This window comes from Mesocricetus auratus, unplaced genomic scaffold, assembly GCF_017639785.1.
Source record: "Mesocricetus auratus isolate SY011 unplaced genomic scaffold, BCM_Maur_2.0 Super-Scaffold_100054, whole genome shotgun sequence".
NCBI lineage: Eukaryota > Metazoa > Chordata > Mammalia > Rodentia > Cricetidae > Mesocricetus > Mesocricetus auratus.
Window position 1 is genome coordinate 3,919,618 of NW_024429231.1, and position 144,179 is coordinate 4,063,796.

The window sequence follows — 144,179 nt, forward strand, 5'->3', positions numbered from 1 at the left end:
GAAGTTATGAAACAGAAAGCTTATGATCAATCTTCCTGTATCAGCACATGGAGTTTTATATTACAAACACATGTTTATGTATGTCAGAACATTAAGAATTTCAACAGATAGTTAAAAATTATATGTTACAATTTGTGCTTCTGTGATTAGTAGAACACAATGTCCTATTCTTGGTCAGAGGGAAGATATTTCAGAAGCTGTTTTAGATAAACAAAACAGTAAATGGATCACAACACCTGTAAATTACAACTTGTAGTTTACAAGTTGTAAGCAAGCTCCCTCACAAAGAGTTAAAGATATTAAATATTGAGTATTACAGGTATTAAATATTAAAAATGCTCTTTAGCATTTGTGAGTTTGGGGACTAAGACATCAAACTATGCTCTTTTTAAAGTATTACCCAGATTTCAAATATAAGAAGCTTTGTTACCAATTAGGCAGAATGGAGAGAAAGAAAGAAGAATGAGGTTTCTATGCTTTACTTTGTCTATACTGTGAATTATTATTTTATATGAATTTATTAATTTATATGAAGATTCTTCATAAAATGCTACAGTATCACATAATGACACATGAGTATCATATGATGTCTATTGATTTTCAAAGATTCCCAAGTTTACTCAAGAGGGAAAGAAGAGTCTTTCAAAGGGATTTTAAATGTTAGTTGTAAGCTTGAGCATTCTACCCTGCCTCAACAACAGCAATCTTGGTCATATACAAAAATTCTGTAGCTCTCTAAGGATGGTTTCTTCTAGTGACATCCATTTGCCTGCAAATTTCAAGATTCCATTTTTTTCTGCTGAGTAGTACTCCATTGTGTACATGTACCACATTTTCTCTATCCACTCTTCAGGTGAGGGGCATCTAGGTTGCTTCCAGTCTGGCTGTTACAAATAATTCTGCTATGAACATTTTTTTCTGCTGAGTAGAACTCCCTTGTGTAAATGTACCACGTTTTCTCTATCCACTCTTCAGTTGAGTGGCATCTAGGTTGTTTCCAGTGTCTGACTACTACAAATAATGCTGCTATGAACATAGTGGAACAGACATCCTTGTTGTATGAATGTATATCTTTTGGGTATATGCCTAAGAGTGGAATTGTTGGATCTTGTAGTAGACTGATTCCCATTTTCCTGAGGAATCTCCATAGTGATTTCCAAAGTGGCTGTACAAGTTTGCACTCCCACCAGCAGTGGAGGAGGTTCCCCTTTCTCCACATCCTCTAGACCTCCATGTGGAAGGGCCTAGGCCCTGCCCCAGATGAAATGACAGACTTTGTAGATCCCCCATTGAGGGCCTTACCCATCTTGGGCAGTGAAGTGGGAATTGACTGGGAGTTGGGTGGGTTGGGGAGTGGTGGCTAAGTAGGGGAAGAAGAAGGAGCTGGGATTGACATGTGAAGCAAGCTTGTTTCTAAGTCATATAAAAAGAAAATATCTACCGCTCAACATTAAAAAGTGATATTTATGCAAAGTTAATATCTTCAAATACAAGTCAGAATTTCCACAAACTTCTATTGAACATGGGTGAAAACTAATGAATAGGAATTCACTAAACTTTGGAAACCTCACATCAAAGTTAACTATGAAGAAAACAGGAATAAACCTACCAAAAGACCCAGCAACTCCACTCTTAGGCATATATCCAAAAGATGCACATTCATACAACAGGGACATCTGTTCCACTATGTTCATAGCAGCATTATTTGTAATAGCCAGAATTTTAAGCAACCTAGATGCCCCTCAACTGAAGAGTGGATAGAGAAAATGTGGTACATTTACACAATGGAGTACTATTCAGCAGAAAAAAACAATGGAATCCTAAAATTTGCAAGCAAATGGATGCCACTAGAAGAAACCTTCCTGAGTAAGGTAACCCAGTCACAAAAAGACAAATATGGTATATACTCTCTCATAAATGGATTTTAGACATAGATCTGGGGAGTGCCAGCCTACAGTACCACTGCCAGAGACTCTGGGAAACAAAACCTTCATTCAATAGCTGATGGAAGCAGAGGCAGACTCCTACAGCTAAACACTGAGCTGAATTCAAGTAACCCAGTGACAGAGAGGGAGGACTGATGAGCAAAGGGGTTAAGACTGGGCTGGTTTAACCCCCAGACATTGCTGACCTGACAAGGGTCAGCTCTTGAATCCCAGACTCATGGCTGGGAATCCAGCATGGGACTGATCAAAACCCCCTGAATGTGGCTGTCAATGAGGAGGCCTAGACAATCTATTGGGCCTTGGGTAGTAGATCAGTATTTATCCCTAGCATACAAATGGATTTTGGGTGCCCATCCCACAATGAGAGATGCACTCTCACCCTGAACTCTTGGGGGAGGGTCTAGGCCCTGCCCTAGATTAAATGTCAGATTATGGACACCCCCATGGAGGGCCTCACCCTCCCTGGGGAGATGAACGGATATTCGGGGGTTGGTGGGAGGGCATGGGAGGAGGGGAGGGAAACAGAGAGAGACATGCAGTTGACATGTTAAGCAACCTTGTTTCTAATTTTAATTTAAATTTAAAAATAAAAAAATATAAATAATATATATATATATATATATATATATATATATATATCCATGGAAATCCAAGAGAACCAGCTCAATTTCCTGTCCCTGAGTGACCTCAGAGAAAGGTTTGCAATTATTATCCACACCTGAGTTTGCATGTGAATTAAAGTTTGTGATTCCAAAGATTATCAGCTTTCTCCTGAATACAACCTCCCTCTTTCCTTGACATATAGAGTGCTTGGCCCATAGCCATACTGACATTAATGTTACTAACAGTGAACAAGTGATAGCCAATGTACACATGCAATAGGACGTCAAAGCATAAGAGAATACATTCAGTGGGAATGCATTCTTCAGAGCATAAAGAACTTAGGAAACAAAACCATCCTTCGTAGGGTTTCCTGTTTGTATGATTAATAATAATATTTCTACCATAAATTACAGCAATTACTCATGACAAACTGCAGCAGCAGCTCCTGTGTACATACATATCTAGACACATAGACAGATACTTAGATACATATATATGTACATATATTTATACATAGATAAATAGACAGAAAAATACATAAAAAGATAGATACAAAGATACTAAGTTAGGTAAGACATAAACAGATAGATGATAGACAAATTTTTATGGATAGTCTCATTCTTTAGCCAAAGCTGACCTGTGACTCACAGTGTATCCCAAATTCAGACTCATTGTAATCCTCCTCTCTCAGTCTTGGAGTATAGACATCAAAGATTAGAGCTACCACATGCAAGTTGGATAGCAGATTTATATGCCTAGCTAAGAGTTTACATGTACTGTGTCCTCTACAGAATCATTAAAGACTTCCATTAGTTACAGTAGAAATAATCCTATTCTGGTTCATATAACCATAAACTGATCGAAGGCACAAACAGGAAAACTTTATTCATCAGGTAGTTAAGCTGTCATATATAGCCTTGTGGCAAACCCTCAAAGGTCTCAGTTGTTTAAGGTGTAGCCTGATAGACAGAGTCAGCAAACTCTACATTCCTGAATTACATTTCATCAATTATAATACATTATTTTTGAAAAGAATTCTTGATGGCATTGCATGACTGTGGAGTTAGTAAATATTGTACTCTTGCTGAGCTATGGGAGTCAGGGACTTTCTGCTGAAGAGATATGTAAATGTTCAGAGTGGTCCTGCAAGAGTACCAGAGAAAGGACAGAAAAGGATAGAGAAAACAGATGCAGACTTGAAAACTGAGTCTAGCAGTCTTTGCATCTAACAACTCAATCTAATTGTTCTTTCATGTATTATATGTGCAGATTAAGAGTATTCACAGACTCAGATGAGTCTCTTGTTCAATTATAGAATGTGGAAGAATATTGCTGGGATACAGAAAATAGCAGAAACAGAGCAGTACGCTACGGTGGGTAAGGGGAGCTGCCCATTCTCTTTGGAGCACAAAGGCTCTTTCCCTAGACCCTAGAGTAGGGACAGAACCTTTCTTTGGGCATTTGTTTTCTGAAAGAAGTACACTGCCAGTGTCCTTGGCCCAGCACAGAAGCTAAGCTGTTTTACCAAGTTTAGGCCTCCTGCTTTCAGAGCACACAGGACATTCTTGGAATCAAAATTGCTACATCACAGTCTGCTGCTCCCTTTGTACAATCCTGCTCTCAATCCTTCCACTCGATTGGGTTAAGTATGCAGACTCATTAAAACTCTCTGCACAAATCGGATGCAAGAACAATCATAATACTCATCTACCATGATCAAGTAGGCTTCAGCCCAGGCATGGAGGGCATGTTTCAACATCAGAAAATCTATCATTGTAATCCACAATATAAACAAGCTGAAAAACATAAATCACATTATCATCTCAATGGATCATGAAGAAGCCTTTGACAAAATCCAACACCCCTTCATGATAAAGGTCTTGGAGAGATCTGGGATAACAGGAACTTACCGAAAGATAATAAAAGCTATATACAGCAAACCAACAGCCAACATCAAAATAAATGGACAGAAACTCAATGCAATTCTTCTAAATTCAGGAAAAAGACAAGGCTGTCCACTCTCCATACCTCTTCAATATTGTACTTGAAGTTCTAGCTAGAGCAATACCACAACAAAAGGAGATCAAGGTGATACAAATTGGAAAGAAGAGGTCAAACTCTCACTATTAGAAGATGATATGATAGTTTACAGAAGTGGCCCAAAAAACTCAACCATGGATCGTGGCCATGAGAGAAATCTTGGAATACCGCCTAACCTTACCGGCAGGTAGAAGGTGCTGGTTCCTGGCAGCAGGAATCGTGCCTTGCCGAGCGAAGTGGTGAGGAACTTAGTGAAAGGAGAGTCCACGTGTGCCTGGTCGGGCCGAGAGAAGCTGCTTTTCTGGGCGCCTGGATCCGGATTCCAATCCCGCTTCCTACACCAAACTTGCTCCAAATGACACTGTAACGATAAGCGACACACACTTACTGAAAGTAAAACTAAGTATTTATTGTAGAAATTACTCACAAGATACCAAACAAGTAACCCAGATGAGCTAAGTAGTTTTCCGCTGCCGAACCAGAAGCCGAACTCCGGGAAAAGAGAGCAAGACTTCCTGTGTGCTGTCTTTTATGCCTTCCCCCGTAACGCCCCCTAGCCATGCCCAAAAGTGGGCCTGGCTAGTGACGTAGTTCCGCCTACGTACGTATACGTCTTTACGTCCAGCCGTATACGTCTTTAGTCCTGCCTAAAGTGGGTGTGGTTAGCGGTGTGGTAAACCGCCCTTTTATTACCTCATCTGTATGTGCCTCTAGTAAGTCACATGTTTAATGGCGGCATACGGACTCCTCCTACAAGGGATGTCTTGCAGCTGATACATACTTTCAGCTAATTCGCAGGATACAAGATCAACTCAAGAAAATCAGTAGCCCTAGCACCAGATGTCCCGCACTACCATCTCGCCAGCAAGAACGACGCAGGACACTCGGATCCTTCTGCAGTAAAGCTTTAATACATCTTGAGAGATAGATGATCAGCTTCTGAGAGGGAGACCCCAAGCTAAGAAACCCAGCCCCTTATATAAGCCTAGGAGCTCCGAGTGAGACGTGTAGAGCCGGGATTGATGGTTTGCTCATCACCCCAGATGACGGGTGAGGCACAGCTTAAACGGTAAACTCCAACTGACAGCAGATGTCAGCGCCATCTTCTAATGGCGATAGCGATAGCGAGGGCAGCTCCTCACAGCCCTACTATACACAGACGATAAAAGGGCTGAGAAAGAAATCAGAGAAACATTGCCTGTTACAATAGCCACAGACAACATAAAATATCTTGGGGTAATGCTAACTAAAAAGGTGGAAGCCCTGTATCACAAGAACTTTTGAGTCTTTAAAGAAAGAAATTAAAGAAGACACCAGAAGATGGAAAAAAGATTGAAAGATCTCCCATATTCTTGGATAGGTAGGATCAACATAGTAAAAATGGCAATCTTGCCAAAAGCACACAGTCCCCATTAAATACCAGCACAAATCTTCACAGACCTTGAAAGAACAATAATCAAGTGTATAGGGAAAAACAAAAGACCCAGGATAGCCAAAACAACCCTGTTCAACAAGGCAACATCTGGAAGTATTACCATCCCTGACTTCAAGCTCCTGAAAGCAACTTCATATTTGCACAAAAATACACAGATACAACAATGAAATCGAATTGAACACCCCGACATTAACCCACACACATATGAACACCTGATGATTGACAAAGAAGCTAAAATTACACTATGGAAAAAAGAAAGCTTCTTCAACAAATGGTGCTGGCATAACTGGATATTGGCATGGAGAAGACTGCAGATAGATCCATGTATATTGCCATGCACAAAACTTAAATCCAAATGGATCAAAGACCTCAATATCAATACAGCCAAACTGAACATGTTAGAAGAGAAAATGGGAGGTAACCTTGAATGAATTGGTACAGGCGAACACTTCCTGAACATAACTCCAGTATCACAGACACTACTAATAAATGGGAGTTCCTGAAACTGAGAAGCTTCTGTAACACAAAGGACACAGTCAGCAAGGCAAAAAGGTAACCCACAGATTGCGAAATGACCTTCACTCAACCCACATCTGAGGGAGGGCTGATGTCCAAAATTTACAAAGAACTCAACAAGCAAGTCTCCAAAACATCAAAAGTTCCAATCAAAAAATGGGGTACAGACCTAAATAGAGAATTCTCAGTCGTGGAACCTAAAATGGCTGAGAGACACTTAAGAAAGTGCTCAGCATCCCTAGCCATCTAGGAAATGCAAATCAAAACAACTCTGAGATACCATCTCACTCCTGTCAGAATGGCTAAAATCAAAAGCTCCAATGACAGGGGAACATTCCTACACTGCTGGTGGGAGTGCTGACTTGTACAACCACTTTGAAAATCAGTATGGAGATTCCTCAGGAAAATGACAGTCAGTCTACCACAAGACCCAGCAATTCCACTCTTAGGCATATACCCAAAAGATATACATTCTTACAACAAGGATGTCTGTTCCTCCCTTTTCATAGCAGCATTATTTGTAATAGCCAGAAGCTGGAAGCAACCTAGATGCCCCTCAACTGAAAAGTGGATAGAGAAAATGTGCTACATTTATATAATGGAGTACTATTCAGCAGAAAAAAAACAATGGAATGTTGAAATTTGCAGGCAAGTGGATGGCACTAAAAGAAACCATCCTGAATGAGCTAGCCCAGTCACAAAAAGTCAAACATGGTATGTACTCACTCATTTATGGATTTTAGACATGAATCAGGGGAGTGCCAGCATACAATCCCACTGCCAGAGAGTCTCGGAAACAGAACCTTTATCCAGTGATTGATGATTGCAGAAACAGATACCCTCAGACAAACACTGAACTGAACTCCTGGAATCCAGTGTCAGAAAGTGAGAACTGATGGGCAAAGGAGTTAAGACTGGGCTGGTTTAACCCACGGCAGCAGTTGACCTGAACAAGGGGGAGCACCATTCCTGTATCCCCTGACCTCCATCTTTCTCCTAGGTGTCCACCAGACCCATAATGAATGACCTGCGGGTCGGGACAATTGGGTAGGGGATGGGGGGACCTGGAGGGGAGGGCAAGGAAGGAGGGGAGAGAGAGGGAGCTGGAATTGATATGTGAAACAAGCTTGTTTGTTACTTAAATAAAAAAAACTGAATACAGTTCTGTTTCTCTATACATACTTCCTTCCATCCAAAAATCCATCCAATCATCCATCTATCTATCCATCCATCCATCCATCCATGCTTCTATGAACCAACCCAACTGTCTCTAGTTTCATGTCTATTGTCAGAGTGTTCAATAGCACAGTCCTGGTAAAATTCTGCACACTTTGGTTTACACTGCAGCCGGAGAACCATGTTTCTCCTGAAAGCTCTAAGACCAGAAGAGTGAATGAATCATTCAACTGTCAGGCATTTCCACTGGGAATGTGTCACATTATCTGACCATTGATGAGTTATAAGGGAATCTGGTAGAGGGGATGACAGGGATATTCTGCTGTCCTTTGGAAAAGGACATACTAATGGCAGAGTTTTGTCCAGCACTACAGACCATTAAAGTCTCTATATGGAAGAAGAGTGATACTGGGCTGTACATGTAGCTGCATGCTACAGCACTAGCACAGATTGAAAGAGGTCCTGAGTGAAAGCTCTGACTCCCCTTTTAATGAAAACAGTGAAACAGGCTCCTTGGTCAGTTTACACAACGACTGTTAGACATTAGCACATTAGGTAGCACTTGTGTGGCAGTTAGAAAGAGGAGTGAATATAAATGTCTCCTACACCCATGCCAGGATATACTCCATGAACCTACCAGGGAGTGACAGAAAGGGGTAATACAGCACAAAACAAAATGAGGAAAGACACAGATCGCCCCTTATTTCAACAAATCAAAATATAATTTCTTGTCTGTGAACATACAATGAGATGAGAAATGGGTAGTTCTTTTTGACATATAAATCAAAATACAGACATTGCTGCTTTCATGGAATCCAGCACCCAGGATCAACAAATGCCTTCTTCCTACCGGTTCCTGGTCTCAGACCCAAGCATGTTACAGAATCCTGGGAGCCAGGGATTCTACAGAGGTGGTTGCAAGGAAGAAGAGGCTTCTCTAACTGTCACACTCATTGTACTGTGGATGAAGAGAGAAAGCAGCAAGATTCACTGGATCACTATAATTTTGATAATATTAAGAAGGGAGCAATGAAAATAGCAATGTCCATGCCCTGAAATCTGATTGTGAAACACACTGACTTCCAGAAAAGGGGCTAAAGAGATAAGTTTACCTCAGGAAAACAGAACACAAGGCAGAGTGAAAAGATCCAGAGATAGCTATGTCTGTGCAGCAGAAGAGCAACAAATTATGAAAGAGGGAACATGTGTAGCCACTCTGCTCATAAGTCTCTCATTGGTGTATACTACAAGAGGCATCCAACTTCAAGCATATCAACAAGGAACATAAGACTACTGCTTCTGAAAGTTCATAGGGATATCACACAGGAGTAATGCTTGCAGGGTCTAGATGGTGCAAGAACGAGAGACCGTATCAAGAAAGGATGGAAATCAGACAAGAGAAGTGTGAGTCCAGCCAGTGCCAGCAAAGAGAAAGGAATAATTATGGGAGATGAAAGCCAAGGAATAGAGTCTTGGCGACCAATATCCCAGGTGCACCCAAGGAACTCGACATTGCTCATCAACACAGTCAGCAAGGAGCCCTTGAATCTCTTCCTTGGGTCATGGACACATGCTGAGAGCTCATAACTCTGACCACCTGAAAGGGTTTCTCACCTGAGTTCCCTCAATCTGGGTGTTCTTACTTCTTGAAAAAGACTACTGAAGGTATCTACAGTGTGTACTGATAGGGAACATCATATGAACATTATACCCAGCTTCATCAGTTAACCTCAGAAAAGCAGTGTCATGATAGCACAGGCTAAAATCAGTGGGAAGTGGGATTTCCATGCCATAATCGCTTCCTATCACTGGCCCACACCTCAGAATCTAAAGCTACTGTTGGTCTCCAGGCATCTACTCCAGCCAATCCCACCCTTTATCTTGGATTGGCAACTTCCCATTGGATGCTGCCTGGTAGAATCTTGGTGTTTCTATGGTGATGCCTGTAAACAAATTTAGATCTAACAGGTCACCTGTGACCAGTGACCAGTGACCAGTGAGTGCTGACTCATACAGGACACACTTGCCTCTGAGGTCTGCTGATCAGACAAGGACAGCCAATTTTTCTTGATCCATTGTACTGTGGATTGATGATACTCTCCCCCTGACCATGTCAGGTAAGGAATGAAACATTAAAATATGTCTTTCTATCTATCCTCCTCTTATTTTTAGTATACATTTAAATCTTTCATGAACGGGGAAAATATTGATGCTGACATAGATATCCCGAGGTGAATGTCACATTTAGCTTTAGTTGACAATATGTATGTGACTTTGGACATACAGTTTGCTTTCAAATGTGTTCTGTCCACCTAAGAGAGATAACAATGTCACTATGCTCTGGTGTCTTCACTGTCGAGACTGTACAGGTCAGTGAACAGGGAATTAAAACAGGCCATTCTTGATGGTGTTGGCCTCAAGAGATACAAGAACATGGAAATGTGTGCAGAGATCTGGCACTCCAAATGACAAAACGGATATTTTCCCTCCACTACTGTTTCTTGCTTTTGTTCCAAATTCAGGGTTGTTTAAAAGTAAGGCTCCGACCAGGTAGGGGGGCACATACCTACTTTCAGCCTGTAGACTTTGACAGGATGAAGGTCAGTTCACACTGACATGTTCTACACTGGTCTAAATCCACAATCACCAAATGGATACTAAAATATACACGGGGAATAACTGCCATATTTTGAGTTATTTGGACACCTCTAGATTTACATGAAGGAAAGTGAGAGAGGCTAACTGGGCTGTGTGTTCTCATAAGGCAGGTATTGTAGTAAAAATAATATCGAGGCTCTTCCATGGAAGGGAGACACATGAGAAATGGAAAAAAGGAGAAAACAAAGTATGAAGGGTTAGAAAATATAGATCAAAAAATGTAACAACTTCAGAGATGACCTTGAGGTACACAAAGGAAGTTGGAGCAGAAAGTTGCAGATAACCATAGATTTAAATCAAAATCGCAAGTCATTGCCATTTACCAAACTATGCTTAGGCAACCAGAGTGTTAACAACGTTATGGATATAGATTCCCAGTCACATAACTGAACTAGTATTCTCCTGTGGTTCCTGACCTTACACTCCCTTCAACCCATCTTTGGCAGCACTCCTCAACACTCATGTAATAATTCATGTAGGGTATTATCAGCTGGGGTTGGACACTCCCCAGGCAGGTGTCCCCTGCACAATGACAAGTGGAATGTGACAGTGTGGGGCAATTCCCACCAATACTCCTCACCGAAAAAAAAGTCTTCAGAAATTATCAGTTCTCCAGGAACTGTTTTAAGAGCCAATTGAACAGACAGTAAAACTGAGAAAACCTTATTCAGAGATGAAACCCCTCACTTCATTAGCAATCTGAAGAAGTCACTCGAAATAATTCCAAACAACAACAAACAAATTCAGAAGGTTGTATTCATGAAGTCTTATATGCATATTTGATTAATGACTGTAAAACTATTAAGTGGTCACAGGTGATACAAAGTTTGGGAGGAGCTACAGGAGGAATGGAATATTTCCAGACTACAGTAGTTGTCTATGAAGTTCTAGATGCATCATATCATGAAGGAACCTCAGTATAGAGACAAGCAAAGTAGGCATGGCAAGTACATATGACACCAACACTCTGGAGACAGAGGCAGGCTGATCTGTGGAACTCAGGGCCAGACTGTTATCTAGCTCACTAAGTAGAGTAAGATATGCACAGAACAGGGATAAGGCATTGAAGGTATGAGAAGTAGTCTAAGAGTCTCCTATCTGGAAACAGTCATATAATGAGTGACATCCTATCCTGTACCAAGATTCACTCTGAATCCATTTGTTTGGGATATGTGAGGGAGCATGGGTGATAGACTCTCCCAGACAGGACAAGCTGGCCACAACACAGCTCTTCACAGGAAGCTACAAATTTTCCATCTCATCATTTTCCCACTGTCTCTTGCTTCCTCCAGATAATTTCTTATGTGCACCTTTCTTTGGGACAGAATGTGCTCTGAGACGCTCTGTGCCTGTGCTGAGGAATTCCATCCCCTCAGCAGGAAGTGTGTGAACCTCTCGAGGGTCTCTGCCCCAGCTGTGAGATCTGCATGGCTCATGCCATCAGACCCCAGCACTTGTTGCCAGCAGCTCATGGACAGTGTCTCCCTTTCCTAACCAGCTGGCATGACCATGCTGACTGCACTGACTGACCAGAACCAGATCTCTACACCGGCAAACTCCTATCCAGGTGCATTCTTGTGGGATCTCACAAGAAGCACTGACAGGAAGGACTTCACTGGAACTATCATTGACCAGAGCACCACACTCTCCTCCTGGTCCATGAGAGCCCAGTGTGATAATATTTTAGATCTCAATGCTTTAGTCTCATCCTGCCCAAAAGTGTCTGCCAGCTTTCTCCAGGCAACGCTGCCATGTACAGAATCAAGGGTACAACCTGACACCTTCCCATCTGGCAGGCAGCCAGGTTGCCTACTATGACCCCAACAGCCTGGGACCCCTGATACCTTCAGGACAATGACACTGTGTTCCACTCTGGAACTCAGCCCTCTGCCCTGCAACCAGAGACAGTGATGGTTTCCAAGGAGTTTCAGCCAAGGAATGTCCCATCACCTTCCTCTACCTCTGCCATCTCTAATCCCAGGTCTGCTCGAGCCATGCCAGACACCAGACTTCAAGGTTCGTACATCCAGGAGGGCAAGGAGTATGATCTTTCAGTGGGTAATGCCCACACAGGGGAAGAATATGCATTCCGAGAGGGTAGATTTGCCTCCGGCTCACCATCCCCATCTTCAGTCTCAATAATGACAGAAAGTCACCATGCAGTCCAAAGATTATACCCCCTTAAACTCATTTTCATGTCACTTATAACAAGTCTCTGAAATGTGGGGCTGGAGGAAATTCAGGGTTCTAGAACTTGTCAGGAGGGAGGAATTGGGTGTGATACTTAACCTCCTATAAAAACTGAGCTTTCTGGGGACATAGTAGTAATGACAGAAACTGAAAGAAGATAAAGGAAAGACACATGTAATTTTGGAACCTTTAGACCAGACGACCCGCCTTAGAGCAAACTTTCACTGAAAGGAGAAACACTGTTCCAAAGACCAAGGAGGGGAGGGGCGAGTGAAGACCACATACAGGCCAAGGGACCTACCTGTGTAACCTCGCAGTGGTCATTATTCATGCACCCATCATACAAGCACAAAGAAACACACAAACATCTAAGAAGACATGACATCGCATGGTCACCAGAAACAACTGCACAGTACTATGTGTCTCCACACAGAGCTGATGCACTTCTCACTCAGGCAGAGCTAACAGGAAGCCCCGCCCCAGTGCTATAAGGTCCTTAGTGCTGAGGTGCACTGAAAGGAGGGCAGCAGCTCACTCTTCTCACTCACCAGGCGCTGACTTCTTCCTTCAACTTTTACAGTGGTGGACAGGGAGACGACCCTGGGATTGACACCTTCAGACCAGACACTTTATCTGCTGCAGAGTTGACACCTCTGCAATGCCTACACGCAGCATGTCCAGATAATGACACCACATGTCTTTGGGGATAGCTTATTAACTGCCCCCATCCAATGTCCTTCGGGATTCCGGAAATGGCCTCCAGCTCCAAGCCTGGCAAACAGAGAATAACAATATAGATGAGATGACTGCTGACCCATCCATGCCTAGGAAGACCTATGAGTGCATTAAAGAAATCCAAGATGCACCACTCCTCCCTCTAGCACAGCCCGGCATGCAACAGCCCCTGAAGTACTCTGATGATGGAAGCCTGAGTGTAAACTGAGTGTAAAGCTAGCTTCTTTTTTTTTAAATTTTATTTTCCAGTTTAAATTTAGATAAGAATCAAGGATGCTTCACAAGTCAGTTCCAGGTACCTCTCCCATTCCCTCCCTTCCTCCCGTGCCCTCCCCTCCCCCCCCCCATTATCCTCTCATTTCTCCAGGGAGGGTGAGGCCCTCCATGGGGGTGTCCATAGTGTGTCATTTCATATAGGGCAGGGCCTAGACCCTTTCCCAAGAGTTCTGGGTGAGAGTGCACCTCACATTGTTCTATTGGAGTCCAAAGTCCGTGTGTATACTTGGGATGGGTACTGATCTGCTGCCCAAGGCTCAATAGATTCCCTAGGCCTCTTCACTGACACCCAGATTCAGGGGGTCTTGATCAGTCCCATGCTGGCTTCCCAAAGCTAGCTTCTGATACTTCCACCTTGAGAAGCACTAGCCTTGGTCTGGGAGAGAGAGGGAATCTGCGGAGTGTCATGGTGTCCAGCATTGATTTTGAAGACATGACCACACTTGTGTCAGACATTCACCTCCCCCAACTCTTAAACTCTGTCACTGACCTAGTCCAATTGGAAGATCTCTCAGCAACACAATCGAAAGACTTCAGAGTCTTCAGGAGGGATGACGCTCAGGAAAGCTCCAGCAGGGGAATCTTCACATACAAAGAGGTGAACAAGAAAGACCAGAAAGCCTCTGATGTGCTTCATGGAGCTCCTCAGCCCAGAATCCAGTGCCATGTCCTGTTGGAGGGAGAAGAGGCTGTGGGCATTTCTACAGCCAGTGAAGGGACTTTTGACAACATGGCAAAGCACTTGGATAGCACAGATCAGAAATCTTCACACAGCAGACCCAGAATATCTAGGGCACAGAGCCAAGACAAGACCAAGGAGACCAGAGACAACCAAACCAAGAAAACTGGAGATCTGAAGCCATCTTGTCCCAGAGTCAAGGTAGAAGACAAGCTCAGCGTCCCCAAGACCAAGAGGAAGAGGAATCCACCTGAGCTCAGGCAGGACAGCTTTAAAAAGCCTCGAACCCACATAGGCATGCACATGCAGGAGGCCATGCAGGTCTTTCACCCACTGGGAAAGAAGAGTGACAAGAAAACGGGCATCTCCTGCTTTCAGTCTCTGCCAAACTTTAGCAGCAACCAAGATGCCAGGACAGGCCCAGCCACCGCATCACTGCTAGATGTGCCATGTGATGGCCCAAGGCCTGCTAACACCCCAGGAAATGCTCAGAGACCAGAGAGCAGTGCTCCCAAGGAGTGTCCACCTCCCTACCTGTGTAAGCTGCCCCCACCTGGAAAGGTCAAGTTAGTACCTCTGCCCTTCCCAGATCTGGGCAAGCCTCAAGCCAGAACTTTTTCCAGAAAGCTTCTCTCCCTGACTTCAAGCAAGTCCACTACAGCTTATGCTGTGAGGCCACATTCCCACTCGGCTCCATCTACCACACTCAATTCATTCCAAGAAGCTCCTGCCAGCAAACCCTTGACAGCTTCTGAGAAGAAAGCAGTGCCGACTACCACCAGTGCCACAAAACATAACATAACCAACAGCTTCTAATCTTGCACAAAGCCTTGGCCAGCTGTCCCTGGGCCTGACCCCTACAGAACATCAGCTCATCCTTCACTCCAGAGGGAGCTTGTCTCTGCTACCTGGAACAAGGCCCCATCACCTCCCAAACCTCAAACCCAATATCTGCTGCAAGACTTCAGCCGCCAAGCATTTCCATGGAGGAAAGTCAACATTCCAGGTCCAGGCATCTCACAGCCCATCACAGCAGAGCAGAGGCCAGAGAGGGAGGCCATGAAGAGCTGGTCCCTATGGGAGCGACAAAATGCTGCCAAGTGCTCCTCTCAGGACAAACTGCACGTTTTTCTTCATAGGGAAAAGGATATGGAAATTGCTCAATATTATGGCTATGCAATGTAAGTGCTGGCCAAGCCTTCCAATGCAGCGCTGGACATCATACACAAGCTGGGTAATACATGCAGACACATGGCTATGTCTGATGTTTAAATGTCTTGTGAATATATACACATGTAAGTATATATGTAGGTAAGTAGATTAATGTGTACATGTCTGGGTTTATATATAAATACACAGATAGTTTCTCTGCTTGTAAATACTTGAAGACACTAAAATTGACTATGGAAACTAAAGTCAGTTATTTCATCCAGTGATATATATAGAGGGTTTGAGATTTTCCTCATAACTTGGATATCATTAATCTATATTGCCAATAGATATTTCATAAATACATCCTGTGTGTTAAATCACTGCAAGTTATTACTTAGTTTCAAAGCAATTAGCCAAAACTGTGGTGATGATAAAATTATTCTCCTTGATTTCATTTTCATTACACTAGTTACTAAACATGGTATATTCCCCAGAGTTTATGCTCTATAGTGACCACACTCCTGCTATAACCACACTTCCTCGCATTTTGAACCTCTCACTCCAGCCCTTCAATCATTAGTAGTATGGGACAGAAGTCTTCCTGCTATTTCATGATTCCAGATGTACACAATTAAGCACCCAGCTTGATGTGAACATAACCATGGGTGACTCTCTTTCTGAGAATGGTTTAAGTTAATTACTATGTTTGCCTCAAGTTGCATCCACTTTTAAAAGCACCTATTTAATATCTTAATTTATTGTGTCTGTGTTTGTGTGTGTGTGTGTGTGTGTGTGTGTGTGTGTGTGTGTCTTCCCCCTGGTTTGCTTTGTAAAACATGTGTGGAGTGCACACAGAGGAAAGAAGAGGACACCAATTCTCTGGATTCTCGAATTCAGTGACATTGAAAACCACCATGAGGTCCTCTGACTTCAGCCTGTGGTCTGGAAGAGCATAGAGTGTCCTTAACTACTGAGCCATCTCATCGAGCCCCAGATTGATCTGAATACTACAAAAAAAAAACACAACTTCATTGTCCCTATGGATGCAAGGACTTCACATTCTCTTTATGTCACGTCTTCCTCACTCTTGACAATGCTGTGGGACACCATGCTTGGGTTAGTAATTGGCTGCAATCAACACTGATGGGCAAGTACCTCTTTAAGAAATATATTGAGTTCATTGACGAGGTGTACATGAACCGTGCAGTACAGCAGGTTTGGGATTCTGGAGGACCCTCCATACTGGTATCCAATAAGACTGGAAACCATGACATACCCAGCAGCAGAGTATATACCTAGTATTCTGTCCACAGTGTTTCCCATTTGAGTTGAAGGTGGCCTTGGTTGGCAGCTCAAGCAGGTTCACTATGTGTTTTCCTGATGCCTCCTGAGCACACTCTCCTTTTTCAGCAAATCTGTGAGGACTGTGTTTTTTTGCTCCTTTACTAAGAGGGTTGACTGCTTTCTCATGATTTACAAATTTTATCTAATTGTAAATAATTCAGATGCTAATCCTCTGACTGAGGTATTGGTAGCAAAGATTTCATCCAGTTCTCTAACACATACCTGATGTAACTACTTCTTATCCTGACAATGAAATCTTTCCTTCCCCGAGAGAACATTTGGCATCTCCTGCCAGTAGTTCTGGAGTGGTTGGAGATTTCCTACGTTCAGGACTGTGCCTAAACCTTCAACTTTGCTATGCTAGGATGTGAACGTTTCAGAGTGTGTTACACATTGACATTTTACAGGGTGAAATAGAGGAAGATGAATCCATTTATTGATAACTTGCTTTAAATTCTTGACTGATATACCATAACTATGTTGCACCAGGCTAGCCTGGAAATCACATTAATATGCCTGTCTCTGCCTCTGCTCTGCCTCTGCCTAGGACACTGCATGTGATTCTGCCACAAGAGTTTTGTAAGTAAATGAATGCTGAACGGATCCTGGTGGAATCATTTTCTTCCTGAACCTGTGGATTTCCAAGTTTCCAAGCATAATTTGATGAAGAGGCCATGTGAGAGTAAGGTGTGGTTTGGTACATACCTAGTATCCCATGAGACTTAACTGCATGAGTTTAGAACTGGAGCTCAACTCAGATTCTCTTGTTGTGGAAGTCTGCTGCTCAAGCAGAGATCATAGGAAGCCCTGTCCCAATGCTATAGTGACCTAAGTGCAGAGGGGCACTGAAAGGAGGGAGCAGGTCACTTACCAGGCCCTGTCTTCTTCCTTGACTCTTTTTCAGCGCCGCTAATGTAGAAGAGACATCATTGGGATTGACACTTCAGACTGACAGGTATTCTTTCTGCTGCAGGGTAGTACTTAGCAATATTTGCCCTCAGAATACCAGGTGAGGACAACACCTGTCCATGGGGACAGATCATGAACTGACCCCATCTCCATTCATTTAGGATTCCTAGCCTTACCTCCAGCTCCAAGCCTGTAACAAACAGAGAATATCAATCCCAGCACAATTCTTCACAGACCTTGAAAGAACAATAATCAATTTTGTATGGAAAAACAAAAGACCCAGGATAGCCAAAACAACCCTGTTCAACAAGGAAACGTCCGGAGGCATTACCATCCCTGACCTCAAGCTCTATTACAGAGCTATAGTCCTGAAAACAGCTTGGTATTGGCACAAAAATAGACAGGTAGACCAATGGAATCGAATTAAAAACCTGGGTATTAAACAACACACTTACGAACATCTGATCTTTGACAAAGAAGCTAAAAATATACAATGGAATAAAGAAAGCATCTTCAACAAATGGTGCTGGCATAATTGGAGACTGGCATGTAGAAGAATGCGGATCGATCCATGTTTATCGCCATGCACAAAACTTAAGTCCAAATGGATCAAAGACCTCAACATAAATCCAGCCACACTGAACCTCTTAGAAGATAAAGTGGGTGGTACCCGTGAACAAATTGGTACAGGAGACAGCTTCCTGAACATAACACCAGTAGCACAGACAGTGAGATCAACAATTAATAAATGGGACCTACTGAAACTGAGAAGCTTCTGTAAGGCAAAGGACACAGTCAGCAAGACAAAAAGGCAGCCCACAGAATGCGAAAAAATATTCACTAATCCCACATCTGACAGAGGGTTGACCTCTACAAAGAACTCAAGAAGCAAGTCTCCAAAACACCAAAGGACCCTATTAAAAAGTGGGCTGCAGAACTAAATAGAGAATTTTCAATAGAGGAGTCTAAAATGGCTGAGAGGCACTTGAGAAAGTGCTCAACATCCTTAGCCATCCGGGAAATGCAAATCAAAACAACTCTGAGATACCATCTCACTCCTGTCAGAATGGCTAAAATCAAAAACACCAATGACAATTTATGCCCATTCATACAACAAGGATGTCTGTTCCACTATGTTCATAGCAGCTTTATTTGTAATTGCCAGAACTTGGAAGCAACCTAGATGTCCCTCACCTGAAGAGTGGATAGAGAAAATGTGGTACATCTACACAATGGAGTACTATTCAGCAGAAAAAAATAATGGAATCATGAGATTCGCAGGCAAATGGAGGACACTATAAGAAACCCTCCTGAGTGAGGTAACCCAGTCACAAAAAGAGAAACATGGCATGTACTCTCTCATATATGGATTTTAGACATAGACCTGGGGAGTGCCAGCCTAAAATCCTATGGCCAGAGAGTCTGGGAAACAGAAACTTCATTTAGTGGCTGATCAAAGAAGAGGCAGACTCCCTTGGTTAAGTACTGAGCTGAACTCAAGAAAGCCAGTAACAGAGAGGGAGGACTGATGATCAAAGGGATTAAGAGTGGGCTGGTTTAACCCCCAGAAACAGCTGACCAGAGAAAGGTTAACACTTGTATCCCAGGCATCAGCCTGGGAATCCAGCATGGGACTGATCAAGACCCCCTGAATCTGGGTGTCAGTGAGGAGGCCTAGGTAATCTAATGAGCCTTGGGCAGCAGATCAGTACTCATCCCAAGTATACACATGGACTTTGGACTCCCATAGAACAATGTGAGGTGCACTCTCACCCTGAAATCTTGGGGAAGGGTCTAGGCCCTGCCCTATATGAAATGACAGACTATGGACACCCCCATGGAGGGCCTCACCCTCCCTGGGGGAATGAGGGGATAAGGGGGTGATTGGGGGGAGGGTACGGGAGGAGGGGATTGAAAGGGAGAGGGACCTGGAATTGACTTGTGAAGCAACCTTGTTTCTTATCTAAATTTAAACTGGAAAATAAAATAAAAAAATAAAAATAAAAAATGATGATAACATTAAAACCTCTGCTAGATGCCTCATGGTAGTAGATGTGAAGAGGTACTACCAAGGAGCAATCGAAAAAGTACAAGGAATTGGCATAAACACAGACACATTTGTCAATGGTATCAAATAGAAGACCCAAATACAAAATTAGACTCAGGAAGACACCTGATTTCTTATAAAGAGTCCAGAAATACACAAAATGGGTAAAAGGACAACATCTTCAACACATGGTGTAGGTCAACCTGCATGTACGCATGAAAAACAATATAAATAGATCCATAATTCCTATTTTGAAACACTTATTATTATATATTTAAATTAGAAAAAAAATATTGCTTCCCATGTCAGTACCAGCTCCCTCTCCCTCCCCTCCTTGCCTGCTCCACCCACCAGCCCCACCAGCCTCCTACCCAATCCTCACTCCATTCCCTCGTTGTGGGATGTGCACCCAAAGACCATTCGTCTTCCAGGGATAAATACTGATCTGCTACCCAAAGGCCCATAGATTACCTAGGTCTAGATCCATAATTCTTACCACATACAAAACTTAACTCCATGTTGATCACAGACATAACCATAGCAGCAGATACACTGAAGCTGATAGAAGACAATGTTGGGAACAGTACAGAATGCACTGACACAGAAGACAACTCTCGCTCTCCAGAGTCACACAGAGTAGCAATTAGTTGGGGGACAGCATAAAAAATGAACGAACATTTTTATTGACTCTGCATCTGATACAGGACAAATAACATCCTAAAATTTTAAACAGCTGAAGAGATCAAAAGTTCCAAATATACAGCTTAATTCATGAGTTACAGATCTCAACAGACAACCCTTAAGGGCAGAAGATCAAAAAGCTGAGAAAGGAATGAAGAACTACTCAATATCTTTGTCCATCTGGAAAATGAAAATCAAAACTACTTTCAGATTCCATCCGATGCTGGTCAGAGTGCCTAAGATCAATCACACACTTGACAGCTCATTTTGGCAAGGATGTGGAGAACACTCCTACACCACTGGTAGGAATACAAACTTGTACAGACGCTATGAAAATCAATTTGCCAGTTCCACAGAAAGGAGAAATTTATCTGTCTCAAGATCCAAATATACCACTTGTGAACATATACCTAAAGAAATCTCCATCCTACCACTCCTTTTGGCTTTTTCATTATAGCCTGAAACAAGAAATTATCTAGAGGTCTCTCAACTGGGGAACAGAAAATAATATGTGGTTCATAGTATAAAAGAGAATAACATCAGATTACTTGTAAATAGGATGAACTAGAAAATCAAATTTGCATAGGGTAACCCAAATCTAGAATGACAGACAAGGAATGTATTCAACCATATGCAGAGGGGCATCATCTGGTAGCAGATGGAAATAGAGACCGAGACCCAGTGCCAGACATCAAGGGGGGAAATTCTACATTGGACGCCACCATCAAATCCCTCCCCTCAAAATTCATGGAATCCAATTGTTTGGAAGAGAGGGAAGAAAGGCTTTAAGAGCCACTGATCTGGAGGACAAGAGAAGAACAAAGCTCCCTAAATAAACAAATTGCAACTCATAGAATCTCACAGACACTGAAGACCTACTCATGCCCATGTACTATGTCCTTGTATATATTATGGGTATATGCTTTCAATTTTGTCGTACTCTGACATAAGAACATGTGGGAATCTGACTTTTATGACAGCTATTAGGACACTTTTCTTTCCATTGGGTAACTATTGTCAACCTGTTTGTAATAAATGTTCCTTCTTCTTAATATACTTTGTTTTCTCATATTTCATTGGTAACTCTTAAAAACCTGTTCATTTCAAAAGTGCAACAGATAAGGGCTCAGTACGGAGAAGAGGAGACTGAGGTAGCAATTAAAGGTATAGAGACTAAGGAAACTATATCAGTGTAGGTAGTTATAGAAAATAAGTTATTTTCAAAAAATGAAAATAAATTTTTAAATTTATTAAAACACAAAATGATGGTAATTAAAAACGGGACACAGTTCTACTTATATATACATACATACATACATACATACATACATAAATACATACATACACACTTACTTCCATCCAACCGTCCATCCATATTGCCTTCCAAACATCAATCCTTTAGACCATCAATGAATCCAATCATCCATTCATCCATCCATCCTTCCATCCACCCATCCTTCTATGAACCTACCCAAGTATCTCTAATTTTATGTGTGTTGTTTGACTGTTCAATAGCACTGTCCTGGTAAATTTCCTCACATTTTGGTTTAGAGTACAGCAGGAGAACCATGTTTCCCCTGAAATATCTATGACCAGAAGAGTGAATGAACAATCCTACTGTCATGCGTTGTCAGTGGAAATGTGTCACATTATCTGACTCTTGGTGAATTATGAGGGAATCTGGTAGGGCGGATGACAGGGACATTCTGCTGTCCTTTGGAAAAGGACATTCTAATGGCAGAGTTTTGTCCAGCACTACACAACGTTAAAGTCTCTACATGGAGGAACAGTGTTACTGCACTGCACATATTGCTGAATGCTACAGCACTTGCTCAGAGTGAAAGAGGTCCTGAGTGAAAGCTGTGACTCCTCTTTTTAATGAAGGAAGACAGGGAAGCAGGCTCCTCTGTCAGTTTTAACAAGGTAGCGCTTATGTGGAGGTTAGAATGAAGAATCAATATAAATATCTCCTACACCCATGCCATGATACACTCCATGAACCTACTAGGAAGTGACAGAAGTGGGGGTGATCCAGCACAAAACAAAAGGAGGAACGACACAAGATTGCCCCATATTTCAACAAATCACAAAATAATTTCTTGTCTGTGAGTGTATAATGAGGTGGGAAATGGATAGTTCTTTTTTCACATATAAATAAAGACACCTACATAGTTCCTTTCATGGAACACACCATGCAGGACAAGCAAATGCCTTCTTCCTACAGGAGCTCCACTCTACATTTATCCTGGTCTCAGACTCAAGCATGGAAGAGAATGCTGGAAGCTAGGGATTCTACAGAGGTGGTTGCAAGTTGGAAGAGGCTTCTCTAACTGTCACAGTCATTGTAGTGGGGATGAAGAGGATGTAACTATAACTTTGATAATAGATGAAGGGAACAAAGAAAATAGCAATGTCCATGTCTCTGAAGCCTGAGAGTGAAACACATTGACTTCCACAACAGGGGCTAAACAGACAAGCTTATCTCAGGAAAACAGAACATGAGGCAGAGAGAAAAGGTCCAGAGGTAGCTACGTCTGTGCAGCAGAAGAGCAACAAAAATATGAAAGAGGGAACATGTGCAGCCTACTGACCATAAGTCTCTCAGCTTTGCATTCTACAGGAAGCATCCAACTTCAAGCATAGCAACACGGAACATAAGACCGCTGTTTCTGAAAGTTCATAATGATACCACACATGTGCAATGCTTGCAGGGTCTAGATGGTACAAGAATGAGAGACCCTATCAAGAAGGACTGAAAAGCAAATGAGAGAAGTGTGAGTCTAGCCTGTGCTGTCACAGAGAAAGGAATAATTCTGGGAGAAGAAAGCCAAGGAGTAGAGTCTTGGAGACCAATATCCCAGGTGCACTCAAGGCACTCGGTGCTGCCCATCAACACAGTTAGCAAGGAATACTTGGACCTCTTCCTTGGGTCATGGGCACATGCTGGGGGCTCATTACTCTGACCACCTGAAAGGGTTTCTCACCTGAGTTCCCTCAACCTGGGTGCTTTTCTTAAAAAATACTACTTACACTAACTAGAGCGAATAGTGTTAGGACACATCATTTGCACATCATGCACAGCTTCATCAGTTAACCTCAGAAAAGAAGTGTCATGACAGCACAGGCTAAGGTCAATGGGAAATGGGATTTCCATGCCATGATTGACTCCTTTCACTAGGCCACACCTCAGACTCCATGGCTACTGAAGGTCCCCAGGCATCTTATCCATCCAATCCCACCCTTTAACTTGGAATGGCAACTTCCTATTGGATGCTTCCTGGTAGAATCTTGGAGTTTCCATGGTGATGTCTGTAAACAAATTTAGATCCTAACAGGTCACCTGTGACCAGCGACCAGTGAACAGTGAGTGCTGTCTCATACTGGACACAATACTTGCCTCTGAGGTCTGCTGATCAGAAAAGGACAGCCATTTTTTCTTGATCCATTGTATTGTGGATTGATGATACTCTCCCCATGACCATGTCAGGTAAGGAAAGAATGCTTACAACATGTTTTTAGATCACTCCTACTCTTATTTTTACTATACATTTAAATCTTTCATAAATGGGGATAATATTGATGCTGAGATAGATATCTCAAGGCGAATTTAGCGTTTACCTTTAGTTGATGGTATGTATGCAACTTTGGACAGACAGTTTGCTCTCCAGTGTTTTCTATCGATCTCAGAGAGATAAAAATAAAACTATGCTCTGGGGTCTCCATGGTAGAGACTTTGGATGCTAGTGGATAGGAGTTAAAGCAGTAATTTCTTGATGGTGTTGGCCTCAAGACATACAAGAATATGAAGAAGGTGTGCAGAGATCTGGCACTCCATATCATGAAAAGGACAGTCTCTCTCCATTACTGTTTCTCACGTTTGTTCTAAATACAGGGTTGTTTAATAGGAAGGATCACACCGGGTAGGGTGGCACATACCTGTAATCTCAGCATGTAGAGCTTGACAGGATGAAGGTTAGTTCACTCTGACATGTTGTACACTAGTCTAAATCTACAATCACCAAATTGATATTAAAAATATACAAGGGGAATGACTGCCATATTTTGAGTTACTTGGATTTTTCCAGATTTACATTAAAGAAAATGGGAGAAGCTAGCTACCTGGGCAGTGGGTTCTCAGAAGACAGGTATTGTAGTCAAACAACTATTGAGGCTCTTCAATGGAAGGAAGACACTTGGTAAATGGGAGAAAGGAGAAAACAAAGTATAAAGGGTTAGAAAATATTGAAATCCCAAAAAGACACACTTCAGAGATGAACCTGAGGAACACAAAGAAATTTTGCAACAGAAAGTTGTAGACAACCACAGATTTAAATCAAAAGCACAAGGCATTGTCATTTACCAAACAATGTTTAGGCAAGCAGACTGTTAAAATTATTCTCGATATAGTTGCCCGGGCATATATAGGAGATACTATCCTTCTCTGGTCCCTGGACTTTACACTTCCTCCAGCCCATCTTCTGTAGCATTCCTCAGGTCTTACATGACACTTCATTTGGGTAATTATCAGCTGGGGTTGTTGGACACTCCACAGGCAGGTATTCCCTGCACAATGACAAGTGACATGTGAAAGCATGATGAAATTCCCACCAACATTCCAACATTCCTCACTGGAAGAGTAATCAGAAATTATCAGTTACCCAGAAACTGCTTTAAGAGCCAATTTAACATACAGTAAAACTGAGAAAATCATATGCAGAGATGAAATCCCTTACTTCATTAGCATTCTCAAAAGGTCACTCAAAACAATTCCAGTCAACAACAAATATTTTTGGCAGATTATATTCATGAATTCTTATATGCATATGTGATTAATGGCTAATAAGAGGTCACAGATGATACAAAGATTGGTAGGGGAACAGGGGGAGCTAGAGGAGTAATGGAATATTTCCAGACTACAGTAGTTTTCTATGAAGTTCTGGATGCATCCTATCATGATGGAAATTCAGAATAGAGACAAGCATGGTGGACACAGCAAGTATACATGACTCTAGTACTCTGGGGGAAGAGGCAGCAGAGTAAGTTATGCACATAACAGGGATAAGGCAGACAAGGCATGAGAAGGTGTTTAAGGTTCTTCTACCTGGAAACACATCTGATCTAGGACACAGATGCGAGGGAGTGTCACAGGAGGGCAAAAAATGGTGGTGTCTAGATCAGAGCAAGGGTTTAAAAGAAGCATCTAGGATTCCATGCACACCCAGGACTGACAGGCATCTCATATAATGAGCGGCATCCTTTCCTGTACCAAGAATCATACTGAATCCATTTGTTTGTGATATGTGAGGGAGCATGGATGATAGACTCTCTCAGACAGGACAAACTCAGCTCTTCACAGGAAGCTACAAAGTTTCCATCTCACCATTTTCCCACTGTGTGTTGTTTCCTGGAATCCTGAGATTTTCAGGCAGATGGATGGCACTAAAAAAAACCATCCTGAGCAAGGTAACCCAGTCACAAAAAGAGAAACATGGCATATACTTTCTCATATATGGAGTTTAGACATACATCTAGGGAGTGCCAGCCTACAATCTCATGGCCAGAGAGTCTGGGAAACAGAACCTTCATTCAGTGGCTGATGGAAGAAGAGGCAGACTCCCACGTCTAAGCACTAAGGTGAACTCAAGAAAGCCAGTAACAGAGAGGGAGGACTGATGACCAGAGGGATTAAGACTGGGCTAGTTTAACCCCCAGAAACAGCTGACCTGACAAGGGTTAGCACTTGAATCCCAGGCTGATGGTTGGGATTCCAGCATGGGACTGATCAAGACCCCCTGAATGGGGGTGTCAGTGAGCAGGCCTAGGTAATCTATTGAGCCTTGGGCCGTAGATCATCATTCATCCCGAGTATACACATGGATTTTGGACTCCCATCCAACAATGTGAGATGAACTCTCACCCTGAACTCTTGGGGGAGGGTCTGGGACCTGTCCTGGATGAAATGACACACTGTGTGACACACCATCAACAAAATGGTGATGGCATAACTGGAGGCTGACATGTAGAAGACTGCGGATCAATCCATGTTTATCACCTTGCACAAAACTTAAGTCCAAATGGATCAAAGACCTCAACATAACTCTAGCCACACTGAACCTCTTAGAAGAGAAAGTGGGTGGTACCCTTGAACGAATTGGTACAGGAGACAGCTTCCTGAACATAACACCATTAGCACAGACAATGAGATCAACAATTAATAAATGGGAACTCCTAACCCAGGCACAAAATGACAAACAGGGTATGTACTCATTCATATATGGATTTTAAACATGGACCAGGAGAGTGCGAGTTTGCACTTCCACTGGCAGAGAGTCTGGGAAACAGGCAAGAACCTAAAAGATATGCATGGTACCCAAGAGGAGAGAAATGAGGCAAGATCCCCTGAACAGATGGGGAACACGGCGAGGGGTGGGGGGGAGGGGACCTGGAAAATAGAGAGGGGGAGAAGTGGAAGAGAGAGTAGGACGTGGAGGAACAGGAAGGTCGACTGGGGGGGTAGGATGGGGGAAGAGGGAATCATAGGTTAGAAGACAGATCAGGCACCATTGTAAACTCTAGTGATCTTAAGGGATGACACCAATTGGCAAGCTAAGCAATAATGTAGAGACCACCTCGAATGCCTATTGCTGATAGTGAACTTGATGTCTATAACCATTCTGGAGCCTTCATCCAGTGACTCATGGAAGCAGAGGCAAACACCGACAGTTAAATACTGAACAGAACCCAAGGAACCCAGCAACAGAGAGAGAGGAGCGATGAGCAAATTGGCGAAGAATGGGCTGGGAAAACCAGCAGAGACAGCTGATCTGAACAGGGGAGAGATCTTGGACCCCATACTGACAGCTGGGAGGCCAGCCTGGGACTGATCCAGACCCCCTGAATATCAGAGTCAGTGAGGAGGCCTGGGCTACCTATGGGGTCCTAAGCAGTGGATCAGTGTTTATTCCTCGAATACTAACAGACATAGTGTGTCCATAACACAAAGAGGGTTGCTCTCTCTGCCTGGACTCTTAGGGAAGTGCCTGGACCCTACCCTGAGTGAAATGATAGACTCTAGATATCCCCTGTGCGGAAGGAATTGGCAATAGGGTGGGAGGATGGGGGGGGTTGTGGGGCGTACAGGAGGAAGAGAGGGAGATGGAACTGGGATTGACATGTAAAACAAGCTATTTAAAATTAAAATAATAAAAAATAAAAAAGAGGAAGGCATTGTATGATATGTTTATAATTACAGAACTGGGGATGTGGAAACAGGTAGAACCCTGGGTCTCACTGGCAGCTGGCCTAGATTCATTGAATTCCAGGTAAGTGAAAGACTCTGAATTAGAATACAAAAAAAGTCTCAGTTGATGACATCTCAACATTAGTATCTATACTTCCTTGTCTTGATGTAAATAGTATATATAAGTATATGTGTATATATGTATATATGTTTATGTAGTTTGTAAAATGAATCTTTATAGAAGACACATTTTTGAGTGTCCAAAGTTATAGAGTAAATTAATTCAGATGTCATTTCAAAGTTGTTTGAATCTTCTTCATTTCTGTAATTGTTATTACCCCTCCTACTTACTAATGCAATAATACAAAACTTAAAGAGGGACATTGATGGTTCAGTCATACCTGCTTTAATTAAACTGCTACATAGGAAAATGTTTCTGAGTCATCATTTGCAGTTTGATAAAAAGATACATGGAGGAATATTCTTTACAAAATGATATAAAGGAAAAATTATATGTGATTTGTTTTGTAGATGGTTAAACCTCTGTGGAAAGCCCTGATAATAATTTATTTGGAACACTATTTGCATAATAGAATTTGTTTTTTAAATGGTGGAAGAATGATAGGGAATAGGAAATTTACTATGAATTTTCATCCGTTCAATGACACTGTATTAGTTACCTAAGCCATGCATCAAACACCACTTGACAAACAAAGGATCACTTTATGCACATCGTTTAGAGTGTTGTAATTCAATGAAATGGGGAAGTCATGGTGTAGTAAATTAGTGGAAGGTGTGTAGACTGTGGGATGGGATAAGTCCATGCTGTGGGAGACCTGGAAGCTGAGGAGGCTGAAACTAAGCATTTGGCTTAATTGTCAAAGGAACAGCTCTAGGATCTACTATACAGGGCATTCCTCACTTTTAGAGATCCCACAGGACTGCCAAAATGGCATCACCATTATTTTTTAAAAAAGCATTTTCTACTTGTGAAGGGAGACTTTTCACAAATACATAGAAATCTCATAAGGTAAACTGCATTTAGTGCAACATGTGGTGTCCCGGTATGATTAACAACTCCAACAATGTAAGAAAGTCTGAGGTTCAAAGTGTCTTTTGGGGCTCAAAATATTGATCCTTTGAAAAATCAAAATGAATGTTGAGTCTTTACACAATACAATGTCACAGATTAGAATAGACCGGCATTTTAAAATGAAATTATAGGTGACAGTAAGGAAAGTCTTGTCCAAAGCAATGAGAAATACCAATGGAAACACACCAAATAATGTCATTCAATGTCCAGGAGGTGGGGAATGTGATTGCAAGAAATGGACTCCAAGAGGCATACTCGGAACCTTTTCAGCCTTTTCTTCAGCTTTCCACCTGGCCTCTCTCCCAGGCTTGCTGCACTTGTTCACTGCAGCCTTCCTTACACATATCCCACATTCCTGCACCTCCAGCATTCTAGCGTGACCATGGCAACTGCAACCTGACCCTCATGCATAGCCTATCATGGAGCTGTCAGCATGGATACCTATTATATATTATCTGAACAACACTGGCTTTATTCAATATATTTATACTTGTCTTCATGTCAACCTAACTTTCGCTGTTTTCCCCTAAAGTTGTATGAATGGGTCTCATCTGATTGTTAATTCCAAGTTTGTCATTGGGCATGTCTGTTAGAGATGGACGTCATTGATCAATGATATAAAGATGATCTAGCATGGTGTGTGTGTCTTGTTCCCAGGAAAGTAAGTCGTGGACTGTGTATCAAAGCTAGATGTTCAAGATAGAGTGAGATCCATTAATTCATGTTCCTCTATTTTTAGCCATGAATTCTTGCCATATGTGTGCTTAATTTTGCCTAGTAATGGGGAAAAAAGAAGTGCTCTGGTGGACGTTTCACCACAGCCACTGGCATCTATATACCCAAAGAGTCTGGAGGAAAACCCCCTCTCCCATTGATCCCTCTTCAAACTCTGCTCCACCTCAGAAAGTCTGCCATATCATGACCCATGAAAATCACATGTCACTTATGGGGCAGACAGTTTAAATACCAGGCATGAGTGGTCATGTGATTTTCAGGTCTTTTTTTTGTCTTCTCATCTGGGAGCATTGGATCCATTGAATGTGAACATTTTCCCATCTCCACCTTGTGGCATTATTTTGCAGTCTGCAAGAACTGGTAGCTGGAGCCTGGTTTGTAGAAGTGGGCCACGAAAGCCTGATATTTCAAGTTCAATAGCACAGGCCGTGTTCTGATTGACCTCTGCTTCTAGATCTCCATGGAGTGAAGAGCAGCTTTCACATGCTCCAGCTCTTACTGCATTGCCATCCTCTCTGTGCTGTACTGAACTCCCTTGAAACCCTGAGACCAGACCAATCTACCCTCCATCCTCTGGTGATTTCTGTGAGTTGTTTCCATCACAATGACCCATATTCATTATTAGTGAGCCTAAGATTTTGACATTTCTTGACATCATTTAGTCCTTTTTCCCCTTCAATTGTTTCTTTCCAATATGAGTGTTTGGTTTCACTTCCTGCTTTCAAAATTTTGTATTCTTTGTTTGATTCTGTGTCTGGACTATCCACATTTCTAGCTTTTTATTTTTCCTACCTATATATTTTAATGGTTTTCTAGGGTTATTACTCAGATAAATTATTGCATGAAAACAGTAATAGGAACCCTTCATTTGTGTTTATGAGATACATTTGCATCCCAGATCTGTCATGGAGACATTTTCCTGTTAAGTGGACAGTCATTACTTTTTCAAATGAGGAGACTAAGAGTGGTTATGGATCAAATACCACAGCCACATAGTGAAGGAGGCTTTCTGCCTGGTTAATACACATCCACCTATACAGTTGTGGAAAGGGAAATCTCCTAGGAGATGCTGCTTGACTTTTTATATATAAAATTACATATGCATCAATGTTGGATGCACATCTGTAGAGTGAGCACCCACTTGACAGCAGTTATGGGAGAGGACATGGAGAATTATCTTGTCTGAGACTATCTTCCTTACTTCATCATGCTTCAGGCAAGGGGACTTGTTTTTACAGCACAATCTATGTCTGTCTGTCTGTCTCTCTCCTTTCAGAAACAGACAAACACAGATCGTTGTACAGACATACTGGGGTGGGCAAGAGGAATAACACACACATGCACTCACACACACACATACACATACACATACACATACACATACACACACAACACAACACAACATAAATTTATTTGTGGGCAGACTATCACACATCAATGAAAGATGCCCTCTCTTTGGAGACACAGGACATAGGTTCCATTTAAATGGTGACTTAACCAATAACTTTGTGAATAGTTAAATCAAGATAACATGGAAAAGACAAGCTGGGAAACATTTCATGAATATGCTTCCAAGTGGCAAGACAGTTTATATCATCTCACTGTGTTATTTTGATACATACCCAGTGACATATTTGTAACCTGATTTTCCTTCTCCTATAAGTCTATTATTGTTGAACATTTACTCTATAGGAATTTACTCTCTAGAATTCTAAATATAAAATTGTAGTTCAATGTTTTCACTCCTCAGTATTTATCTTTGCCTGTTTTGGGGATATGCCACCTAGCACCCAAATAAATTACACACAAAGGATTATTCTTTCATACAAATGTCTAGCCTTAGCTTGCCTTGTGACTCACCAGATTTTCTTTTCCTCATTTCCTTTTTCTGTTTATTATTTTTGGTTTTTCAATACAGTGTTTCTCTCTGGTTTTGGAGCTTGTCCTGGAACTAGCTCTTGTAGACCAAGGCTGGTCTTGAAATCACAGAGATCTGCCTGCCTCTGCTCCCAAGTGCTGGAATGAAAGGCATGAACAACCACCACCTGGCTCTAGCCAGCTTCTCTTAATTTAAAACATCCCATCCATCTTTTGCCTCTGGTGTTTTATCTTTTCTATTTCTGTATACCTTTTTATGATTATTTTTCTGTGGCTTGCCCTGTATGTGGGTGGCTGGACCCTGGTGTCCTCTATTCTCCTCCTCCTCGTTGCTTCTTTCTCTCCTTCCAGATTTCATCTGTTCATTATGTCTGCCTGTCAACCTTTGCCTATTCTATGTTGCCAACCTATTGGCTCATTAAACTCTTTGTTAGAGCACTAAGAAATTTTAGACAGGTAAATTAACACAACTTCAAAGAATTAAACAAATGCAACATAAAAAATGCAACACATCTTTGCATTGGTTAACCAAAGTTCCACAGCATAAACAAATATAGCACATATTAGAAAATATTCCACTATATAAAATTTTATTGACTCCCAAATTCTGGCATGTATATTGTTATTAAATGTAACATAAATTATATTCTACTATATAAAATTTATTGAATCCCAAATTCTGCATGTAGAAGTATCATTATTCTTTTATAAGTTAATTTAGATAAGTTAAAAAGAAAGAATTAGGACTACAATATGAACAACTTCACTGTTTGCCTGAATCTAATGTAAACACCTTCCCTGGCTGTGCGTCTGCTTTCTTTATCAGTGTAGTGTGAGCTGTACCATTTACTAGGAAGTAATATTCATTACTACCCTGAATGTGTTATCTCTTGAGCATTCAGAGAACAGCACATGTCCTCTCAATAATGTAGCTTAATCAAAGGAGGAAAACAACTTCATCCACATGAAAATATACTCAGGTAGACCCTGTTCCTTATTTTTGCTGCTCAAAGCATACATGGCTCTCCACTGACAAACATCCCCTTACCTCACCTCATGCTTGAGAAACCTGTCCCTAAATAAGACCATCACCTAATGGCTGTTGAGGTTTAAGCATTGCATTTCTGCTGGCATAGCCCAAACTAAAACATTGCTTATGCAAATGTCTTAAATTATTTTTCTTATTTATTGATATGTTCATCAATATGCATTGTAGTTAACTCTAGGCCTTTGGATAATGATTACAGCATGCTTTTTTTCAGCCTGACATGTCCTCTACTCCCCCATGCTACTGTGACTGCCAAGTTAGAATCTAGTGTTTGCTGGAGCTAGTGATGCCCTTAGACTCACAGATGTGACAATTTCTATTTGCTTCCAGGTTTCTGACTTCTTCACAATTTTACCTAAAATTATTAAATCAAGAGCACATTTCTTTTTTTTTTTTTTTTGGTTTTACAAGACAGGGTTCAGTGTTTCTCTGTATTGTTTTGGAGGCTGTCGGTCCAGCCTGGCCTCGAACTCACAGAGATCTGCCTGCCTCTGCCTCCCAAGTGCTTGGATTAAAGGTGTGCACCACCACCACCCAGCTCAAGAGTACATTTCTGCCCTCCATACATGGTTATGATTCCAGTAGATTCATACTACAGTGCTCCACAGCTCTAGCCCCGATCATGTACACAAATGACCATTGGGAGAGACATGGCTCTGTCTTATGCATTGGAGTGAATCATGACTAAACTTACTTTCCTATTGCCTTTGAGAGCTTCAGGTTTTTCTTCTCTCTTCCTCCCTTTTTCTTTCATTCCTCCCATGCTTCCTTTCCCACACCATCCTTCAATTCCCTCCATCTCTTTCCTTCTCTACCCTTCATTACTCAGTCTCTTTTTTGGTCAAAAAAAGACTCTTTGTTACTTGAAACTCTACTTTCACTTGAAGCAATATCTCAATACCCCAGAGATGTCACTTCACAACATTCCTGGTACAATGGAATAAGCTAAAATAGTTTCCTTAATTATTAATTTTTAATGCATAGCAAATATTACTTTGCAGAAATATGCATCATATTTAATATTACAATGAAAAATAACTCGATCAAGAATGAGAATCTCCATACCTTTTCAACATGGTACTTGAAGTTCTAGCTATTGCCATACGACAACAAAGGGGGATCAAGGGGATACAAATTGGGAAGGAAGAAGTCAAACTTCCACTGTTTGCAGACGATATGATAGTTTACATCAATGACCCAAAGAACTCTACCAGGGAACTCTTACAGCTGATTAACACCTTCAGCAAAGTGGCAGGTTACAAGATCAACTCAAGAAAGTCAGTAGCCCTACTATATACAGATGATAAAAGGGCTGAAAGAGAAATCAGAGAAACATCACCCTTTACAATTGCCACAAACAACATAAAATACCTTGGGGTAACGCTAACCAAACAAGTGAAAGACCTGTATCGTAAGAACTTTGAATCTTTAAAGAAAGAAATTAAAGAAGCCCTCAGAAAATGGAAAGATCTCCCATGCTCTTGGATAGGTAGGATCAATGAAGTAAAAATGGCAATCCTGCCAAAAGCAATCTACAGATTCAATGCTATCCCCATTAAAATCCCAGCACAATTCTTCAGAGACCTTGAAAGAACAATAATCAATTTTGTATGGAAAAACAAAAGACCCAGGATAGCCAAAACAACCCTGTTCAACAAGGCAACGTCCAGAGGCATCACCATCCCTGACCTCAAGCTCTATTATAGAGCTATAGTCCTGAAAACAGCTTGGTATTGGCACAAAAATAGACAGGTAGACCAATGGAATCGAATTGAAAATCCGGGTATTAACCCACACACGTACGAACATCTGATCTTTGACAAAGAAGCTAAAAATATACAATGGAATAAAGAAAGCATCTTCAACAAATGGTGCTGGCATAATTGGAGATTGGCATGTAGAAGAGTGCGGATCGATCCATGTTTATCGCCATGCACAAAACTTAAGTCCAAATGGATCAAAGACCTCAACATAAATCCAGCCACACTGAACCTCTTAGAAGAGAAAGTGGGTGGTACCCTTGAACGAATTGGTACAGGAGACAGCTTCCTGAACATAACACCAGTAGCACAGACAGTGAGATCAACAATTAATAAATGGGACCTACTGAAACTGAGAAGCTTCTGTAAGGCAAAGGACACAGTCAGCAAGACAAAAAGGCAGCCCACAGAATGGGAAAAAATATTCACTAATCCCACATCTGACAGAGGGTTGATCTCCAAAATTTACAAAGAACTCAAGAAGCAAGTCTCCAAAACAGCAAAGGACCCAATTAAAAAGTGGGCTGCAGAACTAAATAGAGAATTTTCAATAGAGGAGTCTAAAATGGCTGAGAGGCACTTGAGAAAGTGCTCAACATCCTTAGCCATCCGGGAAATGCAAATCAAAGCAACTCTGAGATACCATCTCACTCCTGTCAGAATGGCTAAAATCAAAAACACCAATGACAATTTATGCTGGAGAGGATGTGGTGAAAGGGGACACTCCTCCATTGCTGGTGGGAGTGCCAACTGGTTCAGCCACTTTGGAAAGCAGTATGGAGATTCCTCAGAAAAATTGGAATAAACCTACCACAAGACCCAGCAACTCCACTCTTAGGCATATATCCAAAAGATGCCCATTCATATAACAAAGATGTCTGTTCCACTATGTTCATAGCAGCTTTATTTGTAATAGCCAGAACTTGGAAGCAACCTAGATGTCCCTCACCCGAAGAGTGGATAGAGAAAATGTGGTACATCTACACAATGGAGTACTATTCAGCAGAAAAAAATAATGGAATCATGAGATTCGCAGGCAAATGGAGGACACTAGAAGAAACCATCCTGAGTGAGGTAACCCAGTCACAAAAAGAGAAACATGGCATGTACTCTCTCATATATGGTTTTTAGACATAGATATGGGGTGTGCCAGCCTACAATCCTATGGCCAGAGAGTCTGGGAAACAGAAACTTCATTTAGTGGCTGGTTAAGTAGTGAGCTGAACTCAAGAAAGCCAGTATCAGAGAGGGAGGACTGATGATCAAAGGGATTAAGACTGGGCTGGTTTAACCCCCAGAAACAGCTGACCAGACAAAGGTTAACTCTTGAATCCCAGGCATCAGCCTGGGAATCCAGCATGGGACTGATCAAGACCCCCTGAATCTGGGTGTCAGTGAGGAGGCCTAGGTAATCTATTGAGCCTTCGACAGCAGATCAGTACCCATCCCAGGTATACACACGGACTCTGGACTCCCATAGAACAATGTGAGGTGCACTCTCACCCTGAACTCTTGGGGAAGGGTCTAGGCCAAGCCCTATATGAAATGACAGACTATGGACACCCCCATGGAGGGCCTCACCCTCCCTGGGGGAATGAGGGGATAACGGGGGGGGATGGAGGGAGGACACGGGAGGAGGGGAGGGAAAGGGAGAGGGACCTCGAACTGACTTGTGAAGCAACCTTGTTTCTTATCTAAATTTAAAATGGAAAATAAAAAAAATTACTTAAAAAAAAAGAATTGACATCTTCAGGATAATATTATTAACTTCAGTTTCTTCATTAATAAAGTGTAATAGCAGCTCTGTACCTAAAAAAATGAGAATCTATAGATATTAGACATTCAATGATCCTCTGTCCAGATTTGAGGCTCGTAGTCTGGACAGACAACATTCTGCTCTCAGTTCCTCTCCTCTCAGTCCTTGTATCTTCATGGCATCTGGAATCCTTGATATAAAGAAGTATTGTGTAGGCTAAAGAAGAATTTTAGGTGCTGAGTGGCCAGTAGAATGACCAGTACATGAGGATTTGATGTGCCTGATGGTTTAATACCCAAAGGAGTTACTAATAATACCAAAGAATTTTTCAGTGGTAATTTTTATTGGAATGAGTGTTAAGATCCTGAATTCCTTTGGAAATTTCTTGTCATGATCATGTAATCACTTGGAAAGAGATGGGAGGGGCATAAAAATGTTTCCATATGAAATAAAAAACTTAAGATTACCTTTTTGCATGAATGTGATGATAAACTATACAAAGATAATTTATGTCACAAACTCTCGGGTTCCTTATTAAAAACATAAAGTTATCGTATAATATAAAGCTTATGATTAATCTTCCTGTATTAGTACATGGAGCTTTACATTATTAACACATTTTTATGAATGTCTGAACATTAAGAATTCAATAGATATTTAAAAATAATCATATGTTAAGATTTGTGCTTCTGTGATTAACAGAATACAATGTCCTATCATTGGTCAGAGGGAAGATAGTTCAGAAGCTGTTTTAGATAAACAAAACAGGAAATGGATCACAACATTTATAAGTTACAAATTGTAATTTACAACTTTTAAGTAAGCTCCCTCCCGAAGAATTAGAGTTATTAAATATTGAAAACGCTCTTCGCATTTGTGAGTTTGGAGACTCATACATCGAACTTTGCACTTTTTAAAGTATTACCTAGATTTCAGATAAGTAGCATTGTTACAAAGTAGGTAGAATGGAGAAAAAGAAAGAAGCATGAGGTTTCTGTGCATTACTTTGTCTATCCTGTGAAAGGACATTAATTTAAATGAAGATTCTTAATAAAATCTTAAAGTATAATGGAGTCACACATAAGTAGCATAGGACATCTGTTGATTTCCAAAGATTCCCAAGTTAACTCATGAGGGAAAAGAGAGTCTTTCAAAGTGATTTTAAAAGTTAGTTGTAAGCTTGAGATTGGACCATGCCTTACCAACAGCAGTCTTAGTCATAGACAAAAATTCTACAGCTCACTCAGGATGGTTTCTTCTATTGCCATCTATTTGCCTGCAAATTTCTAGATCCCATTGTTTTTGTTTTCCACTGAGTAATACTCCATTGTGTAAATGTACCATTTTTTCTCTATCCACTATCCAGGTGAGGGGCATTTAGGTTGATTCCAGGTTCTGGCTATTACAAATAATGCTGCTATGATCATCGTGGAACAGACATCCTTACTGTATGAATGTGTATTTTTTGGGTATATGGCTAAGAGTGGAATTGCTGGGTCTTGTGGTAGACTGATTTCCATTTTCCTGAGGAATCTCCATCCTGATTTTCAAAGTGGCTGTACAAGGTAACACTCCTACCAGCATTAGAGGAGTGTTCCCCTTTCTATGAAGACAAAAGTGGGATCACAGACAAGAAAATATTTTTGCTATTCACATTTTTTCAAAAAACACTAAAATGTCTCTAAAGATTTTTGTTGAAATTTCTCAAACACATTTTGATTAATTCACATCTTCAGATGCATTTTGTTGTTTATCACCTCACCAATCTTAGATGTATCTATATTTACTGGATTTGATCACATAAATCCATGTTATTTCATTAAGCAAACATCAATTAGTAATTAAGATAAATTGACTGTGGTGGACGGGAGAAAGAGAGAACTAGGATAAGTATGTAAAATAAGATTGTTTTTAACTTTTTATTTCATTTAAATTAGAAACAAGTTTGCTTTACATTTCAAACCCAGCTCCCTCTCCCTCCCCCCTCTCCTGCCCCACTTCAGCACTCCTCCAACCCCTCCTCCAATCCCCACTCTACTCTCCAAGGAGGGTGAGGCTCTTCTATTTAATGTAGTTTTAATATACATTCCTCTGATAGATTGTGAGACTAAACTTTTTTTTCACATTTGTTGATTAAGTGTATTTAATATCTTGAGACTGTAATTATATTCTGATAACATTTATCTATTAAACATTTTGGTTTCTATGTTTTTATAATGTCTTTTCTTATTTAAATTTAAATTACAAACAAGGTTGCTTCACATGTCAATCCCAGATCTCTCTCTGTCTCCCCCCAATACCCACTCCTTTCCGCCAGGGAGGGAAAGGCACACCATGGAGGGTATCCATAGACTGTCATTTCATCCAGGGCAGGGCCTAGGCCCTCCTCCAAGAGACCAGGCTGAGAGAGCATCTCTCATTGTTGGGTAGGCACCCAAAGTGTCACCTCAGACAGAATGTCAGTCATCAAGAAATAGTAAGAAAAAATGTCATTAGGTAAGGGTATTGGTAAAATAGGACCTTTATATACTGTTGGTGGGAAAGTAATGTGGTCTAGCCAGGATGAAAACGAATATGGATGTTATCAAAAATATAGATAGAGTATATGATCCTATTACATTATTATTGGCTACTTAAATCAACATATCACAGAGATATGTATACATCAGCAAGTATTACAATGCTATTTACAGTGTCTGAATTATAGGGGCAACCTAGGCATCCAAAACATAGTAATAGATAAAGAGAATGTATGTACACAGTGGTGGAATTTTTTCAGCCATAAAAAAGAATGAAGTTATGTCCTTTGCAGTAAAATGGATGAAACTGGAGAGGATCATATTGAGGAAAGTATGACAGTATTGTAAAGATAAATGTTATCTGTTTCTCCTCATTTGTGGTATCCCAATTTTATATAGACATATAAAAATCATATCTGTATGTATGTTATAAAAACAGATGTGAGATTATGAAGAAGAACAAATGAGACTATAGGACAAGGAAGGGTAAGAAAGAGTAGGGAGGGGACAACGTGAAGGAACATGTTCACTATTCAATGTATATTTGTCTGAAAATGTCCTTAGGTAGCATAGTTCCATGTACACAGAAAAAACAAACAAACAAAAAAAAAACAAAAAAACTACCTGTTTTGGGACGGGGTTTTTTGTTAGATATGCTAATGTGGATTTCTTTCTCTATACTTCTGCTGGAAAGAAGCTTTTTTCTTTTAATATTATATTTTAATTATCTTTGCTGGTATGAAAAGTCTTGTCACTTGCCCAACATTTTTCTGTCCTTTTGAATATGAGATCCACACATAACTTAAAAATAACATTGTATACACTGTTTATTTCAACCCTTGTGTATTTTGGAGGCAAGTGATTGGGATACTGCCTCCTAAATTTGTCACATTTCAAAGGATGTCTTAGTAAATGTACAATAATTGTAAAATAAATCAAGACACTTTGCCTTAAAATTTTATTTAAAAAATGAATTGGCTTCTTGAGAATCAGGAGTTCCTCTTGGATTTAGCAATTGTTACCATGACTCCAACACCACCCAAAGAAGAAGTGAAAGCAGAACAATAATCTTGAAATTTGATAGAAATTCAAATATCATTTACTAGTCAAAAGATCCTCTAAACCGGGAAATAATGACTCATGGATAAGGGATTTTCCCAGTGTCAGACATGAGTTACTAGTGTGTCAATAACTCAATGTCTTTCCATTCAAATACAATGACTTTAGCGGACAACATAGCTGGTGAAGGGATAAAAATACTTTCTATTCCTGGAATCACTAGAAGATGTAATGTATAAATGAAGGAGACAAAGTTTCCCCCAGAAGGATTCCTGGAACTCACAGAGATTTCTGTGGATATCTGCACATGGTAAATGTTGTATAGACATTCAATCACTTTATCTTTACAACCTATTTGTCAGGTTCTGCAGCTGTTTCAAAACTCAAATTAAAACAATAGAAATACTTGGGAGTTCCATTGATTTTTTTCACATCATAGAGCAGGCATGATCCAGAATCTGTATACAAGTTCTGATCTCAGGCCAGGTACTAAGTCCCTCAGTACCTTACTTAGGAGGAAAGAGCTGAGCTTTCAGATTAGCTGATAGTTAGAAATCACTGTAATATGCAACCATTAAGTGAATCATATTTGCAAGCCCAGCTCTTCAGTCATAGCTATGGTAAGCTTTTGTGTATGGTAATTGCCTTCTTTTCTGTTCAATTCATGCTCTTCTTATAAACAACCATATTTCACCAGTGTAAGTAAGCTAGAACGGTTATTGGTATAGGAAAAGTAATTTTAAAGACTTGTGCCTTTTATTCTTGATTCCTTTCAAACCTTATCAAAGGTACACTACTAGGTGATTTATATATTTTCTGCTATGATCAGCAAAATTGTACTCTACAATAACTTTAAATCAAATCATTTGGTTACATGTTTATTTAGTTAGCCAAGCACATACATTTTTGAAAAGGAACATTTCTTAACCTTTGTTTAAATCATTTAACATTTCTCAAGTTAAAATAAGGAATGCCTATCTTTTTACTGCATATAAAATGATATTCTAATATTGTAATGTCTTCAAAGTTCATGTCTTAGATTTACTAATATTCTTTCTCATGCATTAGCTCTTTACAATCCTTTAATACCAAGGTTTTTAGAGAGGGAAATTATCCCTCATATCATTTTTTCATCTTATATGTCCATTCTCATTCTTTCAACACCGTGCTCAACAGCAGGTCTTCATATGACAATGTGTTTCAAAATTTTCAGACTTTCAGCATTTTTTCATTAAAGAAGATATTCTTACACTTCACTATATTTTATCAATGTTCTAACAAGAAAAAGGAAAACCACTTTATTCAATAATCATGTATATATGGAGGCAGGAAAATAGAATATTATAGAGCAAGCATTCAAATGCTAGTCACCAACTCCTTTTTATTTTTTATTTATTTTTTTATATTTTATTTTCCAGTTTAAATTTAGATAAGAAACAAGGTTGCTTCACAAATCAGTTCCTGGTCCCTCTCCCTTTCCCTCCCCTCCTCCCGTGCCCTCCCCCCAAACCCCCCTTACCCCCTCACTCCCCCAGGGAGGGTGAGGCCCTCCATGGGGGTATCCTTAGTTGGTCATTTCATATAGGGCAGGGCCTAGACCCTTCCCCAAGAGTTCAGGGTGAGAGTACACCTCACAATGTTCTATGGGAGTCCAAAGTCCATGTGTATACTTGGGATGGGTACTGATCTGCTGCCCAAGGCTCAATAGATTACCTAGGCCTCCTCACTGACACCCAGATTCAGGGGGTCTTGATCAGTCCCATGCTGGATTCCCAGGCTGATGCCTGGGATTCAAGAGTTAACCTTTATCTGGTCAGCTGTTTCTGGGGGTTAAACCAGCCCAGTCTTAATCCCTTTGATCATCAGTCCTCCCTCTCTGTTACTGGCTTTCTTGAGTTCAGCTCAGTACTTAACCAAGGGAGTCTGCCTCTTCTTTGATCAGCCACTAAATGAAGTTTTTGTTTCCTAGACAGCATAAATTGTCATTGGTGTTTTTGATTTTAGCCATTCTGACAGGAGTGAGATGGTATTTCCCGGATGGCTAAGGATGTTGAGCACTTTCTCAAGTGCCTTTCAGCCATTTGAGACTCTTCTATTGAAAACTCTCTATTTAGTTCTACAGCCCACTTTTTAATTATGTCCTTTGCTGTTTTAGAGACTTGCTTCTTGAGTTCTTTGTAAATTTTGGAGATCAACCCTCTGTCAGATGTGGGATTAGTGAATATTTTTTCCCATTCTGTGGGCTGCCTTTTTGTCTTGCTGACTGTGTCCTTTGCCTTACAGAAGCTTCTCAGTTTCAGTAGGTCCCATTTATTAATTGTTGATCTCACTGTCTGTGCTACTGGTGTTATGTTCAGGAAGCTGTCTCCTGTACCAATTCGTTCAAGGGTACCACCCACTTTCTCTTCTAAGGGGTTCAGTGTGGCTGGATTTATGCTGAGGTCTTTGATCCATTTGGACTTAAGTTTTGTGCATGGTGATAAACATGGATCGATCCGCATTCTTCTACATGCCAGTCTCCAGTTATGCCAGCACCATTTGTTGAAGATGCTTTCTTTTTTCCATGTATAATTTTAGCATCTTTGTCAAAGATCAGATGTTCGTACGTGTGTGGGTTAATACCCTGGTTTTCAATTGGATTCCATTGGTCTACCTGTCTATTTTTGTGCCAATACCAAGCTGTTTTCAGGACTATAGCTCTATAATAGAGCTTGAGGTCAGGGATGGTGATGCCTCCGGACGTTGCCTTGTTGAACAGGTTGTTTTGGCTATCCTGGGTCTTTTGTTTTTCCATACAAAATTGATTATTTTTCTTTCAAGGTCTGTGAAGAATTGTGCTGGGATTTTAATGGGGATTGCATTGAATCTGTAGATTGCTTTTGGCAGGAATGCCATTTTTATTACATTGATCCTACCTATCCAAGAGCATGGGAGATCTTTCCATTTTCTGAGGGCTTCTTTAATTTCTTTCTTTAAAGATCCAAGTGCCAACTTGTTCAGCCACTTTGGAAATCAGCATGGTGATTCCTCAGAAAAATGGGAATAAACCTACCACAAGACCCAGCAACTCCACTCTTAGGCATATATCCAAAAGATGCCCATCAAGGATGTCTATTCCACTATGTTCATAGCAGCATTATTTGTAATAGCCAGAACTTGGAAGCAACCTAGATGCCCCTCATCTAAAGAGTGGATAGAGAAAATGTGGTGCATCTACACAATGAAGTACTATTCAGCATAAAAAAACAATGGAATCCTGAGTTTTGCAGCCAAATGGATGACACTATAAGAAACCCTCCTGAGTGAGGTAACCCAGTCACAAAAAGAGAAACATGGCATGTACTCTCTCATATATGGATTTTAGACATAGATCTGGGGAGTGCCAGCCTATAATCCCATGTCCAGAGAGTCTGGGAAACAGAAACTTCATTCAGTGGCTGATGGAAGAAGAGGCACACTCCCATGGCTAAGCACTGAGCTGAAGTCAAGAAAGCCAGTAACAGAGAGGGAGGACTGATGACCAACGGGAATAAGACTGGGCTGGTTTAACCCCCAGAAACAGCTGACCTGACAAAGGTTAACACTTGAATCCCAGGCATCTGCCTGGAAATCCAGCATGGGACTGATCAAGACCCCCTGAATCTGGGTGTCAGTTAGGAGGCCTAGGTAATCTATTGAGCCTTGGGCAGCAGATCAGTACCCATCCCAAGTATACACTCGAACTTTGGACTCCCATAGGACAATGTGAGGTGCACTCTCACCCTGAACTCTTGGGGGAGGGTCTATGCCCTGCCCTATATGAAATGACAGACTATTGACACCCCCATGGAGGGCCTTACCCTCCCTGGGGAAATGAGGGGATATTGGGGGGGTTGGGGGGAAGGCACGGGAGGAAGGGAGGGAAAGGAGAGGGACCTGGAGCTGAGTTGTGAAGCAACCTTGTTTCTAATCTAAATTTAAACTTAAAAATAAATAATAAAAAAAGAAAAAAGTAAAATTACAAAAACTAACACATTCAAGATAATCCCCATTATATGCAGAAACAATTTTCAAGAAGATTTGAAGGCAAAATTCTCAATTGCATATAGAGCCACAGAAAGACACAGGATATATGTGTCTTTATTCGTGATAACATTAAAACTTCTACTAGAGGTCTGATGTCAGCAGATTTCAAGTGGTACAACCAAGGTGCAAAAATGCACATTAATGGCATAAACAGAGACACATTCATCTACGGGATCACACTGATGACCTAGATAAAGATTACATGCAAGCAGACACTTGATTTCTTTTAAAGAGGTCAGAAATACATGAAATGGGCAAAAGGACATCATCTTCCACACATGGTGCATGCCAACTTGTATGTACGCCTGAATGACAATGTAAATATATAGATAATTTTTACCACATATAAAACTTACTTCCATATTGATCATAGACATCACCATAGCAGCAGATACACTGAAGCTGAGAGAAGACAATGTTGGGCACAGTACAGATCTATTTATTGCTCCTTTACTAAGTGGCTTGATCTCTTTCTCATGATTTCATATTTTATGTAATTGTAAATAATCCAGATCTTAATCCCCTATCTGAGATATCAATAGTAAAGACTTCATGCAGTTTTCTATATCATTCCCTGATGCAACTCCTTCTTTGCTGGTAATAAATTCTTTACTTCCCTGAGAGAACATTTTTAACTACTGCCAGGATTTCTGGAGTGGTTGATGTTTTGCTCCATTCTTTCCTGTCCCTGAACCTTCAACTCAGTGATATACTGGGATCTAACATTTTCAGAGTTTCTGACACTTTGTCTTCCTATGCATTTGGCACTGATATTTTGCAGGGTCATACAGAGCAAGAAGAAGCCATTTATTTATTACATTTATTTTTTTCTTTGGTTTTACAAGACAGGGTTTCTCTTATTACCTTTATTTTTTGACTGATGCTTTGTAACTAAGTGTGTTGCATCATGCTAGTTTAGAACTCACATTAATATGCCTGCCACTGCCACTGCCTCCGCCTCCGCCTCTGCCTCCGCCTCTGCCTCTGCTTGTGATTCTGCCTCAAGGGTGATGGGACTAAAAGAATGCTATATGAATACCAGTGGAATCAGTTTCTTCCTGAACACATGGACATCACAGCTTCCAAGTATATTTTGATGAAGAGGCCAAGTGAGAGTCAAGTTGTGGTTTTGTACACACCTATTGTTCAAGGAGACTTAAGTTCATGTGTATAGAACTGGGGCTCAACTCAGATACTTTTCTTTTGCAGTGAAAATTTGTGGCTCAAGCGGAGAACATAGGAATGCTTTCCCCACTGATGTAGAGAACTAAGTGCAGAGGTGCACTGACAGGAGGGTAGTATCTCACTTACCTGGCCTTGCCTTCTTCCTTGAATCTTTTTCAGTGCTGGAAAAGGATTGACACTTCTGGCCAGATGCTCCTTCTGCTTCACGGGAGTACTCTGCAAATCCTGCACCCAAGATGCCCAGATGAGAACAACACCTGTCTATGGGGACAGATCTTTCAGAATTCCTGAAGCTGCAAGCCTGGAACAAACAGAGAATAACAACTTGTTTAAGATGAAAGCCTCTGGATGACTATAAGGGCACACAACAGAAAAACGCAAGAGCAGTAAGTCCTCTCTTTATCACATCTAAACATGCAGGAGGACCTGAACTACACTGAAGCTAGTAACATAACACAGAACCTATTTGTCACGGTACCACCTTGAGAAGTAGCAGCCTCTCAAGATGTTTCTATTTCCAGTTATCTATAGTAGGCTGCTGGATGTGGAAGGAGTCACTACCATGCCACTGAACCTCAAATTTTCACAGATTCATGCATGGAAAAATGCATGCAGATTCATGATGCAAAGTTTACTGCTCATTGTTATGAAGAGGAAAAAATTCAGATTTCATAAAATGGATATTTTAAATAAATAAAACATTTCCTGACACATTTATAAAATTTTTAATATACTTGTTTATTCTTTTCTGGTGTTTTCTATAAAATTTCCTAAACATTATGACTATCTAACCTGTCAGTGGACCCTACTATATCTCTTATATAAAAATACCTGTCCTGAGAACATTCTTTAAAAATACAGATTCTCGGGGCTGGGGAGATGGCTCAGGGGTTAATTGCACTTGCTGCTTTTCCAGATTCCAGCACCAACACTGGGTGGCTCAAAACTACATGTAACTCAGGATCCAATGGAATGCTCTTCTGACCACTGTAGCTACTGGCACACACAGACACAGACACACACATATACACTCACACTCACACACACACACAATTTTAGAAATCATTTTCTAAAAACCTAGATTCTGGGTACTCATCTGTGAGGCAATTCTCCTAAGAGATGCCTAGGAATCACAAATTCTGAAGCCTTTAATTTACTTTTCCAACAGGGACTCACTGTGTATGCTATGAGAGCCTCGAAATCTTTATCCTCCTGGCCCAGCTATTTGAGTGCTGGGATTAGAGGTATGCACTCTATCATCTATGTGATAAATTTGACTTACCAAATAAATCAGCACATACTTCATTTCCTCAGTCCATTCATATCAAATACTCTTCTGAGAACTTTGCTATCATGAATAATCAGAAAAATTCTAATAGGTATTTCTTTTCATGTACTGCTTTCTGAAGATGATAAGGTGGGGTACCCCATCCTACAAGGCAAATGTTTTAGTAAGCATTGTCTCTCTGGGGGAACCTGCCACACTACTGCATTCTGAGAATCACAGGATATACTGACAGATACCCAGAGCTTGTTATTTGAAAAGGGGTTCATTAAGAGATTCCCAATAACTGGCCTAGAGAGATGCCTCAGCAGCTAAGGGCACATGCTATACTTATTGAGGATCATGGCTCAAAGCACAATGAACACATAAAGGCTTACAACCATCTGTGTAAGTCCAGATCCAAAGATTCTGGTGCATTCTTCTGGCCTCTTCAGGAACCAGCCACACACTCATACTTATAAGCACTAAAAACAGTATAAAATAGAGCCAGGCATGGTAGAACACACATGTAATCCCAGGACTGGGGAGACTGGCAGGATGATCTCTGTGAGATTGAGACCTGCTTTGTCTACAAAGTAAATTCCAGGAGAGCTAGGGCGGTTAGAGAAACCATGTCTCAGAAAACCAGAAAGAAAAACCATTTATAAAATAAAAAACAATTCTTTTAAAAAGAGAGAGTGCTGGAGGAGGCTGGGAGTCCAGGGAAGCAGCTGTTCCTCGGGCAGCATCAGGTAAACAGGCCGGCTTCCTGGCCTGTGCTCCAGTGCCTGCAGATCACCTGGGACCTGCACAGAGCTCCCAATCCCGGCGGAGCCAAGCACCCCAGACTCCAGATCTTCGCTCCCACCAACGAGACCAGGAAAGGAGAGGAGGCTGGGAGTCCAGGGAAGCAGCTGTTCCTCAGGCAGCATCAGGTAAAAAGGCCGGCTTCCCAGCCTGTGCTCCAGTGCCTGCAGATCGCCTGGGACCTGCACAGAGCTCCCGATCCCGGCGGGAGCCAAGCACCAAGACACCAAGTCTTCTCTCCCACCAACGAGACCAGGAAACCAGAGGACCCAGGGAGACCAGGACCAGCATTCGGACAAGGAATAGAAGAACCACCAGATTATTGGACTTGCTAGCACCCACCAAAAGGGAACTCTGGTCCCCAGACCAGTAAGGGGCTCTTTCTGCACCCACTAGAAGAAGAGATGGGAAAGAGACAATACAAAAACACAGTCAGCAACCGAAAAACAAATATGACACCGCCAGATTCTAGAGAGTCCACACCAGCAAGACCCCAACATTCCAATGCAGACGAAGCAGAAGAGAACGACCTTAAAAGCACTTTCATGAAAATGATAGAGGACCTAAAAGAGGATATTGGAAAATCCCTCAAAGAAATGGAAGAAAAAACAAACCAAAAAATGCAAGAAATGGAAGAAAAAACTAGCCAAAAAATGCAAGAATTGGAAGAAAAAACAAACCAAAAAAGGCAGGAAATGGAAGAAGAAATGAAGCAAAAAATGCAAGAAATGGAAGAAAAAACAAAGCAAAAAAATGCAAGAATTGGAAGAAGAATCATACCAAAAAAGGCAGGAAATGGAAGAAGAAACAAAGCAAAAAATGCAAGAAATGGTAGAAAAAACAAAGCAAAAAATGAAAAAAATGGAAGAAGAAACAAACCAAAAAAGGCAGGAAATGGAAGAAGAAACAAAGTACAAAATGCGAGAAATGGAACAAAAAGCAAACCAAAAAATGCAAGAAATGGAAGAAAGAACAAACCAAAACATTCATGAAAGGCAACAAACGGATGAACAGATAAACAGAAAATTGCAAGAAGCAATGCAAACACTGCAAGGGTTGAAAACTGAAATAGAGTCATTAAAAAAAACACAATCTGAAGAAAGGCAGAAAATAGAAAAGCTGGACAAACAGTCAGGCACTACCAATACAAGCATTACCAACAGAATAGAAGAGATGGAAGAGAGAATCTCAAGTGTTGAAGATACGCTAGGAGAAATGGATTTATCAACCAAAGAAAACCTTAAATCCAACAAATCCTTAACACAAAACATCCAGGAAATATGGGACACCATGAAAAGACCAAACCTAAGAATAATAGGTATAGAAGAAGGAGAAGAAATCCACTTCAAAGGGGCAGAAGGCATATTCAACAAAATCATAGAAGAAAACTTCCCCAACCTTAAGAAAGACATGCCAATGAAGGTACAAGAAGCCTAAAGAACACCAAATAGAGTGGACCACAAAAAAATCCCCTCGCCACATAATAATCAAGACCCCAAACATACAGAATAAAGAAAGAATATTAAGAGCCGCTAAGGAAAAAGGTCAAGTAACATATAAAGGCAGACCTATCAGAATTACACCTGATTTCTCCATGGAAACTCTGAAAGCCAGAAGGTCCTGGATAGATATTCTACCTGCACTAAGAGACCATGGATGCCAGCCCAGACTACTATACCCGGCAAAGTTCTCAATCACTATAGACGGAGAAAACAAGATATTCCATGACAAAACTAGATTCAAGCAATATGTGTCCACTAACCCAGCCCTACAGAAAATTTTGGAAGGAAAACTCCAACCCAAGGAAGCTAACTACAACCAGAAAAACATAGGCATTAGAGAAACCCTCTCTACCAACAGCCATAAGAACAAAGGTGTGAAATTCCACACATAATTCCACCAACAACAACCATCGCAAATCGAAGAAGGATGAGCAATCATTGGTCATTAATATCCCTAAATGTTAATGGCTTTAACTCACCCATAAAAACACACAGACTGGCAGATTGGATTCGAAGACAGAACCCTTCCTTCTGCTGCATACAAGAAACACACCTCACCCTTAAAGACAGACATTACCTGAGAGTTAAAGGTTGGGAAAAAAAATTTTCATTCAAATGGACCCAAGAAACAAGCAGGGGTAGCAATCCTAATATCTAACAAACTAGACTTTAAAATAAAATCAATCAAAAGAGATGAAGGAGGTCATTACATACTCATCACAGGTGAAACCCACCAAGAGGAAGTGTCTATCCTGAATATCTATGCCCCAAATACAAAGGCATCCACATTCGTTAAAGAAACATTATTAGAACTTAAATCTCATCTAAAGCCCCACACAGTTATAGTGGGAGATTTCAACACACCACTCTCACCACTAGACAGGAATACCAAACAGAAACTCAACAAAGAAGCAAAAGGTCTAATAGAAGTAATGACCCAACTGGGATTAACAGATATCTATAGAACATTTCATCCACATAAAAAAGAATATACCTCCTTCTCACCACCACATGGAACCTTCTGAAAAATCGACCACATACTTGGCAACATACCAAACCTCAGCAGCTACAAAAAAATTGGAATAACTCCATGCATCTTATCAGACCACCATGCTTTAAAATTAGAATTCAACAACAACACAAATTGCAGAAAACCTACAAACTCATGGAAATTGAATAATGCTCAACTGCACCATCCCTGTGTCAAAGAGGAAATAAAAAAAGAAATTAAAGACTTCCTCGAATTCAATGAGAATGAAGACACAACATACCCAAACCTATGGGGCACTTTGAAAGCAGTGCTACGGGGGAAGTACATAGCGCTAAGTGCTCACATGAAGAAACAGGAGAACAATTATACCAGAGAATTAACATCACAGCTGAAAGCTCTAGAACACAAAGAAGCACACTCCCCCAGGAGGAGTAGACGCCATGAAATAATCAAATTGAGGGCTGAAATCAATAAAGTAGAAACCAGGAAAACAATACAAAGAATCAAGGTAACGAAGAGTTGGTTCTTTGAGAAAATCAACAAGATAGACAAATCTTTGTCCAAACTTACCAAACAGCAGAGAGTGAACATGCAAATTAACAAAATTAGAAATGAAAAGGAGGACATAACAACAGACTCTGAGGAAATCCAGAGAATCATTAGGTCATACTTTGAAAACCTGTACTCCACAAAATTCAAAAATTTAAAGGAAATGGATGACTTCCTGGACAGCTATCAATTGCCAAAATTAAATCAAGAACAGATAAGCAATTTAAATAGACCTATAACCCCTATGGAAATAGAAGCTGTCATCAAAAGTCTCCCAACAAAAAAAGCCCAGGTCCAGATGGCCACACTGCAGAATTCTACCAGAAATTCAAAGAACAGCTTATACCAATTCTTCTCAAAGTGTTCCACACAATAGAAGCAGAAGGGTCTTTGCCAAACTCTTTCTATGAGGCTTCAATAACCTTGATCCCCAAGCCACACAAAGATACAACTAAAAAAGAGAACTTCAGACCAATATCCCTCATGAACATTGATGCAAAAATACTCAATAAAATACTAGCAAATCGGATCCAAGAAAACATCAAAACAATCATTCACGACGATCAAGTAGGTTTCATCCCAGGGATGCAGGGATGGTTCAACATACGAAAATCCATCAACGTAATCCACCATATAAACAAGCTGAAAAACAAAAATCACATGATCATCTCACTAGATGCTGAAAAAGCCTTTGACAAAATACAACACCCCTTCATGATAAAGGTCTTGGAGAGATCTGGGATAACAGGGATATACTTAAACATAATAAAAGCTATATACAGTAAACCAACAGCCAACATCAAACTAAATGGACAGTCACTCAACGCAATTCCTCTAAAATCAGGAACAAAACAAGGCTGTCCACTCTCTCCATACCTTTTCAACATGGTACTTGAAGTTCTAGCTATTGCCATACGACAGCAAAGGGGGATCAAGGGGATACAAATTGGGAAGGAAGAAGTCAAACTTTCACTGTTTGCAGATGATATGATAGTTTACATCAATGACCCAAAGAACTCTACCAGGGAACTCTTACAGCTGATTAACACCTTCAGGAAAGTGGCAGGCTACAAGATCAACTCAAGAAAATCAGTAGCCCTATTATATACAGATGATAAAAGGGCTGAAAGAGAAATCACAGAAACATCACCCTTTACAATTGCCACGAACAACATAAAATACCTTGGGGTAACCCTAACCAAACAAGTGAAAGACCTGTATCGTAAGAACTTTGAATCTTTAAAGAAAGAAATTAAAGAAGCCCTCAGAAAATGGAAAGATCTCCCATTCTCTTGGATAGGTAGGATCAATGTAGTAAAAATTGCAATCCTGCCAAAAGCAATCTACAGATTCAATGCAATCCCCATTAAAATCCCAGCACAATTCTTCACAGACCTTGAAAGAACAATAATCAATTTTGTATGGAAAAACAAAAGACCCAGGATAGCCAAAACAACCCTGTTCAACAAGGCAACGTCCGGAGGCATCACTATCCCTGACCTCAAGCTCTATTATAGAGCTATAGTCCTGAAAACAGCTTGGTATTAGCACAAAAATAGACAGGCAGACCAATGGAATCGAATTGAAAATCCGGGTATTAACCCACACACGTACGAACATCTGATCTTTGACAAAGAAGCTAAAAATATACAATGGAATAAAGAAAGCATCTTCAACAAATGGTGCTGGCATAATTGGAGACTGGCATGTAGAAGAATGCGGATCGATCCATGTTTATCGCCATGCACAAAACTTAAGCCCAAATGGATCAAAGACCTCAACATAAATCCAGCCACACTGAACCTCTTAGAAGAGAAAGTGGGTGGTACCCTTGAACGAATTGGTACAGGAGACAGCTTCCTGAACATAACACCAGTAGCACAGACAGTGAGATCAACAATTAATAAATGGGACCTACTGAAACTGAGAAGCTTCTGTAAGGCAAAGGACACAGTCAGCAAGACAAAAAGGCAGCCCACAGAATGGGAAAAAATATTCACTAATCCCACATCTGACAGAGGGTTGATCTCCAAAATTTACAAAGAACTCAAGAAGCAAGTCTCCAAAACAGCAAAGGACCCAATTAATAAGTTGGCTGCAGAACTAAATAGAGAGTTTTCAATAGAGGAGTCTAAAATGGCTGAGAGGCACTTGAGAAAGTGCTCAACATCCTTAGCCGTCCGTGAAATGCAAATCAAAACAACTCTGAGATACCATCTCACTCCTGTCAGAATGGCTAAAATCAAAAACACCAATGACAATTTATGCTGGAGAGGATGTGGTGATAGGGGAACACTCCTCCATTGCTGGTGGGAGTGCCAAGTGGTTCAGCCACTTTGGAAATCAGTATGGAGATTCCTTAGAAAAATGGGAATAAACCTACCACAAGACCCAGCAACTCCACTCTTAGGCATATATCCAAAAGATGCCCATTCATACAACAAAGATGTCTGTTCCACTATGTTCATAGCAGCTTTATTTGTAATAGCCAGAACTTGGAAGCAACCTAGATGTCCCTCACCCAAAGAGTGGATAGAGAAAATGTGGTACATCTACACAATGGAGTACTATTCAGCAGAAAAAAATAATGGAATCATGAGATTCGTAGGCAAATGGATGACACTAGAAGAAACCATCCTGAGTGAGGTAACCCAGTCACAAAAAGAGAAACATGGCATGAACTCTCTCATATATGGATTTTAGACATAGATCTGGGGAGTGCCAGCCTTCAATCCTATGGCCAGAGAGTCTGGGAAACAGAAACTTCATTTAGCGGCTGGTTAAGTACTGAGCTGAACTCAAGAAAGCCAGTAACTCAAGAAAGTCAGTAACAGAGAGGGAAGACTGATGATCAAAGGGATTAAGACTGGGCTGGTTTAATCCCCAGAAACAGCTGACCAGACAAAGGTTAACTCTTGAATCCCAGGCATCAGCTTGGGAATCCAGCATGGGACTGATCAAGACCCCCTGAATCTGGGTGTCAGTGAGGAGGCCTAGGGAACCTATTGAGCCTTGGGCAGCAGATCAGTACCCATCCCATATATACACACGGACTTTGGACTCCCATAGAACAATGTGAGGTGCACTCTCACCCTGAACTCTTAGGGAAGGTTCTAGGCCCTGTCCTATATGAAATGACAGACTATGGACACCCCCATGGAGGGCCTCACCCTCCCTGGGGGAATGAGGGGATAACGGGGGGGGGATTGGGGGGAGGGCACAGGAGGAGGGGAGGGAATGGGAGAGGGACCTGGAACTGACTTGTGAAGCAACCTCATTTCTTATCTAAATTTAAACTGGAAAAAAAGAAAGTTATTTGAATGCATGTTAAACATTAATGTAATTTTTGAAAGGTTATATCTGATTTTTTTTACCAAAATAAATCTGGAGAAAAAAAAACATACCAAAAAAAAGAGGTTTAACTTCTGGCAAATTAATTTTTGTTCTATCTAGATACTAAGCTGGAAAATTTTGCATTATAAGGTCAATGGCAGTCACTCAACAGGTCATAAGAGGGTAAGGCAAAAGATAAAGAAAGCTGAGGCCGTCGATGGAGTAATAAGGGAGGGCAGAAGCACAGAGCATAGGTTTTCCCTCTGCTTCCTGGGCTAATGATGGGGGCTGCTCTCCTCCACCACACCTTCCCAGAAACCATGGCCTGGAACCCCTGGGACCCAGAGCCAAAGGGAGCATTTACTTTTTAAACTCTCTGGTGTTTGCCAATGGTAAAAAAAAATCTGACAAATTCAACGTTACCTCCAGGGATCCTGAAGAGATGCAAAGTGGTAAATATATTCAAAAGTTCACTAAATGTTAACTGTCTTTTTCAGTAACTGGGGAGTTGAACACTGGGCCTTGTGCTTGATGGGCAAGTGCTCTACTGCATAACTATATACTTAGCCACATCTCCCATTTTAGTTTCTATTTTGAGACAGGTTCCTATATGTTTCTCAGGCTGTCTTTGAACTTGCCTCAGCCTGCCAAGAAGCTGGAACTACAGTCCTTCACCACCAGACCTAGATTATTAATTATTAAACAACTGATACTAATGTTAACACTGCATGGGACCATGAGGATATTGACAAATCTTACTTTTCCCTTATGCTTCTCTTAGGAATTTTAGGGAATATAGTCAAGAATCTCAAAATTCAAGATGATAAGGTAAAAATACAGGAATGGGCTTTGGAATTAGATATAGCTTGGATTGTTTCCTGTATCTGCTGTTGATAATGATAACTACCATATTCTTATTTATTTCATTTATAGTTGATTTTAGATGCTTGAAAATCAGACATAATCCATATAAAATGAGAGGGAAATGTACACCATAAAGTGTTTCCTCAATAATGTATAGCTATAGGTTTAAGCGCACTAAGGCCCCAAGTACATTTGATAATGCCTCAGTATTGTACACTGTTGTGGTAGTTTGAAAGTAATTGGCACCGATAAGCTCATAGGGAGTGGCTCTAGATTTGGGTTTGTTGGTCTTGTTGGTGGAAGTAAGTCACTGTAGGGATGAACTTTGAGATATCATATATGCTCAAGACATGCCCAGTGCCTAAGTTACTTCCTGATGCCTTTGTATAAAGATACAGGACTATCAGCTCCTGCTCCAGCACCATGACCCACTATGATGAAAATGGGCTAAACCTCTGAACTGTAGGCCATCCCCAATGAAATGTTTTTCATTTATAAGAGTTGCTGTGGTCATGCTGTCTCTTCACAGCAATAGAAACCCTGAGACAACCATGGAGGACTCCACAGTGTGAAACTCTTCTCATCTCAGACTGTAAGTAGGACTTGGATTATAGAGATGGCACAGCATTTGAGTTTGTGTAGTACCCTAGATTCCTCCCTATGACATGAGATCTGTTTAAGAAGGAAGCATCTTTAGTGTTGAATAGGCATTATCATTAATTAGAGATAATGTCACAGGGTGGATTTCAAGGTTATTAGTGATAATACAGGAAAAGAATGTATTTAAATTATAATCACAATGCTGGATAGTTTTATGTCAACTGGATACAAGCTAGAGTTATTTTGGAAGAGGCCACCTCAGTTAACAAAATGTTCCACCAGATTTGCTCCTTTATATTCAGTCTTTCCTTCATATTGTATTGTATCCATATGTACATTTTTATGTATATTGGCTAGACTTTGCATATAAAAGAGAACATGTGGTTTATTTCTTTCTGAAAAAATAAAATAAAATAAAAACCACTGCTTTCTCTCACCCACCATTCAAGTTAGATCCAACAATCATCAGAAATTAACACCAGTGACTGGACAAAACCAAGGCTACATGAGAAGACTGGGCCTTTGCGTGCCAGATCAATAGCCAGGAGAATCACTTTTTGTCTTTTAACATACTGACAGAACCCAGTGCTGCCAGTCTCAAGGATGCTCTCTGGGTTGGATGCAGTAAGAGAGGCTTGTAAACTCTAATGCACCAGAGGCTGAGACAGGACTATTACATTTCTGAGCTCAGCCTAGGCTACATTCCAAGTGTCTTGGTTACATAAAAAGACTATTTCTTCAAAGGGAAAAACGAGTGTTCTAAAGCCAAAGCCAGTTAAAGCTACTCTCCCTTTTTACTCATAGGAAAGAGACCCTGAAAGAAGGTACTTAGTAGCTGAAACGGAAGTGAACCCCCATTATCGTTACACAACGTGACTAGTAATATTGTGACCAAATTCTCAGACAGAAGGGGCACTGGTAGCTGAATCAGGGATACCTGTCACAACACAGTCCCAAGACAACTTCCAGGGGATTGACTCAGAGCGCACAAAAGCAATCGAGGCCCCAAGTGTGAATCAGCCAACTCAGTCTCTAAGCTATAATAGATGTCAGTATGAGTGTGTGGTTTCCCAGCGGAGCTAGTTCTGCTCAGGAAAACGAGAAGAGGTGCAGCCAAAGCTGCTAGCCTGTCCTGGCCACTGCCTTCCTGGAAAACTATTGCTTCCCTCCATGTCCCTGGCTTTTCAGCCTTCCTCTTATAAAAAGCTTCCTAGACACAGTAGCACAATCCTAAGCAGTTGGTATTTGAGCAGAAAAGAGAAGAGCCAGGAAGGGAAACATGCACTGGATCAGTAGCAAACAGATGTCTTCATGATGGTCAACGTTTAAAGCACTTACATTTAATATGCATGTTCATGTCTGTAAGCTGTACATGTCCATACTACTGCATGAATACATGGTTCCAGACAAGACAATTTTGTGTCTGTATATTCTTTCTCTTCCGTGAATCCAGGTATCTTTGAGCACATTCCTCAGGTTATCTGCTGTGACTTCTCTTCCATCATATACCAAACATGGTTTATAACAAGTGATGCATTTGTCTGTTTAAGGCCTTTGCTAATCTGATTGCTGCAGGAGTGTAGAAGTTGTATCTGTTTAGTTCTCTGTTGCATATTCAGGAAATCTGAGGATGATATTAATTCTGTGTGTTTGGGTGGCTTGTGCTGAAGTGAAGAGACAGTTCTTGAATGTGTTTCTTTTGCTGTTCTTACAGTACTCACAGTTCATGTATGGAGCATATATGCTCTGTGTTTCTGAATGTGGGGTTAATTCTTGTGACCTTGGAGGAATGGAAGCTTCTCTTACATCTACTACAGAACAAGAACACAAGGCCAACTCTTCAGGAGTCACTAACTGGGAGCTTCAGTGAGGGGCCTTCCCCTGCCAATGTGGAGAATGTGGCATTCCTGTTAGCTAGGGCCACAGGCCCACATCGGGCCTGGTCATTGCTGCAGGAATGTGGTCTGGCCCTTGTGTTGTCTGCAAAGTTTACAAGAACCTGTGACATCTAAGGATAGCTGAGAGAAGGCAGAGGTAATGCCAGTCTGCCATACACTCTCTGTGGTGACTGAGCGTGTTAGTTACATAGACTTTCAGAGGTAGGTAAATGGGAGTGCAGAGATTAAGTAGTGTCAAGCCTTCACTAGCACATGAGGAGACTGACACTGATGATTATCGTGAAAGAGGAGGCCAAAGTCAAATTTTACTCTTCACCATGACCAAGATTCTCTTTGGGTTAGTGTGAGAGCCTGCTACCATGCATCCTAAGTTTTCTATGAATGTTATTGATGTTGACCAGGCAAGAATCTGTGAGCTTCCTGCTTAGGAGGCCAAGTCTGGAGAACCATGAGTTCAAAGACATACAGAGGATTTAGTGAAATCCTGTCTCTCAAAAGTGAAAAGATGCTGGGTGTGTAGTTCAGTGATAGAGTACTTATTTATCATGCATGAAGCCCTGGCTTGAATATCTAGTGTAAAACACAAAGAAAAAGTATGTACATATTTATTACACCCACATTTTAGTCAAATTTTTCTCTTTTCTTCTTCTATTTCTGGTAAAAAATAGATGTGTAGAAACAACAAAAACCAAGGCAAGCATGATGGCACACACTTGTAACCTCAGGTCTGGGAAGACTGAGACAGGAGGATCAGCAGTTCAAGGCCAGCCTCAACTGTCCAACATTAACTTCCTGTCTTTGAAGAAAGGAAAGAAAGAAAAAAAAAGAAAGGGAATCCATGTGAAAATTGCCATCTAGAGCATTTAGACATTTAGAGTATGCATGTTGCTATGCAGAAAGTTTCCAGTGTCTTTTCTTCTGAATTGATGTGCAGTAGCTGTTAACCAGGCCTCATTCCCATCCCTTTGTAACCGTCATTCTACTTTCCATTGACTGTGAGCATACCAGATGCCTCATCAAAGTAGGATGAGAAGAGCATAGGTTAAGGATCCCATAGCTAATATACCTGGGAATATAAGTATTCCAGGTTTCAGAATATTTTAAATTTGAGAACTCTGGAATTTTGCATTAGAGCTACCCAACTGGTTTGCATTTTTCTTGCAACTAGTGATACAGAATGAACATTAATGCATAACCAGCTTTGATATAATCCTTTAAGAAATAATTAAGCCTTTTGCACATTTTAGTACTAGGTTGCTCATTTAGTTGTAGAATTCTGTCATTTAAATATCTAGATACCTCCTACCAGGTAGGATTTTCATATATCTCCTCCTATTCCAGATGACTTGTTCATTCTGCTGATCCATTCTTTTTTTCCAACACTGGGTATTGAACCTGAGTCCTCATCTTTGCCTGGCAACATTGCAGTTCCCTGAGTGATCATGTCCCCAGCTCACTCTGCTGGTTTCAGCATGTGTCTCTGGTCACAGTGTTTTGAAGCCTCTTAAGTCTGTAGAGTTTTTGTTTTGCTATTAAGAATGAACTAGGACAGAACCTCAAGAGAAAGACTGCATGGCTCCCGAAGGGAGGGGGACAGGAACAGCTTAACAAATTGGGAACATGGGGTGTGGCGGGAGGTGGGAAAGGGAGGGGGAGGGAGGGAGGAGAACAGGAAAGATCAGGAGGACTGAGACAAGGGAGGAATAGAGGAGGGCAAGAAAGGAGATGCCTTGTTAGAGGGGATCAGTATAGGTTTGGAGAGAGACCTGACACTGGGGAAGTGTTCGGGTTTACACAGGGATGACCCCTACTAAGAAGCTCTGCAGTGGTGAAGAGAGTGCCTTTGATGCCCTTCCACTATAATGAGATTGATGACTGCCTTGGTTGCCATTCCTAGAGATTTCATCCAGTAGCTGATTGAAGCAGAAGCAGACACCCACAGCTAAACACTGAGCCATACTCACAGAATCCAGTTGCGGAGAGGGAGGAGGGTTGAGCAAAGGAGCCAAAACTGCTGGACTTTCCCACATAAACAGTTGACCTGACCTAGTGAGAGCACGGAGACCCTAGTCATAAAGCTGGGGAACCAGCATTGGACCCAACTAAGCTCTCCCTGATTGTGGGAATCAGCTAGGAGGCCTGGGCAGTCTATGGGACTTCTAACAGTGGTACCAGTGTTTATCCCTAGGGCACAAATGGACATTGGGAGCTCATTCCCTGTGGAGGGATTCTATTGGAACCCGATACACAAAAGAGGGCCTAGGCCCTCCTCCAAATGATGTGAAGGACTTTGATGGTCCCACCTTGGGGGGGGGGGCTCACTATTCCTGGGTAGGGGTGAGTTAGGGGATGGGAGGGGGTCTTGGAAGAATGGGAGGGAGAGGTAGTGGGGGGATTGATATATAAAATAAGAGTGTTTCTAAAATAAAAAAGAATGAACTAGGACAACTGAATTTGCTTGTTTCTTTCTGTGGGATTTCAGAGTGCTGATACAAGGCATGCTTGAGTAGTGTGTCAGGTTCCTATGGTAACAGCAGGCCTAGGGGAGACCTGTCAGGACAGTGTATCATTTTTGACCAAGTGGAATCCTGCTCTAGAAACTTCAGATGGCTTTGCCACAGAAGGAAAGGAGATCCCCGAAACCTTGACTAACCAGAACCTGTCATGCTGCTAAAGCTGCTGTTGCTGCCATCTCTGCCTTGGCACTAGGCTCTTGTGCCTCTGTAACCTCAGTCAACCACAGTCGGCTCCTGGGAGAAGTTGGTCATCATTCACTGGAAGCAGCATGGGAGTGCTCACTCCAGTGTGGTTTTCAGTGTGGATATGGTGTTTGCGGTTACTGCATCAGGGACTTGGTTCCTACTGTGGCACATCTGTTGGGAGCAGATGCTTTGCTACGTGAGGGAAGGTAATGGTTTTTTGTTGTTTTTTATATATTCTTTTTATTTTAATTTTAAATATCTTGTTTCACATGTCAATCCCAGTTCCCTCTCCCTCTCCTCCTTCTGCACCCCCCCACCATCCCTCCCAACCTATCGCCACTGAGAGAAGGTAATGTTATGAACTGGAGTTCACTACTGGTCACACTTTTCTGAGGCCATCTAGAAATTACTGAGTTAGGACCTAGAACAATGACATTGTTTTGTTGACATATGTAATAAACATTGGAGATTCAAACTAGTTTTAAATAAAATTGCCTGTCTCTGAATTGAGCTCAATTTACCTATTTTCCCAGTCTTTCTTTCTTTCTTCTTTCCTTCCTTCCCACCTTCCTTTCTTTCTTCTTTCTCTCTCTCTCTCTTTCCTTCTTTCTTCCTTTCTTCCTTTCTTTTTTTTTCCAAAAGCTTTGAGGTTTATTTTACACAGAAAATAAAACACAGGTACTATTCCACTGTACTTTAAACCTCAGTTACATCTTTAACAAACCTATTATCAAAAAGTTACTGAAAATATCTTTGTTGATATGAAGTCATAATGGCATCTGTACTCACTCTATGAAGTATAGATTTTAAAAGTTAATGACTATATTACCAAATGATAGCCCAAATAAATGCTTGTGTACAAGATTACGTACGTATAAAGTGTTCTACGTACAACACATTCATTCTCAATGAGGAAACTTTTCATCCCCAAGGAAATGAACATTGGCTTTTTTACATGTGCAAAATAAAACAGATACAGTACATAAACAGACTTACAGTAGGTCTGGGGGAGGGGAAACTATTATCTCTGGTATTGAAGTTACATAGGAAAGCTGGAAATGTAGCTCAGTTTAAGAACATTTGTGTAGAATGTACTAGGTCCTTTGATTGACACCCAGATGGCCAATAGGGAGTTACACAAAAGGTGGCAGCTGAGGAAAAGAAGGAAAGAAAAAAAAAGCAAGAGCTCCTCAGAGTGGCAAAAGTAAAACAAAGCTGCCCCCACACACCCGCATCCCCCGAAATGAAGATTTCACAAAACTGGGACTATGCCACTACGCAGTCGTGGTTAGGACTATGCCACTACGCAGTCGTGGTTAGGACTATGCAACTACGCAGTCGTGGTTAGAACAGAAAACAAGCACAGGCCCTAGGTTCAGTTCTTCCTGTCAGTGGGGTAGTCTCGAGGGAGGGGTGTTTGCTTGTTTGGCCAGTACATGACTAAGAAATGGGCAGGTCTGAAGCTCAAAGTGCTCCTTACATTGGCCTGCTTGTTCTCATCTTTCTATGAACATTCTTCACAGTTTCTAAAAAACCAAAATGTGTAAGGTTTAAACTCTTAAGCAAAATAAAAGACCATATTTTACAAACATTTTAAATCTAAGCATTTGGAATCAGAATAAGGACCTTGTTCCCACTTGCCATTTTATCCAAGCATGAGTTTCTGAATTTAGGAAGCTGCATGAGCCGGGCGGCGGCGGTGCTCACCTTTAATCCCAGCATTTGTGAGGCAGAGGCAGGCAGGTCTCTGAGACTGAGGCTACCTTGGCCTACAGAGTACACACAGAAACCCTGTCTTGAAAAACCAAAAGAAGAAAGAAACTGCATGAGTCTTCTTTGACATCCCAGAGTTGTTAAAAGGGCCGAATGACAACACAGTCCATCATGAACACATACCAAAAGGTCCAAGAGCTCTCATAAGATGACACAGACCTCTAGTCACTATGGACACAGGAAGCACTAACTTATAGCACAGTGGTGCTTTCCAAAGGAGGCCATCAAATTCTAATGGGAAACCAGATGTCTGGGTAACAAATCACCGCCTGAGAATTGTTTCCTTGGAACCACACACACATATATTTATAATCAAAAACATTGGTATGGTGAGGGATTGATGGGATGGGGATCACAAACATACATTTTAATGTTCATCACCAATGAAAAAAATAAAACACTTTTATAGGCTTATAGGCTTAAAATTGTCATTAGTGCATTTAGATTTCTGGAGAATGACTAAAAATGTAAAATACCTTTACAATAATACAATGTTAATAGAAATTAGCCATATACTGAGGTCATTTTAGTGAGCTACCATTGTTTAAATATAAGAAAAGTAATTTCTTGATCCAAATTAGTGAAAACTTAAAAAAGATTGTCTTCAGAGGACATTATTTGAGGACAGTTTTTGTCTTTCAGATACATTCTGATACTCAAAAATCACTATAACAATTAGAGGTTTTCAATCATATCCTTAAAAAGATGTCAGATTTCCATTTCTACGGGAGATGTTATCACCGGTATATTCAATTCCACAGGGTAAGCCTTCTTTGTTATTATTAAGAACTTCATAGACATTAGAAAGACTGCCATTCATTGCTTTTTCATCTTTTCAAAAAGATACAGGCAGGCTTGCTAAACTAAAACTGACATCTTTAAAGGCATGCAACAAAAATATCCCCACAATGATTGTGAAGAAGCCACTCAAAGTCCCAATGACATCATCAACAGGCATATCTTGCCATTCTTTGAAAAGAATAGCTGAACAAGTCAGAACTGAAGTTGTAAAGAACACATAATATATTGGAGTCACAATGGAAGTGTTGAAAATGTCCAGAGCCCGGTTTAGGTAATTAATCTGTGTACTCACACAGACCACAAGACTAAGCAGCAGAATCCAGGCCAGGGGATGCTGCAGAACAGGCTTTCCAGCTAACAACTCCTTGATGGTGATGCCCAAACCCTTCACACAGGAGACTGATAATGCTCCAATCATAGAGCAGATTGTTATATACACAAGAATGTTTGTCTGTCCCTGTCAAGGTCCTACCACAAAGATGAATATCAAGGCCACAATGACCACAAATGTTGCAAAGACAACAAAACCTGGATCACCTAACTTATGTGACATTTCATTTATGGTCTCAATTTCCTCCTCCTTTGGAGCATGAATGACCATAACTGTAGACCCTAGAATACTTAGCAAACACCCAATTTTCCCATGAAGATTAAGTCTTTCATTTAGGAAGTATGAAGACAGAATGGCACTTACAAGAACACTGAGAGCACCCAGCGGAGTCACCAGTGTGGCTGGAGCAAAGGCATATGCAGCAAAGTTGACCACTTCCCCAGCTCCCATTGACAGCAGTCCAGCCTACCACAGCCACTCTTTAAGGTATGCATGGCCGCCTTGACCTGCTCTCATGGAGCCTTTTCTGGCAAGTCGCAAAAGGCCTTTTTTTTTCAAAATGAAACTCCCTCCAGTGAAAATGCTGGAGGTCATAGCCAACCCCAGACCAATATAAAAGTCATATTTTCCACGCCCCAGGCTCATTTCGTTTGTTACTTAAGTTCCTGTGAGTGACATTGATCACAGAACAGAGAAACTGTTTATACTGGAGAGCAGGATGATACAGTCTTCAAATATGTAAGTGATTACACGGTCTTTCTTTTCAGGAGCAGAGATGCTTCATTCATTCTCATCTTCTCGGAAACGATATCCTTTATTCTCATTTAAAGTAATTAACCATGGCAGAGTGGTTCCTCCCATAAAAACCATGGCTGACTAAGCGAAAAGACCTCTGCTTCTCGGGGTCCCTCTTCCAACTTTACGGTACCGAAAGGGCACATGACACGGGATCTCCAGGGACGGGGCTTTAATTAAAAAAAAAAAAACACGGTCCTAGACTAAAATTCTTGACATTTCCTCCCTGGCAAAGAAACGACAGGAGGCGCGCGGTCCCACTCGTTCTGGGTCATCGAGCTTCTTCAAGTGCTCGGACGGCCTTCGGCGGAGCAGCCGCGGCCAGCACCACCGCAGCCGCCCCTCTTCCTTTCTTTTTTTGTAAACAGGTTCTTACTTTGTAACCCTAGCTAGCCTGGAACTGGCTAGACCAGGTAGACCAGGCTGACCTTGACCTTAAAAGATTCACCTGCCTCAGCCTTCTGAGTGTTGGAATTAAAGGTATGTGTCACCACACACACACACACACACACACACACACACACACACACACACACTTTGAAAAATTATTTTTTAAGACCGATGGTAGGAGAAAGTCAAATACTAATATAAATTATAACAAATGATGGCATTATTTGAGTCATGTGGCTAGATTGTCATTTATGAGAATTTATGTTATTTTTGTAATAAATGCTGAAGATTTTGTTTGAACAGAACATGGATCTGAAATCATAGGCCTAAGGCCTCTGAGACCTCACAGTGCAGGTGGTTATACACTGATCAGGAATGAGGGGTTGAGAGACCAGTGCATCAATTGCCACGACTGTGGGGTTTAGCTTCCCAAGCTGAGAGTTCGGTATCTTGATCTGCAAGTAGCATGAAAAGCACTGTTTGCCACTGAGCCTGGGCTAATGCATGTCAGACCTCAAACTCCACCCCCACATTGACACTCTTCTTCCAACAAGACCACACCTGCCAATACGGCCAGTCACATGAGTTTATGGGGGCCATACCTTTTCAGATCACAAGAATATCTGGTTGATTTGGGTGAGCAACTTGAGATCTGAGTACAGGTCTAGAAATAACAACAAAATAAGTGGGCACAGGGTATGAGCTGGCTGCGTGGGCCCTTTGAGACATTTCATCTGGTTGCCAGAGATGGGAGGTGAAAAACCTATGGGAAAACTCCTTCTATCAGAGAGGGGACAGGCGGTGGAAACAGGTGAGTCTTTAAAGAGGGAGGAATCAGTAGCGGGAGATCAGCAGCAGCTGGGCAAAGGAAGCAGGGATGAATTTAGAACAGAGCCCCTCAGAAAGATGAGAGTTGAAAGCATGTGGCTGAAGGCCACGGTCTGTAAGGGAAAGCTTGTGAGGTGTCATAAGACCAAGGCAATAAACAGAAAACCAGTCACTGAGGTGTCAGAAACCACTCCCTGAAGTGTAGTAAGTCAAGTGTTTGCCAGAAAGCATACTGTGCTAAACATAGTGGCAGTCAGCTAGGATTCTAGCAGCCTTTCTGGGAAGTTGGTCACAACATGGTACTGCCAGGGAGGGGCAGGCAGAGCCAACAGGAAAGAAAGGTAGGACAGGTACTTCTGAGTACCTCAGGAATTTAGCTGGGTGGCCTCTGAACCCGTGGGAAGCAGACTAGGTTTTGTTAATCCTAAAATTCTCTGAGGTGATGGGTATCCGGGGTCTCAGAAACACCAGCCAGAAAAAAAAAAAACGAAAAAACAAAAAACAACAAGTTTACAGTAGCAGGGGTTTCATTGCTGGCTTGTCTTTACAGTGCCCTCTGGTGGCAGAGAACACAGATCCCAGCAGGGCACCGGGCCTGGGCTGAAAGGAAACAAGCTGATAACTGTTTTACCTTGAAAGTGGAGTTGACAGTGGCACACTGTCTCAGAGTCAGAACAAAGGATTGGGGCCGAATAAATGAGATTGGGGAGACAGTGGTGGCAGGGAGGCTTTGAGAGCATGCTAAAGCACTGACCTTGAGGGCAGTGTGACCTTGGACTTGACTCTACCACGAGACTGTAGTTCTTTGGGGGCAGGTCCTTGGTCAGACTGGTACTGCAGAGTGAGGGCCCCAGTGAGGTTCTAGATTTTTCATGAAATGTGGGAAACAAAAGCAAAGGTCAGAGAAATGATGATCTCTGAGGCTGGGAAAGCAAGCCTTCCATGGCTTTATACATATGAGAAACTTTAAAGTGGGCACAGTGGAGATTCCAGGTCTTCTCTCCCACCAACAAGACCAGAAAACCAGCAGATCCAGGGAGACCGGGGGACCAGCTGTTCAGGCTGGACCAGGTAAAACAGGCCCTGCATCCGGACCTGCATTTCAGTGCCTGGGGATTGCCTGGGAACTTCCACAGTGCTTCCCATTCTGGCAGGAGCCAAGCACCCCAGATCCCAGGTCTTCTCTTCCACCAATGAGACCAGCGGACCAGGTGGGAGGCTAAGCACCCCAGATTCCTGGTCTTCTTCTCCACCCATGGGACCAGAACTTGGACGAGGAATAGAAGAACTACCAGAGTATTGGACTTGCTAACACCCACCGAAAGGGAACTCTGGTCCCCTAAGGGGCTCTTTCTGCACCCACTAAAAGAAGAGATGGGAAAGAGACAATACTAAAACACACTCAGCAACAGCTGTCCCATGGTCTCGTGGTGGAAGAGAAGTCCTGGGATCTGGGGTGCTTGGCTCCCGCCAGGATGGGAAGTTCTATGGCTGTCCCCAGTCACTGGAAGGCATGCTGGGATGCGAGGCAAGGGCTCAGTCTTTAAAGTACCTTCTGCACAAGAATACAGACCTGAATTTGGACCCACAACACATACACAGATGCTGGACATCAGGTATACATCTGTAATGCTGGTGCTTAGCAGAGGAGACAGAGAGACACAGATCCCTGGTTTGGAGGCCAGCATCCAAGTCAAAAGAGTGAGATTCAGGTTTCAGGTATAGCAAGAGATTCTGCTTCAAAAACAGGAGACACCAAATACCAACTTCTGCCTTTCCCTTGCATGTGTGCACATGTGAACCTATACCTGCACAAACAAATGCACACCCACACCCATACACACACACACAGGCATGAATACACATACTGAAACATCAGAGCTAGTCAAGTCAATAGAATAGCATTCTACACATGGAGGCAGTGTGGCATGATTTTGATACCTTGAGAGAGCCAGGGTACCTGTTGGGTACATTATTACAGATCTCTGCAGTCATCTTATAGACAGGTAACAAACTGACCGTTATGAAAATTCCCTTCCTTTTGGTAAGGACGAATGCCACCAACACTGCAAACAAAATCCCAAAAGCACCCTACCTGAGGCCTCGCCCGTCCCCTCCATGCAGCACATGCATGCCAACACACCCTTCCCTATCCATGAAAGACACAGCCCTGAGGTCTGCAACTAGCAAAGTTTCCACCAATCCCTGTGAGCCTTGCCCCAGGCAATGTATGGACAAGGCTCCAAGATGCTCTGGGGAGGAGAGGGACAGGCACCACTGCTCCCCATGGAGATGTTTTCCTGTTGCTGATGGGCTGCAGGTTGCAGCCTGTGTTCTCAAGATTGATGTCCCTGCCTGGCCAGTAGGACTCCAACCTTGAGTGTTCCTTCTTCCAGAGCTTGGGGAAAGCTTGGGGCAGGACAATACAGCACCAGGTTGTGTTCCCATGGTGGACCACATGACTAGTAGCCCCAGGAGGCAGGTGCCAGCTCAGGCAACCAAAGCGGCACTGGCCAGTGTCAGCAGTAACATGGGCCTCAGGGTCTCAGCAGCAACAAACAGGCAGCTAAGAGCACCCTCAGGCAGCAGCCCAGGCTGCTGTGTCCTCAGATCCTGCCCCCCCCCCACTGAGCTCATGTTCCTTACTGCTCAAAAGCACTTCAGAAAGCATTTTCTGGTTCACACCTCGCACACACGAGGACAAAGCAGCAGGTGCTGAAGAGCCAAGTAGGACGCAGGAGTGGGAGCATCCCAGAAAGACATGGCAGAAGGCAACAGCAAGGTGGAGTACGGAGGCCCTGCCACAATGTCTGCCCACAATTGTCCTGACCTGCACTTCAGCATGTCTGCACCAAAGCACATGCAATATTCCTACACCTCTGCTAGGCCCCGCCCCCTGACTGAGGCTGTGCCTTCCCCTCTCTGGGACAGGAAATTCTTTACCCAGAAGGTGTGTGCTAGAGGCACCTGGCACCAGGCATGAAGGTGGCCCCAAGGCAGCAGTGCAGCTCCTTGCTGTTCTGCTTCCAAATTGCAGGGGCAGGAAGTGGACAGTGGTCCTCACTATGCAGACCAGGCTGGCCTCAAACTCACAGAGATCTATCTGCTTCTGCTTCCCTCCCAAGTGGTGGGATTAAAGGCAAGTGCCTCTATGCTCAGCTTTGAGATGTTTTTACAAGATGTCTGTCACATTACCAAGTATTTCTGAAAGTTCCTGGATATCAAGGGATAGATAAACTAATGCAAATTTAATGCAAGGCTGCCTTCTAAGCTATGACACACACTCAGAGGGCTGGTTGACATTAATAGAGGAGAAGTTGAATGAAGATTCTCAGAGATGAAAAATAACTAGATATTACTTCTGACCAACACAACTAAAGGCCGTCTACCAACAGTAGAATGGGGCTTTCATGGCAAGGCTGGGGAACACTAACCTGTTAGGCAAATCACAATCACCTCTCTCTGTTCTGTGTACTTCCTGTGGAAGTTCCTCACTACTGCCCCTGGGAACAGCATCGTGCTATGGTAAAAGTTAAAGTTAAAAAAAAACTCACTGTGGCTCTAAATGATTGATTCTGACTTTGGACTAGGCAAGCACTTTGTCCAGCCTGAAAGGCACAAGTACTAAAAAAGGGCAATGTACAAGAGTACAGCAGACCACAGTACCTAAAGAAAGTATCCTCTCACATACATGGCCAGGAAAGAAATCCTCCCACAACCCGTACACACCATTTCCCCCTACAGCCCAAGGGTTAATTACAGAGAAAAAGCTGGCCCAAGGGTAGCTGGTTTATATAGAATTCAGAGTGGGTAAAGAAAACTACAAATTTACTAGCTGGACAAAAATACCTATGTCCTCCAGCCTCTAATGCAATGGTCCTCAAGCTTTCTAAGGCTGAGACATTTGATACAGTTGTTCATGTTTTGGTGAGGATACCATAAACTGTCCTTGCTACCTCATAACTCTAACTTTGCTAGTGATGTGAATTGTAATATAAACATCTGATAAACAGGATATCTGATATGTGACCCCTGTGGAAGGGTTGGTCGACTCCCACCAAGGGGTTTTGGCCCACGATTCAAGAAGAACTGCCCTAAAGAATGAATGGATCAGGTTTGAGAATCACTGTTCTGAAGAATGGATCAGGGACCTCGACATAAAACTTAATTTCCTACACCAAATATAAGAGAGTTTATACAATACACTTCAACTTACAGACATGGGAAATGGCTTTCTGGACAGGACCCTGGGAGACCAATAATAAACAAATGGGACCATGTGAAACTGAAAAGCTTCTCTACAGTGATCACCATTGATCAAGTGCAAAGGTATCCACAAGGAGGGAAAAGTCTTTACTCAATGCCCTTCTGACACAGGGTTAGTGTCCAGAACACACAGGACTCAAATTACTAAACATCTAGAAATCTGACTACCCCATTTAAAACTGGGGCATAGCAGGGACATGGTGACATGAGCCTCTAGATCCAGTGTTTGGTGTTGAAGTTAAAGAGATGTCTGTGTATCCAAGCCAGCTAGGGATACACAGTGAGACCCTGGAAAAAAACTAGGAGTAGAACTAACTGTATTGCATAAAATGTGAAATAAAAAGGGCTGAGAAATCTATTTCTCTTTCACCATCCTTAGTCAACAGGGAACTGCAAATCAAAACTACTTCTTACTCAAGCCTGAATGGTAAAGATCAAAAGACAACTGGCAGCAGACAGACACTGATGAGGATTCAGGGAAAGGGGACACTTATTTAGTTAGGGTGTAAACTGCTGCAGCCACTATGGGAAATGGAGTAGAAGTTCCTCAGCAAGGTTATGGTCAGCTATAGCTTTCATTGGAATGCACGGAAAGGACTCTTTATTCTACTATAGGGACATCTGCTCATCCCTGTTCTTTGTTGCTCTATTCAGGGGAGCCAGGGTGCACAGTCAGTCTAAGATGTCCATTAACTGATGAAACAGTTAATAAAACTTTTAGTACATGTACACAATGGGATATTATTTAGCTGGTATCGGGGGTTTCCACTTGTTTTCATTTTAATTTTATGAAAAACTACTTCATTATAAAGAACTACTAAACCAATAAATATACCAGTGATCTAGCTAGATTAACGCAGCTACTCAAGCAAGCACTTACACATATCCACAATACATAGGCTTCAATGAAATTCTATACAGTTACAATAGCCATTCCAAATCCATGGAGCATTGCTTTACATTTTATATGTATTCTATCAATTACATTTTATACACTTATCAACAGTGTGAGTGTGTGTGTGTGTGTGTGTGTGTGTGTGTAGGGGGTGGGGATGACTATTAAAACAGCTAAATATCTTGCCATGGCTCATGTGAACTTTCCCAGAATTCTTCATCCTTTCTCCTATCATCTTTTCCTATTCACCTTTATAATTGTTACATATATGTTCATCCTTACATTTCTACTCTGAGCCATGTTAGGTACAGGGTTATGACAGAATGCGTATGATTTTTACTATCAGTGCTGAGTAGTCCTGTTTCTTAACCTGTGAACGATTTGATGAGAAATGATTCCTAGGGAGTGGGTTAAACCAACGACAACTTTCAAAACCACAAATAATCTAGCACTAGTACAAAGGGCTGGCAAGCTCCCAATGAGCATCAAAGAAGCCTGCCTACATTAATACTAGTCACAGACATACCAGGAAAATGGTGCCTGCTTGTATGTTTGGGGTGTGGTAGAAAAGTGCATATATCTGTCATTTAAAGAAACTTTGATATCCTTGAAGAATCATGAACAAACAACTATCAGCTGTCAATACCCATAGTATTTAAGTGTGTGTGTAGGTGTGCATGTGTGATTGTATGTACACTAATCCTACACATGTATACATGGGTGTATCTACAGTCACAAGCAAACTCCTTTGGTCCTGGTTTAGTTTTTGAGAGAATAGGGGTGGAAGAGAGTTGTCAGGGGAGAATGCAGGCCAACTCCATTTAAAGATCCCCAGGAAAAAAATCATCATTATGACAATTCCCTTCCTTTTGAAAACGATTAATACTCCAGCCACCAGAAACATAAGGACTCTGACAAAATCCCAAATGCACCCTACCCGAGGCCTCCTGACACCACCCTGCATCTGCAAGCCACAGCCAAGAGTCTGTGGCTAGCAAAGTTCCTGCTGCTCTCTGAGGGCCTATCCCCAGACAATGGATCCACAAGTTTCCTGGCTGCACAGGGATTCAGGGGGACAGGCTGCCTTGCTCACCTTGGAGATGTTTTCCTGGTCATTGAAGGGCTGCAGATTGCAGCCCTTGTTTTGAATGAAGTCTTCGTTGGGCTCATAAGACTCCAAGCTCCAGTGTGCATTCCTCCTGAGCTTGGGGTTGGATGACAGACAGCACCAGGTTGTGTTCTCATCATCGACTGCCCAGCTGATAGCTCCAGGCACTGACACTGGCTCAGCAAGCCACCTGGGCACCTCGGAGAATGGAAGCCACTCCAGTCCCGTTTGAGCATCAACAATGGTGGTGAGGCCTAGCCTTGAACAGCAGTGACAAGCTGGTGGCTAAAACGACCATCAGGCAGAAGCTAGGGAGCTACTGCCTCAGCCCCTGGTTCTAGATGAAGGAGCCTGAAGCAGTGCCTCCCACTATGATCTCCTTCGGGCCTGGCTCACAGCAGCAAATGCTTCGAGAAGTGGCTCTGGTTCACTCCGGGGACACACATGGGACACGCGAGCATTCATGGGAGAGCCAAGTAAATCACAGGAGCTGGAGCATCCCTGGCAGGCAAGGTGGAGTTTTGGAGGACTGCCCCCACCTGCCTTTTTTCTCTGATCTTGCCTTTCCTAGAGACCCTGCCCCAGACCCTATATCTCTGCCCGGCCACACACCCTACCCACCACCCTGCCTTCCCATCATCTCTGGGAGCAGAGATTCTTGGGCAGGAAGCTGTGCAGTTGATTTGCACCTGGCAGGAAGTTCACCAAGATGGCACTGAGACTCTTTGCTCTTCAGCTTCCAAATCGCAGGGGAAATAGATAGTGACCGCCAAGCCACAAGGGCACACCCTCTGGAGGGAGCCACAGAGCAGCCTCTTGTCTGAGAAAGGCTGGAGATTGCTGAGTGTTACTAATATTGGAAGAAGCTCCTGGTTGAGTTGGGAGCTCACCCTGTATTGTCATATTTCATGAATATACATATATGCAAGTGGTGTTGTGAAATCTCTTTAAAAAGATGTATAAAACCATAATCCAATAGGAAGTGTGTTAGGATTTTCTAGGTAAAGATTTTGGTCCTGTAGATAAAGTTTAAATTATTTGTTCTGAACAGGGCTGTGTATGGAGAATCCAATGTCAGTAACTCTTTCAAATGTAGTGTTTTTCATCTTGCTTCATTAACTTGTCATGAGGAGGACTGAGCGTTTGGAGAAGTAACAGGGACTAACATGACATGCCCTCCTCAATATGCAAATATCTAGAGTGGAAGATGGGCTGGACATGGGTCTCTGGTGAGAACTGTCCAGGTGTCAGTCTTCCACCTGCTTTAGGAGAGGTCAAGGCAGAGTCACCTTTAGAACCGAGGTTTTCCTCTCAGCCAGCTCCTTGCAGCAGTGGCCAGACTCCTTTGGGACAGACTGTCAGTATACAGATTAGCACCACTCTCTTCCAAATCATCTGGATAAATCTGTATCACTCAGTAAGAAATCCACCCTATGGATGAAACTAAACCTGAATTTTTCTACTATGAGGGAAATAGGTTATCTGATTTACCTGATTATTACAGGGCTCATATAGTTCAGAAATTTTAAAATTACTTGGTGACCTAAAGAAAACTCCATAAGAAGGTGCTTAGAGCATTATTGTTTTCAGAATGTCATTTGGAAGTCTAGTGAAGTAGTTCAGGCCTGTAATCTCAGCCCAGGGAGGATGTGAATTTAAGCCCATGCAGGGCTCTATGAGTTCTAGATTAAACTGACCTACAGAGTGAGAGCATGTCTAATAAAATAACAACAAACACCAAAAAATAAAACACAAACAAACAAGCAACAGATTCCCATGGAGAAAGTACTCTAGTAATATGAATAAGAAATTATGAAAGAAAGATTGTAAATTATACTACCCTGTACATGAATTTCTATATACTCACATGGATAACACCCTGCATTTGTTACATTTGTGATAATATAATGGATTCCTGTGATGAAAATTTACTTGGTGGATGAATTTATTATGTTTTTGATTGCAGAGGGCCCAGTCCATATTGCTAAGGGGCATGGTGGTATAGGGCAATTTTTTGCCCTGGATAGCAAGGCACAATAAAAGTTGATCCCAGAGAAGCCTGGATTCCTTGGGTTCAGTTCAGTGATTGTGTGTTTGCCTCTGCTTCCATCCGTCACAGGATGAAGGCTCCCGGATGGTTATAGACATCAAGTTCATTATCAGGGATGGGCATTCGAGGTGGTCTCTCCACCATTGCTTAGCTTGCCAATTGGTGTTATCCCTTTAGATCACTCGAGGTCACTCTGGTGCCTGATCTGTCTTCTATCCTATGATTCCCTCTTCCCCCTATTCTACCCCCCAGAAATTCAAAGAAGAGCTAATTCCAATACTCCTCAAAGTATTCCACACAATAGAAGCAGGAGGTTCACTGCCAAACTCTTTCTACGAGGCTACAATTACCTTGATACCCAAGCCACACAAAGACACAACTAAGAAAGAGAACTATAGACCAATTTCCCTCATGAACATTGATACAAAAATACTCAATAAAATACTTGCAAACTGGATTCAAGAACACATCAGAAAAATCATCCACCATGATCAAGTAGGCTTCATCCCAGGAATGCAGGGATGGTTCAACAGTAGAAAATCTATCAATGCAATCCACCATATTAAACAATCTGTGAAAGAAAAAACACATGATCATCTCACTAGATGCTGAAAAAGCCTTTGACAAAATCCAGCACCCCTTCATGATAAAGGTACTAGAGAGATCAGGGATAACAGGAACGTACCTGAATATAATAAAAGCAATATACAGTAAACCAACAGCTAACATCAAACTAAATGGAGAGAAACTCAAAGCAATTCCTCTAAAATCAGGAACAAGACAAGGCTGTCCACTCTCTCCATATATCTTCAATATTGTGCTTGAAGTTCTAGCTACAGCAAGAAGACAACAAAAGGAGATAAAGGGGATACAAATAGGAAAAGAAGAAGTCAAACATTCACTATTTGCAGATGATATGATAGTTTACATAAGTGACCCAAAAAAATTCTGCAAGGTGACTCCTAGAGCTGATAAACACCTTCAGCAATGTGGCAAGATACAAGGTAAACTCAAAAAAGTCAGTGGCCCTATTATATACAGATGATGAAGTGACTGAGAAAGAAATCAGAGAAACATCACCCTTTACAATAGCCAAAAACAGCATCAAATATCTGGGGATAATGTTAACCAAGGAAGTTAAAGACCTGTACATCAAGAACTTTGTGTCTTTAAAGAAAGAAATCAAAGAAGATACCAGAAAATGGAAAGATCTCCCATGCTCTTGGATTGGTAGGATCAACATAATAAAAATGGCAATCTTGCCAAAAGCAGTCTACAGATTCAATGCAATCCCTATCAAAATTCCATCACAATTCTTCAAGGACCTGGAAAGAACATTAATCAACTTTATATGGAAAAACAAAAGGCCCAGGATAGCTAAAACATCCCTATACAATAAAGGAACTTCAGGAGGCATCACCATACCTGACTTCAAGCTCTATTATAGAGCTATAGTCCTGAAAACAACCTGGTATTGGCACAAAAATAGGCAGGTAGACCAATGGAACCAAATCGAAAGCCCTAATTTTAACCCACACACAGGAACACTTTATTTTTGACAAAGAAGATACAACTGTACAATAAAAAAGAAAGCATCTTCAACAAATGGTGCTGGCATAATTGGGTACTGGTATGCAGAAGACTGCAGATAGATCCATGTTTATTGCCTTGTACAGAACTTAAGTCCAAATGGATCAAAGATCTCAACATAAATCCAGCCACACTGAAACTTTTAGAAGAGAAAGTGGGAGATACTCTTCAACGAGATGGTACAGGAGACCACTTCCTAAACATAACACCAGTGGCACAGGCACTGAGATCGACAATTAACAAATGGGACCTTCTGAAACTAAAAAGCTTCTGTAAGGCAAAGGACACAATCAAAAAGACAAAAAGGCAGGCCACAGAATGGGAGAAGATATTCACTAACCCCACATCTGACAGAGGGCTAATCTCCAAAATTTACAAAGAACTCAAGAAACAAGTCTCCAAAACACCAAAGGATCCAATTAAAAGGTGGGGTACAGAGCTAAATAGAGAATTCTCAGTAGAGGAGGCTAAAATGGCCAAGAGACACTTAAGAAAGTGCTCAACATCCTTAGCCATCAGGGAAATGCAAATCAAAACAACTCTGAGATACCATCTTCCTCCTGTCAGAATGGCTAGAATCAAAAACACCAAAGACAATTTATGCTGGAGAGGATGTGGAGAGAGAGGAACACTCCTCCACTGCTGGTGGGAGTGCCGACTCATACAGCCTCTTTGGAAATCAGTATGGAGATTCCTCAGGAAAATGGGAATTAATCTACCACTAGACCCAGCAATTCCACTCTTAGGCATATATCCAAATGAGGCAGGTTCATACAACAAGGGCATCTGCTCCACAAAGTTCATAGCAGCATTATTTATAATAGCCAGAACCTGGAAGCAACCTAGATGGCCCTCAACTGAAGAGTGGATAGAGAAAATGTGGTACATTTACACAATGGAGTATTACTCAGCAGAAAAAAAACAATGGAATCTTGAAATTCGCAGGGAAATGGATAGCACTGGAAGAAACCATCCTGAGTGAGGTAACCCAGTTGTAAAAAGACAAACATGGTATGTAGTCACTCATATATGGATTTTAGACATGGATCAGCATAGTGCCAGTCTGCACTTCCACTGATAGAGAGTCTGGGAAACAGGAAAGAACCTAAAAGATATGCATATATGCATAGTACCCAAGAGAAGAGGATTGAGACAAGATCCTCTGAATGGATGGGGAACATGGCGAGGGGTGGGGGGGAGTGGGACCTGGGAAGAAGAGAGGGGGTGAAGAGGAAGAGAGTTGGTCATGGGGGAACAGGAAGTTGAGGGGTTGGGAGTAGAATAGGGGGAAGAGGGAATCATAGGATAGAAGACAGATCAGGCACCAGAGTGACCTTGAGTGATCTATAGGGATAACACCAATTGGCAAGCTAAGCAATAGTGGAGAGACCACCTCGAATGCCCATTCCTGATAATGAACTTGATGTCTATAACCATCCGGGAGATTTTGTTTTTTTACTCACTTACTTGGGGGCTGAGTTTCCCAAGGTCTCTCATTCTCTGTATAATGTCTCGCTGTAGGTCTCTGTATTTGTTCCTGTCTGCTGGAGAAGGATGCTTCTCTTATGATGGCTGGGCAAGTCACTGATCTCTGACTATAGCAGAATGTCATTGAGAGACATTTTATTGATACATTCCCCTAGTAGAACAGCATTATTTCGTTTTCCCCCTAGGTCCCTGGCCTATCTAGTCTCAGGTTCTTAGTTACCCAAGCAGTGTCAGCTATGGGTTCCATCTCATGGAAAGGTACTACGCTTTACTTCTTAGGTCATGATGGACTGCAATAACAGTACCCCATGAACAAAGCAATAATACTATTCCAAAAAAGAAAATTGTTATAAGTATCAGAGTGACTATAATTAAATTTGAATATATGCCTTGCATCCAGAGAGAGAGCTTTACATATGTGTGTGTGTTTATGTATATATAAAACCTGTGTGTGTATACTAGAAGAGTTAAAACATTGCTATTTATTTTATTGAAGAAATGGAATCTCATTCTTGAATTTCTGTTATTTCTGTAGCACCTATTTCACATTGCTGTGTTATATGAACTATTTAGTTAATGAGTTTTTTCTTTAGATGAATTTGATTTTCTTTTAGTTTTATCCTGAATCGATGTATTATACCAGGAAAAGGCTGGATTCCTGTTACAGAGTGTTTTCTTATGCATATTCAGTAAAATCACACATAAACAGCTTAATGTCTGTGTAACATCTACAACCATTTTATGTATGATCAATAATTCCTTTACTCCAGTGACAATTGTATGATGCAACCCTTAGGAATGATATTGTAGTTATTTTTTTAATTTAAAGGGATGTTTTTAACGTGAGAGAAAATAAGATTCAAAACAGTGTATTTTATGAGCCTGCTTTTGTTACAAACTATATAGTAATAAATACTCTTACATGTTAAGATAATATGAACTAAAATATTACCAAGGAAAGTACCATGGTGGTATAATTAGGAGGAATTTTTAACTTTTAGTTTCTTTCTGTTGTATATTTGTTTAGGTAAGGTCTCACTGAGTAGGTCTGGCTGGCCTGGGACTTGCTATGTAGTCAATATTGACCTCAGACTCAGAGTCAGCTTTCCTCTGCCTCCTGAATGCTGGGATTAAAAGCAGGTGCCATATCCTGCATACTCTAATTTCTTAAACTGTTTATACATATGCGTTTTCTAATCAGGAGCTTAAAAGAGAATAAGATTGTAAATTATTATTTAGCTATTATAATATTTAGCTGCCAAGAGGTTAATTAAGACTTCTTATAGACTGTAGTTAATTTGCTATCATGTAATTTTTTAAAATAGCTGTACATATGCTTGTTATCTTCACAAGTGGTTTTTTTTTTGGATTATAGGACACCCCTATTGGTATCTTCAGAGAATTGGAGACTTAATGTGGGAAATGTTGACACATTTTAGTAACAGAAGTGTTGGGTGTGAATATAATGAAAAACTTTCTTATTCCAAGACAAGTTACTCAAATTGAAGGAACAACAACAAAACAAACAACACCCCCAGAAACTGGCCAATTAAACAAACAACAATAACCAATATAGGCTATCATTGGAAGGTACATTTAAAAAATCCTAAGGGTAGAAAGGAGTACTTTTATGGAGAAATATGATAATCCTGTTTTGAAATGCCCAGATTGTGGTACCTGGGAAATGTCATGTGAAGATTTTTTTATTTTAAATAGCTTGTTTTACATGTCAATCCCAGTTGCCTCTCCCTCCCCTCCTCCCGCACCTCCCCAACCTTCCCCCCATCCTCTCAGCCTATTGCCAATTCCTTCCACATAGGGGATATCTAGAGTCTATCATTTCATTCAGTGTAGGGTCCAGGCACTTCCCTAAGAGTCCAGGCAGAGAGAGCAACCCTCTTTGTGTTATGGACACACGATGTCTGTTAGTATTCGAGGGATAAACACTGATCCACTGCTCAGGACCCCATAAGTAGCCCAGGCCTCCACATTAACTCTCACATTCAGGGGGTCTGGATTGGTCCCATGCTGGCCTCCCAGCTCTCGCTCTGGGGTCCAAGAGCTCTCATCTTCACAAGTGTTTTAATTTGATGTTTTTCTTCAAAACAATTTCACTTCTCTCTAAAACAGGCCATTCAGAAAGACAATATTGGAGTTGTAAGAATACATGCTGAAAATGCAATTCATAAGAAAAAACAAGCAAAAATAATCTTGATCTTGAGGAATAAGGCTGATGGTCAGGCAGCCAGACTTCAAGCTGCAGTGACAATGGGCAAGGTAAGACTAAGCATCTGGCAATAAAATAACATTTTACTGAAGTTTGATGAGACTAGGAAGACTTACAAAAATAACAAATCTGGGTTTTTTACAGGATATTATATGGTGTTAATAAAGGGCTTCATGGAAAGTTAGACTTAGTAAGGAAAACTATTTTGGCAGTGAACTTTCCAACTGTTTTATTAGCTGCTTACTAAGAAATGTCAGTAAAATAAACCAGACAATGACTAGACCTAGATACAGAATGTGGTTTTACTGTTAAGAAAATAATAGATAAGTTTCCTAAATTATATGTAACTAATATATTTAAAAGACTACAAAAGTTACATGTTTCTAAATCAGTTTTTCTATTCCAAATAGGTGAAAAAAATCCATGGCAGCTATACTTAAAACTTTGGGTGCTACATTGACACATATGGATCTTGAAAAGGTAAAAACAAACAATTACCATTGTTACACTATGTTCAGACAGCATCTTTTCAGGATACATTTTTCTTACAGCCATATCGTTATAGATTTCAGCCTTAATGGACAAATTTGAACATCAGTTTGAAACAATGGATGTTCAAACACAACAAATGGAAGATGCACTGAGTAGTACTAAAACTGTCATAACACTACAGGTAAGAATAATGTCTTTACTTAGAGTGGTTTCTTAAAGATGGCTTGATCCCCTATGTGGAAGTATGTGGCAATAGGGTGGGAGGGAGGGTGGAAGGGGAGTGCGGGAGGAGGGGAGGGAGAGGGAACTGGGATTGACATGTAAAACAAGCTATTTAAAATTAAAAAAAAAACTAACGAAAAAAAAAAAGATGGCTTGATCTGGTCATAGTGACAGATGCTTGTAATTTAAGCACTCAGCTCCCTAGTGATTGGGAATTGAGGCAAGATTTCTATGAGGTCAAGACTAGCCTGTGCGATGGAATAAGTTCCAGGCCAGCCTGAATTACATAGTGGGAACCTGTCTCAAAACAACAAATCACCTGCATTCCAAATGTAATGGCTTTATGAATAGAAATCATCTTACCTTATGGGAACACACAGTGTCTCAGATGGAGGTAGGCAGCTTGCTACTGCTCTGCTCTCAGATTCTTGAGAATGTTTTAGAGGATAATTTTACCTAGCACCTAGCATGCTTTGGAATTCTGGTAATTTTATTCAATCACAAATGTAGAATCTAGAGCCTGTTTCCGCATGTTTGCTAATGCTCTTATATTAATAACATTAAACCTAAAAGTATATAATATTTGGGTAACATACTTTGCTACATATATTGTTTAATGTTTGAATCAATGTCCACATATATACTCAAATATTTGATATTTATTAATGGTTTAAAAATGGAAAATACTGTTGGGCAGTGGTGGCACATGCCTTTAATCCCAGCACTTGGAGGCAGAGGCAGGCAGATCTCTGTGAGCTCGAGGCCAGGCTGGACCGACAGCCTCCGAAACAATACAGAGAAACCCTGTCTCATAAAACCAAAAAAAGCAGGAAAATACTTTCTTTTAGTGTTTTAGAAATACATAATGCACTGCTGTTACTATAGTTACTCCTGTGTACATCAGAAATTTTTGTTCCACTCTTGCTGTTATTTATTACTAATTTACCACATTTTCCTGTATCCCAATCTTTTTTTTTTTCTGTTGGGGAAGGGGGAGTTCAAGACAGGGTTTCTCTGTGTAGCTTTGAAGGCTGTCCTCAAACTTGCTCTAAATCTGCCTGCCTCTGCCTCCCAAGTGCTGAGATTAAAGGTGTACTCCACCACCACCCAATTTGTAACCCAATCTTATTTAGCCTCTGATAACCACAATTTTACCCTCAGCTTGCTTATATAATTCATATTATACCATACCTGACAGTTTTCTGTGTAACATATCTCACTTATTATTTTATATTCAACCCATGTGACAAATGATAGAATTTTATTCTTTAGGTGGAGGAAATAGTATTTTGTATGTAGTACATGGTCCTTTTTTAGTCATTGGTTCCTAAACATATAATTTTGTTTCTATTTCATGGCTCTCAAGAATGTTATTCTGTGGAGCACTCCCTGACCAGCAGGAAAGACTACCACCAGACAAGGATTCTTCCCAAATCACGCTTTATTGGAGCCTCTTGGTTGAAGGGAGAGCAGGAAGCAAGGGACCCCAAACAAAGACTGCAGCTGCTTATACAGGAGCTGAGGCAGCGTGCAACTGTCCTATTGGTCGAGCACCCCTGGCAGCCACCTCAGGCTCCCTGATTGGCCCAGCAAGCTGAAGACACTGAGCATGCTCCAGCTGGTGATTCTGGTTATGACTCTATATGGAGTTGTTTACTCCAGCCCTGCAGGGGCCCAGTGCCATCTTGGAATGGCGGCCACACCTCATGGCTCCCTGCAGTTCCCCCTTCTTTTTTTCCTTCAGAGCCAAGTCAGGTCTTATTCCCGATCAGGTCTTCACCTCATGATGTGTGGACCGATCAAGGGAGGCCAAAAACACCTAATAGCATTCCTTCTCCAGTGCAATGGGATCAATCCCTTGGAGGTGCAAAGGCAATGCTACGAAGGGGCCAGCACGCCTTCTTCAGTGCAATGGGCAAATATCCCATGAGGGTGCAAAGGCCGTGCTTGGCTAGTGGCTCCTGAGAGCGGACAGCCATACTTGGGGGGAGTTGCCTTTCTCAAGAGCAGCCAGTGCCTGCAGCATTACTGCCTTATCACGGGACACCTGAGTCCGCAGGCGGCAGGTCAACCAAAGGCACAGTATGCACCCTCCTATGCAGCATGCAAAAAACATCCCTACCCCCACCCACTCCTTGAACAGGGAGAAGGCAGAGGAGATCCAGGACTGTAGTCCCTTCGCCAAGCAGAGATCCACACACATTGAATTAATTAGGACTACAGCATGCCTAAGGTCTTCCAGGGTGGCATCAAAATCCTCAGACCAATTTCCTGCAAGATACAAGGACAAAGAGCGAGACAAATTGGCAGCCCTAGTAAAATTTTCATATTGAACACTGGTAATGCACAGGGCGTCCAACTTCCATTCGCAGCCCAATTGGGCCAGCTGCCAAAGAATATCCACCTGCTCTTGTACCAAATCTATTCTTTGGTTGATCACCATTAATCCACCTTTAATATGAGCATCCATGGTGGTTTGTTTGTCTATGGCTGAGGCTACAGCGGTGGACAACCGATTAAGCGTCTCACCTGTTTGAACAGCAGTAGTCATGGCAATAGCCGCCGTAGTGGCAGAGGCCACTATGGCCGACATTGCGACCACCACCAAAGCCGTGACACTGAAGTCCCTCTTGTGACGAAATAACGTCATCGTACTAGGGGCTTCTACCGGCACAGGGACCCAACGAGGGACCCATGCTACCAAGGCTCGAGTGTATTTAGCCATGTTCCAGCATTGTGATAATGAGCAAGTCTCATTAGAGCAATTGGTAAAAGAAGAATTACTTAAAATAAACAAAAATGGAGGATGAAGGCATACTGGGGCAGCTGTAAGAGGTAACATTTACAACATCTTCCAACCTTTTGGTGCATCCTCCAGTACCATTAACTTGCATAAACCCCAGCACCATCCCTCCCCCTCTATTTCTTGCTACCTCTCTTTCAGTCAGATTATACACACAACTAAACTTACTATATCCTGTCTCCCCCCCCTCCCAACAACACAAAAGGGGAAATATCTGAACAGCTACCATATACACCACAAAGTAACCATTTATCATAGGGAATCATAATATCCGCCTGCATAAAAAAACCATGGTAAACGAGAACCTATGAGGGGCTGGTCCCCGCATATAAGGTGAAAAGGTGAATCTATGTGCGCTATCCGCCCAGGCGACCATGTGAGACTGACAGTCTGTCCAAGGCCAAAGTTCTCCTTCCTTAAGGGAGCCCCAGCAGTGTGGAGCAAGTCGTGGCTGGACAGGCGTAGACTCACTTTCTGAAACATTGGGGAAGGACACAAAGGTACCATTGAACCAAAGGGCCTTTTGGGTATAAGAATAATTGCTAAACTGAAAAGGGGACGACTGATTCCCTGGCCCAAATTGCCAATTTCTTCTCTCCTGGGAAACCAAAGTAAAGTCTTGATCCTGCTGGAACCATGCCAAACCCTGCTTTCTTAGAGCAATGCATGATCCCGGGTTTATTTCCAAAGTAAAACATAGGGAACCCTCTTCCATAAAACTTCTATTCTCCCCTAAGGGGGCCACATGCATATCAAGGGGTAACATGGGAAGACCCAACATTTTCTGACTGATAAAAAATCGTGGGAAAACAGCTGCATTATGCCTGACAGGAATCGGCTTGGGGAAGGCTGACAGAATCCCCCATCTCTGCTCCGCTCGACTCTGTATCATCTTCCACAGGATCGACAGCATCAATATCTTGACGAATGGCAGAATCATTTTCCTGAGCCTCGACAACTCTGGTCAGGTGACTCGGAACCCAATGAGGTGCTTCTTGCCCCTGTGGAAAAACACAAACAGCTCCTCTGGACCTCCGAATGACGGGGTCTGGGCCATACCATTTGTTATCCAGCACATTCTTCCACATCACATCCCCTACCCTATCCGGGGTGGGGTAGGTGTGTCGGTCAGCCGCTGTACGGCCTTTGTCATCCATTATCAAGAAATTGAGAGTAAAAAGGGCCATGGCAATCCTGTTCCTAGGGGAGGCAGTCTCAGCCACTCCCCCTTTTTGTTTTTGTAAGAGTTCCTTGATGCTGCAATTAGCTCTCTCCACTATCCCCTGGCCTTGGGGATTATAAGGCAAGCCAAAGGTATGTGCAACCTGAAGTTGTGCGCAGAAGGTGCGAAAACCCTTGGAAGAGTAGGCAGGGCCATTATCCGTCTTCAGACAGACTGGCTTGCCCCAAGCCACCCAAGCTTCCAGGCAGTGGGTTTTAACATGAGTGGACTTTTCCCCTGCCAGAGGGGTGGCAAAAATAACACCCGAATAGGTATCCACTGAGACATGAAGATATTTGACACGGCCAAATTCTGGAACATGAGTGACATCCATTTGCCACAAGGTATTTGGTCATAGGCCTTGGGGGTTAACGCCTACATGGGGATGAAAGAAGGTGATACAAGAAGAACAGGCTTTTACAATGCTTCGAGCATCATGTCTGGTCAAAGCAAACTTTCTCCGCAGGGTATCGGCGGGGACATGATACAGGTTATGAAAATCCCGAGCTTGCTGGATGCGATCTGCAACCACCATAGTCATCAATGCTCTGGTGGCTAAATTAGCTTGCTCATTGCCTTTAGCAATAAAGCCAGGAAGCAAGGTATGTGCTCTAACATGGCCAACAAAAAAGGAATGGCTTCTTTGTAAAATACAGTGTTGAATCTGTAACAAGATATTTGAGATGGGGCTTGCCTGACGAACTGAGGCAGCCACCTCAAGGGAGGAAACCGCATTAACCACGTACTGGGAATCTGAAAACAAATTAAAGGGTTCTGAAAATTTCTTGAAAACTTCAAGTACCACCAAGCATTCAGTTGCTTGGGGTGTATCAGGTTGAAAAGAAAAAACCTGAGGCGTCGGTGTCCCACAACCATCGCCCCTTTTCCTGTTTTTGACCCATCAGTAAATATAGTCATGGCACCGACCAGGGGAACGGGTGAAGTGACCTTGGGAAAATAGACCAGATTATCATCCACAAAACTTAACAATGGATGTTTTGGAAAGTGATTATCTATAATATTAGAAAAGGAGCAGAGTAAAACTGCCCAATCATCCACAGTGGCAGCCAAAACTTCTACCTGATCTTTGGTATAAGGAATGATTAGCTTATCCGGCGTTTTTGCAAAGGATGTTAAGCAAAATTTTATGCCAATCATGGCCTGAAGGGCTACTAGGGCAGGATAATAATTAAGGGTCCGCATTCCCACCGAATTGCCATGTAGCCACCAGAGGGGCCCATCCTGCCATAACACACCAGTGGGAGAATGTCTTGTCTTTAGGATGTATAAAGAAATGGGAAGAGATGGATCATATCTATTAAGCTGTGCCGGGACAGTGCCTCCTCCACCAAGCGTAAGGAACGCTTTGCTGCAGGAGTCAAGGCCCGCGGGGAGGTCACATCAGGATTGCCCTCTAATATGGAAAATAGGGGCAATAATTCAGATCTAGGGAGGTGAAGATAACCCCTAACCCAATTGTTATCCCCAAGCAACTGCTGGACGTCGTTGTGTGTCGTCAGATGTTGAGTCCGAATAAGGATCTTCTGGGGGCGAATAGTATCTGGCTGAATTATCATCCCCAGGAACTTAGCTGTGGTCAAATGTTGTACCTTTTCAGGAGCTATAACCAGGCCCCGAGCCTCCAGTGTAGAAACTGTCCTTTGAAAGGCATCCTCAAGATTTTGTAGGGAACGGGCTGCCAACAGGATGTCATCCATATAATGAATAATACGCACATCAGGATATTGCTGCCGCACAGCCAACAAGGCAGCATCCACAGACAGTTGGCACATTGTAGGACTATTAGCCATCCCCTGTGGGAGGACCCGCCATTGAAAATGGGCATCGGGTTGTTCATGATTAATGGAGGGTATGGTAAAAGCAAAGCGCTCCCTGTCTTGCTTACACAGGGGGATCGAGAAGAAACAATCTTTAATATCCAAGATCATCACAGGCCAATTTCTCGGTAGAGCAGAAAGTAATGGGAGACCTCTTTGAGTAGGCTCCATGATCTGCATTTGGTTATTAACAGCTCTCAAGTCATGGAGCAATCGCCATTTTCCAGATGGTTTCTTAATGACAAAAATTGGTGTATTCCATGGCGAAACAGAGGGCTCAATATGGTCCAAGTGAAGCTGTTCCTGGACAAGCTGTTTAATTGCTTCTAATTTCTCTTGAGAAAGGGGCCACTGGGGTACCCACACCGCCTTCTGAGTTGTCCAAGGTATGGGGAGAGGCTGAATATCAGAAGCCAATGAGTCAGTGGCCCCTAAGAAAAACCCAGCCCTTTCCAGTCTGTCTTCACAGACGGGATGATGGGCTGAGATATACCCTGAAGATTTTTTCCTAGCCCCTTAGTGGGGATGAATCCCCTGTTTTTACTTTCCTCTGAGAACTCATTTGTCAACCGCAGCTGTAACTGCTGTTGGATGTCTCTGCCCCAAAGATTAATGGGGAGGTCAATTACAAAAGGTTGAACTCTGCCCTGTTGGTCCTCCATCTTCCAGACCAGCTCTTTCGAGCTTATACAGGGCGTGTGTGCATAGCCCAAGCCCTATAGGGATTGGGCCGAGCATTGGAGGGACCATTGTTTAGGCCATTCTTTAATTCTAATAATACTCCTGTCAGCGCCCATGTCAACTAAGCCATAAAAGGGCCTCCCTTCAATGATTAATTGTAATACAGGTCTGTCATCAAGAGCCATAGACAAACAAGCCAGATCAACTCCTGTAGAGCCCAGGCCTCCCTTTTCTCTGGCCCCTTTTCTTGAGGGAAACATCCCATGGGACGAGGGCAGGAGCAGGAGCTGAGCAATGTGATCTCCAGGAGCAATTGAAATAACCCCTGACAGGGAGTGACAAAGAAGCTTAATCTCCCCAGTATAATCCGGGTTGATTACTCCCGGGAAAATCATAAGCCCTTTCATTGTTGACGAAGAATGTCCCAAAACTATCCACACTTGGCCCTCTGGCAATGGACCTGACATGTCTGACGTCAAAATCTGAACCCCCATCTCAGGCGTTAATACCAATCCGGAGGTGGCACAGAGGTCCAGCCCTGCGGAGCTGCTAGTCGCTCGCTGGGTGACTGACTTGGCCCCATCAATTGGGGAGTCTGTGTTGACATAGGGGTCTGAAATGCCCCAAATATTTTTGGGCCCTGGGGACGGGGGGGCCCTCACCCCATTTTTTGACCCGGCTGTATCTGGTGGAAGAAGGGGGTGGCCATTTATGTCCTTAGTGGAGTGACACTCATTTGCCCAATGTTTGCCTTTCTTACAGCGTGGACAAGTCCCAGGCATGCGCGAACCTGTCGATGCAGGTTGCCTAGGCGAGACAGTGCCATTAGGGCAATTTCTTTTTAAATGTCCTGGCTGACCACATCGGAAGCAGCCTTTTCCTTTGGAATCATGAGCGGCTTTAGTTACAGAAAGCACAGCCGCAGCAAGGCCAGCGTTAGTCAGGGGGCCCCCCCACCTCCCGGCAAGCTTTGATCCAAGCATCTAAATTCTTATGTCTGACTGGGGCTATGGCCCTTTGACACTCTTTTGTACTTTGTTCAAAGATAATTTGTTGTACAAAAGGCATGGTGTATTCAGCACCACCTATTGTCTTATCTGCTACCTCAAGTAGCCTGGCTACAAAATCTGCAAAAGGTTCCGCGGGACCCTGAATGATCTTTGTCAAGTTACCAGCCACTTCCCCTTTATTGGGGAGGGCTCTCCAGGCCCGATAATGAATTTCATTTATTTGTTGATAAACATCCATGGGGAGGCCAACCTGATTGCCCAAATATCGTCCAAGGCCCAGGAGCATGTCTGCTGTCCATTCTGGGTGCCCATTTTGAATATGTATTCTAGCCTGTGTCTGGGCATTATCAGCGGCCAGGGACTTAAAGTCCAAGAATTGGCCCTTAGTTAGGCACGCTCTGCCCAACTCAATCCAATCTGTGGGCGTCAGCAGTGAGACGCAGATTCTGCGCAAAAGGGCGATCGAGTAATCTGCTGTAGCCCCAAAGTCTTTCACCGCCGTGACTAAATCTTTCAATTGCTTATAGGGGACGGGCTCATATCTCCTCTCCTGAGTCATTAGATCCTCCAGCACCAGAAATGCTGAGGCTAAATGGGCCCAGATGCCCTGGCTAATGTGATGGCAGCCTCCCCGCACTCCAAAATGCAAAGGAGCAACCTTTATAGGTGGTGCGGAGGGCACAACCCGTGGCGGGTCAGGTGGACGAGGTGTCAGATTTTTTATGCCATATGAGGGGTTGTGGGCAGGAGGGTGTACTCCTGGCCATTCCCATTCCTCCTCTCGATACCTTGCTGCTTCCTCTTCCAATTCCTCCTCATCATCATGACTAAGTTCATCATCTGACAACTCTAGATTAGAAAATTCTCTCAAGACAGGGTAAAGTCGGCCTGCCTCCTCCCCTGGCCTGGGGAGGGGCTGTTCCTCTTTCTTTTTATCTAATTTCTCCTTCTCATCTTTGCATATGATTATTTGCTTTTCCTTCTTTTCTATTTTTTTCTTAGGCCTATCCAAGTTTCCCTCTTGTATGTCTGATTCTGAAAAACTATCCTGGTGTGCTATCAATGCTTTTTGCCCTTCCCTAATGATTTCTGTATTGGTTCCCTCTCTGAGACAGTCACGCACAAGGCCCCAGAAAGGAATCGTGCCCCTTTTTAGTTTTCTTTCTCTCTCTGCTGTTTCGAGATCAAGCCCTAGCTTTTCCCAGGAGGGCAAAGTAAGATCCCCTGAGACTGCGAACCATGGAGCTGATTTATCTATATCTGTCAGCAAGGTGGTGATTGTCCGCCTTGACACCTTTAAATCACGTTGTCTAAGTAAGGCCTGTACGGGGCCTATCATGTCCACCATCTCTTGAACAGCGCCCTGGACGTTACCCATGGTACGTCAAGTCACCACTTTATCTACAGCGGACTTATCTGGCTTTTTCGAAAGGCTGCGTAAATTATGATAGACTCTAATCTGGATTTGGTTCCTCCCAAAGGCTGTTTTATCTACAACAGGCTTACTTTCGGGTTTAAGAATGCCTGCAGCAGCACAGGCACTCTTGCTCAGGCCTATGACAGCGCAACCAAAAACAGCAAAAGAGCACAACAACTACCATCAACACAAAAACCAGACAGAACACCAAAGGATCCATCCCCCCAATCAGCATACCTGGAGAAAACTTGCTTACCGACGTCGCCGCTCCACGTGTTGGGTTCTGAATCCTCTGTGGTCCCTCGCTCGGTACCAAAAGGAGTCCCAGCGTCCCGGGTTTCGGCACCAGTTGTGGAGACTACCACCAGACAAGGATTCTTCCCAAATCACGCTTTATTGGAGCCTCTTGGTTGAAGGGAGAACAGGAAGCAAGGGACCCCGAACAAAGACTGCAGCTGCTTATACAGGAGCTGAGGCAGCGTGCAACTGTCCTATTGGTCAAGCACCCCTGGCAGCCACCTCAGGCTCCCTGATTGGCCCAGCAAGCTGAAGACACTGAGCATGCTCCAGCTGGTGATTCTGGTTATGACCCTATATGGAGTTGTTTACTCCAGCCCTGCAGGGGCCCAGTGCCATCTTGGAATGGCGGCCACACCTCATGGCTCCCTGCATTATTCCAATGAGTGTGAGGGTACCTATGCCTCTTTAACATGCTATTTCAATTTCCCTGGAATATATAACTACTAGTCAAATTACTCTGTCAAATAGTAGTTTGAGATTTTAAGGAACCATTATGCTGTTTTCCATAATGTAGAAATTTACATTCTACCAATAGTATATACAAGTCACCTTTTCTCTACATTTTCCTTAGGAAGGTACATTATGTCACTTTGAAATGATTTTATGATTATTTAGATTTCAGAAACACAATAATTGGAAACATGAGTTGGTGAAATAAACATATTTGAATTTTCAGTCATTTTCTGCTAATAATTAACTTTGAGAACTGGATTGAGATGCTACCCTGAGGTTCTGAGGATGCAGCTCAGCTGCTAGGATGCAGGTGTAGCATGCTCTATCAGTCAACTTTTTTATTTGATGGCTATTTATCTGTTGTGAACAGTGCTCCTTACTTACAACATTAAAAACCTAAATTCTTCATGTGAATTTAAGTATGTGGGGGGAGGCAGCTCTGTAATAGAGCATACATGTGACTTGGGAACAAAGGCATTATATCCTCCCAGGTTTTAGAATTAAAGGCAGTGAGAGCCTCTGGACATGGTTACTAAGAACTGAACTGTTGAATATCTCTTTCTAACCTCCATTTTAAAACTTGTAGATTAGTTTCCCAAGCCAAACCATACCCAGAACCTACACCAAAAGGTAATGCTACAAAATTATGATTTTTTTAAATTTCAGAACCAAGTGGACATGCTACTTCAGGAAATGGCAGATGAAGCTGTGTAAGATGTTGCTATTCTAGTGCTTTTGAGTAATCTTGATTGATATTTAGAAATTTTAAAATCTGATGATATGGAGTTAAGGTGTGGCTAGAGTGTTTTTGGCCTAGTATGTGTAAGGTCCTGGATTGAAGCATAAGCAGTACTAAAAATTTGCTATGGATTGAAAACCTTGTCTTTAAAACCATTAGTCTGACCACACCTGTGTCTTCTGGTACTTTGCTGGTGCTTAAGGTGAGTGGGGGCCCTGCTCTGAGCCCCAACTCCCTACATCCTCCAGCTCCATCTCCCTGGCCATTTTCTGTGCCTAGAGAAGACCTGCCCCTCTTGGGAGGACCACCTTGAGTCTGCCCACACCTTAGTCTTCAGTGCCTTCAGGTCCTTTCCCAGGGTTTAAGGAGAGTGGGGGTGCCGATCTGAGCCCCAACTTCCTACATCCCTGGCTCCATCTCCCTGGACATTTGATGTGCCTAGAGAAGACCTGCACCTCAAAGAAGAATCACCCTGAGTCTGCCCACACCTGTGTCTTTTGGTCCTTTGCCAGTGCTTATGGAGAGGAAGAGACCCCATGAGTTCCCACTGAAAGAAAGGATGGGAAGAACGCATTATAAAAACACAGCCAACAACAGAGGAAACAGTATGACACCACCAGAGTCTAGAAACTTCTACACTAGCAAGAACTGAACATATCAACACTGATGAAACAGAAAAGAATGACCTTCAAAACAGCCTCCTGAAAGTGATAGAGGCCCTGAAAGAGGATATGAGAAAATCCCTTAAAGAAATGGAAGAAAACACAAACCAAAAAATGCAAGAAATCAACAAATCTATTAAGGAAAGTAAGGAAACCCAAGAAAAAAACAATAAAACAGATGAAGCAAACAAATCAAACAGTTCAAGACCAGAAAACCGAAATGGAGACAATAAAAAAACACAAACTGAGGTAATGCTGGAATTCAAAAGGTTGAAAAAACAATCAGGAACTACAGATGCAAGGATAACTAACAGAATACAAGAGATGGAAGACAGAATCTCGTGCACTGAAGATAAACTAGAGGAAATAGATTCATCAACAAAAGAAAGTCTTAAATATAGCAAATCCTTAACACAAATTATTCAGGAAATATGGGACACTGTGAAAAGTCCAAAGCTAAGAATGATAGGGATACAAGAAGGTGAAGAGGCCCAGCTCAATGGTACAGAAAACATATTCAACCAAATCATTGAAGAAAATTTTCCCAACCTGAAGAAGGAGATGCCTATGAAACTACAAGAAGCTTACTGAACACCAAATAGACTGGACCAAAAAAAAAAGAAGTCCACTCACCACATAATGTTCAAAACACCAAACATACGGAATAAAGAATGAATACTAAAAGCAGCAAAGTAAGAAGGCCAAGTAACATATAAAGGCAAACCTATTAGAATTACACTCAACTTTTCCATGGAAACTATGAAAGCCAGAAGGTCCTGGATAGATGTTCTAGAAACACTAAGAGACCACATATTCCAGCCCAGACTACCATTCCCATCAAAACACTCAATCACTATAGATGGCACAAACAAGATATTATAGAACAAAACCAAATTTATGCAATAAGTATCCACAAATCCAACACTACAGAATGTTCTAGAAGAAAAACTCTGAACCAAGGATGCTAACTACACTCAAAATGTCAAGGGCAATAGATAATCTAACTTTATCAGAAATCAGAAATAGGAGAAAAACTCACAGATAAAACCACCACCGAAAACGGATGCAAAGCAAACAAGAATCAACAATCAGTGGTCGTTAATTTCCCTGAATATCAGTGGTCTTAACTCACCTATAAAAAGACGCAGGCTAACAGAATGGATGCGATGACAGAATCCATCCTTCTGCTGCATACAAGAAACACACCTCAATTTCAAAGATGGACACTACCTCAAGGTTAAGGGTTGGGAAAAGACCTTCCAATCAAATGGACATAAGAAGCAAGTGGTTGTAGCTATCCTAATATCTGCCAAAATAGATTTCAAACTAAAATTAATCAAAAGAGATGAAGAAGATCACTTCATATTCATCATAGGAAAAATCCATCAGGAAGAAGTCCAAATTCTGAACATATATGCCCCAAACATAAAGGCACCCACGTTCATAAAAGAAACATTATTACAACTCAAATCAAACATTAATCCCCAAACACTTATAGTGGGACACTTGAACACCCAACTCATACCACTGGACAGTTCCTCCAGACAGAAACTTAACAAAGAAAAAATGGACCTAACAGAAATTATAACCTAATAGGGTTTAACAGACATCTATAGAACATTCCACCCAAACAAAAAATATAGCTTTTTCTCAGCACGACATGGAACCTTCTCTAAAATTAACCACATACTTAGCAGTAAAGCAAACCACAACATATACAAACAAAAAACAAAAAACAAAAACGGAATAATCCCCTGTATCCTGTCGGACCACCACGGCTAAAAATTAGAATTCAATGTCAACACAAATTGCAGAAACCTAATAAACACATGGGAATTTAACAATGCTCAATTGCATCACAACTGGGTAAAGGAAGAAATAAATAAATAAATAAATAAATAAAAGACTTCTTATAATTCAATGAAAACAAAGGCACAAAATACCTAAGCCTTTGGGATACTGGGAAAGCAGATCTGAGAGGAAAATTCATAGCACTAATTCCCCACATGAAGAAACTGGAGAATTGCCACACTAGAGAATTAACAGAACACCTCAAAGCTCTAAAACAAAAAGAAGCAAACTCACCCAGGAGGAGAACACACCAGTAAATAATCAAATTGAGAGCTGAAATCAATAAAGTAGAAACAAAGAAAACAATACAAAGAATCAATGAAACAAAGAGTTGGTTCTTTGAGAAAATCAACAAGATAGACAACCCTTTATCAAACCTAACTAAAAGACAGAGAAACAACATGCTAATTAACAAAATCAGAAATGAAAAAGGGGACATAACAACAGACACTGGGGAAATCCAAAGAATCATCATGTCATATTTTGAAAATCTGTACCCCACTAAATTAGAAAATCTAAAGGAAATGGATGATTTTTCTGGATAGCTATCACTTACCAAAATTAAATCAAGAAGAGATAAACAATTTAATCAGATGTAAAGAAATAGAAGCAGCCATAAAAATTCTTCCAACAAAGAAAAGTACAAGGCCAAATGGTTTCAGTGCAGAATTGTAACAAAAATTCAAGGAAGAGCTTATACCAATACTCTTCAAATTGTTCCACACAACAGAAGCAGAATGTTCACTGCCAATTATTTTTATGAGGCTACAATTACATTAGTAGCCAAACCACACAGACACAACCAAGACAGGGAATTACAGGCCAATCCCCTCATGAACATTGATGCAAAAATAATAAAATACTGGCAAATCAAATCCAAGAACTCATCATAACAATCATACACCATGATCAAGTAGGCTTCATCCCAGGGATGCAGGGATGGTTCAACATATGAAAATCCATCAATGTAATCCACCATATAAACAACCTGATTATCTCACTCGATGCTGAAAAAGCCTTTGACAAAATCCAACACCCCTTTATGATAAAGGTCCTGGAGAGATCAGAGATAACAGGAACATAACTAAACATAATAAAAAGCTATATACAGCAAACCAACAGCCAACATCAAGCTAAATGGAGAGAAACTAAAGGCAATTCCTCTAAAATCAGGAACAAGACAATGATGTCCACACTCTCCATATCTCTTCAATATTGTACTTGAAGTCTAGCTAGAGCAAAAGGACAACAAAAGGAGATCAAGGAGATACGAATAGGAAAGGAAGAAGTAAAACTTTCAATATTTGCAGACAATATGATAGTCTACGTAAGCAACCCAAAGAATTCTACCAGGAAATTCCTACAGCTGATAAGCATCTTCAGGATAGTGGCAGGATACAAAATTAACTTAAAAAATCAGTATCCCTACTGTATATATACTGTAAAGGGGATGAGAAAGAAATCAGAGAAACATTACTCTTTACAATAGCCACAAACACCATAAAATATCTTGAGGTAACTCTAACCAAACAAGTGAAACACCTGTATGACAAGAACTTTGAGTCCTTAAAAAAGGAAATTAAAGAAGATACCAGAAAACGGAATGATCTCCCAAGCTCTTGGATATGTACGATATACGTAGTAAAAAAAAGCAATATTACCAAAAGCAATCTACAGATTCAATGCAATCCCTATCAAAATATCAGCACAATTTTTCACTGACCCCAAAAGGACAATACTTTACTTTATATGGAAAAATAAAAGACCCAGGATAGCCAAGGCATCCCTGTACAATAAAGGAACCTCCGGACGCATCAACATCCCTGACTTCAAGCTCTATTATAGAGTTATAGTCCTGAAAACAGCTTGGTATTGGCACAAAAGCAGACAGGTAGACCAATGGAATTGAATTGAAGACTCTGATATCAACCCACACACCTTTGAATACCTGATCTTTGACAAAGAAGCTAAAAGTATACAATGGTTAAAAAAAAGCATCTTCAACAAATGGTGCTGGAGTAACTGGATGCTGGCATGTAAAAGACAAAAAGATGATCGATATCTATCACCCTGCACAATACTTAAGTCCGAATGGATCAAAGAACTCAACATCAATCCAGCCACACTGAATCTCTTAGGGGAGAAAATGGGAAGTACCCTTGAAGTAATTGGTACAGGAGACTACTTCCTGAACATAACACCAGTAGCACAGACACTGAGATTGACAATTAATAAATGGGGCCTCCTGAAGCTGAGGAGCTTCTGCAGGGCAAAGGACACAGTCAACCAAACAAAAAGGCAGTCCACACAATGGGAAAAGACATTCACAAACCCCACTTCTGACAGAGGTCTGATCTCCAAAATTTACACAGAACTCAGGAAGCAAGACTCCAGAACACCAAAGAATCTAATTAAAACATGGGGTACAGAACTAAATAGAGAATTCTCAATAGAGGAGTCCAAAATGGCCAACAGATGCTTGAGTAAGTGCTTAACATCTTTAGCCATTATGGAAATGCAAATCAAAACACCTCTGAGATACCATCTCACTCCCTCACTCCCATCAGAATGGCTAAAATCAAAAACACTAATGAAAGTTTATGTTGGAGAGGATGTGAAGAAAGGGGTACACTCCTCCACTACTGGTTGGAATGCCAATTAGTGTAGCCACTTTGGAGATCAGTATAGAGATTCCTCAGAAAAAGTGGCAAACAGTCTACCATAAGATCTAGCAATTCCACTCTTAGGCATATACCAAAGATGTACCTTCATATAATAAGAACATCTGCTCTACTATGTTCATAGCAGCATTATTTGTAATTGCCAGAACCTGGAAAGTACCTAGATGCCCCTCAACTGAAGAGTGGATAGAGAAAATGTGGTACATTTACACAATGGAGTACTACTCAGCAGAAAAACAATGGAATCTTGAAATTTACAGGCAAATGGATGGCACTGGAAGAAACTATCCTGAGTGAGGTAACTCAGACACAAAAAGACAAGCCTAACCTACTGTCAGTATTAAATAAAGATCAATAGGCGACTTTTTCTAAGGCTAGAGCACTGTTTCTCACCTTTTGCAGTGTTGACATTTTGGAGAAATTAATATTAGGGTCTGTTTTAAGCACTGTGGAATGTTAGCAGCACGCTAGCCTCTGCTCTCCAAAAACCAGTAGCACCATTTCTCTAGTTGTGTCAGCTAAACATGTCTCCAGATAGTGCTATCTGTTCCTGAGGAAAATGATACCAGTATTGAGAAATTAATCAACTCAGTAACTGAAGCAGGAAATATAAGTATCGTCACTGATATGTAAACATTAATGCCTACCATTAAGAATGTTTAGGTGTCCAGTATTTTTTTGAGTTAACTATTCTCATAATAAAATTTTAGTATATCATATGTTTACCTTTCCAAAAACAATCTGTCAGTAACATACCATAATGACTCTAAAATTGCTGTTTTACTTGTAGAGTATTCACAACAGATTGCATTGTTTTAGAGACACAATAAATAGTTTGTATTCTAAACGAATAGTGTAATAGACATTAAGGGCATGGGCCTTGCAGATAAGGAAACAAACAAATCTAGATCTATGTCGATGCTATCTCATTCACTGGGAGAAGTAGAGGGAGGGAAAACAATAATCAAGATATATTGTCTGAGAAAAGAATATTTTCAATAAATGGAAAATTATACTTAATACTATGAACCCCAGTTATGTAGTTGGAAGAAATTCTTGGCTCCTCAAAGCCCTCTGAATCAACTGAGCAAGGCTTGTATAACCTCACAGAAGCTGAAGCAGGAAGAACAGGGTCTACATGGTCTCCACCTGGTCCTCGGCATATATATTATATGCCCCAGCTTAGGGGTTGTGTGGGACTCCTGAGAGTGTGAATGAGTGGGCTCTGATTCTCATGCCTCCTTTTAAGGTTCTTTTCTTTGTGTGGGTTTGCATTGTCTAGCCTTGATGTGATGGTTTTTGCTTTATCTGATGATATTATATTTCGTTTCGTTATGTTTTCTTCTTCTCTTGGAAGCCTGTTCTTTTCTAATGAGAGACAGAAAGGGAATGGACCCAGAAGAGATGGGCGGTGGTAAGAAGAGAAGAACTGGGAGGAATAGAGGGAGGGGAAACTATAATCAAGATGTATTGTATGAGAAAAGAATCTATTTTCAATAAATGGAAAATCATACTTAAGATTTAAAACATAAAAAACTAAATCTCAATATGGAGCTTCCACAGTTTCAGACAGGGTCTGTTCGTGCAAGTGTTGCTTCTGTGGAGCAGGTAGGGGATGAATTTTATTGTGATTTATATACTTGACTCATGTTTAAATTAATAATTTGAGAAGTAAGGGGGCCAGGAGAGATGGCTCAAAGGTTAAGTGCACTGGCTGCTGTTCCAGAGGTCCTGAGTTCAATTCCCAGCAACCACATAGTGGCTCACAACCATCTATAATGAGATCTGGTCCCCTCTTCAAGCCTACAGGGATACATGCAGGTAGAATACTACATACATAATAAATAAATCATTAAAAAACAATGATAATTTGAGAAGTATATATTTTATATGAAATGTATATATTTCTGTATATAAAGAAATATGTTCATGCTTTTATAGAGTATTTTTCTACTATGACATATCATTAAAATGAACAAAACATGAGAAGCTAGTATCTATGAACCTGTGGGCATTTTCAGTTTGCATGCATGCTTCTGTATTTTAGATTTACTACGTGATTCAATTTCTTTTATGATATTTAAGAAAACTAAATGTCTCATGTTTATATAAATTTTACAAATGGGATATTAAATCATATTTAAAATGCAAGTAGGTTAAATTTTTAGTGGTTTATATTTCTTACAGCCATTGATGATTTGTCAATTTGGCTTTCTCTAGGATGAACTGTCACAAAGGCTTGCTCATCTTTGTGATCATGTGTAACTTAAGCAATTGGTGCTTCTGTTTCCTCCACGTGTATCTGAAACATCCTATGTGTGTACATATGTAAAATTTTACTCTAGCTAGAAAAGCCCCATACATGCCAGAATGTTTGAACATTATTTATATATGATGTTTTCTTTTGCCTTATGTATTTTGCAGTCCAAAAAAGAATTCCAGTGAATTTCTATGTTGGCTGACTTTATAGTTCTTTATATTACATATTATTCCAGATATCCTTGACAAAGCTACTATTAATTTTCTGTATAGTATACATCTTCCTCAAATATTAGAGCAAACACATAGCACCAAAATACTGCTAAATAATGTAATTTAATCAGAATAAAGGCTTTTTTTAATTGAAAGAATTTTCAATCATTGTCTGTAATGAAATGTGATTTTTATAAAAATAAAAGCAGAAAAAGCATGTTTAATGTTTATATAGCCCAAACTATTGCATTTCAAGTATCACAAAACAGACTTTTGTTTTCAATGGGATCTTAAAAATTATCTTTATTTTGTACACATGGTTGTTTTGCCTGCATGTACAATTGTGTACTACTTGTGTGCTTGGTGCCCATAGAGGCCTCCCCTGGAACTGAAGTTACAAACAGCTGTGGATGCTGGAATTTGAACTCAGCTCTTCTAGAAGAACAGCTAGTGCTCTTATCTCTTGGGCCATATACTCAGCACATTTTGCTTAGTTTTGGTGTAGATTTATTATTATTATCATTACTATTATCATTATCATTATTATTATTATTTTAGAGACAGCATGGGAATATATCGTCCAGACTAGTGTCAAACTCATTGATCTTTCTGCCTCGGTGTCTTGGTGCATGCCACCACACCCAGTTCATTTTCTATGATTTATGGGTTCTTTTACATCATGTGCACTAGTTATTTTTCTATTTCTGATACAACATCATCTCCAAAAGTGGCTTATGGAAGAAAGGAGTTCTTTTGTTTCATGGTTCCAGAGGGATAAAGGTTCATCACGGTGGGGAGGCATGGCGTCAAGAACAAGAAGCTGGGCTGTCACATCTTCAGTGGCAAACCCAAAGCAGAGGGAACAGATGAACTGGGGCAGGACTATAAGCTCTCAAAACATACCCAAATGGCATGCTTTGTTTAGCAAATCTTCACATTGCCCTAACTTCCCCAAACTCACCATCAAGTGGAAAACAAGTATTCAGAAGCATGAACTTATGGACAACATTTCTCATTCATGCTACCACATTCTTCTCCTGTCTCCCATAGGCTTGTGGTCATATCATCATGCAAATGTGTTTAGTTAAACTTGAAGGGTGACCATAGTCTTTTTCAGTATGAACACTGTTTCAGACTTCAAAGCCCAACTTCTCTTGTGAGACTCAAGGCAATCTCTTACTGTAGCCACCTATAAAATCTAAAAGCAAGTAACATACTTCCAATATACAATGGCACAAAATGAACATTTTCATTTTAAAGGGAGGAAAGGGGGCATAGTGAGGAAATCCTGGCCTGCAGAAAGACTGAAACGTCATGGAAAGAACAAGCTAACCCTGTAGCTCCATGTCTGATGTCTGGAACTTTCCCTTCAAAAGGCTTAGATGGCTTAACCTTTCCAGCTTTGCTGTCTGCAACAGCCCACTCTCTGGTATCAATTTCTATGTTCATCACTTTTGTCTTGTTGTGATTAACACCATAGAAGGAAGCAACTTACAGATGAAAGAGTTTATTTTGGCTTACAGTTCCAGAGCGACAAGAGAGAGTCCATCAAGGCATGGGAGGCTTGGAAGCAAGTGCATGAAGCTGAGAGACCACATCTTCCATGGCAAACATGAAGCAGATAGAGCAACCAGGGACTGGGGCAAGGCTATCCCTCTCATTGCCTGTCCCCCGTGACACAATTCTTCCTGCAAAGTTGCACAATAATCTATACCATAACCTTCCCAAACAGCACAACCAACTTGTGATCATAGTTTCAAATATGTGTGCTTGTGTGGGACTTTTCTCATTCTAACCACAGTATGTAAGGAGAAACACAGTTCTGTTTTCCTCAGCTGTTAATTTTAAATTACTACCATTTTAACCAGTAATGTAATGATGACTATTGGTTAAACTTTTAAGACCTTTTTGTTGACAATATGTTACATGACTAGGAAAATTATGCAAAATTAATCTGAAGAAATTAAGGCTTGTTCCTTTTTAAATTTTCTGTTTGCAACATATTACAATTATGATTCCCAGAAAGTGCTTTTTCTTGGCACCTCCTAGGCCATTGGCCATGTCTAAATGAGGCTGAATATCTCATTCCTAGCCTCCAGCTGTCAGAAATTGATGGAAATAGACAATGAATACAAACATTGTACTGTCTATGAAATATGCATGGCAAAAATGTAGCTGCTGATGCTCTGGCTGAAGAACAGACAGGCTATGTATTTTGAATCTGTTACGAGAATGACAAACATAGTTTTCTAATAAAGCAAGATATCTTGACCTATGCCAGAGTGTGCCTGCTGTTGAGTAAATGTCATTCTTGTTGTAGGCCAGGGAGAACTATAGAAAGAAAGCACAAATATTTTCATGGATGAACTATAGGTTGTTGTGTGATATTTTGATCACACCCTGACAGTTTCCAATACTGGAAATAAAGTTTACCTTAAATCAGAAGGTAGAGCTGCCTATTACCTGACCAGGATTAGCCATGGAGGTTTATGAGGACATGGGACATATAAAGAGACACAGAAAGTAGTAGACAGGGGCTTAGAATGATTCCTGTGTCCTTTTGGATCAAGGAAACGGAGAGAGGATATCACTGGTCACTTCTCTATTGTCTCTTTCATCAATCATGTTTTAATACAATATATGACTGCCAAATTTTAATTGATAAAAATAACTTTGATAAATACTTCATCTGGCACCCATTCAAATGAAATTCTTTAATGTACTCATTGGTTCATTTATTTATACCCAATTCTTGTTCTGTATTTTAAAGGTTACTTTACATGATATTAATGTCACAGTTTTCCATGTTATTGATCATTGATTCATTTCCCAGAATCATTCTTTTAAGACAATAACCTTTAAGAACAACAAAATGAGTAGAAGTAGATATGATAAATTGTTTTGTTCAGTCAGTCAGGCAAACATCTTCTATCCTAGTGGAAGCCAGAAGAATAAGATGGGAGTTAAGGGCCGCCGAAGGCAGCTTTGTACATAGTGCAAAACCAAGGCCCTTAAGAGAATACCTTTGAACACTTGCTGCACTACTTGTAATATCTCCGGGAATACTTATATTTTAACAAGCTAAAATAAATACTTTAGCACTTGCCTGCATTTTTGACATTGCATTATCAATTGTGGGAAAATAACGAAATTTTATTTTAGCAACTGTATCACTAATCTCGAATAAGCATATGTTTGCCTTTATTTACTGAAAGACCAGTCCATGAAAAATATTGTAATACATTTTGAAATTCAGTAAAAGAATAAGACCCTGCATTCCATCTCCAAAACCAGAAAATGTTGTTTCCCATATAAATCATAAGGTATTCAAAATGATACCATAGAGATACTTTTTCACTATATACTCAACTATTCATATATTCTATATCTTATGCACAAGAGGATATGTAAGTGAAAATTATACTTACTGGTCACTATGTGAAGAACTTCTCTTGATAATTTTTATTAAATTTTTAACTTCCACAGTGTTTGATTATATGATTGTAGTCATAATATATATTCTTATTTGTAATTAATTTCTCCTTAAAGTTTGTATTAAAGCACACTAGGTAACCATGGAAGACATTTTAATGGGTTAAAATATTTATGACAAAGAATTCAATGGTGTGAATTAAGTAGGTTCTGTTCTTTTAACATGAATAAATATTGTTAGCTCTGCAGATAGTTGTTCATCCTTTTAGGTTGCAATCATTTCACATTTGTATTTTAAAAGTATTAATACTGGGACTGAAGAGTTGAGAGTTCATACTACTGTTACAAGAGGACCTGAGTTTGTGGGCCAGCAGCCACAGCAGTCAGTTCACAACCACCTGTCACTAGCTACAGAGAATCCAGTGGCACACAGACACACATACACATAATTTAAAAATAAAGACATACCACACATGGTGGCACTTACCTTTAATGCCGACACTCAGGAGACAAGCCATGAGATCCAGGCCAGCCTGGTCTGCATAGTGAGTTCCAAGCCAGGAAGAGATACACAAGGAGGAAAGGACTCAATATTTGGAAAATATTAATAAGGCAGGTGAGATTATTTAGCAGTTATAGGCACTTGGCACAAAGCATGATGGCATAAGTTCAGTCCCTGTGACCCACAGGGTGGACATAGACATCCAGATCCCACAAATTGTCCTCTGACACCCACACACATTCCTTTGAAGGCACACATCCACTTATGCACACATACATGAAAATTAAAATACACTGATGGACACAAAGTTTTACTTCTACTCATTCTTTTATGAGTATAATAAAAATGTACCTCTTAAACTTTATTCCTAAACCAAGAACCTCAGAGATTTCAGCATAATTTTACTTCTAGTTTGATAATGACTTCAAAAATTTATAAGTAACATATCAGACCCCACTATCATGAAAAGTATAATAGTTTTTTATTATGCATTGGCTTCAATTTAGTCCTCTACCAATCTCATGTTTCCCTGGTGTGTTTTCTAAGCTCTTGATGGTAGGTAGCATTTGGTTGAGCATATATACCTGAATGTTCAAAACATCCTGTTGCACTTTGACCCATTTGATAAAGAGGCTGATGATAATTCTCCATTTGTTCATGGGGCTTAATGCTTGAAATCAATCTGCTTGCTGTGAACTATTTTAGGTAGCATTAGGGACTAGGTTATTTTACCTGGTTAATTGGTTTCTCAGGAGTGCCACTTGTAGAAGAAGTAATGGAAGATGGAAAAGGTATCTATGAGGAGTGAGTTTGCTGTGCTATTTAGGTAATACTCAGGAAGGAGCATATGAATAATTTGCTCATGTTATCACTGCATCTTTTCTACATCTGGACTCCAGAGGCTTGGTTTAGTGAGTACTTATGAATCTCTACATCTGATTCCATCAGTTACTGGAAGAAGGTTCTATGTTCACAATTAAGGTAGTAATCCATCTGATTACAGGGGAAGGTCAGTTCAGGCACCTTCTCCACTATTGCTTAGTTTTATCTGGGTTTATTATTATGTATTACTGGAAATTTCCCTGGTGCCAGGTTTCTCACTAATCCCATAATGGCTCCCTCGGTTGAGATATTTCTTTCCTTGTTCTCCCTCTCTGTCTTTCCCACAACTCAACAAACCTGTTCCATTTACCTCATGTTCTCCCCTCTCCCCTTTTCTGCTACTCTCTCCCCTTCCAACTTCTCCCTCCCTTCCATGTTCTTGCCTGTTTCTCTTCCTAGACAGATCCTTAGAAGTATTTTTCATGAAAATTCCCTGATATATATACACTATTAACAGTATCACCAACTCAGTCCTTCAGTATGAATTTACCTAAATTCAGCAATGTGAAAACCTGGTTCTAGTGAATATAGCAATCCCAAGTCAATTTCGACTGAACTGGAGATTAACAGATAAACCCAAACTCCAAGAAATTGTGTTGGGCACTATGAAAGAACTGCCTGGCATGGACTTAGGAAAGACATTGGAAGAAACTGCTGCAGTTTGATTAGTCTCAATTGCACACAAAGTCTGTCTTAGCCCTCATAGGAGTAATTACTTCAGCAAGGGACTCCAGCCAGGTTAAACTCACCAGTGGAGGAGACTGCTGAGAGTGCAGGTCTACTCGTGCCCCCACTCTGACAGAGATGAGCTCCAGTCTTGCCTTGGGCCTGACTTCCTTCCTCTTTCCCAAGCTGTGATTTCTTAGCCTGAGCATGGCAGCCAGGTCGACATGCCCCCAGCTCACCAAAAAACCTTGAGTCTTCTGATAGCACTGTGCTAATCCAGCTTCCACCAACCAGGAGAGGGAGTGCCCCAGACCAGCCTGCACCAACCGTGAGACCCATCAGAGTATTGGACCTGCTTGCACCCACCAGAAGAGAAGCTTGGACCCACACACTCAAGGAGAGGAAGAGAATCCACCTGTCCCCACTGGAAGAAGGGATGGGAAGATGACAATATAAGAATACATTTAACAACAGAAAAACCAATATGACACTGCCAGTGTCTAGAGACTGTACTGCAGCAAGACGTGAACATCCCAACACAGATGAAGCAGAAGAGAATGACTTTAAAAACAACCTCATGAAGACGATAGAGAACCAAAAAGAGGAAATGATAAAAAAAACCTTTAAAGAAATGGAAGAAAAGACAAACCAAAAATTGCAGGAAACAATTTAAACAGTGCAAGGTTTGAAAGCTAATATAGAGACAATAAGGAAACACAATCTGAAGGAATGCTGGAACTAGAAAAAATGAGTAAATGATCAGGAACTACAGATGCAACCAACAGAATGCAAGAGTTGGAAGAGAGAATTTCAGGCATTGAATATTCACTAGGAGAAAAATATTCACTTATCAAAGAAAATCTTAAGTCCAACGAATCCCTAACACAAAATATCCAGGAAATATTGGACACTGTGAAAAGGCCAAACCTAATAATAATAGGGACAGAAGAAGGTGAAGAAACCCAACTCAAATTTGTAGAAAACATATTCAAATAATCATAGAAGAAAAGTTTCCCAACATAAAGAAAGAAATTACATGCCAAGGAAATTACAAGTAGCCTACAGAACACCAAATAAAGTGGACCACAAAAAAGGCCCCTTGGTACATAATAATCAAAATTACAAACATACATAATAAAGAAAAAATATAAATAGCAGCAAAGGAAAAAAGCCAAGTAACATATAAAGGCAAACCTATCAGAATCATACCTGACTTCTCTATGGAAACTCTGAAAGTCTGAAGGTCCTACAAACACTAACAGACTATGGATACCAGCCCAGACTACTACACCTAGCAAAGCTTTCAGTCGGTATATATGGGAAAAACAAGATATTTCACTCCAAAAACACATTTAAGAATACATATCCAGTAATCCAGCCCTATAGAAAATACTGGAAGGAATACTCCAACCTAAGGAACGTAACCACAATCACAAAATCATAGGCAATAGATAATTCAATTTTACCAAGAGCAAAAGAAAAAGCAGGGCAAATCTGCAAACAATAACACCACCAACAATGAATCAAAAACAAGCAAGAATTAACACTTAATGGTCCTTAATTTCTCTCAATATTAATGGTCTTAGTTTGCCTATAAAAAGACACAGACTAACAGAATAGATATGAAGACAGAATCCATCTTTCTGCTGCATACAAGAAGCATACCTCAACTTCAAAGACAAATATTACCTCAGAGTAAAGTGTTGGGATAAGATTTCCCAACCAAATGAACCCAAGATACAAATTGGTATAGCTATCCTAGTATCAAAAAAAAATAATCTTCAAACTAAAATCAATCAAAAGAAATGAAGAAGGTAATTTCATATTCATCACAGGAAAAATCCTTCAGAAAGAAGTCTCAATTCTGAACATCTATGTCACAATTACAAAGCCACCCACATTCATAAAAGAAACATTACTAAAACTCAAATCACACATAAGACCTCAAATATTTATAATGGGAGACTTCAACACCCCACTCTCACCACTAGACAGGATAACCAGTCAGAAACAACAAAGAAACAAATGAACTAACAAAAATTATGGCCCAATTGTGTTTAACAGACAACTGTAGAACATTCCATCCAAACATAAAAGAGTGTATCTTCTTCTCAGTGCCACAAGGAACCTACTCTAAAAATCAACACTACATACTTGGAAACTTACCAAACCTCAACACATACAAATAAATGGAGTAACTCCCTATACCCTATCAGACCACAATGCTTTAAAGTTAGAATTCAACAACACCACATATTGCAGAAACACTACAAACTCATGGAAATTAGACAACACACAATTGCACCATTCCTGGTTCAAGGAAGAAATAAAAAAGTCATTAAAGACTTCCTAAAACTCAATAAAAATGGTGATACAACATACCCGAACATATGGGACACTTTGAAAGCAGTACTAAGAGGAAAGTTCACAGCACTAAATCCTCACATGAAGAAACTGGAGAATGGTCACACTAGAGAATTAACAGCACAACTAAAAGTTAGAGAACAAATGAAGCAAACACACCCCTGAGGAATAGATGCCAGGAAATAATCAAATTGAGGGCTAAAATCAATGAAGTCAAAACAAAGAAATAATACAAAGAATCAATTTAAGAAAGAGTTGGTTCTTTGAGAAAATCAACAAGATAGACAAACTTTTATCCAGATTAACCAAAAGGCAGAGAGAGAACATGTAAATCAACAAAATCATAAATGAAAAGAAGGACATAACATCGGACAATGAGGAAATCCAGAGACCCTCTGGTCATACTTGCAAATCTGTAGTCCACAAAATTTGAAAATTTAAGGGAAATGGACAATTTTCTAGATATATACCACTTACTAGAATTAAATCAAGAACAGATTACCAATTTAAATAGACCTATAATCCCGAATGAAACAGAAGCAGTCATCAAAAGTCTCCCAATACAAAAAAGACCAGGACCAGATGGATTCAGTGCACAATTTTATCTGCAATACAAAGAAGAACTAATACCAATACTCTACAAATTGTTCCACATGATAGAAGCAAAAGGGACATTGTCAAACTCTTATGTGAATAAAATTACTTAGTAGCAAGTCACACAAAGACACAACTAAGAAAGATAACTACACTTTTTATCAGCACATACTATTATGTAAACTAATGAGTCTCATAATGACATTTTCATATATGTTCATAATGTATCATTGATATTTACCACCCCCTCATCTTGCTCTCACTCCAGACATAATTTTCTTCCTTTTCCCAACCATCTCTCCATCTATCTACTTTCATGGGTTGTTCTACTTTGAGACTCAATGAATTGGATTTGGATTGCTCATAAGAGCAAGTGTGAGGGTTTGTTTACAGGAGTATGGGCAGGTTACCAGTGGCTATACCCCCCCCCACATACATATTCACACATGTGCACATATATACACTGAATATGGATGTGCATTCACATAAGTCTTCAGGGAGGGGTAGAGCTCCCAAAAGCCTCTACCCGTTCCATGTGTGGATGTCCTCAGATCCAATTTGGTACAGGTATCTTACCTTCATACACTCTGTGAGTTCAACAAAGTCAGCATTCCACAGCCTGCTTCCATGTATACTCTTTTGCCCCCTTTCCAAGATACTCCCTACACTACAATTAGTAGCCATGCCTTCTCAGGACTGACCTGTTACGAGTTTCTGCAGTCACTACAGGCCACTGCACAAAGGCAGCTAGCTTCCCTACCAGAGCTGACAGCAGCACTCATCTATGAGAAGAAGTACAGTCAGAAGGCAGTTTGATAGGCATACCATGTCCATACAGCAAGCAACAGCAGTGGCTCTGACCTCCCCAACCACATTCTTTTGGCCAAGTTTATGGGATCAGATATGAATCCCACCCCAAGGACCACAGCAGACATCAAATCAATCAGAAAGCAACTGCTTATCCCATACATTCTATGATGCTAATATTTAATACTTGGCATGTACCCACTAGTTTGCTGTATTAACGTTTAAAAAAATCCAAGATCAAAGAGTGAAAGACATTTCTATGTCATTTGTATAAATTTAACAGTTTTTTTGTATAGTGAACAATTGACCTGTATTTAACACATCTTTTAATACATCCTTTGAGTTAAAAAAAAAGTAATAATTTGACCAAACGTAATTTATACATATGGGCTCAGAACATTAAAAATGAGATGAAATACTGTACATTCTCCTTTGTCTTGTCAACTCCAATAATAACTCATGTAAAATTACCTAGAAACTTGATAAAAACAGAACATATGAAAAGCAGTCAAGAAAATATTTACGGGCCAAAGCTGGAAGAAAAGGAGTATGAAGACTGCATCAGCCAGGTATGATGGCACACACCTGTAATCCCAGCAATCATGAAGAGGAAGGCAGATCTGAGTTCAAGTTTTAGGTCAGTCAGAGGTACATAGTGAGACATGTCTCTAAATATATAAATACAACAATCAACAAGACATAAATAACATTACCTTAAGAGGAGGAAATAACATCAAAACATGGGGACGTGGGGACTTTATTAAAAAGAAAAGGCTCCAGCCCATTCTTGACTTTGTCTACACCCTGAACAAGCTCAACCACACAAGCCTTCGGCAGGCCATAAGAGTCTTCTTGGTTTATTTGGGGGCATGGTATCTCACACCTGTAATCCTCACACTGTGGAGGCCATGGCTGGAAGATAGTCACAAGTTCCAGGTCAGCCTGGGCTACAGATTGTTACCCTGTTTTTATAAAAAAAAAGCCTTCCTGGCTTCTCAACAAAACAAGACTCTGTGAAGGGGAAAGGAACAAGACTTGGTATGTCACACAACATTTTCCTGTACTTTCACAACAACTGCTTTTTCCCATGTTTATGCAAGAGGAGGTACACTCGTATCCAAGTTAAGTCAAACTCAAATAATTACAACACACAAACAAACAAACACAAACCAAACCAGAGTCTACCTAAGAAGCTTCAGCTGCCTCTGAACTTGGAACCCTCCTGCCTTATCCCTGGGGTGCTGAAATCATAAACACCAAATAAGTTTAATCATGAGCACTTCCTCATGATCTAGGCCCTGAGAACAGAATAGTAGGCAGGTAATAGCTCTACTTACTGTTCTGGAAAAGGTTATTTTGTGTAGAGAGTGTTCCATACACAAGTAGTATATAGTTTCACCAAATGTAATGATTAAGGGGAATTTAAAAAGTAAGAGGGATGTTACAAAGTAACTAGGAAGGCAACTGAGGTCAAAAGGTTCTCAGGTTCTCAAAACTTTTCAGAGCTATAGAAAAAAAGTGGAATGATCATAACAAACCTTAAATTCAAAGAACAGTGGTTCTTAACCTGTGGGTTGAAACCCCCCCATGGGGGAGGGGGGTCGAGTGACCCTTTCACAGGGATCACCTAGGACCATCAGAAAACAGACATAGTTACATTATGACTCACAACAGTAGCAAAATTGTAGTTGAGATAGGAACAAAAATACTTTTATGGTTGGAGGTCATCACAACTGAGGTTCAAAGCAGTAGGAAGGTTGAGAACCACTGCTATAGAACTACCAGAAACAAAAATTGCCATTCATGTCCAGCTTATCAGTAAAGGAAATTACAGAATTTTATCCTACACACAACCTAAGGCTATTAGTTACTATAGTTGACTGATACTGAGTATTTCTCCAGGAACCAAGAGGCTGGTTGTTCAGGGTGAATGGTGGGTTGAAATTCATAGATTCTCTCAGCATGTATATCAGGATATAGTGAATGATAGCTAAAGAAATATATAAAGGAAGGAAAATCATATTTAACCCTCATGGGTTAAATCCTTTCTTAGGACAAGTGACTTCAATTCATTCCAGCCACTCTGTGGTCTTAATCGTAAGAAGCAGGTGAGACAAGGGGGATTAGGATAAATCCAGGAACAATTCTATACTGGGAAGCAATTAGCATATGGTGTTACCTCTCCAGGCAACACTCAAAGACCCCATCTTTAAATAGCAAGTTCCACTTAAAGTCTAATATCTAAATGATGAATAAAAATGACCAAAGTGACAATTATTTGAGTTCTCCAAATAAAGGCTTTCAGTAAAAATACTCAGGACACTTCTGTTGTCACGTACTTGTTCTGAATGACGCACACACATAACCAAGTTGAGATGCTTTAATAACCTTGCTGGTGGAGACAGACCAAGTATATTCTATATATGAACCACATCACTTAACCAGAACAAATTAAACTCTTATAAAAAATAAATTTCCCTCAACTTTTCAGTCCTGTTACTGCTCAGCCTGCTCTGTAAGCCCTGAGCGGCTCATGTTTCAGTCTGGTAAAGTCCAAGAGTTGGAGAAGTCTCTGCTTCAATTTTCAGCAGTTTCTTTTAAAGGACTGCCCTAGCAGTGACAGCAAATAACAGGAGGCCACTCAGAGCTGAGCGGCAGCGTTGTGTTTGTACCATCTATCAACGATGCCAATGCTTTGTGCAGACCAGATGGAAGGCCAGAGAAACCTCTGATAATATTATCAAGTGCTGGGATGATGGTTCAGTGGTGAACCCAAGACATCTCTTTCTGAGAGAGCGAGCAGTGCTGAGGATGACAACTTACAGCTCCAAGCCACAAGTAGCATAAGGAAAAAAGAAATGGGGGCTGCGGCTTAAGGATTATGTTTACTCTCTCCAGTAAGACACTTCCTCTGCATACACTGTCATTTTAAAACATAAAACCACAACAAACTTGAATGTTTGTTCCTTGTAGCACCAACCGCATCTTTAGAGTTTTTAAGCCAACAGTTCACACTACAAACAGAAGACCTTAAACAAGACACTGTTACATACTATTCGTCTGTACACTGGATGTGCTGCTCTTTTTCATTTGCTCTGAATCATCACACTTTGGTGAGAATAAGAATTGGCTCTACAGGAACTTAGACCCAAAATGGCAGCTGAGCTTCAAAACCTCTGCAGAGCCATCTGCTTACCATTCATGAGACAAGGTCTTTATCATCTCACTCCTCACTGTCTCTGGGAAAGAGGACTTCTAAAAACATACCACAAGACCCAGCAACTGCACTCTTAGGCATATATCCAAAAGATGCCCATTCATATAACAAAGATGTCTGTTCAACTATGTTCATAGCAGCTTTATTTGTAATAGGCAGAACTTGGAAGCAACCTAGATGTCCCTCACCCGAAGAGTGGATAGAGAAAATGTGGTACATCTACACAATGGAGTACTATTCAGCAGAAAAAAATAATGGAATCATGAGATTCGCAGGCAAATGGATGACACTAGAAGAAACCATCCTGAGTGAGGTAACCCAGTCACAAAAAGAGAAACATGGCATGTACTCTCTCATATATGGATTTTAGTCATAGATCTGGGGAGTGCCAGCCTACAATCCTATGGCCAGAGAGTCTGGGAAACAGTAACTTCATTTACTGGCTGGTTAAGTACTGAGCTGAACTCAAGAAAGCCAGTAACAGAGAGGGAGGACTGATGATCAAAGGGATTAAGACTGGGCTGGTTGAACCCCCAGAAACAGCTGACCAGACAAAGGTTAACTCTTGAATCCGAGGCATCAGCCTGGGAATCCAGCATGGGACTGATCAAGACCCCCCCGAATCTGGGTGTCAGTGAGGAGGCCTAGGTAATCTATTGAGCCTTGGACAGCAGATCAGTACCCATCCCAAGTATACACACGGTCTCTGGACTCCCATAGAACAATGTGAGGTGCACTCTCACCCTGAACTCTTGGGGAAGGGTCTAGGCCCTGCCCTATATGAAATGACAGACTATGGACACCCCCATGGAGGGCCTCACCCTCCCTGGGGGAATGAGGGGATAACGGGGGGGATGGGGGGAGGGCACAGGAGGAGGGGAGGGAAAGGGAGAGGGACCTCGTACTGACTTGTGAAGCAACCTTGTTTCTTATCTAAATTTAAAATGGAAAAAAAATATTAATAAAAAGAAAAAGAAAAAGAAAAAAAAAGAAAGATAACTACACACCAATATCCCTCATGAGCATTGATGTAAAAATACTCAATAAAATACTGTCAAATGGAATCCTAAATCACACCTGAAAAATCATCCACCATGATCAATTAGGCTTCAACTCAGGGATACAGGGATGGTTCAACATATGAAAATTAAACCATACAATCAACATATAAACAAACTGCAAAAGAAAAACCACATAATCTTTTCATTGGAAGCTGAAAAAGCCTTCAACAAAATGCAACACCCCTTCACTATAAAGGTCCTGGAGAGACCAGGGATAACAGGAACATACCTGAACATAATAAAAGCTATATACAGCAAACCGACAGCCAACATCAAACTAAATGGAGAGAAACTCAAAACAACTCCTCTAAAAATCAGGAACAAAACAAGGCTGTCAACTCTTTCCATGTCTCTTCAATACTGTACTTGAAGTTCTAGTTAGAGCAATAAGACAACAAAAGGAGATCAAGGGGATACAAATTGGAAAGGTATAATTCAAACTTTCACTATATGCAGATGATATGTTAGTTTGTATAAGTGACCATAAAAATTCTACAGGAAACTCTGACAGCTGATAAACACCTTCAGCAACATGGCAGAATACAAGATTAACTCAAAAAAAATCAGTAGCCATACAATATACAGATGAGAAAGAAATCAGAAAATCATCATCCTTTACAATAGCTATAAACAACATAAAATATCTTGGGGTTACTCTAACCATACAGGTGAAAGAACTGTATGACAAGAACTTTGAGTCATTAAAAAAAGAAATTAAAGAAGATACCAGATAATGGAAAGATCTCCCATGCTCTTGTATAGGTAAGATCAACATAGTAAAAATGGCAATCTCACCAAAAGGAATCTATAGGTTCAATGCATTACCCATAAAAATACTGGCACAATTCTTCACAGACCTTGAAAGAATAATAATCAACATGATATGGAAAAAAAGAGTCAGGATAGCTAAGACAACACTGCTCAATGAAGTAACATCCAGATGCGTCCTTATAAAAATATGTGTTGGTAACTATGGATCAATAATTGTGTCAGAGCTAGCCAATGGAAAATGATAAGAAATGGCCAACAGCTTCATAATGAATATAGTGTCCTGTGTGTTATCTGGGGGTTCAGACAGCTCGACAGGGCCCAAGTGGCTTGTGATGAAAGTTACACATTACACTACATCCTTGTTTTTCTGCAACATGCCAGATTTAATATGGGTCAGACAACCATTGCACTAGCAGAGTCTGGTCTACCTCTCTGTACTGCAAAGGAAATAGATCTAGGATGAGGCCAGGATACTCTCTATGCTCTAAACCATAGGTATCTCCCAAGTCGTAATCAACATCATCTCTGTTCCGATTGTCATAATTACTGTAGTAGTTTCGATGCAAAAAGCTATTGTTTAAAAAGTAGTATTTTGGCTAATTTTATATCAACTTGATACAGCTGGAGTCATTTGGGATAGATAAACCCAACTGAGAAAAAATGTGTCTTCAGATTGGCCTGTGGATATGGTCAAGCAAGTAGTGTATTTTCTTGACTGATGATTGGTATGGGAGGGCCCAGCTCACTAGGAGCAGTGCCACCCCAGAGAAGGTGGTCCTGGGTACTATATATATAGCAGTCTAAGCAAGCCATAAGGAGAAAGTCAGTAAGCAGCACTCATTCATGGCCTAGACATTAGATCCTGACTCCAAATTTGTGTCTGGTTTGAGTTCTCTTCTTCAATGTTAAACTATGAAATGAAAGTGTAAGTGACATAAACTCTTTCCTTTACAGTATACTTTTGGTCTTGATGTTTCATCACATTAGATATCCTAAATAATTAAGGGAGCTACAAGGATTTGGAAGCTTCTGAGAGAGGGAGAATCAGATTTTTTCAGGAATGAGTACCCTGAAAGTAGTTTGCCCATGCCCCTGTGAGCCAGCCATGTAAATGTGGGCAACACTAATTGGATTCAATATATATATATGTATATATATATATACATGTATATATATGTGTGTGTGTGTGCGTGTGTGTGTGTGTGTCTTTGTGTGTGTATACATATATGTGTGTGTGTATATATGATAGACAGATACGCATAAAAGAAATACATTTTATAAAGAAATGTGAGATATGGGCATAGGAGGAGATAGAGAGGAGAAAGGGATGGATCAGATCAAAGTACATTGTACTCATGTGTAAAATTCTTCAAAACTAGGCTCCATTTTCCTAGAAATATCTTAAACAGTAGAGTGTAGTGGCATACTACCATATCTCATAGCATACCCAGCTATAAAAATTTTTGTAGATAATCTATCCATTGAATTGTTTTATGTTATTTAGAATTTTTTAGATCATTGTTTTTCTTTCTTCCTCCATGTTCCAATCTCACAAATGTGTGAATGGATTTCCATATCAGATAGCTTCAAAATGTTTCTAAGATTGAAAATGAAATGCTCTTATTGAAACTGTGTCATCAAGTTGTACAAAAGCTAATTCCTCTGTCTCCTGTTTTCTTTGATCTTATTGTCTTTAAAATTTTCTTTCCATTTAGAGGAAAGAAACCAGTATGGAAGTCAGCAAACTCAAGTTCCATGTTCAGCCTTGTGCTAACTTGCTGTGTGCTCTTGAAGAAACTACCTGTAAAGCTCTCATCCCTAATCTATGAAATATGGAAGTTTTCAAGTTCCCTTCCTTCTTTAATATTATGACTCTGTGATTTTCTGCCCTGATTTTCTTCATTCTTCATTCACTAAAGCCTTCCATGTATGACCTAATGTTTAAAGCATGCATGTTTTCTGAAGAAGCAAATGCTATATAAATAAATGTGAGCAATAATGTAAATAGTGATGGAGAATTACAACACTTCCAGCCATAATAGGAAAGCATATTCTTCCTCTGAGAGCAGAGATGTGTACAGAAGTAGTTGCATTAAAAACAATTTTCCATTATTTCCTAATCTGCTAGAACTTGATAAAGAAATGTCTTTGTAAAGGTAATACAGAGAGTCTTCTACTTATTTATTCCATATGTAAAACATACTGAAGCTTTGAGGCCTCTAGAGAGTTAAAGCAAAATTCATTTGAAGGCACTGAGGAAACTAGAGCTGAACTGTGATCATACTTGACACTTTCAAAGGAGAATTTTTGGGGCAGGACCTAGGAGAGTTTTTTAAAGGGCCAAAAATTCATAGGCCTGTCACATCACTTAATGGGAATTAACTCAAAAATCATCAATTCAGTGCAAGGAATTTTTCCATCTTACATGACAATATAATTTAATAAATTACTAAATGTCAGAAAGTTGTATTTTCTTTATGCTTGTTTATTGTTTGTGTTAGCACATTAACTGACGTACTTTATGTGGCTTAGTATTTTAAGTTAAAACTTCCTCCCAGCACTTGGGAGGCAGAGGAAGGCAGATCTCTGTGAGTTCGTGGCCAGAATGGTCTATAAGTGCTAGTTCCAAGACAGCCTCCAAAACCACCGAGAAACCCTGTCTTGAAAAACCAAAAAAAAAAAGTTAAAACTTACTTGTTGTCCCAGTCACCCCATTATCACCTGTGCTAAGGGAGTATAATTCACTCTTATGCAGGTTCCCCATTTGTCAGACCTGAGTCAGTGATCTCTCTCTAGCTCTGGTCATTTGTTCATATTATTGCTCCTCCCTCACTTCAATTGTACCCCAGGGGCTTGATCCAAATATTAGCTGTGGATTTCTATCTGCTTCCTTCTGTTTTTGGAAGAGGTTTCTAGATCTCTTGGGTTGTGGATTGTAGTCTGGGTATCTTCTCCTTTATGTCTGGTATCCACTTACGAGTGAGTACATGCTATATTTGTCTTTCTGGTTTTGGCTTACTCACTCAGAATGTTTTTTCTAGTTCTGTCCATTTACTACATACTTTAGGATGTCATTGTTTCTTTCTTTCTCTTTTTTTTTGGTTTTACAAGACAGGGTTTCTCTGTATTGTTTTGGAGGCTGTCAGTGGTCCAGCCTGGCCTCAAACTCACAGAGATCTGCCTGCCTCTGCCTCCTGTGTGCTGGGATTAAAGGCGTGTGTCACCACTGCCCAGCAAGGATGTCATTGTTTCTTACCACTAAGTAATACTCCATTATGTAATTATACCATATTTTTTTATCCATTCTTCAGTTGAGGGGCATCTAGTTTGTTTCCAAGAACTGGCAATTATGAATAATGTTGCAATGGGTTTAAGATCTAACTCTAATGCACAAAGTGACTTAGATGAGCCCATTCTATATGGTGAGATACCTTGCTCATCCTAGACACAGGGGTGTGGCAGATGAAGATATATGCTGGTCTTGCCTCAATGAGATGATGGGACTGACTGAGTAGACTCCCGATGGGATGACTTACCCCCTCAGAGGAGCAGATGGGAGGTGGAGGCAGGGAGGGGGGCGCAGGAGGAGAGGAGGGAGGGGCAACTGGGATTAGAATGTAAAAAAAAGTTAATAAATTGGTTTAAATCTTCCTCGTTATAGAAGTTAAAGGCTCCCAAATACTAATTTTCTAAGTTACTAATTAAATTTAGCATATCTTTTGCTAATGATTATATGTGTATAAGAAGGAAGACATTCTCTTTGTAAGCACAGGACATATGGAATGCAAAGGTAATAGCCTCTTTAAATAATGCTTTACAGTCTGTTTACTCCCCCCCAAATAATGATAAATGACATCCTGTGAAAAGTATAACCAAATGTTGAATCTGGAACAGATGATGATTGTATAAGAAGAATGGGCTGTTGGAGAATGGTGATTGATGGCAGAGGTCACAATGTGTTAGGCTACTTCAGATCCTAGGATTTGCTGATAGCTCACTCTTCAGTTTACTTCCTTCTCACTCCAGAAGCAGATTTGAATGGATTCTTAATTTTCTTTACCTAGGACACCCCATGTAAAGTTGTTTTTGGTCCAGGATTACAAAAGTTTTCCACTCTTTATGAAACATCCAGGCAATTTTGAATAAGTGCTTGAATGCTGCACAGTAAGTTTGATTTTAAAATATGGTGTTTGTATGACAAATGCTATCCCGTCCTTGGCATGCATTGTGTGTGGTTCCAACTGGAAAGACTTCAAAGGCCCAATGAAAGTACACTCTCATTTTAAACTCTTCTGTGATACATCTCAGATAATAGAATAATAATATACAAATACAGCACAACTGTGCTACAGTAGACTTGCACAAAATAAGCACTCTTTAAATGTGTAGTTATGTAGAAATAATAAAATATGAATTATTACATTCATGTTTATGCTTTACTTATAAAAAACTAAAACTTTAAGTATAAATTTGCTCTTACCATCACTCCTAAGCCTCATCCTTATGATCATCACCAATAGCATCACTACTAATTAAATGGTTAACAGTTAAGAGTTCTTACTACACTTGCAGGGAACCTGGATTCATTTCCCATCATCCGCACTAGGCAGCACACAACCATCTTCAACTCCAGTTCTAGGGAATCTGATGTCATCTTCTGGCCTCTCTGAGCACCTGCATGCATATGGCACACAGAAACTCACACTGGAGCACACACACACTCTTAATTAAAAATAACCAGTCTTAACATAGGGAAGCATAGTCTTATTGCAAACTAATATGTCATATTTGTTTGATATCCCTGGGAGCTCTGCCCTTTTCTGCAGGGAAATGAAGGAGGCATAAATCTGGGGAGGAGGGCAAGCAGGGAGAGTGCAATAGGAGGAGAGAAGGCAGAACAATTGGAGGAGAAGAGGGAGGGAAAACTGCAGTCAGGATGTAATATATGGGAGAAGAATAAATAAGCTAAATAAATAAATAGAAAATCTTCTACAAATCCTTTTATTAGCTTGATGTGCATGTGTTTCAGAACTTTTTCCATGAATTTAGAGATATTTAAGTGTACCCACAAAATAGAAACAACTTACAGTCAATTATATGTGGATATTTTTACTTATATGATTGCAAAATCTAGTTAGTTGTTTTAATATTATATGTTGTTTGTTTTAAAATAATTCTTACTTACAAGATCGGGCACATTCAGGGTGGTATTGCCATAGAATACCATCCAACAATGTGAGATGCACTCTTTTTTTTGTTTGTTTTGTTTGCTTTTTTTTTTAGTGCAAACAGCAAGTTTATTTTCTTTGATAAGAATTAACAAAGGAATGATAACAAATGAAGTACAATTAAAACATTTGCATATGGAAACTTCCCTTGAAACGCTCAGATTGTTGTCACAAATATTGATTGTCAAGTTAAATTGAAATCCTAAGTTTGTTTAAAAATAAAAATTTATTTCTTGGGAAATTTCAGGATGGTAATTTTCTTTTTGAGCCATAATTACTGAAGGTAAAAATATTCTCTTAGCTAAGACTAAGAGTTTGGGCCAGTACTGTGACACTGTATACATTCCAACTTTATATTCCTACTTTGTAAAATGTTGCAAAGAAAGTACATACATTGTGAGATGCACTCTTACCCTGAACTCTTGGGGGAGGGTCTAGGCCCTGCCCTGGATGAAATGACAAACTATGGACACCGCCATGAAGGGCCTCACCCTCCCTGGGGAAATGAGGCAAGGGCACAGGAGGAGGGGAGGGAAACAGAGAGGGACCTGAAATTTACATGTGAAGCAACCTTGTTTCTAATTTAAATTTAAATTTAAAAATAAATAAAAAAAGAAAAAAAATAATTCTTGAATGCTAGGCCTGACAACCTGAATTCAGTTCACTGGATACACATGGTGGAAGAAGAGATCTGACTCCCACAATTTGTCCTCTACCCCTACACAGGCATGCGGCAAGTGTGTGCCCACACTCATACACATACATACTAATACATAAAGTAATGCCTTTTTAAAAATTAGTAAACACAGAATCATCTCGTTATAAGTTATCCATTTAAAGTAGAGTAACCAAAATGGAACTGAAGCAACACTAGGATTTTTATGGGACAAAACAAAACATGTTGGGAAATGCAGTGAACAGAAAAAGGGAAAGGAAAGGGAAAGGAGTGTGATAAATAATGATAGAAAACTAGACAAGTGTAGAAAGAGGGTTGGGCATCCATAATCACAGGCAGCTATAAAAACTCACATTGCCTTTTCTCAGTGATGACTAATGACTGAGGCTGTCCTCAGAAGGAACTAGGTTTCAATATTCATCTCCAATATCAGAAATATTGTAACTATTATAGGACATGCATTAATGTAGATAAGTCATACTGGAAAATGAAAGAGGCAGAGAAGAGGGGAAAGCAGGATATAGCTTAGAAATGACAGTGATAATAAAGAATTTATATATTTTTTTCTTTTTTCTTTTATTTATTTATTTATTTTATTCTTTTTTTTTAATTTAGATAAGAAACAAGGTTGCTTCACAAGTCAGTTCCAGGTCCCTAAAACACAAAAACACTTTTTTTACTGTGAGGAGCTATAACAAATGTTGAGCTTTGCTAATGTAGCATTCCTTGGAGGACTGCCAATTTGTCCCATCATTATATATACATTTACCTGAGAACAAGCCATCAGTCAATTCCCTTCTTTATGGATCCAGTTAGGAAGTTTATCAAACTTTTACTATCCTGATACTATTTTGTGTGTAAAGGCAGCAGCACCTGCAATACTTTCTACCAGACTCAGAGACTGGAAATCAGGGTAAAAATGTCCTCAGTTGGTGAGTTGTGCCATAGCAGAGAAACAAAACTGATGAATTTTTACAGATAGCTCAACCCTTAGTTTTTCCTTTCCTACATGGTGAGGGTCTGTTATTTCAGCAGATGGTAGTTATCTCTACAACCTGGGTTTGTGATGTCAGCACCCTTTTTTATACTGTGCACAGGCATTTTCAATTTAGTATGATCATTATTAAAAGCAAAACTGAAAACTTTATTTGTAAAAGTAGATGGAATCTCCAAAACAATACAAAGAAACCCTGTCTCGTAAAAACCAAAAAAAAAGTAGATGGAATCTAAGGGGTAGTCCCAGCAGAAAGCATTTCTCATACTGGGTAAGGAATACATTTGCCTACAGCCATGGCACAGCATGAAATTGATGCCTCGTCAATGTGTCCAATGAAGCATTCCCTTTGGTTTCCAGGTTCCAATATAAAATTCCACTATTTCACAGTTTTGCAGTTAAACAAATGAGTAAATTCTCTCTTAAGTTTCTTTTGAAAAGTGAAAAAAATGTCTTTTGGATTCACTATCAAATGTTATATTTACTCAAGCCTAAATACCACATTCTTTCACGCAATTTAATACTTTTTGGTTGTCAATGAAGACACTTCCATTCAACCACCTAAGTTTTTCTTGTTGAAAATTTGATTGTTTGCAAAATCCACCTAAGTATAAGTACTCCTTGCCAACCAGTTCTCTATTAGTTCACTTGATCAAAAATATACTACATGAACATATTATGTGATATTGAATTCAGTCACAAATATAGACTATATTGATTATCTTGATTATATTTTCTCTTTTTTGATTTTTTGAGACAGGGTTGCTCTGTATTGCTTTGAAGGTTGTCCTGGAACTCACTCTCTAGACCAGGCTGGCCTTGAACTCACAGAGATCTGCCTGCCTCTGCCTCCTGAGTGCTGGAATTAAAGGCATGTGCCACCAAAACCCAATGATTATCTTGATAACTTTAAGGAATGACATAGTAATAATTCAAATTTCAATTTAATATGGGATATTTTACATTATATATTTTTTCTCTGTCATTTTTCTTTCTTGGTAGGACGATGTGCAGAGATTACTTATTCGTGTCATGGATATGACGTTGAAGAAATGAAAGGTGCAAATAGAGAGTCGAAGTTTCTTTACTGATTGTTAAATTAATAAAGTTTAGATTTATAACAATGTTTTCTTAGAAAGAAGCCCAAATTGAACCTGACCCAAGAACATTCTGACCTTGGGCATACAAAGAACAGAGAAAGCAGTTTATATGATAGGTCCTCAGCTCTTAAATTTATAATGTACTAAGATCTATGAGATTGTTAAGCAGGCTTGTCTCCAAACAAAAGAAATTCTCTATGTATGTGCACTTTAACACTGGCACACTAAGGACAGATGTCAATGTTTTACAGAACAGACATTTCAATGAGTGGAATGTGCTATTGCTTAAAATTAATGTGTATGTTTATTCCCAGATGTGTTCTTCTCTATGTACTTCCATGTATTTGCATTGCATGGTAATATGTTAGTCATAACATTCAATTTTCTTGTCAAATGGTTCAATAATGATGTAGTATATGCAGTAGTTTGAATGAGAATAGTATGCACAGGCTAATGTGCAATATGAAAAAATAAATGACCCAGAGATATTTGGTTTCAAACTTTAAGCTGAATATCAGTGAAGCAAAGCAACTGGCCACAAGATTCTTGCCTCTACCTCAGGCTGAGTGGGCTTTTCGTGTCTCCATGACTCTCACCAAGTCTCAGACTGTATCCTTTCTTCACCATGGCTGGAGAATAAATGCCTCTCAGAGACCGTGCTTCTGTCTTATATAATTCCCTAATGTTGGAATTATAATGTTGGGATATTTACTTTTGAATAGACCTTGTTGTCCTTGGACTCCCAGAGATCCATCTATCTCTTAATCCTGAGTCCAATAACTAAAGTTGTGTACCACCATCTCCAGTCTTCTGGCTGCTGGGATTAAAGGTGTGCACTGGGATTCTATAGCTTGTGACTGACTGTGCTTTCTGAATTCTCTGGCAAGCTGTAATAAATGATAAATAATATAGTACTACACCAGCGTTTTTTAAACCTTGAGTCCCAAATATGATATTCTTTGGATAAGAAGGTGTGGCTTTCCAGGAGTAGCTGTGGAGCATTTTGAGGATGTGTGTTCTGCATGTAGGCTTTGAAGTTTAAGGTGCCCATGCCAGCCTCAGTGTCTCTGTCTCACTGCTTGCAATCTGTGAATCACAGGAACACCTCTGACACAGGACTGGCCTCAATAGCTTTCCTTAGTCATGGAAGAAAGTTTTATAATAACTTTCTTCTAATTTTGATTCTAAAGCCAGAATCAGTCTACCAAATATTCTGTTTGCAGTCACCAACAGTTAGTCATCTCATTCAATTATATCCTCACCAGATTTCTGTTTTTCATGTTCGCTTTAATGTTCAAGCTTGGCTGTACTGGAATTTACACTGTAGATCTGGCTGACATCAAACTCAGAGTTCCACCAGCCTCTTATTATGAAATGCTGGTATTAAAAGCATGCACCACTATGACAGTCTCTAAGCTTTAGTATAAGTTGTTTTCAAAATTGGAAAGTATTCTGTGTGATCTTGCCCTGAGGTTACCCAACATTTACTTCTTGGTGCTACTTTTCTCCTCAAAATGTACTGTGTGTGTGTGTGTGTGTGTGTGTGTGTGTGCATGTGTGTGTATCTTGTATTCTCCACTGTTACCTTTTCTTTATAGATCTTTATATGTACGAACAGTAGTGGATAATAATTAAGTGTTGATATAGGCAGTATTGAGATGCCCTTTGCCAATGGAAATAAGTCAAAATTCTTCACACTGGCCTCAGGCAAACTCTTTAGACAAGGGCACAACTACACATTCTTCACCAAAATATTACAAGTCTTATGTCTAAGCCACATACTAAAATTCTTACCCTTGACTCTTTTTGAGCCAGGATCCACAGTTAAAATCTTCCAGTTTCCTACTGGTATGCTTCATCTAAAGCATTCCACTGCTCTCCTAACACAAAATACCAAAGTCCAATTTCCTCCAAACAAAAACATTGCTATGTCTACTAAAGTAGTATCATAATTGCTGGTACCAACTTCTGTGTTAATGTTTCTTTTGTTTTGAAGTATCACCATGAACACTGCAACTCTTATAATGGAAGATATTTAATTGAGTCCCTTACATATTGAGAAGACTACTCGAAGTGAAATGTGACTCTGGGCATTGCTTAAGCATATATAAAACAACAAACCAACCTCCACAGTGACTTCCTCAAACAATGTCATGCATAGTCCAACAAAGCCATATCTCCTAATAGTGCCAGTCCCTTTGCAAGTCATTTCCTTTGAAACAACCCTACCCCTGAAGAAGCATACAGCATAGAATAGTGACTGGTATGGCATAATATGCTGAATAGTACCATAGTGAACAGCATTTCATAGGCCTATCCACTTTCAAACTGAAATAATGGCCCACTTCAGCAAGTAGTTCTCATGATGCAAACCACTCACTGGGCCATATTCCTGATGGAATAGAGTCTGGTCCTTAAAGAGGCAACTAATACTTTCATCCTGACAAATGGACACATTATTAAACAGTTACATAAATACCAATATTCCCATGTATAAATTAGTACCAAAATATACTCTCAAGTTTTCTAATAAGGGAAATAAATGAAAGAAAAATTTCGACAGATATTTCTCAATATTTTAGTTGTTAATTTCCAAAAACATGGATGCAGAACCAACTACTTTTACTACATAGTTAGATATACAACTTAAATCCAAGATTTTATTTCTTTCCACCACAGAGACAATGATATTAATTAAAGAAAGACAAATAAGCTGGGTGTGGTTGTGCATGCCTTTAATCCCAGCCCTAAGGAGGAAAAGACAGGTGGATCTCTGTAAATTCAAAGCCAACATGGTGTATAATGAGTGACAGGATAGATTCCAAAGCTACACAGAGAAACCCTGTCTCGACAATTCAAAAACGAAAAAGAAAAAGACAACAAGGCTGTCTTGGTCCTAAAGAAAATTAAAGCCTGTTTACAGATCTGATGGCAACGTAACTTGGTGGTTAAAAACTGTTGAGAGAGAGAAGGCTGGGCGCACAGGGAAGTAGCTGTCCCTCTGGCATCATCAGGTAAACAGGCCAGCTTCCCGGCCTGTGTTCCAGAGCCTGCAGATCACCTGGGAACTGCACAGAGCTCCCAATCCCGGCGGGAGCCAAACACCCCAGACTCCAAATCTTCTCTCCCACCAACGAGTCCAGGAAACTAGAGAAGGCTGGGAGCACAGGGAAGTAGCTGTCCCTCTGGCATCATCAGGTAAACAGGCCAGCTTCCCTGCCTGTGTTCCAGAGCCTGCAGATCGCCTGGGAACTGCACAGAGCTCCCAATCCCGGCGGGAGCCAAGCACCCCAGACTCCAGATCTTCTCTCCCACCAACGATTCCAGGAAAGGAGAGGAGGCTGGGAGTACAGGGAAGTAGCTGTCCCTCTGGCATCATCAGGTAAACAGGCCAGCTTCCCGGCCTGTGTTCCAGAGCCTGCAGATCGCCTGGGAACTGCACAGAGCTCCCAATCCTGGCGGGAGCCAAGCACCCCAGACTCCAGATCTTCTCTCCCACCAACGAGTCCAGGAAACTAGAGAAGGCTGGGAGCACAGGGAAGTAGCTGTCCCTCTGGCATCATCAGATAAACAGGCCAGCTTCCCGGCCTGTGTTCCAGAGGCTGCAGATCACCTGGGAACTGCACAGAGCTCCCAATCCCGGCGGGAGCCAAACACCCCAGACTCCAGATCTTCTCTCCCACCAACGAGTCCAGGAAACTAGAGAAGGCTGGGAGCACAGGGAAGTAGCTGTCCCTCTGGCATCATCAGGTAAACAGGCCAGCTTCCCTGCCTGTGTTCCAGAGCCTGCAGATCGCCTGGGAACTGCACAGAGCTCCCAATCCCGGCGGGAGCATCAGGTAAACAGGCCAGCTTCCCGGCCTGTGTTCCAGAGCCTGCAGATCACCTGGGAACTGCACAGAGCTCCCAATCCCGGCGGGAGCCAAACACCCCAGACTCCAAATCTTCTCTCCCACCAACGAGTCCAGGAAACTAGAGAAGGCTGGGAGCACAGGGAAGTAGCTGTCCCTCTGGCATCATCAGGTAAACAGGCCAGCTTCCCTGCCTGTGTTCCAGAGCCTGCAGATCGCCTGGGAACTGCACAGAGCTCCCAATCCCGGCGGGAGCCAAGCACCCCAGACTCCAGATCTTCTCTCCCACCAACGATTCCAGGAAAGGAGAGGAGGCTGGGAGTACAGGGAAGTAGCTGTCCCTCTGGCATCATCAGGTAAACAGGCCAGCTTCCCGGCCTGTGTTCCAGAGCCTGCAGATCGCCTGGGAACTGCACAGAGCTCCCAATCCCGGCGGGAGCCAAGCACCCCAGACTCCAGATCTTCTCTCCCACCAACGAGTCCAGGAAACTAGAGAAGGCTGGGAGCACAGGGAAGTAGCTGTCCCTCTGGCATCATCAGGTAAACAGGCCAGCTTCCCGGCCTGTGTTCCAGAGCATGCAGATCGCCTGGGAACTGCACAGAGCTCCCAATCCCGGCGGGAGCCAAGCACCCCAGACTCCAGATCTTCTCTCCCACCAACGAGTCCAGGAAACTAGAGAAGGCTGGGAGCACAGGGAAGTAGCTGTCCCCCTGGCATCATCAGGTAAACAGGCCAGCTTCCGGCCTGTGTTCCAGAGCCTGCAGATTGCCTGGGAACTGCACAGAGCTCCCAATCCCGGCGGGAGCCAAGCACCCCAGACTCCAGATCTTCTCTCCCACCAAAGAGACCAGGAAACTACAGGAGCCAGGGAGACCAGGGGAGTAGCTGTTCCGGATCAGGTACAACAGGACCCAGCATAGGGTCCAGGGGACCAGTTAGGAGGCTAAGCGCCCCAGATTCCTGTTCTTCTTCTATACCCACTGACCAGCATTTGGACAAGGCATAGAAGAACCACCAGATTACTGGACTTACTAGCACCCACCAAAAGGGAACTCTGGTCCCCAGACCAGGAAGGGGCTCTTTCTGCACCCACTAGAAGAAGAGATGGGAAAGAGACAATACAAAAACACAGTCAGCAACAGAAAAACAAATATGACACCGCCAGATTCTAGAGACTCCACACCAGCAAGACCCCAATATTGCAACGCGAAGGAAGCAGAAGAGAACGACCTTAAAAGCACTTTCATGAAAATGATAGAGGCCCTAAAAGAGGACATTGGAAAATCCCTCAAAGAAATGGAAGAAAAAACAAACCAAAAAATGCAAGAAATGGAAGAAAAAACAAACCAAAAAATGCAAGAATTGGAAGAAAAAACAAACCAAAAAAGGTACGAAATGGAAGAAGAAATGAAGCAAAAAATGCAAGAAATGGAAGAAAAAGCAAAGCAAAAAATGCAAGAATTAGAAGAAGAAACATACCAAATAAGGCAGGAAATGGAAGAAGAAACAAAGCAAAAAATGCAAGAAATGGTAGAAAAAACAAAGCAAAAAATGGAGGAAGAAACAAACCAAAAAAGGCAGGAAATGGAAGAAGAAACAAAGCACAAAATCCAAGAAATGGAACAAAAAGCAAACCAAAAAATGCAAGAAATGGAAGAAAGAACACACCAAAAAATTCATAAAAGGCAACAAACGGACGAACAGATAAACAGAAAATTGCAAGAAGCAATGCAAACACTGCAAGGGTTGAAAACTGAAATAGAGTCACTAAAAAAAAACACAATCTGAAGAAAGGCAGAAAATAGAAAAGCTGGACAAACAGTCAGGCACTACCAATACAAGCATTACCAACAGAATAGAAGAGATGGAAGAGAGAACCTCAAGTGTTGAAGATACATTAGGAGAAATGGATTTATCAACCAAAGAAAACCTTAAATCCAACAAATCCTTAACACAAAACATCCAGGAATTATGGGACACCATGAAAAGACCAAACCTAAGAATAATAGGTATAGAAGAAGGAGAAGAAATCCACCTCAAAGGGGCAGAAGGCATATTCAACAAAATCATAGAAGAAAACTTTCCCAACCTTAAGAAAGACATGCCAATGAAGGTACAAGAAGCCTACAGAACACCAAATAGAGTGGACCACAAAAAAAAATCCCCTTGCCACATAATAATCAAGACCCCAAACAACCAGAATAAAGAAAGAATATTAAGAGCAGCTAAGGAAGGAAAAAGGTCAAGTAACATATAAAGGCAGACCTATCAGAATTACACCTGATTTCTCCATGGAAACTCTGAAAGCCAGAAGGTCCTGGATAGATATTCTACCTGCACGAAGAGACCATGGATGCCAGCCCAGACTACTATACCCGGAAAAGCTCTCAATCACTATAGACGGAGAAAACAAGATATTCCATGACAAAACTAGATTCAACCAATATGTGTCCACTAACCCAGCCCTACAGAAAATTTTGGAAGGAAAACTCCAACCCAAGGAACCTAACTACAACCAGAAAAACATAAGCATTAGAGAATCCCTCTCTACCAACAGCCAAAAGAACAAAGGGGTGAAATTCCACCCATAATTCCACCAACAACAACCATCGCAAATCGAAGAAGGATGAGCAATCAATGGTCATTAATATCCCTCAATATTAACGGCCTTAACTCACCCATAAAAAGACACAGACTAGCAGAATGGATTCGAAGACAGAACCCTTCCTTCTGCTGCATACAAGAAACACACCTCACCCTCAAAGACAGACATTACCTGAGAGTTAAAGGTTGGGAAAAAATTTTTCAATCAAATGGACCCAAAAACAAACAGGAGTAGCAATCCTAATATCTAACAAACTAGACTTTAAAATAAAATCAATCAAAAGAGATGAAGGAGGTCATTACATACTCATCACAGGTGAAACCCACCAAGATGAAGTGTCTATCCTGAACATCTATGCCCCCAATACAAAGGCATCCACATTCGTTAAAGAAACATTATTAGAACTTAAATCTCATCTAAAGCCCCACACAGTTATAGTGGGAGATTTCAACACACCACTCTCACCACTAGACAAGAATACCAGACAGAAACTCAACAAAGAAGCAAAGGGTCTAATAGAAGTAATGACCAAACTGGGATTAACAGATAGCTATAGAACATTTCATCCACATAAAAAAGAATATACCTTCTTCTCATCACCACATGGAACCTTCTCAAAAATCGACCACATACTTGGCAACATATCAAACCTCAGCAGCTACAAAAAAATTGGAATAACTCCATGCATCTTATCAGACCACCATGCCTTAAAATTAGAATTCAACAACAACACAAATTGCAGAAAACCTACAAACTCATGGAAATTGAATAATGCTCAACTGCACCATCCCTGGGTCAAAGAGGAAATAAAAAAAGAAATTAAAGACTTCCTCGAATTCAATGAGAATGAAGACACAACATACCCAAACCTATGGGACACTTTGAAAGCAGTGCTACGGGGGAAATTCATAGCACTAAGTGCTCACATGAAGAAACAGGAAAACAGTTATACCAGAGAATTAACATCACAGCTAAAAGCTCTAGAACACAAAGAAGCAAACTCCCCCAGGAGGAGTAGACGCCAGGAAATAATCAAATTGAGGGCTGAAATCAACAAAGTAGAAACCAGGAAAACAATACAAAGAATCAATGCAACAAAGAGTTGGTTCTTTGAGAAAATCAACAAGATAGAAAAAGCTTTGTCCAAACTTACCAAACAGCAGAGAGTGAACACGCAAATTAACAAAATCAGAAATGAAAAGGGGGACATAACAACAGACTGAGGAAATCCAGAGAATCATTAGGTCATACTTTGAAAACCTGTACTCCACAAAATTCGAAAATTTAAAGGAAATGGATGACTTCCTGGACAGCTATCATTTGCCAAAACTAAATCAAGAACAGATAAGCAATTTAAATAGACCTATAACCCCTATGGAAATAGAAGCTGTCATCAAAAGTCTCCCAACCAAAAAAAGTCCAGGTCCAGATGGCCTCAGGGCAGAATTCTACCAGAAATTCAAAGAACAGCTTATACCAATTCTTCTCAAAGTGTTCCACACAATAGAAGCAGAAGGGTCTTTGCCAAACTCTTTCTATGAGGCTTCAATAACCTTGATCCCCAAGCCACACAAAGATACAACCAAGAAAGAGAACTTCAGACCAATATCCCTCATGAACATTGATGCAAAAATACTGAATAAAATACTGGCAAATCGGATCCAAGAACACATCAAAACAATCATTCACCACGATCAAGTAGGTTTCATCCCAGGGATGCAGGGATGGTTCAACATACGAAAATCCATCAACTTAATCCACCATATAAACAAGCTGAAAAACAAAAATCACATGATCATCTCACTAGATGCTGAAAAAGCCTTTGACAAAATCCAACACCCCTTCATGATAAAGGTCTTGGAGAGATCTGGGATAACAGGGATATACTTAAACATAATAAAAGCCATATACAGTAAACCAACAGCCAACATCAAACTAAATGGACAGAAACTCAACGCAATTCCTCTAAAATCAGGAACAAAACAAGGCTGTCCACTCTCTCCATACCTTTTCAACATGGTACTTGAAGTTCTAGCTATAGCCATAGGACAACAAAGGGGGATCAAGGGGATACAAATTGGGAAGGAAGAAGTCAAACTTTCACTGTTTGCAGACGATATGATAGTTTACATCAATGACCCAAAGAACTCTACCAGGGAACTCTTACAGCTGATTAACACCTTCAGCAAAGTGGCAGGTTACAAGATCAACTCAAGAAAGTCAGTAGCCCTACTATATACAGATGATAAAAGGGCTGAAAGAGAAATCAGAGAAACATCACCCTTTACAATTGCCACAAACAACATAAAATACCTTGGGGTAACGCTAACCAAACAAGTGAAAGACCTGTATCGTAAGAACTTTGAATCTTTAAAGAAAGAAATTAAAGAAGCCCTCAGAAAATGGAAAGATCTCCCATGCTCTTGGATAGGTAGGATCAATGTAGTAAAAATGGCAATCCTGCCAAAAGCAATCTACAGATTCAATGCTATCCCCATTAAAATCCCAGCACAATTCTTCACAGACCTTGAAAGAACAATAATCAATTTTGTATGGAAAAACAAAAGACCCAGGATAGCCAAAACAACCCTGTTCAACAAGGCAACGTCCGGAGGCATCACTATCCCTGACCTCAAGCTCTATTATAGAGCTATAGTCCTGAAAACAGCTTGGTATTGGCACAAAAATAGACAGGCAGACCAATGGAATCGAATTGAAAATCCGGGTATTAACCCACACACGTATGAACATCTGATCTTTGACAAAGAAGCTAAAAATATACAATGGAATAAAGAAAGCATCTTCAACAAATTGTGCTGGCATAATTGGAGACTGGCATGTAGAAAAATGCGGATCGATCCATGTTTATCGCCATGCACAAAACTTAAGTCCAAATGGATCAAAGACCTCAACAGAAATCCAGCCACACTGAACCTCTTAGAAGAGAAAGTGGGTGGTACCCTTGAACGAATTGGTACAGGAGACAGCTTCCTGAACATAACACCAGTAGCACAGACAGTGAGATCAACAATTAATAAATGGGACCTACTGAAACTGAGAAGCTTCTGTAAGGCAAAGGACACAGTCAGCAAGACAAAAAGGCAGCCCACAGAATGGGAAAAAATATTCACTAATCCCACATCTGACAGAGGGTTGATCTCCAAAATTTACAAAGAACTCAAGAAGCAAGTCTCCAAAACAGCAAAGGACCCAATTAAGAAGTGGGCTGCAGAACTAAATAGAGAGTTTTCAATAGAGTAGTCTAAAATGGCTGAGAGGCACTTGAGAAAGTGCTCAACATCCTTAGCCATCCGGGAAATGCAAATCAAAGCAACTCTGAGATACCATCTCACTCCTGTCAGAATGGCTAAAATCAAAAACACTAATGACAATTTATGCTGGAGAGGATGTGGTGAAAGGGGGACACTCCTCCATTGCTGGTGGGAGTGCCAACTGGTTCAGCCACTTTGGAAAGCAGTATGGAGATTCCTCAGAAAAATGGGAATAAACCTACCACAAGACCCAGCAACTGCACTCTTAGGCATATATCCAAAAGATGCCCATTCATATAACAAAGATGTCTGTTCCACTATGTTCATAGCAGCTTTATTTGTAATAGCCAGAACTTGGAAGCAACCTAGATGTCCCTCACCCGAAGAATGGATAGAGAAAATGTGGTACATCTACACAATGGAGTACTATTCAGCAGAAAAAAATAATGGAATCATGAGATTCACAGGCAAATGGATGACACTAGAAGGAACCATCCTGAGTGAGGTTACCCAGTCACAAAAAGAGAAACATGGCATGTACTCTCTCATATATGGATTTTAGACATAGATCTGGGGAGTGCCAGCCTACAATCCTATTGCCAGAGAGTCTGGGAAACAGAAACTTCATTTACTGGCTGGTTAAGTACTGAGCTGAACTCAAGAAAGCCAGTATCAGAGAGGGAGGACTGATGATCAAAGGGATTAAGACTGGGCTGGTTGAACCCCCAGAAACAGCTGATCAGACAAAGGTTAACTCTTGAATCCCAGGCATCAGCCTGGGAATCCAGCATGGGACTGATCAAGACCCCCTGAATCTGGGTGTCAGTGAGGAGGCCTAGGTAATCTATTGAGCCTTGGACAGCAGATCAGTACCCATCCCAAGTATACACACGGTCTCTGGACTCCCATAGAACAATGTGAGGTGCACTCTCACCCTGAACTCTTGGGGAAGGGTGTAGGCCCTGCCCTATATGAAATGACAGAATATGGACACCCCCATGGAGGGCCTCACCCTCCCTGGGGGAATGAGGGGATAACGGGGGGGATGGGGGGGAGGGCACGGGAGGAGGGGAGGGAAAGTGAGAGGGACCTCGTACTGACTTGTGAAGCAACCTTGTTTCTTATCTAAATTTAAAATGGAAAATAAAAAAAAATATTAATAATAAAAAAAAACTATTGAGAACGTGGAGGTTTATACCTCATAAGGAAAAACTGTATCTATCAAATGGCCTGGTTTTCTTGTTCTTATTTTTTTATTTTTGAGACAGGGTTTCTCTGTGCCTTTGCAGGCTGTCCTGTAATTAGCTCTTGTAAACCAGACTGATTTCAGACTCTCAGAGATCTACCTGCCTCTGCCTCCTGAATGCTGGGATTAACGACATTTGCCACCAATGCCTGGCATCCCTGGTTTTCAAAAATTTGTTAATTACAGTAATTTAATTAAATATCAGAGTTGTGGATCTCAGTCATACTAAACTCTTTGTTTCAGATACAGAATTTCTGACAAAGTATCATCTTTAAACTAAATGAAAATTTTGAAGCCCATTGATAAGTTGAACTATTCACAGTTTATAAGCACAAGAAGGCCCTAATCAGGGGATTATCCCTTTGTGATATAATCAGATTTTGGGTACCTGTGACTTATTTGGATCATATAATTTCCATGAGATGAAGGGCATTTTGTGCATAGGTTCTCATTATTACTCATGGAAATAAGAGAAACATGAGCCCAAATCATCTTTAATTTATTTCTTGATTTTCAGCTGTGATTTTCTTAGAGCAATTGTCTTTACCTGATCATATCTAGTTAATTTGAGTTGTGTTGTTTGTAAATTTCCTTTTTTATAGGAATATGCCAGTAGGCATGAGATCACACATATGTATTGATACATACACAATCATAAGCCAAAACAATAATCTTGCATCAACTGTTTACAACATATTTTTAGAATAATATATTTCACATTAAATGAAAAATCACATGATGAATAGTAGTTGATTTGGAGTATATTTATGGGAAATAATGTGCTTAATATGATAGTATTTATTAAGGACCAAAAATTAATTCATTCTTCCCATACCATGTCATGTAACTTTAAAGCCATTTCAATGTCTGTATTATTATCATAGTCACTTAGAATAGCTCTGTGCCAGTTAATTCAGAAAAATGATCTGCATCAAGACTTTTCTTGAATAATCACCTAGTATGCCTAATTTATATATGATCTAAATGAGTATTTACCATTTACAAAGAAGTGTTAGAATTAAATTATTTATGTGGATAATTTTGTAACCTAGATGGAAATTTAGTATAATATCATTAAATATACTATACTTTACTCACTGACATAGGTTAAAATTTCTTAGATTTAAATAGAGTTATACAATTCACATCTACCTGGAGGAAATCCTGATATAAAGTGCTAAAGAAACAGAAATTTCTGGGTTAGATGAGACATTTTTCACATTTATTTGCTCATTTGGTGATTAGTTTTGAAATTTCTTTCAAAAATTCTAAGACAAGTTAGAATTTGTGGATGGTTGTTCATGTTTATTTCTGTCTATGAAGTTTATTGGGGATGTGCTACTCTCAGGTTCACTAGTATTTAATAAGCAGGTGATTTTCTTCCTTAATAAGAAATTATGGATACAATTCCTTTCAAACACTCAAATAATTTGTCTTTTATCTATAGAAACTATTGAGCTATTGTTTTCTTGCCCTCTGTGTCTCCAGTGAAAGATCTATGTGGAGCGCTGAGAGAATGAAGAAAGTACAGATACAACACAGTGAATCAGAGACACAGTGTTCTGTGTGGAGAAACCACAACACTCTGGAAAGCTCTGTGTCTTCAATTCCTTTAAAACAAAAATAAGGATGTGAGATTCATTCACAAAAAAACAAGTGTCTATCCTAATTACACTTGGTAGAAATCAGTATTATAAATTAGGAATTATCACCACATGGAGAGACCAGATAGGAGTAGATCTTCAATTATGTTATATCATACAAGTGTCCCTGATTAGAGGCCAAGCACCGTCACTCTTCCTGAATGAAATCTATAATCACATCCTTCAATGTAATCAGTCCCAGAAAAAGATACTGTTATAAATTATGCCCATTTGACAAATGGTTTAATGACAGAGGTGAGAATTAGTTAACTATAAAACATATTTTGATATCAGTTATTTATATAAATTTTTGAAAAAAGTCTGTTGTGAGAGGGAAGGCAGTGTGAAACATGTGGGGTTGACAGCTACGGAATCAGCATTATTTGGGTAAGCTAGAGTCAAATGTGCTTTGTGAGTCTGGCTTTGTGATTCTCAGTCAAGACCAGCATGAAGCTAATCAAAGGTAATTTGCCTCCTCCAAACTCTGGCAAAGAGAGACAATTTAACATAGAGTGTATATACAATCATAATGAGACATTTATTTTTTGTTGGAAGAAGAATATGTGCAGAGAGTAGGCTTCAAAGAAGACGAAGAAGTGTGATGTCAAAGGCATTCCAGGAATTGCATATGGATATTTCTCTAGTGATAGCATGAAAAGAGAGGGATACCTCCCTTGTTGCCCCTTCCCAACTTCAACTACAGGATTAAAGCCTGACAGTGATATATTACTGATACAAAGCTATGTATACAGTACAAACTGCTCAGAGACATAGGATTATCATAGCACACTCAGACATCAAAGTGCAGCATGAAAGCCTAATGTTCATTTTTTCTAAAAGCAGACCTTCCTTCCAATTTGTTAGTGAGCCTCTACATAGGAGCTTAAAGAATAAGGTGAACCTAAAAGCCATATCCAAGGGAGAAGTGGAAGAGAGAGTAGGTTGTGGAGGAACAGGAAGGTTGGCTGGTGGGGTAGGATAGGGGGAAGAGGGAATCATAGGTTAGAAGACAGACAGGGCACCATTGTCACCTCTAGTGATCTAAAGGGATGACACCAATTGGAAAGCTAAGCAATAGTGTAGAGACCACCGCAAATGACCATTCCTGATAGTGAACTTGATGTCTAAACCATCCTGGAGCCTTCATCCAGTGACTCATGGAAGCAGAGGCAAACACTCACAGTTAAACACTGAACTGAACCCAAGGAACCCAGTGGCAGAGAGAGAGGAGCGATGAGCAAATTGGCAAAGAATGGGCTGGCAAAACCAGCAGAGACAGCTGATCTGAACAGGGGAGAGCTCTTGGACCCCAGACCAACAGCTGGGAGGCCAGCATGGGACCGATCCAGACGCCCTGAATGTGAGAGTCAGTGAGGAGGCCTGGGCTACCTATGGAGTCCTGAGCAGTGGATCAGTGTTTATCCCTCGAATACTAACAGACATCGTGTGTCCATAACACAAAGAGGGTTGCTCTCTCTGCCTGGACTCTTAGGGAAGTGCCTGGACCCTACCCTGAGTGAAATGATAGACTCTAGATATCCCCTGTGGGGAAGGAATTGGCAATAGGGTGGGAGGATGGGGGGATGGTGGGGGGGAGTCTGGGAGGAGGGGAGGTAGAGGAAACTGGGATTGACACGTAAAACAAGCTATTTAAAATAAAAATAAAATAAAAAGCCATATCCAAATTTAATTAGCAGCTAAAGTTATTAAGTTCTTTGATGGATCTCAAAAACCGGGTTTTATATTTTAAAAATCTGGATTTTCAGATGTAAATTGTGGTTTGAAAATAAATCTTGCCAGGCAGTGGTGGCACAAGCCTTTAATCCCAGCACTTGGGAGGCAGAGGCAGGCGGATCACTGTGAGTTTGAGGCCAGGCTGGACCAACAGCCTCCTAAACAATACAGAGAAACCCTGTCTTGTAAAACCAAAAAAAAAAAAAGAAAGAAAGAAAGAAAGAAAAAGAAAATACATCTTACTCAGACAGGCAGTGGTGGCACACACCATTAATCCCAATACTTGGGAGATGCATGTAGCCAGATCTCTGTGAGTTCACGACCAGCCTGGTCTACAAGAGCTAGTTCCAGAACAACCTCCAAAGCCACAGAGAAACCCTGTCTCAAAAATATTTTCTTTATGGTACCTAAGAGAAAGTTAAGGATGCTGAAAACAATCCTTCCATGTTGCACAGATACTTAGTGATTACCAGATATTTTGTTAACATTTATACTTTTCTCATGTCTCATGGAGGATGGAAGAGAATGAACAATGGGGAAGGATAATCAACTCTAAGCACATTTTAAAAACTGACATTGTAGGAATATTCTAGATCACGTGCATATACATATTTGTGGGCAGCTTGACTGGACCTATTATTTATGGGTGTCACTGCCTCTTTCAGAAAGTGCAAACGTTCAAATGAGATGTCCTGTGAAAGTCATGGTTTAATTTTTATTGGGTTTATGCTGGCAAGCATGGCCCCAAGGTCACTGTGAACTTTGCTTATAAGGTTCTTGAGTGACAGTGTGTTCCCCTTGAGCATCATTGTCTGATTAGCCTTCTCCTACATCTGTATACTTCCTCTTATAGCCAAATCCATTGGTTTACATTAGCAAGGGACTTGCTGGTGAATTTGGCACAAATCTCCAGCGAACCTGGGATAAGTCTGTTCTTCAGATAGAAGACAGGACTTTGAACCCCTCTATCTTGTTCTTTCCTCTCACCAGGTCCTGTCACTGAAGTCTCATTAGTCAACCAGGGACTCGGGCAGATCTGTAGATCTATTGAGAGGATTCTTATGGGAGTCAGGGTTCTGCCTTAACTACGCGGCTGAGGAAGTCTGTGTGCGCTTGATTTTGGGCCCTGCTGTGGACACGGTACTTGCAAGCCTGTCAACTTCCCATGGTAAGAGAGCAGCTGCTGTCCCCAAATAGCAAGGAATTATGGCCATGGTGAGTTTGGTTCCCCTGTCCCAGTCTGAGAGTTGCAACAGCTGAGGCTGAGACTAGGGAGTGGGTCCTCCCCCGAACTGGGTGTGAGCCAGAGTCCAGATGCAGGTTGAGCTTGTTCCTGCCTCGTCCTGTGTGTCCTGGATGTCCAGTTTGGTCCTTGCAATTCTCTTGGCCAGGTGCCAGCCTCTGAATAACTTCACATTGTGGGCTTTGTCTGTGCATAGTGTCATGGCAGAGCACTGGGAGCCGGACTGAGTTTTTGACAACCCTGTAAAATGCTGATACCTGAAGTGCTTGTATCGTCATTATAGAAGACAGATTTGCCAAATTCAGAGAGTCCCTGATTTTGCACTTTTACTATTTAACATTTAGGTTTATGATTTATCTGTAGTTAATTGTATGGAGCTTGTAAATGGTATCCCATGTGTACAATAGCACCCCAAGGCTAAACTGTGTTGTAGAGAGTAGAAATGATGTTATGAAAATCTTAGGAGACATTAAGTCTAACAAAGTTGTATTTAACTAAGGAAGGGCTGCTTCCCAAATAGCCCAAAGATATATGACCAGCACATTAACCATGCCTGTTAGAGATAAATGTGAATGTTTGTTCATCAGGATTAAGCTTTAAGCAGCATTTCCATAATGAAGGAGACAACTCTGGTTTACTACCAGCCAAATGCCCACCCCTCATTAAAGAACAGTCCTCTAAGGTATTGTTCAATGGGTGATTACAGGGTCAGAGCCAACATTAAATCCTGGTGTGCCAGTAATGTATATTTATTCCAGAACAGTTTTATCTCCAGCATTTTTGAAAAGTGGTTTTTAATAAAGGTCTGTTATGTTGACTAATGTGGACTAGAATCCAGTCTGTAGGATGACAGAATCTTGCCCTTATTATCCTCCTGACTACACCCCTTAAATTCTTGGATTATAGGTCTAATCCAATTTTAGAACCACAGGGTTCTAAAACTAACACTTTGTGCCACATGGTAGACTGTCCATTGCAGTAACAGGAAAAGGATTTGTATGGGAAGTATGGCTTCTCCATTCAGACCAGAAGAGGAGGAACTGTGTACTGTGTGCAATTAAGGGAAACTGACCAAGAAATAGCTAGATCACAGACTGAAGTTTAAGGCATTGAGCTATGGGGATCTCCATCAAAAGAAATACTTGATGGGGCAGGGTGTGATCTTCTTTGTAATTACTTCCATGTGAATGAAGAAAGACAGAATTGACAGGTTTATAGTTTAGGGAGGATAGTTTGAACTATTCAGTGTTCAGTTACCATTTAGGGAGGATTCCTGCACAGCTACGTTCAATCAAAAGCCATGCATATTTATATTATGATTCATAAAAGTAGCAAAATGATACTTACGATGTTGTAGTGAAAGTAACTTTTTTATTTGTGGGGTCACCAGAACAGGAAGAACTGTAATATAGGAATACAGCATTAAGGAACTTGAGAACCAGGGATTTAGATTAATGTCTCCTGTAGCTCAAGCTTGCCTCACACTATTTGATTGGTTTGAATTTTAATGGCAACTCTGCTGGTTAGTCCTGGGAAAACAGTTCTGCATTGCTTCCAGGTGGGACTTGACTGGTCTGTAAGAAAGAATACCTCAGTGAATTTGCATCCTCCAATCCCTCTTACTTTCATGGGGGACTTATACATGAAGACGGACCTGTATATGAATTGAATTCACTCGCTAACTTTAAAGCAGGTGTGGTCACACAAAAATGGAGGGAGGAGTTTCATTTTCCAACTTTGACAGTTGTCATTAGCATTGAGTACTGAGGTAATCAATTATTTTTCATGATGTCATTGTTTCTTATTATTTTTTTATTTTTAAGTTTAAATTTGGATTAGAAACATGGTTGGTTCACAAGTCAGTTCCAGGTCCCTCTCCCTTTCCCTCCCCTCTTCCTGTGCCCTCCCCCCAGCTCCCCATTATCCCCTCATTTACCAGGGAGGGTGAGGCCCTCAATGGGGTTGTCCATAGTCTGTCATTTCATCCAGGGCAGGACCTAGGCCCTCCCCACAAGAGTTCAGGGTGAGAGTTAATCTCACATTGTTGGATGTGTCCAAAGTCTATGTGTATACTCGAGATGTATACTGATCTACTGCATAAGGCTCAATAGATTACCTAGGCCTCCTCACTGACATCCACATTCAGGGGGTCTTGATCAGTCCCATGTTGGATTCCCAGGCATCAGCCTGGGATTCAAGAGTTAACCCTTGTCAGGTCAGCTGTTTCTGGGGTTAAAACAGACAAGTCTTAACTCCTTTGGCCATCAATCTTCCCTCTCTGTTACTGGATTTCTTGAGTTCAGCTCAGTACTTAGCCGTGGGAGTCTGCCTCTTCTTCCATCAACCACTGAATGAAGTTTCTGTTTCCCAGACTCTCTGACCATGGGACTGTAGGCTGACACTCCCAAAATCTATGTCAAAAATCCATATATGAGAGAGTACATGCCATGTTTCTCTTTATGTGTCTGTGTTACCTCACTCAGGATGGTTTCTTCTAGTGTCATCCATCTGCCTGCAAATCTCAGGATTCCATTGTTTTTTTTCTGCTGAATTGTACTCCATTGTGTAAATGTACCACATTTTCTCTGCCCACTCTTTGGTTGAGGGGCATCTAGGTTGCTTCCAAGTTATGGCTATTACAAATAATGCTGCTATGAACATAGTGGAACAGACATCCTTGTTGTATGAATGGGCATCCTTTGGATATATGCCTAAGAGTGGAGTTGCTGGGTCTTGTGGTAGGTTTATTCCCATTTTTCTGAGGAATTTCCATACTAATTTCCAAAGTGACTGAACCCGTTGGCACTACCACCAGCAATGGAGGAGTGTTCCCCTTTCACCACATCCTCTCCAGCATAAATTGTCATTGGTGTTTTTGATTTTAGCCATTCTGACAAGAGTGAGATGGTATCTCAAAGTTGTTTTGATTTGCATTTTCTGGATGGCTTAGAATGTTGAGCACTTTCTCAAGTGCCTCTCAACTATTTTAGACTCCTCTATTGAAAATTCTCTATTTAGTTCTGCAGCCCACTTTTTAATTGGATTGTTTGGTGTTTTGGAGACTTGCTTCTTGAGTTCTTTGTAAGTTTTGGAGATCAACCCTCTGTCAGATGTGGGGTTAATGAATATTTTTCCCATTCTGTGGGCCGCCTTTTTGTCTTGCTGACTGTGTCCTTTGCCTTACAGAAGCTTCTCAGTTTCAGGAGGTCCCATTTATTAATTGTTGATCTCACTGTCTGTGCTAGTGGTGTTATGTTCAGGAAGCTGTCTCCTGTACCAATTCTTTCAAGGGTACCACCCACTTTCTCTTCTAAGAGGTTCAGTGTGGCTGGATTTATGTTGAGGTCTTTGATCCATTTGGATTTAAGTTTTGTGCATGGCGATAAACATGGATCGATCCGCAGTCTTCTACATGCCAGCCTCCAGTTATTAAAGAGGATATTCAATGCTGTAAGGAAAACAATATATTTATTTACCAGAGAGAGAGAGAGCCGCACCAACCAGGAGTTAGAAGTGTGGCTGGCTTCCAAGAGAAAAAGGGGGTTCCTTTTCCTTTCACTTTCTTTTATATCTACCTGTGTCAGTTTACATGTCCCCGCCCTCATGGGTGGATAGCTTTGTGGGGTTCATTCCTACAATTCCCCTTTTATTCTAAATAGAAGATTTAAATTTGATACAAACTCAAACATATACAACATATATACATAGAGGGTGATAATTAAGTTATAATCTACTTATCCTAAGCTAACCATATCCATTCCACCTAAATTCTAAACTTATCTGAAAAGGATGCCAAGTCTGAACACCTCCTTCCAATCCCAACCCTAAAATAATTGCAAATTAACACTAACAGGTGTAAACTATCCTCTAATATGAATAGTAGGGAGAAGAGACATGGAATTCTCAAATTTACTTCCTGCTGAACTGGGACAATTACAATCATGCGGACCCGTGGGAAGAAATTGTTAGAGTAACAAGAGTCTTAAGTATATCAATTAGTCTCTGTTTGGCAGGAGAGGCTTGACTGAAGTTCTGGATTAGAGTTCTAATTTTGATTGAAGCTCTTGTCTGAAGCTCTGATCAGATGGTAGAAGATGCACTGTATCAGTTCCATGGTCTGAAGATGTGTCGAATGATGTAGTTCCAAGTTGGTTTCAGGATGGTGCTTGTCAGGTGGGGTCGATGATGTGGGGCAGTTTAGATGTATCCAGTCAAATCAGGCTGAGTCGGGGAAGTGAATCCACATTCTCTTTCTGAAGCAGTTGAAGATCACTGTCAAGAAATCCCTTTTTCTCTGGAAAACTGAAATATTAATGTTAGCACAGAAATTTTTAACTTTTATGTGTATGAATACTGGGAAAGGCGACCCTAAAGAAGAAAATATACATGAAGGAGATTAGAGTTTTAGAAAACATCAAATATACACGGATGACAGTCCCTATTTTTTTCTGTCTTATATAAATGGCTCTTTGATATAATACAGAAAGCCTGACTTGCATTTTAACAATATGCTTGTGTTTAAAGCAGGAGAGCCAATCCAACTCTAAAGCTAGCGTTAATTAGATGAATTGGGACTCAGTCATATTAAGAAGCAAAGGAATATAAATTACAATAACAAAATAGAGAGATTGATAACACGTTGTATTATTGCATGTTTGGTGGTCCTCTGGGTAGCTATCCTTTCTTCTTTATGTATCCATATATCTAGTATTTTTTCATTGTTCAGAACTAATTTTTCCTGTAAAGACACAAACAGAACACTTCTCCTTCCTTTGATGAGGTCTCCTTATACATAGCAGACCTTGTAGATGAGCCGTCATCTTTCCTCCTCCTGAGACATTTTCTGTTTTAGGTTGGGAATTATTATGTGTAGGTACTGTGAAGGCGACTTTTCTCTGTCATTTTCTTGTAACGGTATGGTGAAGAAGGAATATTTTAAGTCTATATAATTGGCCAATCCTTAGGTATTAGAGAAGGTAGTGGCATCCCAGGTTGTAGAGACCCCATAGGCTGAATTACCTTGTTGATGGCTCTAAGATCTGTAACCATTCTCCACTTAACAGACTTCTTCTTGACAACAAAAACAGGTGAATTCCATGCACTAGTTGATTCCTCAATATGTCCAGCATCTAGCTGTTCCTGAACTAACTTTGCCCAAGTCTCTAACTTCCCAGATGTCATAGGCCATTGACCTACCCCAACAGGTTCATCTGTTAGCCATTTTAAGGGCAGAGCTTTCAGTTGCTTGGTAGGTTTGACATTAGCATCCTGTTTTTGTATGGCCTGTATTTTTGGCATCTGCTTTCTGTTTTGCCTTACAACATTTCTTCTACAATCTAGAGTTTGTCTATGATTCATATCTGATACAGTGGGAATGTTAATTTGGGTATACCATTTCTGTAATAAATCCCGACCCCAAAGATTCATAGCAATATTTGCGACATATGGTCTCAAACTTCCTCTCTGCCCTTCTGGTCCAATACATTCTAACCATCTGAAACTTTGTTTCACATGAGATAAGGTCCCAATTCCAAAAAATTGAACATTTACATGTTTAGAGGGCCAACCTACCGGTCAGTTTTTTTTTTAGTTATTATTGTTACATCTTATCCAGTGTCTAAAACCCCATAAAATAATTTATTATTCACTTCTACAGCTAATTTGGTTCTACGAACTTGTAAAGAGGTTTGCCAGAATATACATTTTTTTTTCCTCCAGTATCAACTAGCTCCTCCTCAATAACTAATCTGTTATCCTCAGTGCCATAGTCTTTACTATAGGCTGTGGATTTTCTAATTGTCCTGAGAGAGGCTGTCCTCTACTGTTACTGGGAAAGATCGAATCACCTTTGATCTTGGGGCGTCTACAGGGAGGACCCTGGTCATGTTTCCTGGCTGCAAAGGCTTACCTTATCTGTCTGTGGTTGACCAACATTCTTTGGTCCTATGTTTCCCTTTTCCGCATCTCTTGCAGAGACCAGAAGGCTGAGGCCTTCTGTGTGAAGTATTTCTGGTAGAAGCATTACTTCTGGGAATGCTTTGTCTACAATTCCTATTCAAATGTCGCATTTTACCACAATTAAAACATATAAGGTTTCGATGTCTTTTGAAATGTCTGAAGATTGCTTCCCCAACCCAATTTGGTATCTCCTCTTGGATAGACCATTTTTCATCCTGATTCCTCCTAAATCCTTTAGAAATGGCTTCTCCTATCCAGGTTCCTGCCTCTGGATTGTCATACTCAACATTAGTTGTATATAAGACCCATTCCTCCAATGGTGCTGATCTTACCTTTAATGGCCACAGTATCTGTTTGTAATGTGGGTTTGCATTCTCATAAGCCAACGATTCTGTAAGAAGTCGCCTAATATTAGGATCAGTTATTTGTAAATCTACTGCTCTGGATAATCTTTGTAAGAATTCAGAGAATCTTTCTCTCAGACCCTGTATCACTTTTGAATATGATTCAACTCTTTCCCTTGGTTCATGAACCTTATCTAAAGCATTTAGTGCTGCTGTTTTGCATAAATCAAATGTATGCTCATCATAACCAGCTTGGACCTGCGGGTCAGAAAATTGCTTCTCCCTAATAATCTTACTTTCAGAAGCATCAAAGCCATCCTTCAAACCTTGAAGTTCAAGGGCCTTGGCTTCCTGTCTCCACAAAGCTTTCCACTGTATTTGGGAAGACTGGTCCAGCACTGCAGATATTATATCATTCCAATCTAAGGGAGTTATCTTATTGGTAGTAGCCCATGTGTTTAGTAACTGTTTGACATAAGGGCTGTGGACCCCAAAAGACATTATTGCTTGCTTTATAGCTTTCATTTCTTTCATGGGAATAGGTTCCCATTTATGTGTAGTGGAACCAGTTTGGTTCCTCCGCAATGCTGGCCTTTCTGCCATGGTTACTGGAAAGGCCACCTTAGGATGTCTAGTAACCATATTTCATTTATTTCCTGGTAGCCTAGCATCTGTTGACTCAACATCTGATGTTTCAGAGGATGTATCTTCTAAAGGTTGAAATTTTGCAACCATGTCATCCTTTAGGTCTTGGATTTCCTGCATTAAAAATTGTCCCAAGTCCTTGGACTGTTCATTGAGGTCTTGGATTTCCTCCATTAAAAATTGTTCCAAGTCCTTGGATTGTTCATTGAGGTCTTGGATTTCCTGTGTTAAAGATTGTTTTAAGTCTTTGGACTGTTCAGTTAGACGTGATTCCAAGATTTTCATACCATCCTCCCTAAAATCTCCAAAGGCATCTATTTTTCCTTCCAGAAAACACATTCGTTCTGCTAAATACTCATTATTGTCAGACATAGATTAAATTGACCCTGCTAGTTTTGAAAATTCCTCCTGGCTAGACTCCATCTTAGACATAAATATAGTGGACATTGAATTGAATGTGTCTCGAAGGTTGTCCTGATCAAATTTAACTAAATCCCCTTGTTCCTGAATTTTTTACTCTAATTTTTATATTGACTCTGGTAATTTGGAAAGTTCCACCTGGTTAGATTCAGTCTTATCCATAAATGCAGTAGACATTGAATTAAATGTGCCTCGAAGATTGTCCTGATCAAATTCCAAATTATCTGTTTTGGTAACTAAATCACCTTTTTCATGAACTTTTTACTTTAATTTTCGAATCATATGCACATGTTTCTTCCATGTGATTACACGTATTAATACACTAATCACAAACATGGCACACATATACATATGAAAAATACCATAATTGTCTTTTACTGCATAATCCATCACATTGGTAATGAAATCTCTAAAATCCTGCAGTGTTAAATTACCTGCCATGTTATAATTAGATGTTATTACCACCAATTGGTGATTCCTAAAAAAAAATCATCTCTTGATTTGTCTCAGATTAAAATACCTGTAGTTACTGAACCTGGCCAGTAGATGGCAAAGGTGTACTGCCAAACACTGCCTCTCCGTGGAAAATCGGATGCTCCCCAAGGAACCTGTGAAAACTCAGCTAACAGATTTGGAGCTGCTAAGCCTGTGGAAGGAGTGGGTCAGTGATTGTGCTGCAGGAGGGCAAGAGAATCGGGAAGGCGGCAGGGGGAAGCAGGCAGCAGATGGCAGATGGCCGCTGACAGCAGATAGCCAGGGTGCAGTGGCAGGGAACGCGGTTCTCAAGGCAGCCTTGGTGGCAGCATCCCGCCCCGGGATTCAGACTGGCAGCTGAAGTGCGGTTCTCGCTGCAGCCATTGGCTGTGGCTAGCAAGGCAGCTGTGTCCTGCCCTGTGATCCAGAGCTACAGCAGAAGACCTGAGGAATGGAATTCTGGAGAAACTGGAGCAAGCATGCACAATGCAGCTGCCACCACAGCGAGAGGCCTGGCTGCTGGAATGCCTATTAGCACTCACCTCAGGATGCCAAGTCAAGCAGCCACCAACCACAGAGGCATGATCTTCCAATCCACTCAGCTGACACCAGATAAAGAGGACATTCAATGCTATAAGGAAAACAATGTATTTTTTTTTACCAGAGAGACAGAGTCACACAAACCAAGAGTTAAAAGCTTGGCTGGCTTCCAAGAGAAAATGGGTGGGTTCCTTTTCCTTTCACTTCCTTTTATATCTACTTGTGTCAGTTTACACGTCCCCGCCCTCATGGGCGAATAGCTTTGTGGGGTTCACTTCTACAAGTTATGCCAGCACGATTTGTTGAAGATGCTTTCTTTATTCCATTGTATATTTTTAGCTTCTTTGTCAAAGATCACATGTTCATACATGTATGGGTTAATATCAGGGATTTCAACTCAATTCCATTGGTCTACCTGTCTATTTTTGTGCCAATACCAAGCTGTTTTCAGGTCTATAGCTCTATAATAGAGCTTGAAGTCAGGGATGGTGAAGTCTCCAGACATTGCCTTGTTGAACAGGGTTGTTTTGGCTATCCTGGGTCTTTTGTTTTTCCATACAAAATTGATTATTGTTCCTTCAAGGTCTGTGAAGAATTGTGCTGGGATTTTAATGGGGATTGCATTGAATCTGTAGATTGCTCTTGGCAGGATTGCCATTTTTACTACATTGATCCTACCTATCCAAGTGCATAGGAGATCTTTCCATTTTCTGAGGGCTTCTTTGATTTCTTTCTTTAAAGTTTCAAAGTTCTTGCGATACAGGTCTTTCACTTGTTTGGTTAGCATTACCCCAAGGCATTTTATGCTGTTTGTGGCAATTGTAAAGGGTGATGTTTCTCTGATTTCTTTCTCAGCCCTTTCATCATCTGTATATAGTAGGGCTACTGATTTTCTTGAGTTGATCTTGTACCCTACCACTTTGCTGAAGGTGTTAATCAGCTGTAAGAGTTCCCTGGTAGAGTTCTTTGGGTCATTTATGTAAACTATCATATCATCTGCAAACAGTGAAAGTTTGACCTCTTCCTTCCAAATTTGTATTCCCTTGATCCCCTTTTGTTGTGGCATGGCAATCGCTAGAACTTTAAGTACAGTGTGGAAAAGGTATGGAGAGAGTGTACGGCCTTGTTTTGTTCCTGATTTTGGATGAATTGCATTGAGTTTCTGTCCATTCAGTTTGATGTTAGCTGTTGGTTTACTGTATATAGCTTTTATTATGTTTAAGTATGTTCCTGTTATCCCAGATCTCTCCAAGACTTTTATCATGAAGGGGAGTTGGATTTTGTCAGAC

The 144,179-nt window shown here is 40.8% G+C and overlaps 2 protein-coding genes and 1 pseudogene across 3 annotated transcripts; 1 reads left to right on the forward strand and 2 right to left on the reverse strand.

Moving 5' to 3' along the window:
- Nucleotides 1-61,644: 61,644 nt before the first annotated feature.
- On the reverse strand, nucleotides 61,645-62,904 carry LOC121136204 (annotated as a pseudogene).
- A 14,770-nt stretch (nucleotides 62,905-77,674) lies between these two features.
- LOC101823526 (charged multivesicular body protein 1b-2-like) lies at nucleotides 77,675-96,413 on the forward strand (the record flags this gene model as incomplete). The annotated part of the gene is made up of 6 exons (XM_040736052.1): nucleotides 77,675-77,829; nucleotides 78,191-78,257; nucleotides 78,343-78,450; nucleotides 88,882-88,922; nucleotides 95,681-95,756; nucleotides 96,369-96,413. Coding segments are annotated over 6 exons (492 nt in total), but the record flags the coding sequence as incomplete, so codon positions are not given.
- LOC121136213 lies at nucleotides 80,165-88,027 on the reverse strand. Of its 2 annotated transcripts, none has more exons than XM_040736196.1 (2): nucleotides 87,719-88,027; nucleotides 80,165-82,295 (listed from the first exon to the last, which is right to left on the reverse strand). In XM_040736196.1, exon 2 carries the CDS (start codon nucleotides 81,331-81,333, stop codon nucleotides 80,443-80,445), a length of 891 nt encoding a protein of 296 aa, XP_040592130.1. In that variant the 5' UTR covers nucleotides 81,334-82,295; nucleotides 87,719-88,027; the 3' UTR covers nucleotides 80,165-80,442. The 2 variants fall into 2 exon arrangements, with proteins under 2 accessions (XP_040592130.1, XP_040592129.1); XM_040736195.1 differs by having other exon boundaries at nucleotides 87,700-88,027.
- Nucleotides 96,414-144,179: the final 47,766 nt, after the last annotated feature.

Coding starts and splice junctions, on each gene's coding strand:
- LOC121136213 (XM_040736196.1), bottom strand. CDS start 81,333: ATGTTACCTCTTACAGCTGCCCCAGTATGCCTTCATCCTCCATTTTTG.